The sequence below is a fragment of the Eriocheir sinensis genome, chromosome 12 (assembly GCF_024679095.1).
Source record: "Eriocheir sinensis breed Jianghai 21 chromosome 12, ASM2467909v1, whole genome shotgun sequence".
NCBI lineage: Eukaryota > Metazoa > Arthropoda > Malacostraca > Decapoda > Varunidae > Eriocheir > Eriocheir sinensis.
In genome coordinates, this window is record NC_066520.1 from 2,096,897 (window position 1) to 2,220,357 (window position 123,461).

General features: G+C 44.5%; 2 protein-coding genes across 4 annotated transcripts; one reads left to right on the plus strand and one right to left on the minus strand.

Annotated features, from left to right (window-relative positions):
- Window positions 1-49,527: 49,527 nt before the first annotated feature.
- LOC126997300 (xylose isomerase-like) lies at window positions 49,528-113,070 on the minus strand. Its single transcript, XM_050858299.1, has 9 exons — window positions 112,906-113,070; window positions 96,389-96,538; window positions 96,167-96,280; window positions 91,087-91,252; window positions 78,770-78,975; window positions 78,389-78,599; window positions 78,098-78,218; window positions 63,248-63,415; window positions 49,528-49,871 (listed from the first exon to the last, which is right to left on the minus strand). Exons 1-9 carry the CDS (start codon window positions 112,970-112,972, stop codon window positions 49,713-49,715), a joined length of 1,362 nt encoding a protein of 453 aa, XP_050714256.1. The 5' UTR covers window positions 112,973-113,070; the 3' UTR covers window positions 49,528-49,712.
- LOC126997298 (uncharacterized) lies at window positions 82,899-121,158 on the plus strand. Of its 3 annotated transcripts, none has more exons than XM_050858298.1 (2): window positions 82,899-83,985; window positions 118,149-121,158. In XM_050858298.1, exons 1-2 carry the CDS (start codon window positions 83,312-83,314, stop codon window positions 119,692-119,694), a joined length of 2,220 nt encoding a protein of 739 aa, XP_050714255.1. In that variant the 5' UTR covers window positions 82,899-83,311; the 3' UTR covers window positions 119,695-121,158. The 3 variants fall into 3 exon arrangements, with proteins under 3 accessions (XP_050714255.1, XP_050714254.1, XP_050714253.1); XM_050858297.1 differs by having other exon boundaries at window positions 82,900-83,691; window positions 117,855-121,157; XM_050858296.1 differs by lacking the exon at window positions 82,899-83,985 and adding an exon at window positions 116,823-117,782 and having other exon boundaries at window positions 117,855-121,158.
- Window positions 121,159-123,461: the final 2,303 nt, after the last annotated feature.

Sequence of the window (123,461 nt, forward strand, 5' to 3'; positions counted from 1 at the left end):
GTGATACGCGTGGCGGCTGAGCTGCAGGTCGCAAGAATGACGATTTACCGCCTCAAGAGAGCAAGTAGCGCACTGCCCCTGGGTACCACTCCACGACGGAAGAAGGGCTCTGGCCGGCCAAGGAAGACTTCGCCACGCACAGACCAACTTCTGAAGAGAGAAGTGATGTCAAACCCTAGTATAACGGCGTTAGAACTAAAAGAAAACCATTCAGAGCTGCTCAAGAAGGTCACAGTCAGAACGATACAGCATCGACTTCAGAAAGACTTGAAATTGCCAACACGTCGAGCCGCCAAGAAACCTCTTCTGACTGAGAACATGAAAAAGAAAAGGCTGCAGTTTTGCAAGAAATATCAACACTGGACATCAGAGGAGTGGAAGAAGGTCATGTTCAGTGATGAGAGTACGTTCCGGCTCATCAGGGGTACTTCGAAGATCGTCAGGCGCCCGAGAGATGCCTCCGCCACGACCAAGTACACAATCACAACCGTGAAACATCCCTACAGCGTGATGGTGTGGGGTGCCTTCAGCGTGAATAAGGGCAGAGGTGGCTTATTCTTCCTAACCAAGAACGTCACTATGAAGTCAGACAACTACATCGATGTTCTGCGTGACCACATGGTGAAGTTCTGGGAGATACGACTGCAACTTTTTATGCACGACGGCGCACCAGCACACAGATCAAAAGCGTGAAGAAATTCCTCGAGGACAACCATATTAACTTTCTGGAGTGGCATGGTAACTCCCCTGATCTCAATCCAATCGAAAATGCATGGAACAAAGTGAAGAACACCCTGAAGAAAGAACGACCCAGCAGCATACCAGACCTGAAGGAGGACCTGAAGAAGCAGTGGATTTCGATGGACTTTGAGTATTTCGCCACTCGCCACTTCCATGCCCAGGAGGATCGAGAGGGTCATGAAGATGAAAGGAAATATGACAAAATACTAAAATGTAAACAATTTTGTATAAATATTGTAATCATAAAAGGTGAATAAAACCCATTTAGCTTGTATTTTTGTGTTTACGTAACCAAAAATCATGATGTAACATTTTTTTTATATATATATATATATATATATATATATATATATATATATATATATATATATATATATATATATATATATATATATATATATATATATATATATATATATATATATATATATATATATATATATATATATATATATATATATATATATATATATATATATATATATATATATATATATATATATATATATATATATATATATATATATATATATATATATATATATATATACATACATATATACAGTATGCGCGGAAAGTGCTGTCGTCAAGGCGCTGACGACAATTCTTTTCGCGTTAAGTGAAAGAGGCTCACAACTACCTTCCCGGGATCACAAGACATTCTGACGCTTTTGCATCACTAACTGGCAACCCTCTATGCTCTCCGGGGAGCAGGCACCAGTGTTGACAGTCACCGATAGTAGCTGCTCAGCTGCCATTTAGAGAGGTTGTACAATCATCTGGCGTGCCAGACGAAGGCTAATGGCGCTGTCATTTTGCTTCCTTCCACGTTCTCAGTATGCCTAAAATGACAAGCAGGGACAAACGGAAGGAGGTGTTCACTTTATATAAGGCTGGTCACGATCTCCCATTTATTTCCTGTCAAGCTGGTGTTGGGCTTAGAACAACACAGCGGCTGGTGCAGTGTTTCAAGGACGTCGGAGAGGCTACTGCACTGGCACCCCTTCCCAAGTGTGGCAGGCCTCGTAAGACTACTTCTAGGACCCGTGCACTTATCTCTTGGCAGGTTGCTAAAGAACCAAGGCTGACAGCACGAGGAATCAAAGAAAAGAACCCACAGTTACTGGAACATGTATCTCTAAGGAGTGTACAGCGGCTGCTGCACGATGACCTTGGCTACAAATGTTATCGCGCCCACAAGAAGCCCCTGTTAACTGCATAGCAAAAGGAGAAGAGAGTAAAATTTTGCAAGAAATACCTAGCCTGGAGTGAGGAGGAATGGAAGACGGTGGTGTGGAGTGATGAAGCAACCTTCACCGTGACCGAGACACCGTCATCACGAGTGTACCGCAAGTCAGGCACCGATCCACATCAAAGTTTGTGAAGCACCCAGCTTCACTCATGGTGTGGGGCTGTTTCACCTACTATGGAGTTGGTGAATTAGTTATTCTTCCTGCTAATGTTAGGGTAAGCCAACACAACTATTTGGAGCTATTAAGTTATGTCCTGTACGATTCATTCGAAAAAACAAAGGCAAGAGTATTTATGCAGGATTCTGCTCCTGCACATGTAGCAAAATCTGTGAAGCAGTGGTTGATTGATTGTGACATTCCCTTCATCAGTGATTGGTCTGGAAATAGCCCAGATATTAACCCCATAGAAAACTTATTGGGATATATGAAGAGACACCTGCATGGTATGGACACGTCATCAATGCTGAAACTTGAGGCTGCAATCAAGCAACTATGGGCCAGTTTTTCACTCACCTACCTGCGAAACCTTGCAACCAGTCTCCCCAAACGTCTTGAGGATATTGTAAAAAGGAAGGGTAATGCAAATAAATACTAACTGGTCCAATGATACGTATTTGTTTGTCCACCATTCTCCCAGAAAGTCATAATCAATGTTTTATTTAGGCGGCAACAACACTTTCCACAAGATACTGTATATATTTCTATATTTATGTATATATATATATATATATATATATATATATATATATATATATATATATATATATATATATATATATATATATATATATATATATATATGTATATATATATATATATAATATATATACATATATATACATATATATACATACATATATATATATATATATATATATATATATATATATATATATATATATATATATATATATATATATATATATATATATATATATATATATAAACCGAGCCACTGGGGGGGTAAGCCAGCCCAACTCAGTGCCGGTCACAAGCCCGGAGAAATGGGGATAGTTGCTGACAGGTCTGGTCAACCGAGCATCAAAACCAAGACCAACCATAAATAATGAATCTCGAGTTATCTATGGAAAGCATTATGGCTAGGGCGTCCCCTGTAAGCGACGCACTGCAGCAGCCCCTGGTTGCAGTGGGAAGTGGACAAAGGGTAGCGCAAAACCCACGGCTGCGGCCAAAGAAGTTAGTGGGAAACAAGAGCAAGAATTGGAAAAAGAAGCAAAGAATTAGAATAGGCAACTGGAACATTGGAAGTCTTACTGGCAAAGGAAGAGAATTAGTGGATGTAATGCAGAGAAGGGATATGAGAATCTTGTGCATTCAGGAAACAAAGTGGAAAGGAAATAGTGCTCGGAAAATAGGAGAAGGCTACAAAGTATACTATGCTGGAGAAAGTGCAAAGAAAAATGGAGTGGGAATTATTCTTCATCCAGATATACAGGAAAATGTCACTGAGGTCATAAGAATAAATGACAGGTTAATGGGAATGAAACTAGTTAGAGATGGACAAATATGGCATATTATATCCACATATGCACCTCAACAAGGATGTAGAGATGAGGAGAAAGAGGAATACAGAGAAAAATTTGAAGAGCATGTGGAAAGTATAGCACAAACAGAAATGATAGTAGTAGCTGGTGACATGGATGCACATGTAGGGGAAAGCCGCAATGGGTATGAAGGAGTTCATGGTGGAATGGGATTCGGAAGACGAAATGTAGAAGGAGAGCGATTACTGGAATGGGCAGAGGCGGCAGAATTTATTATACTAAACACTTGGTTCAAGAAGAGACAAAACCATTTAAGTACCTATAAAAGTGGACAGAATGAGACACAGATTGATTATATCATGATTAGAAAAGAAAACAGAAGACTAGTAATGGATTGCAAAGTTATACCTGGAGAACCAGTGGTGACGCAGCATAGGCTATTGGTAGCAGATTTAAGGATGAAAGGTGGAGGGAAGAGAAGGAAGGAAGAAAGAAAGAGGAAGATCAAAGTCTGGGAGCTTAGAGGTGAAAAGAAGACTGAGTTTAGAAACAAAGTGGAAGGAACCCTCAGGGAAAGGTACAGAAATAGCAGCTTTCCAGAAAGAATAGATGATGTGTGGACAGATATGAAAGATATATTGGTAACAACAGCAACAGAAGTATGTGGAAAAACTAGTGGAAAACAAAGAGTAGAGAAAGATACATGGTGGTGGAATGATGAAGTTAAAGCAGCTATAAAAGATAAGAGGCTAGCACTGCAACAAATGAAGGAAAATGAGAATGACACCACAAAAGAAAGTTACAGACAAGCAAAGAGGAAGGCAAAAGAGCAGTAGCTATAGCAAAGAGAAATATGTACAGAGATTGGTATGAGAAGTTGGATACACCAGAAGGAGAGAAGATTATATACAGAGTAGCGAAGGAAGGAAAGGAAACGAGGAAAGATGTTGGTGAAATAGGAATAATAAAGAACGGAAACGGAGACATTCTTATAGAAGATGATGACATAAAAAGAAGATGGCAGGAGTATTTCTCAAACCTGTTAAACACGGAAAATGAATATGAAGAACTAAGTGAAGCATTACCAGTTGAAGGTCCAATATTAAACATTAGTTTAGAGGAAGTGGACAAAGCCATAAGAAAGGGAAAGACTAACAAGATAGGAGGGTAATCTGAGGTAACACTAGAACTGATTAAAGCATTAGAAGAACTTGATTTGGAGTGGACATACTCATTGTTAGAAAAGATCTGGAGTACAGAGAAAATGCCTGAAGATTGGAAAGAAAGTAAAATAGTTAAGTTGTACAAGCAGAAGGGAGATATATTGAGCTGTGAAAACTACAGAGGTATTAAGTTGTTGGAGCATGTCCTGAAAATACTAGAAAGAGTGATAGAAGGTAGACTGAGAGAGTTGGTCAAAATTCACAATCAACAATTCAGATTCATGACTGGATTGAGCACTGTGGATGCAACATTTATTGTAAGGCAGATACAGGAAAAAGTATCTAGAAGGAAACAGAAAAGTGTATTGGTGTTTTGTGGACTTGGAGAAAGCTTATGATAGAGTGCCTAGAGAAGTATTGTATTGGAGCTTGAGAAAGAGAGGAGTGCTAGAAAAGCTGATAAGACTGGTGAGGATGATGTATGAGGGAGCTAAAACAACACTGCAGATGAAGTATGGAGAAACAGAATCTTTCTTAGTTGAAGTAGGACTCCATCAGGGATCAGATTTGAGTCCTTTTCTGTTTCTTACTAAGTTGGACACAATAACAATGGACATAAGGGAAAATGATGAACTGTGGGAGTTGTTATTCGCCGACGACCTAGCCATCATTGCGGATACAGAGGAAGGCCTACAGCAGAGATATTTGATATGGAAAGGTAACCTGGAGAGAAAGGGAATGAAAGTAAACACACGAAAGACGGAGGTAATGGTAAGCAGTAGGGAAGGGCATGAAGAAATAAGTGTAACATCAGAGAATGGCAGAAGATTGAAACAGACAAATGAATTTAAATATTTGGGATCAATAATTGCAGATGAAGGAGGGACAGAGAAGGCAGTGAGACAAAGAGTAAAAGATGTATGGCAAAAATGGAGGGAAGTGAGCGGGGTGACCTTAGTTAAGAAAATACCATTGAAACTGAGAATGAAAATATACAAAAGTGTGCTGAGACCAGTACTTTTGTATGGTGCAGAAACATGGTTCTTAAGGAAGAAAGAAGAAGGCATTTTGGAGAGAACGGAGATGAGGATGGTGAGGTGGATAGCTGGCATCTCACTGTTGGAGAGGAGACAAAGTGAAGATATAAGAAGAATGTGTGGAATATGTAATATAACGGAGAAGGCGAGAGAAGCACGACTGAGATACTTTGGACACGTGAAAAGGAGAGATGATGATGAACCAGTGAAGAAGGCCATGATGGCGGGGGTTAGGGGAAGAAGGAGTATCGGAAGACAAAGAATAAGATGGAGAGAATCTGATGTGATAAAGTGTGACATGAATATGCTAAGAGTGCAAGAAGATGATACAATGGATAGAAGCAGGTGGCGAATGATAATTCGAGCGGCCGACCCTGCAATACAGTGGGATTAAGGTCATATGAAGAAGATATATATATACAGTAAAACCCCGATTATCCGAAAAACCGGATTATCCGAAATTGATCTGGATAATGCAATTAAAATTTTTTTTTTTTCTATACTAAAACGTTATAAAACATCAAAAATAAATAAAAGTAACTACATATGTACTATATTAACACATTTAAAATTGATAAGAACAGTTAAAATGAATATGCTTTCTAATACGTATTGCCGAAATAGCTTGTAACGAATAGATCAATGTATTAGACAAAAAACATTAAACAAACTCTCAACAACACCACGTCCGCACCTTCGCCCCAGCAAGGACGTAGGTGCGGCGAACGAACAAACTACTGCACGACTACTCTCACACCGTACTCTCAAGACAACGACACAAACACGACTCCCCTCTCCACTCCATGCCACATTCCCCTTCCAACATACGAGTTGCGCGATAATATGAGTCATCATACTGTGTCTCCACCTGCACGATGCATCAAGGTCACACTTGCAAGCTTGCACAACCATTCACAATCGCACTCTGCAACATTCACAATTCAGATCTGCAACGCTCAAGTATCAACATACACTGGTCCAGACAAGGAGACACACAGACAAACATACAATAAAACATTTACATCACATATTTTAAGCATACTACTTTGTTTAGCGTGGCGTGTGTTTGTTTGGTTTCATTGTTTACATCGTCAGTCGGCGCAGTCGTCACACACTTCACACTGGGCAGTCGCATGCGTTCTACCTGTGCCGACCTCACTTCTTTCTACATCACCATGCCGAAGAAACCGAAAAAAGGAAGAACCCCATACAGTCCTTACATACAGCAGAAGCTGGCGGCGATCAAAATGCGGCCATAAATCCGGATTATCCGAAAAATTTATCCGAAGAAGCTTCCTTCCATTTCGGATAATCGGTTTTTGTATATATATATATATATATATATATATATATATATATATATATATATATATATATATATATATATATATATATATATATATATATATATATATATATATATATATATATATATATATATATATATATATATATATATATATAATAAAAAAAAATAGCAGCTGTTTTTACCTGTATCAGGATTATTCAATGAAAACACTGCCCGTCATTTAAGGGTTGATGGAAGTTCAGTTTAGAGGAAATTTCAGTTTAAGTTAAAAGTATGGCTTGAATAGGCGCACCTAACATCACCAAATACGGGGAACAAACTTGGCAAAGGGACTGTTTTTGGGGGCCATTGAAGGTAACGGGCTAAAGAGTAGCCTATCCGGATATTTTGTTTTTATTTATTAATGATCCACGAGACATCCTAGAGTTAAAGCAAAGTATGTCCTTATCTTTGTATTCATTCATACACACACTGGTAATATTTATGTGGGGTCTGATTCACTTGTTTGAGTGAAATTCTATTGTGATAAGCAGTCACAAATTCGTGTCATTAGTAAAAATGAAACTAGTAATTTAAGTTTTGCCACCATGAAATATACACAAATAGTAAAATATGAAAGCTCACGAAGTCATAATACATGAGTTCACCTGCTTTGCGCAGTAAAAATATGCTATTTAAGGTATCTGACACCCTCAAAATGGCGTGGGCGCTGCCTCTGGCCTCGGAGCTACAGCCTCAATGTTGCCAAATTGTCGTACTCAGCCGATTATATTTTCCGACTTCCTACCCCAAACTGTCTTCTGGGCTCCAATAACGAAACTAATTTATAGTTATCATTAAAAAGAGTTAAATTCTAATGTTTCTTGGCAATAGTTAGGTGTCAGAAACCGGTAAATACTATGCTCTGAGTACGACAATCTGGCAATGGTGGCTATATGTATTTTCATATTATTGTTCTGTTGTTTATTCAATGTTGTGTTCAAGAAAAAGAATACTCATAATTTTAATTAGTTTTTTGATTATAAGGATTCTTTACGAAAAACAATTACAACGTTACCTCCTCTACCTTCAGAAACGTTCTGAATCCTGGATCGGCTACGGTGATGTTAGGTGCGCCTATTAGTTCTCCATATTAAAAGTTCAAGGTAGAAGTCAAACCAGTGTTACCTGGTTACAAGGAAGGCTGGATCCTTGACCACTTCAGGTCCAACCCTGACATGGCCTTGCTCTATGAGGGTGGTAGCTATCCGAAGGTCAGGAGCCATTTTGCAGCGCAGCATGACACAAGGCAGGCGGCGGCGGCAGAATGAAGAGGCTGTCACACGGCTACACAACTGAAGGTTCCATTTTGTTGGGATGAGCCCCATTGTGTATCTGTGGAGGGATGAGAGGCTGTAAACAATGTGTGAAAGAAATCAGCAACACGACTGAATTGGGATAAAAGCCGATACATCAAAGTTTCAATTATCATTAAGTGATGTTGATAAGAAGCTCCATTGTCATTTGAGATATACATATACTGTATTCCCCACCATATAAGACGCACTTCTTTTCAAAAAATCACCCTGTGTCTTATACGCCGATGGTTTGGTTTTGGTAGGCCGAGGTATAAATGTTACTGGTACGAAACCAACACCCAAAACACCTCCAATTAACACAAGAGTTCCCAGATGTCCCCGTAATGAAACACACTGTATTATGCAGCGTGTACTGCGCACTTTTTTTCACTAAAAAAATGCCAAAAAAGTTATCCCAGCGCGCTATATGCCTAAGGTACAAATTTTGATTGATTTAAACAATGAGTAGTGTGATGCAATAGAAAAGAAAAGTGTGAATAAGCAGAAGAGAGGAGGAGGAAACGTGCAGCGATAAAACCATACAGGTCACAAGAAGAAGATGCACCCATGTAGCGCGACGTGAACATGAAACACAACACGCAAGACAAAACACCGCCGCAACACCAGTGCCGGGTACCTTGACGGTGATGGTTAACCCCTTCAACACAAGGACGCGTATACTGCGTCTTTGTGTGCCCCATACCATATCCGAGGACACGTATACAGTACCCTCTCGAGTTTCGCGCTTGCTTCATTCCGAAGGTATAGTGCTAAACCCGAGGATCGTGAAACACGAGGTATTGAAATACATGAAAAAGCGCTTATTGGTTCCGGCCCGTGGAAAAAAAAAACTATTTTTCGACTTGACTCCCTTGTTATCACAATTTTTTCGACTTTACTCTCTTGTTATCTCAAAATACGTACCTTGTTAATAGGCAGAAAATGGGAAGTGAGAAAAGGTCATTCTGAAGCCACAGTTGAAGGCGGCTGCCTTACGATTGGCTGGCAGTTTTGAATACACGCTTGTGATCCACGTGGTGTTGTCTGCTAAAGTAAGGGCAGTTGCTCGCGGTCACCTGTGGTACAATTGGACAAACCTATAGCTTCTGGTAGTTTTCTATGTGTTATGTTATAATCTGCTAACTCTTTCTGTTATAAAATTCATTAAATCACTAACATCATGATTAACTTTTCAATGCCTATTGAGCGTAAACTGCCGCCGCAATCACAAAACAGCTCGCAGAGAGGTTCAACTTGCTTACTGTTTCCATATTTCCCTCAGCGCTCACAAAGACCACAAGCGGACAAAAAAGGACAAATCCAGGCAAATTAACACTTTTAATGCTGTGTATTCCCACAGCGCGCATGTGTGGTGGACAGCAGAATGACCTGTAATGCTTTGTATCGCTTCTTAGGTCCTCCTTCTCCACACTTTTATACTTCACAACATGCACTTAGGGCCGCTTTCACAGTCATTTTGTTTGTATTGATCGTTACCAATGGTGGCGATCGCCGCTCTAGTATTTCCACGTGAAACTGGCTGATGGGTAGTGATGTGATGTGATGGTGTTGGAGGTATTGCCTTTACAACGGCACCTCGTGGCGGCTGCGGGGTTAGCCTCGCCCCGCACCTTACCACACACTCTCAACACCTGTCACTTTCTCTGCAGCCACCACTACCCCATAGGCCAATTTCACGTGGAAAACTATAGCGTCGATTGCCGCCATTGGTAATGATCAAAACAAACAGTGACTGTGAAAACGGCCCTTATTTACTTCACAGTGCGCACTTATACACTTCACCCTGAACTTAGGTGTTTTTCTGTTCTTTTCTTTCCCTGATTTTGGTTTTCTATGCCCTTTTGCTATTTTTTGGATTGTGGTTCCACAGCACGGGGTGTTCTCTTATCTTGTTAATAAAGTAGTAAGCAAAGCAGCTCTGCCAGTCCATTTTACGAGTCTCTTGGTGGGCCATCTTCCACTGCTCCTCACTCCTCAGCCACTGCCGTCGTCTGTTTGTGTGCATGCCGTGAGGTACCCAGGTACCCACGCTCATACTCACAACCGTTTCCCATTCATACGGACAACCAACAACTCGTTCCCGGTTGGGCATACGGGCAACTGCGGTTGCCCATAGCCCCAATGGTTGGACACCGCCTTTTAAGGCAGCACGCATGGCGCCAACAGTAGGTAGACGTGACCCGTACATGTCAAAGCAACACGAAACTCGTGGCGGTAATGCGCGAGTCGTGATGGTAAGAATCTAGGACCAAGCGCTAAACTCGAGGATCGCGAAACTCGGATAGCGCGAAACTCGAGAGGGTACTGTACTGCGTTCTGGCTCGCTGTAACCAGCACATGAGTTATTTCTTCCAGGATATTGCACGATTGTTTATAGGATGTAGGTCAGATATGATACGGTGTCTTATTCGACTTTGAATGTTATTATTGTGTAATAACGTAAGTGTGTCTTGCACGTATTTGTACTTGACAGTAACAATCACTGCTAAAAGAAAATAACAAAAATAAGGAGAAAGAAATAATACATGTGTGTGTGTGTGTGTGTGTGTGTGTGTGTGTGTGTGTGTGTGTGTGTAGTTCCTCTTCCCTTGAGTTGCAAGTGGCTGGCTAGTGCATTCATTGTCTCACCACCACCTCGGCTCTGGGATGAGGGAGCTGCCGCCTCCCCTCCTTGCCTCCCCCTCACATCCATCCGGTTGTCTGTTCTCTTTCTTTCTTCCTTCCTTCCTTCCTTCCTTATACCTCCTCCCTGCAGTGTGTGTGTGTGTGTAATTCACCTCTTGGTCTGCTGCGGGTCTCTCGAGACAGCCAGCCGTTCCCCTGCGGAAGAGCACAGAGCTCGTAGTACCGATCTTTGGGTAGGACAGAGACCACTCACACACAACACACCGCAACAACGAGGTCACAACTCCTTGCTTGATGTCGCATATCTACTCACTGCTAGGTGAACAGGGGCAACACGTGAAAGAAGATAAACTCAACTTATCTTCACCCGGCCGGGGAATTGAACCCCGGTCCTTCTGGTTGTGAGCCATACGCTCTACCCCTGAGCTACCGGGCCGTGTGTGTGTGTGTGTGTGTGTGTGTGTGTGTGTGTGTGTGTGTGTGTGTGTGTGAGAGAGAGAGAGAGAGAGAGAGAGAGAGAGCGGGGAGGCATCACCGCATCAACAAATCATAACGTGATTCCGCACGGGGACCAAATTGCTCATCTCCCTCTCCCTCCCATATGTGTGTGTGTGTGTGTGTGTTTACCTATTTACCTATTTGTAGCCTACTGGGCCCGAGCTAAGCTCTAATACTCCTGTCTCCAGGAAATATGCAGCTCTCTCCCTCTCTCTCCCTTCCTCCCCCCCTCTCTCTATCTCTCCCTCTCCCTTCGTATCAGTGAGGTACCCCACACTCTCTCTCTCTCTCTCTCTCTCTCTCTCACACACACACACACACACACACACAAGACCAACCTCCAGGAGGACGGCCTATCAGCCTTATTCTCCATGAGATCTGTGTGTATTGCCAGTGAATCCGTGGGATATTTTCCATGATCTTACATAATATTATGTGTCCTTCCCTTCCCTCTCCTCCACTTCCCTCCACAAATCTATTTCTTAATCACAACTAATATAAAAAAATACAATTCAGCACACACGTCATCTACTCATAACGCTAACTTCTCTGTATATTTATGCATACATGTCAAAATTATCAATTAATTAATGTTTCTTTATGTGCACCATTTAATTTTGCATATTTTTATATATAATACATGATGATTATATTGAGTTTATGGCTTAAAACTTGTTATATTCAACAGCAACATTTGAAATTTGGCGTACACACCCATCCCAGATAAGGGGCGGGGCACTGTTTTCGCCCAGCCGTAGTGAAGGGGTTAAAGCGGCTACTACTTGGGAACAACAAAGTGGTGGAGCAGGGTGTTTCCTGACACGACTGTTCGGCAATCGTGGGGCGGACTTGGGCGGATTAGTCTAGAGCTAGTATTTCTGCTGTGCAGTGGCCTGGTCAGCAGACGTTTTATGTGATATATGTTCAAAAGAGCGGATATCCGTGAATGATTAAAGTGTTTCCTGTAAACACATTTTTGTTTCTCATTATAAAAATAACTCTTACAACATAATACGATTGAAAGAAATTAATTAACACCTAATTCCTACTTGAGAGTAGGTATATGATCCCTGAAAGTCAAGATCAAGACCAAGATTGCCCATCGATCATAGTATCCCCGTGTGATTAGTTCCCTCAGTAGCTCAGCGAATGTTGCTGCTTGCACACTGCGCAGTGAGTGAATCTACCAAACAACCCTTTTGTTTACCATTTCAAAGTCACAGCTGTCGGGGTAAGAGCAGTGCAATTCTTCAACCAACAGTGGAACACTTTGAACACAGAGAAGGACACAAAGCAACATAGTGTATCATAGTCATAATTATTGTAAGTAAGGTGGCCATATGTAATACTGCATACACGTTAAGTTCACAGAAAATGTGTTTTTTTATTTTTTCTAAATATCTTTTGCCAAATTATAGGTGCTTTTTATACACCGGTGCGTCTTATATGGCGGGAAATACGGTAATAGGCAACATAAAGCCTACTAGGCTACAAGAAGCTTGCTTCATTAATTAGTCTAACTATTTATTGATCTATCTATCCTTATAGATACAGAAGGATCTTGCTCATAACTATTTCCAAAATCACATTTTTTATGATTATTGCACATGTGGTGGCAAGGTTAATCCCTGAAGGACAGGTGACAGGTTTTTCTAGCTGCCAGGTTAAGGGCAGGTGTTTTTTTTTTCTGGTCTGCCTTTTTTCTGACCTAATTTTGAAGTTTGTGTAGGAATTTTATGCGTCAGCACAACTCCTAGGCTGCCACATAATTCATCTGTGCCATTCTTAAGTGTTTCTGAAACGGTAACAATGGCAGGAGACTTTGTTGGATCTTCCTCGTCTGATTTCACACCCAAGTGTCCACAGCCAGCGACCTTGACTCCTAAGCCTCCTCTTGCTCCCAAAATAGCTCTCAGTGTGAGCACAATTGGAAGAGGTGAAAGTGACTTTTTCAAGCTTTGAAAGTGGTGTCAGTGGTAAAGACTGTAAAAGCAAAAGCATTGAACTCCAACCCCTTGTCTTATCATGAAGGCTAAACCCCATAATTGTGCAACCTCAGTTCGGTGGTCATCCTGTAGATCAATCTCATTATGGTGATAGAGGAAGTGATATTGAAGCCCCTGAGGATGTATCCCACCACCCTACAGGGTTATCAAGTTAAGAATATGAGGGTAATGAAGGGGCTTTGCAGCAGGGTCGAGTGCATGGATGGGGAGGGCCACTCACTACATGGTGCCACCCACAACCTATGCAGTGTTCTGAACACAGGCCTGCTGCCAGGTAAAAGTTACTGCACTTTATCATGTCACCACAAAAACACCACATATAGCAGAGTCTTCGGGTTTGTGGCAGATTAGCCCTTAAAGCACGGGCTTGTTTTGCTGTGCCTGTCCTCCCATGCTGGCATATTCCGGCAAAAACATACCTCACTTCAACCTTTTATATCTTCACTTCTACTTAGCTCAGGTGACTGAATGAAGTATCATTGTAAAGTACATACCCTTAACTGTCCTTTGACGTTAATATGAAGACTATATAACCATTGCTAGAGCGAGTACGTACAGAATATTAAGTAGGATCACTGAAAACACATTACTATATACAGTTTTCCACTCCTAGTGGACTTCCTTCTATGATTTAGTAATAAAAAGCATGACTTTTATACAGTTTATGTGCAACAAACCCCCAAAAAATTAACTTCCCGGCCTTGCTGATGCCCTTGATGGGTGCTGAGGTCAAAGGGCCCCCATCTTGAAGATGAGATTCACGGGAATGTGAGAAGAGGTGAGATGTCTAACGGACATCTCAAAGCTAACACAAGGCATACACTGACCAATACTTAGTCAAGGGAGCATGGCTGGGTATTGTTTGAAAGAAAACAACATGCTTACTCTACTTCAGCACAAATAAATTAAATTTGACGGCGTGCTAAGTAAAAAAATGCCTTGTCGACTATTGTCAACACCTGTGGTTTGAGCCAAGGCACCAGCTGTCGACTATTGTCGACAGCCGCACTTAAAGGGTTAAAGAGAAGGATGGATAAAAGAAATGCCCATAAATCTAAAGAGCCACAAATTTGATAATGGAAAGTGAGCAATTTTCAGGAAAATGTTAGATCATTGCCATACTAGGAGAACCAATTTCACAGTACATCCCTGCCCCTTAGGGGTTAATGGCGCTGCAGTGGGGAGGAAGATAAGACTCATTAAGAGAGGCAATAGGAGAGGGAGGATGGAAAAAACTGAGAAGTCACACCACCTGATGCTGCTGCTAGGGAAGATGATGATTGCTTGTTTACCCCCTAGGGGATGAATAAGATATAAGGGGTGACCTAAGAATGCAAAAAACAGCCATCATTCAAGTATTTTTTTTGTAAAAACTCATTTAACAAAAGATTTATTGAAATTCAAGCCAGAGTAATGACAAACATTTATCAATTATTCTTGTAATTACACTGGATATTACAGAAAACTGGAAATAAGTCAAAGTTTCAAATTTATTGGACAAAAAATCTCAGAAAAAAGTTGTAGATGTCAAAGAGACAAAAACAATACTGTAAAATTTGAAGAAAAAGTCAAATTTTACTAACCACACGGCAGGTCAAAAGTGGCGCAATATGGCAGGTCACGCACATACCTACTACATGTACAGTACTGTCTCCAGGATTACGAGTTTCAAGTTTGCAATTCACCGAGTTTGCGATAGGGACCCAAAAAATTTGATTTTTATTGAAAACTGAAATTGCGATATGACCCGAAAGGAAAAGGAAAAGGCTGCTAAAACTGGGTTTTTTCACACCTTGTTGTGGTCCTTGACTCCCATTCTCGCTCTTACCCACCCCCTGGTCCTTTCCATTGGCCGCGGGAAGCATGGTGGTGGGATCTGGGCAGCCACGTGCATGTGTGCAAGCAGCCCCGACCGCACACTGGGCTTTTTTTTTTTTTTTTTTTACAACAAAGGAGGCAGCTCAAGGGCACACAAAAAAAGAAAACAATAATAAAAAAAAAGCCCGCTACTCACTGCTCCTAAAGTAAAACAAAAGAGGTGGCCGAAAGCAAGATCAAATACAGGAGGAGAGGTGTCCTGATACCCTCCTCTTGAAAGAGTTCAAGTCGTAGGCAGGAGGAAATACAGATGAAGGAAGATTGTTCCAGAGTTTACCAACGTGAGGGAAGAAAGAGTGAAGATGCTGGTTAACTCTTGCATAAGGGGTTTGGACAGTAAAGGGATGAGCATGAGTAGAAAGTCGAGTTCAGCGGGGCCGCGGGAGGGGGGGAGGCATGCAGTTAGCAAGTTCAGAAGAGCAGTCAGCGTGGAAATATCGATAGAAGATAGAAAGAGAGGCAACATTGCGGCGGAATTTAAGAGGTAGAAGACTATCAGTATGAGGAGGAGAGCTGATGAGACGAAGAGCCTTAGCCTCCACTCTGTCCAGAAGAGCTGTGTGAGTGGAGCCCCCCCACACATGAGATGCATACTCCTGAGCAGCTGACAGGTGGCTGATGATGGTGATGATGAGTGTCGGTGGCGTGGCCTTTGCATCGGCGACACCCAAATGGTATTTTCATTGGGGCCCGTGTGTGTGGGGCTGTGTTTATTGTGGGCCCAGGCTCCTCAATTTGCTAATAGGCGCACCTAACAACACCGTAGCCAGGATTCAGGATTCAGTATGTTTCCTAACTAGTAGAAGGTAATGTTATAATTGTATTTCGTAAAGAATCCTTATAACAAAAAACTAACTAAAATTATGGGTATTCTTTTTCTTGAACAGAACATTGAATAAACAACAGAACAATAATATGAAAATACGTATAGCTACCGTTGCCAGATTGTTGTACTCAGAGCACAGTATTTACCTGTTTCTGATGCCTAACTATTGCCAAGAAACATCAGGATCTAACTCATTTAATGATAACTATAAATTAGTTTCGTTATTGGAGCCCAAAAGAGTTTAGGGGTAGAAAGTCGGGAAATATAATCGGCTGAGTACAACAATCTGGCAACGTTGAGGCGGTAGCTACGAGGCCCAAGCCAGCCTAGACGCCATTTTGTGGGTGTCAGATACCATAAATAGCATATTTTTACTGCGCAAAGCAGGATATGTCACTTATTGTGACTTCGTGAGCTTTCATATTTATCTATTTGTGTATATTTCATGGTGGCAAAACTTTCATTACTAGTTTCATTTTTACTAGTGACATGAATATGTGGCTGTTTTTCACAATAGAATTTCACTCAAACAAGTGAATCAGACACCACAGAAATATTACCAGTGTGTGTATGAATGAATACAAAGATAAGGACATACTTTGCTTTAACTCTAGGATGTCTCGTGGATCATTAATAAATAAAAACAAAATATCCGGATAGGCTACTCTTTAGCCCGTTACCGGCTATGGCTGCCAAAAAAGTCCCTCCGCCAAGTTTGTGCCCCCACATTTGGTGATTGTTAAGTACGCCTATTCTTATATGCCACATGTTTCACAGGACTTCTTTCTTTTCTTTCATCTCTTTTTTTTTAAAAAGAAGAGATGGAAGAAAAGAAAGGGGTCCCGTGCAGCATGTAGAAAATAAGAATTGGCAATTTAAGAAGCCCAAAAACATAATAAAGACAGCCACACACACACACACACACACACACACACAGGCCCCGATAAATATACTGTTCAGGTGGCACCGATGCAAAGGCCACACTGCCGACACTCATAATCACCATAACGATCATCAGCCGCCCGTTAGCTGTTTGGGTCCAGCGCGCGGCCGGGGCTATCTGCACACATGCACTTGGCCACCCATCCGGGTGGCCAAGCGCAAGGTCGATGGTTTTCAATTTTCCCCATAAGAATAATGGTTCAAAGTTTGCAATTTCAATGTCTGTGACCCGCAACGTCGACCTATTTATCACAAACTTGGGCGATGTCGATGGTTTTCAATTTTCCCCATAAGAATAATGGTTCAAAGTTTGCAATTTCAATGTCTGTGACCCGCAACGTCGACCTATTTATCACAAACTTGGAGACAGTACTCAAAGGTGGGCGCGGTACTGAAAAATCAGTAGTGCGGTATTTTTTCCGGAGTAGTGCAGTTGCGGTAGTGCGGTCCCATTTTTATTCTATCCCAGTGCGGTACGCAGTGTGCGGTAGCGGTAGTCACTAATCAATATAAAAAATACTTCAGTGCCTATCCTGGCTATCCATTGATGAACTAATAATTTGTGAGATACAAATAAAAATAAAAGAGGACTGGGGGAGATAGAGAGGGAGGTAAGGGAGGAGGAAGGGGGGGACAAGGGAGTAGAGGACGGGAAGGGGAGGAGGGGGAGGGAAGGGAATGCAACTTTCCAAGGGAGGAGGGAGGGGACAGAGAAGGGGGAGGAGGTGATCAGCGTCATATGAGAGAAGGAGATGGGGGGTGGGAAGGAAGGAAGGAAGGAGGGAATGGTGGTGCAGGGAAGGGGAGGAATTCTTGGAGACGGCGTTTGAGCGAAAATGAAAGATTACTTGACATAGGAAAGTTATGACGGGAAGTGAAACATTATTCAAACTGCCCAACATATTAAGACAAAACACATCAACTGGTAATAGCGAGACACCGACTGTGGGAACGCTCTAAGCTCTGGCATCTCAGGCCTCAGCGAAGAAACCACGTGGAAATTTCAATGAGATAATAATGATAATAATAATAATAATAATAAGAGAGAGAGAGAGAGAATGATAAAATAGAGAAGTTACGATGAAGTTAAAAAACGATCCAAGCACCACCACCAGCGAAAATGTGTTTTCGCGCGCAAACGGGAGCTCAAGGCATCCTCTACCAAAATATGTTGCTTAGATTATTCTCTCTCCATGTTAATACGATCTAAACTTCGATGCAATGCTGCATATTTTTCGCCTCAGTTGACATGGAGGTTCCTGGGTTAATGTACTCCACGCGAGAAGAATCCAAGCGCCATGAGTTGTGACATCATCTCCAGCCAACCAACCAGCACACCGGGCGGGATTATGTGAGTGGCCAGTTGGCCAATAGCGCGGCGTGTTATGCCGTGACGTAGGCAGAGCGTGGCCAATGAGCTGCCTGCCTTCCCTGTCGGAGACAGTGTTGCAAAAGGCACATTCAGTCTCCCTTGAGCTATACCATTAGTATACACGTCTCTTGGATTGTACTTCATTTCCACGTGATTTTAACGATGGCTGCACGCAGTTCCGACAGTGATGTTGATGCCCCACAATCTAGTGATGCTGTGGATGGGATATGTGAGAGTGAAAATGAATTAGACACGAGCAGAAGTAGAAAAAAGCCTCAAAAAGTGGAAGAGTGGGGTAGCCATGTGGCAAAGAAAAAGCATGATCTTGGACAGGCGTACATAAGTTACAAAACAAAGAAAGACATGCCAGCACGTGCTGTTGGCAATCCTTGTCGTGATGGTTGTTTCAAAAAGGTTCCGCAGGCAGGTGTACAGAACATTTTTAGTGAATTTTGGGCATTGGGGTCGTATGATTCTCAGAATGCGTACATACAAAAAATGGTGGAAGTGGTTCCTGTGAAACGTAAGCGTACCAAGGAGGAACACAGCAAACGAAGCAATACTCGTCAGTATTTTGTAATGTACAATAATATCAGGACTAAGGTGTGCAAGCAAGGGTTCATGGTCATGCACGCCATTGGCACCACACGGCTAACAACAGCATTGGGTAAGGTGACAAGCACCAGTACTCTTATTGCTGACCAGCGAAGACACCACACACCAGCAAACAAGATAGTCTGGGACAAGGCTCTTTGTGTGAGGGAGCACATTAACTTGCTACCTGCCTTGTCGTCCCACTATAGTAGGGCAAACGCTCCTCACAGAAAGTACCTGGAGTCATACCTTACAATCGAGAAGCTCTGTGTATCATACATGGAGTGGCTTCATCAGCAGTATCCGGGTGAAGAGGGTCTCCTTGCATTACTAGTGATGTGCTCACCAAGGAATTTAACATCTCCTTTGAGGGACCACGTACAGACACCTGCACTACCTGTGACAAGCTCGACACATCAGTCAAGAATGCAGCTGGGGACCAGGCTACTGTTGACGACCTCATGAAGCAAAAGGAAGAACACCAGCAGTTGGCACAACAGGCACAGGACTTCATGAAGAGGATGCAGACTGATGTCAACTCAGAGATTCGTGCCATCTGTGTTGACCTCCAGCAGACTCTTCCTACGCCTAAGCTCTCTGTTAGTGTGGCATACTACAAACGCAAGATGTGGACTTACAACCTGTGCATCCACAACCTGAAAACCAACACTAGCACGATGTACATTTGGGATGAGACTCAGGCCAAGCGTGGTTCATGTGAAGTGGCCAGCTGTATCAAGCACTGGGTGGATGAAGAACTCGGTATGGACGACTTCACACAGCTGGTGGTCTTCTCAGATAACTGCCCTGGCCAAAACAAGAACATTAACCTGGTCCTGTACTACCTGCGACTGCTCCGTGCAAGGCAACTTTTCTCAACTGACCATGTTTACTTGATCCCAAGCCATAGTTACATGGCCTGTGATCGTGCATTTGGCAACATTGAGCGGCATCTTAGGCGTATGCCAAACTTATACACACCAGATGACTATGTTTTCCACATTAAAGTATCGGTGTCAGCTGGGTACAAAGTGGTGCGCATGACCCAGGCCATGTTCCTTAACATTGGCGTCATGAAGGGCCACATCACCAAACGCCAGGCACCAGGGTCATCATTCAAGGAAGCACGAAAGTTGCTCTTCCGCCTGAATTATAGAGAAGGATACATCATCAAGTCGGACTACGCACTCGACAACGTCACTGAGGTCCGACTGATGAAAGGGAGAGGAGCGTGGTCCCGTGGCAGGTTTGACCTCAGTACCGTTCCCCTCCCACCCCTGTATGATGCCCCCCTAAACCTCAGTGAAGAGAAGCTCAGTGATCTAACAAGCTTGTTATGCCTCATGCCAGATGACAAGAAGGCCTTTTATCAGGGCCTCCAGGCTGGCACAGCTGAGCACAATGTCATGCCTCCTGACGAGGATGACGACCAGGTGCTCGATTATGACAACTAATCCTGAGGTTGGGGTGGAGAGGGAGGGGTAGGAAAGGGGTAATCAACATTCAACAATCAACATTCACACCAGTGTGGTAAGTACACATGTAATTTGACTTCATATAAGTGTTACAGTCATCTCTATTATCTTAGTTTACAGGAATACATCACATTAACTTGAACTCCACATGTGAATGGTCCAATTAAATTACTAATAATCATTGAATGTTTGATTGGATCAAAAATCTTTTTTCATGCCATTGGGAAGCTAATGTGTCAAGGAGTGTCTTGGTATATGTTTCACTAAAATCGTATGGATGGTTTTCGAAATATTCAAATGTAAAACTTTAGGAGCGATTTTTTAAGTTTTTAAAAAAATAGTGCTTGGATCGTTCTCCCGCGGAGCTACTCATGTACTGTGGTCTATGTTATGCAACAAAGAAAAAATTGTAAAGGACATGAGATTGAGCGGCGATCATGTTAGTGCTTGCTTGTACTGTTGTACACTGCCATGTACAGTCATCGTCAGAGGCAGTCATGGCGCGCCGCCTTGGGTTGAGTGACGAACGGATTTACTTGAGTTATTCATCTAGTATTTAATTGTGAACAATAACTGAAAAGTCAGAATGATTGAATCCCTGATTCTGATACCGACTGATTGAGTCTGATTCACTGTAAAAAAAAAAAATACATAAATAAAAATCTGCGAGCAAGCCACACTGCAAGTGTGGTCAATAATTTTTCAAGTACCGCAAAAAGTACTGCAGGATTTTTTAGTGCGGTCCGTGGTAGTGCGGTATTTTCAGAAAGTTTGCGGTAGTTCGGTACTTTTTTTGTGATGCGGTACTACCGCACTACCGCACTAAGTACCGCACTTGCCCACCTCTGACAGTACTGTACCTGCTTACTTCAGCAGCTTTGGAACTTTCCACAGCTTTAAGCATCTGATTTTAAGGTGGGGGGCAAAGGGGGGTCATGTTGTGTGGTCAGGGCTCCCCCCCCACACAAGGGCATGAACCACAGCCCCACAATGATCCTCACCCTGACCTGACCAACCGGCAGGTGGTACACAGGTGACAGGATAAGCCGTGCCACACTTCACCACAGTCAGAGACACGCCAGTCTTCGTCGAGACTGGCTTGGTTGGCTTAGCTGTCATCAACTATTGAAGTCAGTCTGTCGGTACCCTGCTAAGAGCTGCCATGAATTGGCAAAGGCAAAGGCAAAGAGTTCCAATAACACCAGTAATCCATATAGAGTATTCCAATGGTAGTATGAGGTTTAATTATGCACCACCCTACCAAATTTTGGCCTTGGTCATCAGCCCAGCCGTGCTCCAATAGTGAATATGAACGAATCTTAAAGACTGGTCTCTTCTTTTTTAGAACAGTCATCAGCTCTACATCATTGATCAGGATCTGATCTCGATTCTAAATGCAAATATTGAGAGCCTCAAGGCAGATCAGCTGATCAAATAATGACAATGGCAGGGCAGGCCGCGACTGGCCATATTTCTCTATCAGTTCTGTTGTTCATTACCACTTTTCAACATATTTGCCAACAAATGTATTCCTACAACATTGTGTTAACTTATCTGCTCATTATACATTACTGGCAGCACTCTTGGGTGCATACTCCTTATATGTAAGCTGCTGTGTGTGTGTGTGTGTGTGTGTGTGTGTGTGTGTGTGTGTGTGTGTGTGTTAATTAAGCTAACCGAGTGGGAGCTGGGCTGTGGGTGTCATCTGCTACAACTGGAGGGGCCATGATGCATGAGAATGTGTTCATATGTATGTATGTATGTGGCATGGAGTGGAGAGGGGAGTCGTGTTTGTGTCGTTGTCTTGAGAGTACGGTGTGAGAGTAGTCGTGCAGTAGTTTGTTCGTTCGCCGCACCTACGTCCTTGCTGGGGCGAAGGTGCGGACGTGGTGTTGTTGAGAGTTTGTTTAATGTTTTTTGTCTAATACATTGATCTATTCGTTACAAGCTATTTCGGCAATACGTATTAGAAAGCATATTCATTTTAACTGTTCTTATCAATTTTAAATGTGTTAATATAGTACATATGTAGTTACTTTTATTTATATTTGATGTTTTATAACGTTTTAGTATAGAAAAAAAAAAAAAATTTAATTGCATTATCCAGATCAATTTCGGATAATCCGGTTTTTCGGATAATCGGGGTTTTACTGTATATATGTGTACCGTACACGTGTGTGTGTGTGTGTGTGTGTGTGTGTGTGTGTTATGCGTATGTGTAAGTGAATGTACAGGTGTGTGTGTGTGTATTTACCTAGTTATAGTTTACAGGGCCTGGGCTTACGCTCGTGTGGTCCCGTCTCCGTATCTGTATTTGTCCAACTTTTCCTTAAAGCTTTCCACACTCTTCGCCAATACTACATCCTCACTTAATCTGTTCCAAACCTCTATGTTTCTTTGCGGGAAGCTATATTTCTTTGTCTTTCAAGCATCTTCCTTTCCTCAATTTTTTTCCTGTGTCCTCTTGTGTTCCTGGTGTTTATTCCTTCTTTTAGTAGTAGCTCCTCATTCTACTTCTTCCATTTTGCCCAATAATTTATAAATTTGTTCTAGTGTTGGTAGGTTCATTTCCTTTAATCTTTCATCATATGTCAATCCCTCTAGTTCTGGAACCATTTTTGTTGCCATCCTTTGTAGTCTTTCTAGTATTTTCATGTTTCTTCTTATGAGGAGACCATACTGCCTTCGCATATTCCAATTTTGGCCTAATCATAGTGGTTATTAACTTTTTCAATGTGTTCTTATCCATGTAGTGGAATGCTAATCCTATATTTCTCACCATATTATACGTATCACCGAATATCCGATTAACATGACTCTCAGGCTGTTGATTATCTAGTATTGTCACTCCAAGATCTTTCTCTTCTTGAACTTTCTTCAATATTTCACCATCTCCCATTTTATATGTCCATTTTGGTCTCCCTTAGCTCTTTCCCATTCCCGTTACATGACCTTTCTTCACACTGAATTCCATTTCCCATTTAATACTCTATTTCCAAATCTTGTTCAGGTCATCTTGCAGAATTTCAGTCTTTACTGTTTCTTATAGGTCTTAACAGTTTTGCATTGTCTGCAAACAGGCTCATATAACTGTTTACCCCCTCTGGCATATCACTGATATATACAGTCATCCCTCAAATAGTGCGGTTTCGGTTTTATATGGATTGTCATGGAAGAATTTTTTTAGGATTTTTAAATTTCCCGCTCGGCACACCAAGTAGCCATGGCGTGAGTGGCAACACTGTTCTACCAAATCATCTGCTGAAAGCACCCCAAAGAGTTCGAGAAAGGTGTTCATCTTTCAGAAGAATTCAGATTTCGGAGAAGTTATGCTTTGGGATGAGTTACGTTGCGGTAGGGAGAGCATACCACGTGAATGAGAGCAGTGTTCGCTGTATCTATCATTGTGTAAAATAAATTCTTGCCGCAGTAACTGCCAGTGCTCCAAGAGTGCTGCAAGAGTAAAGATAAAGGCCGTCCTTTTACTAAGCCTCGTCGTTGCTATGGTAACGGCGTCTCACTCGCAGCAAAATGGCGTACGCTGATCCTCCTGCCAGTGCGTTTGAGGGACCGAGTCGGGACGTCTCAGGTGCCCAGACCACCCCTGGTGGTATTTTCCAACGAATATATTTGAAATTTGACAAATGCGTTTTTTTCGCTCAGCGTGTCTAGGATATCTTAAACTGCCATGTGGTAAAGTTTATTTTCATAAAATTAAATCTCCTCCCCCCTGGAGGTCATTTTTAAATGTCCCGCGCGGTTGAGTCATGGCATGACTTGCGTGCGAACACATGCGGTATCATTCAATGCTTGTATATACGCAAAATTTGCATTAGAATAATTTTTTTCTCCGCTTGAGGGTTATGTTACCGGTTCAACATACAGCACTGGAACACAACTTTGGGTTACCGATGAAAACATCATACTACGTACATATCATCGTGTCTGAAGCAGGATTGCAAGAATCCTTTCAGTGGCTAGACCGGGAAAGATCAAGGCATGCAACACCCAAGACAAAGAAGAAAAGAGAAGAAGGATGAGACATATCAGCCTGGAGGATTCTAGATAAAATCTGGCTACAATGAGGAAGGTGGCGCCTTCTGACACCCTCACCTGCGAGTGAGTAATACTTTCTAAGAAAGGGGGACCAGATGCCTTATTATTCTGAGGTAAGTTAACAAGGTATATACAATCATCTGTGAAAATTTCATGCCAATCAAATAAATACAAATGGTAGGCCATGGAAAAAAATCTTTAGGAGCCAATATCTCGAAAAGTAGTTTTTTTACACTTCAAAAAAATTTCACAAAATTGCTAAAAAGTCTGACCAACTTTTGTTAGCTATCATTTGAAACTACAACTAAAGGACATTTTTGCCAGCTATAAAATTTCAAAAAATGTCAAAAGAAAACGGGACACAGTGGAGAAAATTATAAGTGACAATTTTCTTTTTTCCAAGGCAAAACAAAAAATCAAAAATTTTCTGGCTGGGAAATGTAGATAAGTAAACAAAGTTTCTATGGTATTTTTTTCAAGGCGATTAACTGAAAAATAAAGTCTGTGAAACAAAAAAAGAAAATTACGCTTTGTTTGAGTCTCTCCTAAACTTCACCCGAATTTAATGAAATTCACAGAATATCATACCTTTACATCTACAAACTCCATACTAAAACTTCAAAGCTATTGGACGAACCATATGCGCAGGAGGACCCCCTGTATTCGCCCCCCTTAACATGCATTACTAGCTGTCCTGGCTGATGAACTTCTTACAACAGAAGATGAAAAGGAAGCTCCAGTGGTTACGGTGGTACAGAGAGGTGAAATGCAATGGAAACACTTATATGTGTTTATTTGGCTGCCATGTTTGCTGATGATGTCATCACAGCATGAAGGCGCTCCACCTCTCAAAGCTGGGAGCCAGCGGACGTGCTGAGTTGGCTACTCGTGCTGCCGCGTCATGCGTTTGAGAGCACTTGGGACATTCCCAGAGTCCTGATTCCCTCTCTCAAATGCAGCCCGGAGTGTTTTTATGGGGAGCACTAATTTTATACGGATTTTCAAATAGTACGGGGGTCCCCATATTATTTGAGGGACGACTGTACTAGGAAAAGTACTGGTGCCAATACCGATCCCTGAGGCACTCCACTCTCTACAGTTCTCCATTCCGATTTTATGTCCTTTACCACTGTTCTCATCTCTCTTCCCCTAAGGTAGCTTTCCATCCAGTTCTTCATTTTGCCTTTTAATCCTCCTTTATTTTCCAGCTTCCACAGCAGTGTGTGTGTGTGTGTGTGTGTTTGTGTGTGTTACACGTATGTGTAAGTGAATGAACAGGTGTGTGTGTGTGTGTGTGTGTGTGTGTGTTACATGTACCTGTAAGTGCATGTACAGGTGTGTGTGTGTGTGTGTGTGTGTGTGTGTGTGTGTGTATTTACCTAGTTGTGACATACGGGTCGTGCTGTCCCGTCTCCATATCCACTCTTATCCAACTTTTCCTTAAAATCATGGATGTTTCTTGCACAGACCACCTCCTCCCCGTCTATTCCATAGCTCAATGCTTCTGTTTAGGAAGATAAACTTTTTCACATCTTTCCTACCCGTGGTCGCCCTCGTGTGTGTGTGTGTGTGAGTGTGTATGTGTGTGTGTTACATGTATGTGTAAGTGCATGTACAGGTGTGTGTGTGTGTATTTACCTAGTTTACCTAGTTGTAGTTTTACAGGGCCTGGGCTTACGCTTGTGTGGTCCTGTCTCTATATATGTATGTGTCCAGCTTTTCCTTAAAGTTGTGCACACTCTTAGCTGATACTACATCCTCACTTAGTCTGTTCCAAACCTCTATGTTTCTTTGTGGGAAGCTATATTTTTTTATGTCCTTCAAGCATCTTCCTTTTCTCAATTTTTTGCTATGTCCTCGTGTGTTGCTGGTGTTTCTTCCTTCTTTTAGTAGTAACGCCTCATTGTCAATTTCTTCCATTTTATTCAATAATTCATAAGTTTGTATTAGGTCTCCCCTTTCTCTTCTTTGTTCCAATGTTGGCAGGTCCATTTCCTTTAACCTTTCTTCATACAACAAATCTTCCAGTTCTGGAACCATTTTCGTTGCCATCCTTTGTATTCTTTCTATTTTTTTACGTGTTTCTTCTTATGGGGAGACCTCACAGTTTCCACATATTCCAAGTTTGGTCTAATCAAAGTGGTTATCATCTTTTTCATCTTATCCTTATCTATGTAGTGGATGCTATTCCTATATTTGAGGCGTCCCGTGCCAAAAGGGTGTAACCCAGAAACACCAGTTTTGGGTAAATGCAGTTTAAAGTTATGTAATGATAACTTGCATGTAATTGTACAAAATGCATTATTATTATATATCAAAGATATCAGCCAGTCTAGGTCAACCATTTTTACCTTATTCTGTAGCCAAACCTAAAATATTGCAATTTTTTTCTTCTAATTTAAACATACAAATTAAAATATACGATAATATATGCAATGTGTGTAAATATCAGCCTGTTTGGTAGATATTTAGATTCTTTTCAAAATTTATGAAATTGAAAAATATATATATTTTATGTTTGGAGACCTGAAAATACCTGTACACACATTTTTTAGATTAATTATTATAGTATGAGTACTCACCAATGCAGGAGAATACAACAAACATGATGAACTTAAAAGGGGGGGGAGTTAGTTGGTAGCAGGGTCGTCGAGATCAGAGTCATCCCCCTGATCACCACCCCTCACCTGAGTAGGTATGTGCTCCTGGGCTCTGAAGAGATCCTTGTAGAAGGACTGGTATTGAGGCTCAACAATCCCGATGTTGAATGTATTAAAGGTCTCGGTATACACACAAGAAGATGCCTTAAGATGACCTTTGTCTTGCTCATTAAGCCACCTCATGTAATCTTCATACAGGGTTGCTCTACTAGATCCAGGAGGGAGGTATACTCTGTGTACACTCTTAGCTCGGGAGTAATGGGAGGTGTTGGTAGGCAGCTGGTTAATATGAGCCTCTACAAGCTCCTTAACCTCGTGTTTGGTCTTGTTGTGTGGTGTATGTTTCCCCCGTTGATCACCCGACACTGTACCTGTTCCCGCACTTTTCTTTACAGCACTGCGTACCCTCTTCTATGATATCCCATGTATGTTAATAAAGGCCGTAAGGCAAACTTTAATGGGGGTGCTGGCAGCCAAGACAGTATACACGCGAGTTAAAGAGACAACTGCGTGGCACCCACGTACTGTCGAGTATGCGGATTGGCTGCCGTGCAGGTGTGTACCGAGCCGACTCTCCCATTGGCTCAATCATACGCCCTTCTGGGTCCCCACGCAAGATCCAACCTTATAGTTTGAAACAAGTGGGAACACGCGATTTCAAGCCTTTGTACCACTGACACAGAGCCCCTTTCTGCCTGAAAACTTCCACCACGTGGTTAATAGTGGCCTCTGGTGCCTGTATCCAGCACTTACTAAAAACTACCAGATTTGGGGTTACACCCATCTGGCACGGAAAGCCTCATTTCTTACCATTCTGTACGTATCACTGAATATTCTATTAACATTACTCTCAGACTGTTGATTATCTTGTATTATCACTCTCAGATCTCTCTTCTTGAACTTTTAATATTTCTCCATCTCCCATTTTACATATCCATTTTGGTCTCCCTTCAGTCTTTCCCATTTCTATTACATGACATTTCTTCACATTGAACTCCATCTCCCATACTCTAGTCCCAAATCTTATTTAGGTCCTCTTGCAGAATTTCACAGTCTTTACTGTTTCTTATATGTCTCGGCAATTTTGCATCATCTGCAAACAGGCTCATGTAACTGCTTACTTTCTCCAGCATATCATTTATATATACTAGGAAAATAATTATTGCCAATACCGATCCTTGAGGCACTCCACTATCTACAATTCTCCATTCCAATTTCATGTCCTTTACCACTGTTATCTCTCTTCCCCTTCAGTAACTTTCCATCCAGTTCTTCATTTTCCCTTTCAATCCTCCTCTATTTTCCAGCTTCCGTAGTAGTCTTGTATGTGGAACTTTGTGAAAAACTGTGTGTGTGTGTGTGTGTGTGAGTAGCACTTATGACAGAACTTGCCAATAAAAGTAGCCCCAAACCACCAATTCAGAGAGGAAAACATGGGAAAAACACTTGGAATCTGGCAACCACTGTGACTGACTTACGACCAGTCGGTTGGAACCAATCAAGGTCGTAAGTCGATGACCTCGGCCCCAATTTAATGGATATCGGATTTAACGGACCACAAAATCTCAATGAACCCAGCAATGGACAGAATGTCCGTTGCTGGGTATATTTGTCCGGTGTGACACCAGCTTTAGAAACGTCAAAACACTAAAATAACAACAATATCACACAAAGTTATATTTTTCATCAAAACTGCTCGCATCGCCTCCCTTAAGCAGGTCGGGGAGGGTGAAGCCCCCCTGCCCTCTCCCGTTAGGTAGGTTAGGTTAAGTTAGGTTTGGTTAAATCTATTTGGCTCGCGGTTTGGGGCGGTGGAAATACGAAGCACGGGACGGGACATGGCGGTGGCATGTGTGGTCCAATTCGTGGGCCTGTGTTGCGAGAAATACCTCCTTGCAAAAAAAAAAAAAGTCGCGCTGCTGTCCACCATGCATGCGTATGGGGGGAATACACAGCAGGAAAAACATTAATTTACCTGGTTTTGTTCAATTAGTGTGTCCACTTCCGAGTGTGAGCAGTGAGTGATATGAATAGACAGCATGCATTTTGAACCTCTTTCTGGGAGTAGTTTTGTGGCTGCAGTGGCAGGTGCAACAGCCATTGAAAAGTGAGTCATTTATGATTTGTGACAAACAATTATCACATTATTTCATAACACACTGAAAACTGAAAAAAAAATGTTCGTCTGTCCATGCGAGACTAGCACACTTGTAGAATTTTACCCATATGCATGAACAAGTGGGCTGAGTGCAGGCGTTTGCACACGGGACACTCGTTCTTTTACGGAACCAACCAATATTTCCATCGGTGGGTCGCTCGTCCTTTAGGGGTTGAATAAGATGACAAAGAACCAGAGCCAGGATTCACAAACATGCATGCTAATGCTGCACAGTATCAACAAATGACTTGTTTTAGCTATTGACACTAAACCCCTATTCACAAAGGAGGCTTAGCGACATAGTTATCGTGGCGCTAAGGCATAGAGGCTGCTGAGTGGGTGAGTGCCATCAATACATCATCAGACTTATGGTGAATCTCCGGCGTGTTTTTAAAAAATGCCACCCAATCATAAGGCCTTCAGTGAGCCTTCAGTGAGTCTTCAAAATGACCCGTCCCCTCTATCCATTGTCTTCCTTTTTTTCAATGTGATAGGACACAATGGCTCTTTATACTGTTACAAAGACCACATTTACCTTTTCTCCGCTATATACTTCCAAATGATTGAAGTGTGTATGTTAGAATTAAAGGTTTTAATTATCTATTAAGATGAACTGTGCTAAATGGTGGTCTGGGAGCTTATTTCACTGTCTGCGTCACATTTATGCCAAGGTAACTCTGTTTTTAGATGTCTTGTTATCTACTAATGTGTAGAAGGAAGAATGGGAAGGAGACTGAGACTGGAAGAGAGGAAAGGATTACGAGGCAGATGCAGAGAGGAACAAAGAACGGAAGGAAGGAAAGAGAAGATTGTCTTGCTATATCTGCTGAACGCTAAATATATTAAGAAAGGGAAGGTAAGAAAAATTAGATGGGATGAGAAGGGCAGAGACACACCAGGCCTTATCAAGAGAGTTGACTTTTGGTTGTTAACAGCCAATAAAGTCAGTTTGTCAGCTCCTGCTTCATAGGCTATCACCCAACAAAGGCCCTTGGTCCCTCTATGGAGGGACAAAATCTGGAGATGAATGGAAAAAATGGATGACAATGAGGTAGGAAGATGAAAAAAGAGGAAGGAAGGAAGTATAGAATGGAAAGAGGAGGAGGAGGAGGAGGAGGAAAGACTGGGAGTCCCAGCCGGCAGTGCTGGGAGTAAGTATCATACCGCTCACACTTCTCATACCTCTCAAAGAATGTAAATCTCCACATATTATAAAGAAATTTTTCTTTTCTTACTCCCAAAGTTATATTTCAAATTGAAAAACACAATTTTAAGCATTTCCATGTGATAAGATGTTACTGTTAACAGTAACTACTCCTCCAGAGCAGGAGTTATTGGAAAACAAATTTAGCGACACGCAACATGACTTGACTAAACAGCTTTGTGATTCCTGACATTGGAGCAGTTAACATCATGAATGTTGTGAATGTTGACACAGGAACAATTAACAACATATTATCACTGCAGATTTTGTGAATGTTGACTTATTGCTAATGCCCTTAACTATGGTGCTAACACTTTATGCTGTAAATCCCAGCCCAGGTTTGGGCAACATCTTTGAAAGTTTTGTACTGAATGAGCCTGTGCCAGGAAGAGTGAACGAATGAAGTGGGCTACTGTTTCAACAGAACATTTTTCATCCTCCACCAATTTTTTTACAATCTTCCTTAACCCTTAAATGCTGGCCATTGTTTATTTAATCAAATCCAGTGCGATTCACACAGACAGACATTATTTATTTAATGAGACTCTTTCGCACCACTATTTTAAATGTTTGGCTCAAATTTGGCAGGTTCCATGACTTGCCAAGCTGTCTGCCAGCATATCTGACCCTGGTGGATTTAAAAGAAGGTCCTCCCTGAGCAGCCCTGGAGCCCACAGCCAGCACCTCTCAGGAAGACACAGGGAAACACAGTGACACATCAGGAGGAAAGGACAGGATAGAAAGTGAAGATTATTCTGAGTACAATGATGGTAGTGATGAATACAGTATGAGCAGTGACAGCAGCAGTGAGAGTGATTTAGAGTGATGATGTTACTTCACCATCTCTACTACACTCTAGCCCAGCAAGTGCTTCCATCACAACAGTGCAGGGTGAGAAGGCTACGTATAAGGCATGTGTTGCCATGAATGAAACAGCCAGCTCCAAGGACTGAAAGTAAGTGAGTAAAGTAGATGTCTGAATTATTTCAGTGTAAAGAAAAATTCATGTTATTGACAATCAGTTGTGAGGGAGGAAGTGTGAAGCATGTCGCCACCGTGGCCAGCCTGTGTTGATGTGCTGTGTGTCCTTGGCGGAGGCCCCTCCAAGCTGCCTGGAGCAGTGTTTGGTGCCGGCAGCTCACACTCTGGCTACATTTTACTATTATACAACGTACCGCAATTTGGATTTCAATGCTGTGTTCAGTGAGTTAAGACGCTTCATATAATATGAATGAACAAAAAAAATTAGCAGCTGTTTTTACCCATATCTAGGGACCATTCGGTGAAAACAATACCACTCGTTTAAGGGTTAAATAAGCAATCTCCTCCTATTATGCAACCCATTAAATAATTTGAGGACATACTAAGATAGCAAAGGGTAGAAGAGGAAAAAATGTCAACTTCAAAATAGAAAAAGGAACAAACAAGCACTTTCCCAGTGTTATCAATGCTTTGCTTGATGATTCATGAATTTGCATCTTACGCTCAGAAAAAAAAAACAAGTGAAAAATTCATGAACTGTCTGTATACAAAACAATTGACAGTAACATTCATTGTCATGTTAGATTTATATTTTCTTGCTAATTACATGCATGTCAATATGTCACCACACTCTGATAAATTACATAAAGTCAGTTCAAGGCATGACTTCCCATTTTGAAGATGGTGTAACTTGCATTTAAAAATCTATTGCAATGAGTTGAATCTTTGTCTTTCCTTCCACTCTCCCATCTTAAGCCCCTATTACACGTATCCGGTTTCCTACGGCGCCGTCGGTCGCGACGCTAGCATATGTTCAAACCGGAGCGTGTGATAGCAAATCGGCCGTATGAACGCTCACCCACGGCCGGCCGGATGAACTTTCGCCAGTACTAAAGTTGGCCGTACGGCCAACCTTCAAACAGCACGCTAGAGCAATAGCAACGAGATTGTCGTCGAGAGAAGGCATGTCACTCCTCCACCACATCCAGTGCTACACTGACCCACTTGCCACCGGCCGTTCAAATACGTGTAATAACTCTAGCCGTAGGCCAGAATTTTCCTACGGCGCCGTAGGCCAGGTTGGCCGTAGGAAACCGGATACGTGTAATAGGGGCTTTACACCCAGACCAGAAGCTGATAAGGGGCATGTTAAAGCTGGAAAAGAAGCTTCTAATTATACACTGGCAGTACTTAATATTTAAACTGGCAGACTTGATAGAGCTGCTCCCCTAAGCAAGAGACAGCATGGTCTTACAATTTCTCCATAAGTTTGGCGCTTGCTTCCACTCTGTAAGTGTCCTTGGGGTCCAGCTCCTTGATCTTAGTAGCTAGCTCTCGGACTTCACGGGACATCTTGTTGTACCTGTGGATCAGTAGACATTATAAACTCAAACTGCAACATTATTTCTACATAAGTAAAACTTGATCTCATATAAATGCTGACTCAGATTTTTTACTCATAACAGATCTTTTGCATTTAACCATACTGTCTGAAAAACAATGAAAGTGCACTTTAAAACAGCAAAATAAAATAAAAAGCACAAAACGCGCGAAGTCCGAGTGAGGAGCACATGCATAGCCTCCCTGCTTATGCTGCCATCCTGCAAAAAACTATCGTACAATAACATTAAAACATTAAATGATGAAACAAAAAAAGTATACAGACAAAAATATATAAAAAAAACTGAAGGTACCTAATCAAATGAGGTGTGCATAGGGTGTTGGGTATTTAAAACTGAAAGCCTACCATGCGCTTCTACGCCTGACAACATAACGTAGCATATCCACAATGTCCTTACAAGTTCCATAGGAATTTTCAGAAAATATATTTTTTTCAGCTGCAACTTTGATTTTCCCCCTTTAGAAAATTCAGAAGATGGCATATGAGAGTGAGTTGGAAATTAAACATTGGATATTTGTGATACTATATAAGAAAAGATCTTCATATTTTGGCACTATCCAAAACATACGGTTAAATGACTGTGATGAGGTAGATTAGGATTATTGAAAAGACACCAGTAACCTTCAAGAAAGTAGGGAAGACTCACTCATTCATGTGCTTCGAAAACAGTAAACAGCAAAAAAAAAAAAAAAAAAAAATCAATCATGTTGTTAACGGCCCTGCGGAGCACTGCGCTGACAGCAAAGCAGGGCCTAAAACCTCAACGGGAAACGACATTTTGTTTCACCCGCCTGAAAACCCCGCATTCCCACAAGTCCCCAAGCTTGTTGTGGGGGATGGGGGAGTAAGGGGACACTATAATTTTACCTTGCAAAGCAGTGTGGCAATGTTGTACATGCAAAAAGTACGGTTTTACTTCAGATTGTCACCCATCTCACAGCCACGAGCACCTTGGTGTCCATAGGACACACTGCCCTATTGCTTTGCCATCGTAAATCATTCGTTCTCGATATATATATTTTTTGTAAATATTTACGTCAGTTGCGACCATGGTAGTGTTGTGAGAGGGAAGGAAGGGAGTTTCCATCACAAATAGAAGGGGGGTCGAGGGGGGCAAAGCCCCCTCATTAGCTAGTTTCGTCAAGTTAGGTTGGGGTAGTTTAAATCTATTCGGCACGCAGTGTGGGGCAACGAAAATACGCAGTGCAGGACGGGACATGACAGTGGCGAGAAATACCTCCTCGCAGAAATATGTCGCTCTACTGTCCACCATGCATGTTCACTGGGTGAATACAGCAGGAAAACATTAATTTGCCTGGGTTTGTTCTAGTCTGTCCACTTGTGATCTTGGTGAGCGGTGAGCGGTGTGGTGAGTGAAATACAGAACAGTAAGCAACTTGAACCTCTCTGTGAAATATTTTGCGACAGCGGCAGCGGGTGTTCAACAGGCTTTGAAAAGTTTCATTTTATTAGTGATTTAATGAGTTGCAACAGAAACAGAAGCAGATTATTTCATAGCACACCGAAAACTACCAGAAAAAAATAGTTTCGTCCAACAGTGTCCCACAGGTGACAATCTAAGATAAAATTCTGGTGTTGGTCCATACTCCCCCCTCTCCTTAACCCGAGAACGCCGGCAGACCCTTTTCAGGGTTTTCATGAGTCGTGGCCATAGCTGGGCACGATAACAGAAAACCTTATTCCCGATAACCGATAACTGATAATGGAAAACCTTATCGGTGATAACCGATATTCGTTAACTGGAGACACAAATATAGGCGATAACCGATACCTGATATAAATCCACAATTACGATACAAGCTAGCGATAAGTCCGAAAGGCGAAAACGATACTATATTGATATTTCAAATAAAAAAACATAGATGAATTCAAATTTTCATTATCTGTATTTTAGAAAACTTACAAAACCTGAAAACCACACGTTGACACGTACCTATGGATGATAATACTAGAAACGCCTGAACCGTTGTTGTGTTATTTGGAATCCCCACCGTCAAAAGCTGGCGCTTTTGTTTACAAACACTGGTCTCTCATGAACTGCGCATGCTCAGACCAGCAAGCGTAGACCTGTACAGTCCCACAAAACTTTTTAACCGTAATTAAGAGTTGCTGGAAGGCTGACTCAGACATACAGTACCACTACCACTATCCCCGCTGTTTCTAGAACGACACTCTGTCAAGTTGTATTTATATGTACAGAGTGTCGTTCTAGAAACAGCAAGAATGGTGGTACTGTATGTCTGATTCAGCCTTCCAGCAACTCTTAATGTGTTAAAAAGCTATGAGAGACTGTACAGGGTTACGCTTACTGGTTTAATTACTAGTTCACGAGAGACCAGTGTTTGTAAACAAAAGCGCCAGCTTTGACAATGGGACACCAAATAACACAACACCGGGTGCCTTCAATACCATGGCATGCTCACAAACGAATATGGAATATCAAATTTAAGGCAGTGAATAATCATTTTTTGGGCAAAGTTAAATGATTTTTCTCTTTGATATATTGATTTTTGAGTGTAACATAAAAAATAACCTAGTGTTTTAATGTTGATGATCTAGGTATGAAATCTCTTCACCGAAGATATTTCATACCCTGAAGTTTTGTCTGTCATACAACACCAGGCGCCCGGGCCACGCATGCGCAGTAGGGAGGAGACAAGTTTTTTTTTTTTTTTTTCTGAGAGGCGGAAAAAAGTAGCGATTACCGCTAGTTTGGTTACAAAAGTAACGAAGTTCCCAATACATATTTAAATAAGTAACGGATGGCCGATAACCCGATTTTGTTAGCGATAAAGTATCTCGATAACGCCCACCTATGGTCGTGGCTGTGGTACGGAGGACCCTAAAAAGGGCTCGCCATATAACACCTAATTCGAGCTAATTGTAGGCGGTGGTGGGATAGCGCAATCTACCATGAATGCCCTGGGTCATTGTGGTGGGTGAGTAATCTTGAGGTGGGCTTTTTTGTCATAGGTGGTGCAGTAAGGTCATGGCAGACTGAATTAGCTATCCAAACAGGAATCACTTGTCAAATTCTCTATAGTAGACAACAAGCGACTCTTGGCTAGATGCCACGCGTCACAAGACTGTTTATTTTGTAACAAACACCACCCAAAAAGAATGGAGTTTGAGTAGAAGTAAATATTTTTAACGGCTTTATGGTTATGAGAGGAGTATTCTGATGTACGTTCCATGCTCTTTTCTTAGTCTCAAAATGCAGTGTAATTTTGTCGTTTCTCAGCCACTTTCCCATAGCCGAGGCCCACGGGTTAAAACAAGCTTGGGAACCTGTGAGAAAGCGGGGTTTCGGGTGGGAGACACAAAATCCATTGTAATCACATTTTTTTTTATTTGGGGGGGATACCCTAGATCTAGGGAAATTCCCTACATTTAGGTTTTTTTTCCTCCCACCACTACAAAAATAATTGTTTGTGACGAATTTAGTATTCCCCGTACAGAAACCATGCATTCTCACTGGTCCCCAAGCTTGTTTTGGGAGAGAAGCGTAATGAACCCACCAAACGATGCTCACCTCACCGGTCTGGCGTGGCATGGGCATAGCTGGACGTTATCGCAATACTTTATCGCTGATAACAAAATCGGGTTATCGGCCATCTGCTACTTATTTATATAAATATCAGTATCTTCGTTACTTTTGTAACCAAACTAGCGATAATTGTTACTTTTTTCCGCCACTCAGAAAAACAATGTTGTCTCCTCCCTACTGCGCATGTGTGGCCCAGGCCCCCGGTGTTGTATGAAAAAAAACGGGGTATGAAATATGTTTGGTGAAGATATTTCATGGAATGAGTAATGAAAGTGTGTATGAGCATTTTGGAATGTATCACAGGGGTGAAGGGAAGAAGTGTGGAGTGGTGGAAGAAGTGAAGCGACAGACCATAAAGTGGTTTGGCCCAGGGTTGGCAAAAAACAATGTTTAAAAAAAAAAAAAAAAAAAAAAAAAAAAAAAATGGGGGGGGGTTTAAACCAGTTTTTTTTGGTTTAAACCAGTTTTTTTGGGTTTAAAAAGGAATTATAGATAGATTTAGAGATGGATTTAGCAAAATATTCATTTGATCTTCATGCAATCTGTAAAAGAGGCAAAATGCAGCTTCTCTAACATGCTTTTTAATTGCAATGTTAAAGAGTAGTAAAACATGAATGACCTCTTCTAATTTTCCAGTTGCATGCTACAAAAACAGTTGTAGGAGAGAGAGAGAGGCACTTTCCTGTTTTTTTTTAAACAATTTATCTACTGTTTAGTGAAGTGGCAAATATATATATATATATATATATATATATATATATATATATATATATATATATATATATATATATATATATATATATATATATATATATATATATATGTTTGCCACTTCACTAAACAGCAGATAAATTGTTTAAAAAAAATCCTTTCCAACAATGCATACAGAAAAATACTGGTAGCTAAATTATGTGTAAATTCAAATGTAGTACAATACTTATTCATACTTATTGTTTTCTGAAACTTACTGAGCAAATGCATAGAACATACTGTACTGCACTAAGCCACAAATGGTTTAAACCAAATGGTTTAAACCAATAAAAAAAAGCAATGGTTTAAACCAACTAATAAAACCATTTTTTTTTCTTTTGTGTGTATCTTTGTTAGTTTCATCAGTATTGTGGTTTTAACTATATGTAAGATTTTAATTATGTACAGCAGGGTTGGCGGTTTAAACCAGGGGTGTCAAACTCAAAACCCTTGGAGGGCCAATTCATGCTCTGAAGTGCCATCATGGGTGCCAACAAGGGTAGAAAATACATTGACAAGATTGAAGCTACCGTGATACCGCGGGCCATGAGTTTGACACCCCTGGTTTAAACCAAAAAAACATCAATAAAACCAGTGTTTTTTATGAATCTTTTTTAGTTTCATCAGGTATTGTGGTTTTAATTATATGTGGTTTTATTATTTTTATCATGCACAGTCATTTTACTAACACCAGGATGAAAACGTCAGTTGGTAAACTCAAATCTCTATTCAAATGCTGTAACTCAAGAGTAACTGAAAACAATTTTGGTACATTATATATATATATATATATATATATATATATATATATATATATATATATATATATATATATATATATATATATATATATATATATATATATATATATATATATATAATTAAAACCACAATACCTGATGAAACTAAAAAAGATTCACAAAAAACACTGGTTTTATTGATTGTTTTTTTGGTTTGAACCAGGGGTGTCAAACTCATGGCCCGCGGGATAGTCACAAATGGCCCGCGGTAACACGGTAGCTTCAATCTTGTCAATGTATTTTCTAGCCTTGTTGGCCCCCATGATGGCACTTCAGAGCAAGAATTGGCCCTCCAAGGGTTTTGAGTTTGACACCCCTGGTTTAAACCGCAAACCCTGCTGTACATAATTAAAATCTTACATATAGTTAAAACCACAATACTGATGAAACTAACAAAGATACACACAAAAGAAAAAAAAATTGTTTTATTAGTTGGTTTAAACCAGTTTTTTTTATTGGTTTAAACCACTGGTTTTTTTATTGGTTTAAACCATGGTTTAAACCATTTGGTTTAAACTGCCAACCCTGGTTTGGCCACATGGAGCAAATGGAGGAGATTAAGATGACCAGAAGGGTGTATGTGAGTGAGATAGAGGGAGGGAATGCTAGAGGACGACCTCCAGTGAAATGGAGGGATAGGGTGCAAGAGTACGTTAGGGAGAGGGGGGAAAGATCTTTGAGAAACTTTGAGCAGGCAAGGAGGGAGTGTCTGGATAGAGAAAGTTGGAAGCTCTTCTGCCGTGGCCATCCCCTGGTGGGAGCTCCTAGGAGCAGGCGTCGATGAAATGATGATGATGATGAATTAAGAGGGGAAGAACGCACACCTTTCTTAAAGATGGGGACTACTTGGGAAGACTTTCAGACTGATGGGAGTTCACCAGTTTGGACTGACTTATGGAGGAGCCAGAGAAGGGGGTATGAAAGGGATGAGGAGCAGTGTTTGAGCAAACAAGGGTGGATACCATCAGGCTCCATACTGATGGAGGGATTTAGATCACGCAGAGTATTGGCGACATCAAACAGATTTATAACCAAGTTATTCAAGTTACCTTCAAAGTGCTGGTGCTCTACTGGATTGTCAGGGGTACTGGTAGAATATACAGAAGAGAATGGCTTAGTAAACAAATCTGCCATTTCTGGGTTAGAAGAACAAATTTCACCCGAGGGCTGTTTAACCCTTTCATTGCTAAACGGTTGCAGCGAGCGTTATGCATATTTGCTGGTGGTGCTAAACGCTCGCTGTGAGCTCCAGCCACACTCAAATCTCCCACGTATGAGAGTGTTCCAACAATATTTCTCACAACACAGGACTGCCAAATGAATGGGTTCTTCACTAAATTTGGTGGAAAATCATATCAGCCCAGCGCGGCAAATCTACGGACGAGTAACTGGTGGATGTTCTTGCCCAATATAGCGGCATTTTTGCATAGCTTCACCTATCACCTGACTGATTCTTTGACCAAATAGTTGTAAATATTGCAGTTGCCAATATTACCTTGCCAGAATCTCAAGGAGAGATGTCCGCAGTTCCCTCAATATGGCTGATCGTCGCGCACACACTGAGGTAAGTGTTAACATTCACCACTCCCTGAACGTGCATGTACGTTTGCAAGAGAGGCATACATAACCAATTCCTATAGATCTGGACCTCATCTTTCCAATGATGTTTTTGTTTTTTAGTTGTGATGAATAGTTTTTGATACAGAGGTTAAAAGAGACCCCCCATTGGGATGCCTGACTGCGCCTGAGGGGATAGTCGTGTCTTGAACCACGCGCAAAGAAAAGGTTTAGGGGTCCTATAGTGGGTCGTCCCACTTTCTTGTTACGGATGTAAGCATGAAACTGCTTCGGCTTAGCCTTTAGGTTAGAGATCAGGTGGGATTCATAGGCTTTCTGGGACTGATAGGAATAGCTTCTATACTCATAGTTTACATCTAGAAAGGAGGACAAGGCTATCTGGGTGACATCTGAGTTCCTACCCCATGCATTGTGATGCCTCCTGACTAGTTCAGCCGGTGGTTTAGATTTCCAAGGGAATATAGGGTGGTCACGGGCCACTCTGCTAGGAACATACAGTGAAATCATTGCTTGCAGTATATATTTCTAGAAGTCTATTGTAAGCAGCTTCCACAGACATGTTTGAGAACTCGTAGTCAAAGTCGAATTCCAAGAGTGCATTATTAATTACCCATGTGCCATAGTATAATTGTCTTAGGAGTCTGAGCTGGAGTGAGATCATGAAAGGTATAGATAAAGGATAAAGGGAGGTGATCACAGTTGGGCAAGGGAGGATGGAGCTGCACCTGAGCGACCTTGTCATGTTCCATGGTAAATACCAAGTCAAGAGTGTTGTCCGCTCTTGTGTTAGTAGGTTCTGTCACCCACTGATGAACACCAAGAGACATAAAGCAGTCAAGGAAGGATGTCATGGGCAGTAGAGGCAGTGGGCATGTCACCACACCAGTTAATACCTGGTAGATTAAAATCTCCCACAAGGATTAATTCCTTACCAGGAGCTAAGTCCTCCAGGAATGCTGTTCGTTGGTCCTCAGCGTACTGGCTTTCTGAAGCAATTCCTGTCTTTTGTCCATATTTACACATTTGACTATAAATACCAAGCTCATGATTGATGCAGTATATATCAGACAAAGGGACAGCAGAACCCACAGCCAAAGTAGCAGCCTGATCTGTCTTTGCCAAGGCCTCAGCGTCATTGGTGGCCTTGATGCCCCGAACAATTAAGGAGTCCTTCCTGATCATAAGGCTAACAGAAACTGAGTTGAAGTTAATCTCTGTAGGAATTTGGGTCAATTTACGGTTTCACCCAACCAACGATTTTCTCACGTGGTTCATGTTTTTCTGGTGATAGATGTAGTGAATTGCACGATTTTGTACCTCATTTGTCGCAAATGTCTACTTTTCGAGTTATGCCTCTTTTCAAGTTATGCCTATCCCCTTCCCTAAACGATCTTGGGGGACCTGTGGGAGCACGGGTTTTTTGGGTGGGGGAGCATGAAATCGACTAATATGCATTTCAAATGAGGTCGAGAAATCAACAGAATCGCGTTAGAACACCAGTGAAAAGGCATAGCCTATAATTGTTTTGATTGGAGCGGGGGAAGCGGCCATTGTGATCTAAGCAGTGTTGCCAACGATCCGCTATGGGTGAGCAGTGTTGCCAACAATTTGCTACATTTAGCAAAATTAGTCGTGGCCACTGGAAGGTGAGCAGTATTGCCAACGAAGTGCTACATAGTACAAGGGTGAGTTTTTCTGGGAAAATGATTATTGGAATACCCTGGCCGATGATTTCTAACTTTCCTAGATGGGATAGGCATAACTCGAAAGGTAGACATTTGCGACAGAAATGAGGTACAAAATCATTCAGTTCACTACATGTATCACCAGAAAAAGATAAAGAACATGAGAAAATCATTGCTTTCGCCAAGTTCAGGAAATGAAAACCACAACAACGGCATTACCTTGATGTTGATGGTTTTGATGGCGCTACTGCTGCTGCTGCCTCCTCCTTATAAATACAGGGAAGTTTACAGTCTGGGCACCGTACTTCTAAAGGAAGGACACCATGACTTCTTTGTCGTCCAGATAAAATTGATTAATAAACTCCCAGTAGTTGTCCGTACAATCAGCACACACCGTGGCCATCTTTAAACTGACTGGCAAACACTAACTTACTGCTCGAATGGACCGCAGTTTCGAAACACCAAACACAATATTTCTTTACAACTACTGCTTCACTCCCACTGCTGCCCCCCCCACTCCGTCCCGTGCTGGGTATTCCAATGGCCCACACCGAATGTCAAATATATTTAAACTACCCCTACCCAACTTTACATAACCTATCCTCTAACTGTGGACGCCCCCCATATAATAACGATCTTGGAGACCCGTGAGAATTCGGGGGGTTCTGGTGTGGGAGCATGTTTAAATTATTCCAACCAAACTTTACAACCTAACTAACTGAAGGGGGCTTCGACCCCCCTCCTAACCAAGGGGGGCTCCGCCCCCCTGGACCCCCCCCTCCCCCTACATAACGATCTTGGAGGACCCGTGAGAATTCGGGGGGTTGTGGCGGGGGAGCATATTTATATTATTCCAACCGAACTTTGCGACCTAGCTGAAGGGGGCCATCTAACCAAGGGGGGCTTGGCCCCCCTTGGACCCCCCCTTCCCCCACATAACAATCTAGGGGGAACCGTGAGAATTCGGGGGGTTCAAGTGGGGGAGCATATTTAAATTATTCCAACCGAACTTTACGACCTAGCTAACTGAGGTCGCCCCCCTCAACCCCACTTCTAACCAAGGCCCTGGAACCCCTCCCCCCCCTTTAAACGATATATAATCCCTTACCTTTACTGGACGGAATTATATATTGCAGCCGCTGGCCAGTCTTTTGAACCCTTTTTATAAGAGCAGTGATTAGCAGTATTTTTTAAATGTTTGTTTCCCTTTTTTTGCCTCTGAGCTGTTTCCTTTACTGTAAAAAAAAGAAATGGCAATGCTGCTCACCTCCCCGTGGCCGCAGGTATTTTTGCTAAATGTAGCGGATCGTTGGCAACACTGTTTACTCTCATATACTCGCTTCTGCAGCGCATCACAGGCAACACTGCTCACCCATAGCGTATCGTTGGCAACACTGCTTAGATCACAATGGCCGCTTCCCCAGCTCCAAACAAAACAAATTCAGGCTATGCTTTTTCACTAGTGTTCTAATGCGATTCTGTTGATTTCTCGACCTCATTTGAAATGCATATTAGTCGATTTCATGCTCCTTCACCCAAAAACCCCGTGTTCGCACAGGTCCCCCAAGATCATTTAGGGAAGGGGATAGGCACAACTTGAAAAGAGGCATAACTCGAAATGTAGACATTTGCGACGGAAATGAGGTACAAAATCGTGCAATTCACTACATCTATCACAAGAATAACATGAACCACTAAGAAAATCGTTGGTTGGGTGAAATTGTAAATTGTCCGGAATTTGCAGTGCTAGATTAGGGGAAGCCCTGGCGCCAGCAGCAGCCTGGGTGCCAGCAGCCTGTGTAACGGTACCCTGAACACTGGTCATGCTGGTGACCTGCTCAGTAAGAGATCTTGCAAAGGCACACAGAGCTCTGACCCTCACTCACATCGTGTAATCCTCACGTCGCTGAATGAGGTACTTCTTCATCACCTTCACCTCGTGTAGATTATTGTCTACCTCCCATTTCAGGAAGTCTGTGTGCTTCAAGAGCTTTTTCTCGGAGTATTTCAGCTGACGCATCGTCACCACACTTTTTCTTCTTGGGTGTTTTATGGGGCTACACACGCGGCCGCCTCACAGCTGGGAGGGTTTGTTTACAGAGGCCACTCTGCCGGCCAGGGCTGCCAACCGTGGGCGAGGCAGGGCTGGCAACTGCTCTTGCTCTTGCTGTATCGGTGCACAATAGTGTAGTGATGCTGCTCTAGTTTACCTATCCAGCGAGCAAGCTGGCCCTCAGGGTTTTTCAGTGACTTCAGCCACCGCAATGCAGCGTGATCCGTGCGGATGGTGAAAGTTGCACCGTACAGGTAAGCATGGAAAAAGTCAAGGCTCTTGACTACTGCCAGGAGTTCTTTCCGGGTCACGCAATAGTTTTTCTCGGCTGGAGTGAGCTTCTTGCTGAAGTAGGCCACAACCCGTTCCATGTCGGCACATGCCTGGGATAGCACTCCACCAATCCCCTCATCACTGGCATCACAATCCAGTATAAAAGGCTTAGAGGGGTCTGGGTAGGTGAGTACGGGCGAGCTGATGAGGGCCTCCTTGAGCTTCTCAAAGGCAACCTGAGTTTCCGCTGTCCACTCAAACTTGCGCCCCTTCTTCGTCAGGAGGTGCAGTGGTGCAGCAATCGTAGCGAAGCCTTTCACAAACCTGCGGTAGTATGAGCACAACCCGAGGAAGCTCCGCAGCTCCTTCACGTTGGTGGGTGTCGGCCAGTCCCTTACCGCCGCCACCTTCTCAGGATCAGTGCGTACTCCAGCCTCGCTCACGATGTGTCCCAAGTATTGGACCTCCTTTTGGAACAGACAGCATTTCTTCGGGCTGAGCTTAAGGTGTGCAGCTCTAAACCGGGCGAAAACCTCTGATAGCCTTTCCATCTCCTGCTCGAAGGTCTGGCCAAAGACAATCACGTCGTTGAGGTAGGTGAGTGCCGTCTTCCAGTGAAGTCCCTCCAGCACCCTCTCCATCAGCCGCTCAAACGTGGCCGGCGCGTTGCATAGGCCAAAGGGCATGACCTTAAACTGCCACAGGCCTTGACCGTAGGAGAAGGCTGTTTTCTCTTTCTCCTGTTCCGCCATTTTGACTTGGTGATACCCAGACTTCATATCCAGTGTTGAAAACCACTTGGAGCCCACCAAAGCGTCGAGCGTGTCGTCGATCCGTAGGAGTGGGTATGAATCCTTGACGGTGAGATCGTTGAGGGCTCGGTTGTCCACGCAGCACCTGAGGGAACCGTCCTTTTTCCTGACGAGCACTACAGCAGACGCCCACGGGCTGCTGGACCGCTCGATTAACCCCTGTTGCCGGAGATCATCCATCACCTCATCCATCTCCTTGCGACGGGCTGGTGCCATCCTTCGAGGAGCTTGCTTCACTGGGCGGTGGCTACCTGTGTCGATGTGGTGCTCTACCAGGTCCGTACACCCCAAGTCCAGGTCTCCTGTGGAAAACACATCTGCATTCCTCACGAGAAGCTCCCTGAGCTGTTCCACTTGGGGCTCCTCTAGACACTTGGAGCTCCTGTCAAACAGGTCGCGCAGGTATTCAGGCAGCTCCTCCTGGGGCTTCGTCAGGGTTCTCCTGCAGACACAGGTTCTTGGTTTCTGGTCGATCTCTTGGCACAACCCCACCATGGTCCCTTGTTTTATTTTCTTTGGGCTGAAGGAGACATTGGCCACGATGACAGGCACTTCCGCTGCAGCAGGGTCTACCAAAGTACTGCCTACAATCACCCCGTTTTCTACCGGGCATCGACTTCCACTCTCTACCACACACAGGCTAGCCGGGGGGGCACCCGTAATTTGACAGGGTAACAGCATCTCCGACCTCGGAGGAATAATGGTGGTGCGCTTGACCGTCACTGGCAGGTCTTCCTTGTTCACAGTCGTCAGTGGCACCCTCCTTCCTCCTACAGTCAGCTGCTTAGCGCGGAAGTCCAGCTCGCACCTGTGGGAGACAAGATAATCCATACCTAGGATGCAGGGGTCATCCATGTCGGCCACGTACACAGAGAGGAACTCTTCCTTTCCTCCGAGCTCAAACTTCACGTCCACTGGGCCTCTGAGCTCTGCGTAGTGTCCTGTGACTCCGCAGTGAGTCCGCACAGTCGATGCGGCGTCTTAGGAAGCCGACGATGACTCACCACGTCAGGCCGCACCAATGTGCGTTCCGAGCCTGTGTCGACGACCACAGGCCACAACACTCCGTCAACCTTGCCTTCCACTTGGCAGCTTGTCATGGTGGTTCTCCTGCACACTGATATCTTCGGGGCATGTACAGGACAGACTGGTCGTTGCCCCCGTGAACCAGTCCCTCTTAGTTTCCCGAGTGGTGGTTCCTCGTTGGGGGCACATTTTTCCGACACTCATTCTTCCAGTGCCCCTTTTCTCCACAGGTCCAGCACTTGGGTCCTTCCCTGGGCTTCTTCTTAGCGCCACCTTCATAGTCCTTCTTCCTCTTATAGAAGTCGTTCTCCTTGTGCCCAACCTTCTCGCAGTACCAGCACGTTAATTGGAACCTGTCTGTGTTGCTGACAGCGCCCTTTCGTGCCCTAAAGCCAGAAGTCGAGTCGTCCCTGAAGCTTGACAAGCTAGACCTAACAAAGGACTCAAACTCCATGGCACGTGCCAGAGCTTCCTGCATTGATATCAGCTCAAGAGGAGGGGAGAGCGAGCCCTGGGAGCGAACTATTTGCTGGCGTGCGCTGAGAAAATCAGTCAGCCTCGATACAATATTAGGGTGAAGCCCCAGCTCAATGGCCTTAGTAATGACAACAGTGTGGTCTACAAGGTCAAATGCTTTCCAGAAGTCGACAAAAGCAAGGGCAAGGGAGGTGTCTCGTTTGTCCAGGTGGCTGTGTATGAAATTTAGAAAGCTGACCAGGCAATGAGTGATGGAGGAGTGTTTCATGTTGCCAAATTGTTGGATGTCTATGAGGCTACTAATATCATCATAAGCCCAGTTAAAATAAAATCTTCACAAATGAGGCTGGGAATGGAAGTGATGGCGATTGGCCTTAGGTCATTAAGGGACTGAGGGCTGGAAATTTTGGGGATGGGAGTAACATATATATATATAGGACGTTTTCCAGTCGCTTGGGCAAGTGTTTTGTTCAAGTGAAGCATTTATTATGGAGCAAATGGGGGTGGCAAGTTCAGGGGCAAATTCCTTATAGATTTTAATTGGGAGGTCAGTGGGCGTGGTAGCTCTGTGTGTCCTTAATTTCTTTAATTTATTGAAAACATCAACCTCCTGGACGGAGGGGGATGGGGAGGGAGATGGTAGGTATGTGGGGAGGGCGGTGAGATCAAGTTTTGGGGAGGCTTCGACAGATACCCGCGAAATGGGTATTTATCTCCTCGGCCGCTCGGTCAGGTGATAAATGTGAAGTGCAAGGGAAGGAGGGTGAATGTTTGCCGAGTCCACAAAGAGACCTGACCTTGTGATACCACTGTCTGTTGTTGGCCTGTTTAAGATGGTGTATTTCATCTGGATAATAGTTTGCTCTGGCGGTTTTGATCTCCCTGATGACTCTGTTCCTGAGCTGTCTGTAGCGGGCAGGGTCTGTGTTGTGGGCCCTGTTTCTCTGCGAGATGAGCCTCTGGACGGTGGGGTTGATCCAGGGGGCGTCAGATGGATGGACTGGGAATGTCTTGACGGGGAAGAAGGTGTGGTAGGCACTGGTAATAATGTGCTGGTAGTGCTTCCATTCCTGGTTGACGTCTGTCTCATTTGTCACCTCAGTCCAGGGGTGTTGAGTAATCCACTGCCCGAATTGTCTGATGGCCGAGTCGGTCAGGGGCCTGAATGATCTGGCGGAGGATGACTGAGGCAGAAAGGTGGTGTGAGCCGGTTCTCACAGGACTGACAGGTGGCCGCTGCGTCCCATGGGGGGGAGGGGCTGGGGGGGGGAGTACTGCTGGCTCAGGTCGGTCATGATGAGGTCGAGGGTAGCTTGTTGGTGGGTGGGGAAGTTAACGACCTGAGTGAGATTCAGGTGATGCATTGTGTCGTTGACGTCTAGGCGGTTAAAATCCCCACAGATGACCAACTTGGCAGAGGGGAATCTCACTCGAAGGGCGTCAGCTGTGTCAGTGATGTGGTCAACCAGCAGCTGTGTGTGTGTGTGTGTGTGTGTGTGTGTGTGTGTGTGTGTGTGTGTGTGTGTGTGTGTGACAAAGATGGTAAATGCAAGAGAGAGAGAGAGAGAGAGAGAGAGAGAGAGAGAGAGAGAGAGAGAGAGAGAGAGAGAGAGAGAGAGAGAGAATCACCTGTCCTTAGGGGCTGACCTCACTCTCTCATCAGAAGAAATTTTGGAGCTGTTAAGGCGGGGACGAGGAGGGGCGGGGAAGGCAGGTAGGGGGAGAGTGAGGTGGCTATGGACGATGAATTGGTAAAAATTTGAAAAGATTAGAAAAACAGAGACCCAAGCTATGGTGGTAAAGTGACAACGGCCCCGACTGTACCTCTTTGTGAATCTAAATCATTTGGAAGCTTTTCAACCTCAGATGATCGGAAAGCAAAGGAACTCAATTTGGGTTCAAGAAAACAAGTACTGGGTAATGTAACCTCAGTCAGCGTTACTCTGTTTGCTCTCAAACACGGAGGGCAACATGCTAGCTTTTACAGCAGGATCATAAGCAACGGAGCCATCATTCTTACGGAGAGGAGGAAGAAAAGACTACTCCAAACAAGGACTGTTTCAAAGCAGACCACCACTTGTGTGTCTGCGTAGCACCAGTGAGAACTCCTTTAAATGTGCATTAAATTCAGATTCTGCTACTTCATAAACCCTCTGCCTCAGCACGCAATCTAACATAATTTTCCCAACAGAACTGCGTACCATAACGGGTCCATAAACGGAAAGCAGCTTGTTTATTGCGATGAGCCAACTTGCACTCATCATTGAACCAGGCCTTATCTTTCAGTCTTGCTTTGAAAGTTTTAGAAGGAACTCTTCTATTAACGGGACCTTCTGAGGTGAAAAAAAAAAAATTATCAAAAAAATGTTTTTTGGCAGATTCAAAGCCTGTTATAAGTGTACTTTCAAATGGCGTGTTTATTTCGCCGCGATCTGCATATTTAAATGTTCCTTGTGTCCCGGGCATTTAATTAAAAGTCCGCCTCGTCACGCCGCCACGCCCCCTGACACTTTTACTCGGTAAATTGCTCAAATAATAAGGTTTATGCCTTTATTTTAGTTATCCTTTCAATTCCATTTTCTCTAATGCATCCTAGAAGAGAAAGTGTAGTCCCTCCCTTACTCTCCCATAATCCCACTCTCTTTTGCTGATAAACAGGGCAGAAGCTTTTATTCTGCTCTTACTGCGTTTTTTAGCAAGTTTTGAGAATTGCCGAAATGGGTTGGGTTAGCAGTTGAGTGAAGGGAAGGGGCCCACCACTGAAAAAAAAAAACCCCACTTCATAAGGAAATTACTTTCCCGAGAACCCCCAGTAGTGAGGTATGATGGTATGATATAAGCACCGGGAAAGGCTCAGTGGGTAAATAACTGTGTATAGCATTGATTTCGGGGCATCTGTTTAGGGATGCATTGAAGTACTTTCATGCCAAAAATCAAAGTTGTAGGGTAAAAAGAAACTTAGTTATTACTAAATAGTTTTTTTCTCCTTTCGTCGGCCGTCCTGAAAAAAAAAGTTTTTCCTAACAAAAAAATCAAAATTGCTTTATTTATTAATGTTTTTTTATGAATTAAAATTTATTTTTAAAGTCATTGAGATAGCAAGAAAATGACTGTTTCCTTTTTCTTGATATATTTGTACTTTTTTATTATTAATAATTTTTCAAGAAAAATCTTAATTAAAGAAAAAAAATTAAGACCTACATGGAAAATCCGAGACTGCTTCATTATTAGAAATGCATTTAAATACAAAATACTGTAAAACCATGATCGTAGGTAAAAAAGTGAAAGAGATATATCGAAACGAATAATAATGTAATAGATAGAGCAAGAAGGTACCCTTAAGGATTTCAAGGAGAACATGGTTGAGCGATTCAACAGGACATGATGGACGAAAAATTCTATTCCATTCAATCCTACCAAAATTTTATTAGAGGGTCTTATCACGTCGAAAAAGAAACAATATTTTTCCCCTTTTGCTACTTTTATTTTTTTAAAGCCTTACAAACATGGCAGTAAATGAAGCTGAATTTAGATTAAAAATATGCTGAATGAAGAACAATTCTTTTCACACTAATAAGAAAGTTGAGCAACAACTGTTTTTAATCCAATAGATGACGGCATTCTGTGTTGGAGATTTTCATAAAAGTTCAGATGTAGTAGTTTACAATGGCTTCAAAATACTCCTGCCTGCCAGACTTGGGTTTGGGGTCTCCGCGCTGCATGACAGCCTTCTCGCACTCCTCCAACGTCGCCTCACCCGCTGCCACGCGAGCCCCAAGGCCAGACGTCCAGGACAAGTAGCGAGCCTTAAAAAAGGTGACAGATGGTGATTATGATTGTGGTGATGATGATGATGATATAAATGATGATATAAATGGTGATAAATATGGTGAGGGTCATAATGATGATGGTGTTGAGGATAGCGGTAATGATCAAAATGATGATTTCCTTATATATTATAATTATCATAAATTCATGTTATTAATTCAGTATTATAATCATTGTCATTATTATCAAAAATTTAATCGTTATTTTTACCAATATAATAATAATTATTGCTACTTATTATCCCGTAATGAACAGCACTGAGTGCCGGGTATCGAACCCGCGCCTTCTGAATAGTGTCAAGGCAGCATTTAGGGTAGGCGGTGGCTGAACGGATAGCAAGACGGCCCCGCCTTCAGGAGGACGCGAGTTCAATCCCCGACCGGTTCCACCAAGCTGGGATTTTCAGCGTCCGCCGAGTGGCTTATACCCACATGCTGTCCAGAAGACCACCTATCAACCCGGACTCTAGATTCTAGGATTAAAGATGAGCTTCGGGAGGGCAACATGAGCCAATGCAAGATGGCGCCACTATAAACACTCGCCTGCGCCAGAACGGGCTGGGCCGACCATCAGGACCCACCGGGAAGAAGCCTTGGACCGACCATCAGGATCCACCGGGAAGAAGCTTACCGGCGCAATAGGCTACGACGTAAAAAAAAAAAAAAAATACCGACTACGCCACAGATGAGCTAAAAGGTCACCGCTCCAGAGGCTACTTCTGTGACCTATTCCTGACACCCCCGCCCCGCACTGTGGGCATGAAGGTGAAGGTGACCCCGCTCACACTCGTGACGGTTGGAAACGGTTTTAATCAATCATTTTAGCACATACGGTGTATATATTCAATTCATCAGAGAAACTAATAACACGGTGAAAAAATCCCGTTTGAGTTGATTGATTCGATAAACTGAAAATGTAGTGTCCCGACACGAAGGGGACGGGGTTGGAGAAGCTAAATAGCAAATAGTTCCGACGCTGTTGGGATTAATGTAATGCCAGGAAGAATGGGGTATACATAAGATCACAAAAGTAGATATTAGGTATACGTATGTAAGTATTGTAAGTTTTATGTAAATCCCCCCCCTCCCCTCCGGCCGTTAGACTCCCGCATTCCGTCACATGATGCAATACCCCGTCAGCCCCCATATCTTCTTCCCCCCTCTGCTTACATAAGAAGAAGAACATAAGAACATAAGAACATAGGGAAATTGCAAGTGGCCGAGTGGCCTACACCAAGGCAAGTATAGAGAAGGTATCGTCATACAGGCCGGAGGAAATCACTCGTTGGCAACTCCTATAGCCTTCACGCTTGGCCCCGCCCCATCCTCGTTGTCTGCCCAAACCGACGACTTCACACATCTCACTCTCACCCTGTTTCCTGACCCCAACATTCATTTTTACAAAAAACTGAGACCACCATCATTTTCCTGAGAAAATTCTGCATTACACTAGCATAAAATTATAACAATAGTGTAAAATTACACATACGAAATCAGAGATAAATGAAGTAGGGAATATATATTTTCTTGCACTTATTTCCCTTCAACTCCTTAGTACTCAGCTGGTTTTCGTCGCATCACTTTTTTAAGCACAGATCCTAAATCTGCATGCTTTTCTGCTTCTGATGGTGTAGGGTACGTCCCGAGGTAAAAATATACATAGGGTCAAAATCGCCTCCGAACATAAACCGCGCCGTGATGGCGTTCATTTCCATCGGCTTTTGTTTACTCAAGTCAGACTCGCCGCTCACCTCAAGCCTTGGCCTTGGGGCTGTGCGTGAGCGGCCTGTCTGAGTTGAGTAAACAAATGCCGATGCGCATGAACGCTGTCACGGCGCGGCTTATGTTCAGAGGCGATTTTGACCCTATGCATATTTTTACCTCGGGACGTACCACATATCATCAGAAGCAGAAAAGCATGCAGATTTAGGATCTGTGCTTAAAAAAAAGTGATGCGACGAAAACCAGTACTAAGGAGGTGAAAGGAAATAAGTGCAAGAAAATGTTTATTCCATAGTTCACTTAACTCTGATTTTCGTATGTGTAATTTTACATTATAGTTACAATTTTATGCTAACGTGATGCAGAATTTTCTCAGGAAGATGATGGTGGTCTCAGTTTTTCGTAAAAATGAATGTTGGGGTCAGGAAACAGTGTGGGAGTGAGGTGTGCCAAGTCGTCGGTTTGGGCAGACAACGAGAATGGGGCGGACTTTAATTAGGCTCGAGGAAAGGGCGGAGCTTATCGAGACGCCAGCCAATCATCGTCCAGGATGAGATGCCGTGAACATTTCTATTTATATTTTTTTATTCACCGACAATTGCTTCATAGGGTATATAACAAAAAATCCACATCTTATTTTATTTTATTGTAGTAGTTTATAACATAAAAAAAAAACATCCGAGAGGTCCTAATAAAAAAGCTCATTTTAAAATTTGGTTCTTCACGTTCTATGAGAGTGACGATACCTCTCTATACTTGCCTTGGCCTACACAGGGCAGCTCCAGAACCCCCCCACTACTCACGATGGGTGAGGTGTAGTTTCAGGGGTTACAGGTAGATACTTGATCCTCGTTTACCTTCGGTACGGGCGTACGCTTACGTCGCGGCCTATAGCACCGGTAGGCTTTTTCCCGGTGGGGCCTGATGGTCGGCCCAAGGCTTCTTCCCGGTGGGTCCTGATGGTCGGCCCAGCCCGTTCTGGCGCAGGCGAGTGTTTATAGTGGCGCCATCTTGCATTGGCTCATGCTGCCCTCCCGGAGCTCATCTTTAATCCTAGAATCTAGAGTCCGGGTTGATAGGTGGTCTTCTGGACAGCATGTGGGTAGTTTTAAGCCACTCGGCGGCGGCTGAAAAATCCCAGCTTGGTGGCACCGGGCGGGGATTGAACTCACGTCCTCCTGAACGCGGTGGTGTTACTCTGTCGATTCAGCCACCGCCTCCCCACACTGCACCCACACCTCATTACCACCTGTCATCCTCGTCCATGTAGTTATCCAGCCTACTCTTAAAACAAGCTATCGCCCCTGCACTAACTATGTGATTGCTGAGTCTATTCCATTCCCCTACCACCCTATTACTAAACCAATGCTTGCCTATATCTCTCCTAAATCTATACTTTTCTAATTTAAATCCATTACTACGTGTTCTATCCTGCTGACTAATTCTCAGTACTTTACTTATATCGCCTTTGTTGTAACCCTTGACCCATTTGAATACTTCTATCAGATCTCCCCGCATGTAAGTTGAGATGTTTCAGCCTATTTTGATAAGGGAGGTTCCTCAGCCCCTGAATCATCTTGGTCATCCTCCTCTGAACTGAATCTAGCAAGTTGATGTCCATTCTGTAGTGTGGGCACCAAAACTGGACAGCATAATCTAAGTGTGGCCTAACTAACGCTAAATAGAGTCTGAGGATGACCTCTGCACTCCTATTGTTTACCGTCCTGTTAATAATGCCTAATACCCTGTTAGCCCTATTCCTTGCACTAATACATTGCTTCCTTAGTTATAGGTCAGAGTTCACTAACACTCCCAAATCCCTTTCACACTCTGATCTGCCTATCGCTGTAGAGTCTAAACTATACTCGTGTAATGGGTTGCGTGTTCCTACACTAAGTACGCTACACTTGGTGATGTTAAAATTCATCTGCCATTTTTCTGACCAAGCTGACAGTTTGTTGAGATCCTCCTGCAGTGCTCTAGCATCCTCCCCTGTCCTAATAGTGCGTCCTATTTTGGTGTCATCTGCAAATTTACCTATGTCACTAGTTATCCCATTGTCTATGTCATTGATGTAGATAATTGATAAAAGCGGGCCTAAAGCTGAACCTTGAGGAACCCCACGGGTAACATTACCTCATTCGGATTTTTTACCGTTAATGGTAACCCTCTGTTTCCTGTCGTTAATCCACGCCTTAATCCAATCAAATACCTTCCCTCTTATCCCATGAACCCTGACTTTATTCAACAGTCTCTGGTGAGGTACCTTATCGAAGGCCTTACTAAAACCAAGATAAACTACATCATAGCTCTCATCATTGTCAGCTGCCTCGTATACTCTATTGTAAAAAGATAAAAGATTAGTGAGGCACGATTTACCTTTAATAAACCCATGCTGTGAGTCGTGAATTAAATTATGTCTGTCAATATGGTCCCTCATACTATCAGCTATTACTGACTCAATCATTTTACCGATAACTGACGTCAAACTAATCGGCCTATAGTTTTCCATAGAAGATTTGTCACCCTTCTTAAATATTGGAATAACGTGTGCCTGCCTCCATGAAACAGACACCACCCCTGTGTCTAGCGACTTCCTAAATACTTCTGTTAACTGCCCACTGATTTCAGTTTCACATTCCTTTATTACCCTGAGGAAAAGTTCATCTGGCCCTGGCGCCTTGGTGACTTTAAGTCTTTCTATCTGTCTAATCACGAGCTCCCTAGTCATGTTGATGTCGGTTAATCCTTCTACCTCTTCTCCCCTGTAGATCTGTTCTCCCTAAGGTATATCATCTAATCTTTCTTAGGTAAATACAGTTAAGAAATATTTATTTAACGCCTCTCTCATTTCCTCATCTCTATCAATCAGTGTTTTTCCTGACTTAAGCGGCCCTATCTTATCCCTAACCTTGGTCTTATAAAGCTGAAAGAAGCCCTTTGGATTGGTCTTTGGTTCCCTGGCAATTCTAATCTTATAATTACGTTTTGCCATACGCGTGTTCTTTGTAACTGTTCTAGCTAAATCGTTGTAACTATCCCTTAGGTGAGTTTCCCCCCTTTTGATTCTAACATATAGTCCTCTTTTCCTTCCTATTTCAGTTTTTAGCCTTTCTGTCATCCATCGCGGGTGAACTGTTGACCTGACTTCCCTGTGAGGTATGAACTGTTTCTGTCCTAGTTTAATCTCCCTGACCAGACTATTAATTGTACTCACCCTCCAAGCTCTGACCTGACTAGTGACCTCACCAGAGATTAACGCCCCTCCCTTCTCTGGGTCCTGACCTACTTCTGATCTCACTCCCCCAAGCCTCTGCAGCTGCTTTCTTAACCCCTCGTAGTCCGCCTTCCTGAAGTCAGGTATTAATGTGTTGTTACTGCTGACTCTATCTTCCCATTTGATATTAAATCTAATTTCCTTATGATCACTGTTACCTAATGAATCCCCAACCTCAATATTGCTTATTATGTCCTCTCTATTAGTTAACAACAAATCCAAAATATTCTCTTCCTTCGTTGGTGTTCTAATTAACTGCTTAAGGAAACTATCCTGTATCACATCTAACAAATCCTGTGCCGCTTGGTCTCCGGATAAGGTATCCCACTCTATGTTCCTATAATTGAAATCCCCAATTACACACACATTTCTATATCTTGACGCCCTACTAATTTCCTGTAAAAGGGGTTGGCTACTGTCCCTGGTAAGGTTGGGCGGTCTGTAAAGTACTCCGATGACAAGCTTCTCCTTCCTACCTATTGTTTCTACCCAGAGGGATTCTGTATTGTTAACTACCTTGATTGGGTTGTTAATGACACATTTAAGATTGTCCCTGACGAAGAGTGCGACCTCACCCCCCTTCCTGCCTATTCGATCCTGGTGGAATAACTCGTACCCTTCAATCTCTAATTCTGGGAGAAAGTGTCTGTCTGCAGTGTTTATCCATGACTCTGTGATCGCTATCATATCAAATTTTTCTACGCACACCTTTCCCCTCAATAAATCTATCTTATTCCTAATACTTCTACTGTTTGTATTGTACACATTTAGACCTACCCCTTGCTTTACCCTGCAGCTGCTATTATTGTTACTACATTTAGTGCTCCCACTTGGTATTGCCGTCTTAGGCCCCTTCTTACTTTCCCTAAAATACCCTGCAGGGCCCCCAATCCACGTTCAAGGGCATCAGACAAGATCTGTACTCCCTCCCATGAAAGGTGAACCCCGTCTCCCTGGTATAGGTGGTTCTTGCCAAAGAAACGGTCACAGGTGTCGACAAATGTCCATCCATTGGCTTTGCAATAATCTGCCAACCTGCAGTTTAATACAATAGCCCTGGACAGCCAAATGCCTTGGCAGAACTCCACACACCACAGGAACCCCGCCCTTGGACGTAACTCTTCTAAGAGCCTCACTGTAGCGACGCAGAAGCTGTTCGCTTCCTAACCTGCCTATGTCGTTCCCTCCCACGCTATCACCTTGAAGACCTGAGGTGAACTGGAAGACCCGAGGTGAACTGGTGAAGACCTGAGGTGAACTGGATGAAGACCTGAGGTGAACTGGAAGACCTGAGGTGAACTGAAAGACCTGAGGTGAACGCATTCTTGTTTTCCTTGTTTTTCGTTACATAATCTGGCTTGTCACACATGGTGCAATACCCCACCCAGTGTCCATACCCACTCATCCCATCAGCTACGTTTCGCGCCAAAACAATCGCCTGGCGTCCCCCCTCAGATCTCCCTCCCTCCCAGTCCAGCGCCGCGCGCACCCTCCACCAGAATTGCCTCCGATCGCTTGGAGTCAAATTATCCTCAGGTAACTTTAGCATAATTACGTAGATTTTTGCCACTCGATTAATTTTCCCAACACCTGCCTGAGTTGTTCCTTTAGGCAATAATAATCTTTACACGGTTTTTGCTCCCTATCGACGTAGAAAATCGATTTGTCATATTCTTGCATTTCTCCCGGTCTCCCCTCTCCTCCCTCCCCCGACAATAAAATCTGGCGTAGCCCCAGGCGGAGTGGGAATCAGGCGCTGCTCTTCTACCCGGAGGTGAGTCCTTCCAGTGAATTACCCCCATTTTTCCCCAGTGAGCTACCTCCCTCCCCCCTCTAGTGAATTGCCCACCATTTGTTCCCCTTTCCCAGTGAAATTACCCCCCCTTTTTTTCTGCCTTCATGGCTACGTGTTCTAAGTCCATTGTTGACGAAATAAATTTCTTAGAAATAATTCAACCTTTTTTACGGGGGAATCAGGCGTAACTCTTCTACCCCCAGGTGACTGCCACCTGCTGCCTCACGCAAAGCTTAACACACAAATGTTATCATAACCTCTTCTTACCACCACCCAGTCACTTTTCTTGCGAGTCGAGCCTCCGCGTCAGGATTAATTTCCTCACGCTGTGGCTCAACGAGCCGAGGGATTATATATATATATATATATATATATATATATATATATATATATATATATATATATATATAGATATATATATATATATATATCGGTTAAGGGACAATATATGTAGGTTACATGTAGGTTTATATCATTCATCCGTGTCCATCCCACTGAGTGTTGAGTCGTAAGGTTTTGTATCTATGTAGGTATATTTTCATATATTGCGATGTAAGAGGATCCTTCAGCGGGATACTAAACAAGTGTTTGTTTGTCTTTTCTCCCCGAGTGAGCCTAAAATTGTTCCCGCCACATTTCTTCTAATTATCAATCGCATACAGGAAATAAATTGATACTGGGACGTTCGCCCCAAAACTTTTCTTTGTTATAACCTGACACGGTGTTTGTCCGGGAGGTGTGTGAGTGGTACTGACTCAGCGTCCTCCATATTCCCCCCTTCTCCACGTTACCTCTCGTTTCTCTAAGGTTACCCTTTGGATCAAAGGTATAATCCCCCCCCACGTATTTTGTTTCTATATTACTCAATTCTCCCTACGTGGCTAGGGAGACTTATACTCCTCAGATCGTTGGGGTGGTGGCAGCTACCCCCAAGATACCCCCTAGTCCTAGGTACGTCAAGGCCTCACCCACCCCACTTGCTTCCCCCTCCCTTTTTTCTCTTAATCTACCACTCAAGTCCATGGGTAATTTTGGACCCCAAGTTCTGACCACTACACTGGTGGCAGCGGTGGTGGGATATAATCACTCGTAGCACACCAGAAGCACTCTCCCGTGTGAGGAACAATTCTAAATCATGCTTAAAGTTTCCTTGGTTGGGCACAGTCAGATTCCTCACACGATAGTTGTACCAGAAACTTAAATTAAAATATTCCGAGCCCCAGGCGGAAGAGCAGATTAATTTTTTTGGACAACCGTTTGAACGGAGTATTGGAATGGGAAGACGACTTCTGTATCCTCTGGCTAGGTAGAAATGATATTGATGTAAATACAAACCCCAATAATAGCCTACATTCTGCAGCACCATTCAGGAAATTCACGACACCATCGAAAGGAGGGGTTGCGAGGCTGTAGCACACATCTGCTTGATTGAACCTCATTTTACTCGGGGGAGAGTCCTATTAGTTCCTCTCGCTACCGGAGAGTCCAAAATTCAGTGAAGAGGAGGATCAAACACACCGTAACCAGCCGAACCCCACATTTCACCTCACCCGATTTCATAGAAACCCTCTCGGGAGATGTAGTACATTGGTCGGGTGAAGGGAGAGTAAGGGTAGAGGAGAAAATCATGTCAATCATTAGCGGACACCTGAAAGACGTGTAGAAAACCCCCATAGCAAACGGGAAACCGTTGTGTTCTAAAGGGCCGACGGAACACGGGGATCGAACCTCTACCCATCGCTATAAGCGGTGTCACTACACAGCATGCCACTTCCAGAGTTTCAATACGTTGTGGTCAAAATGGAGGAGTCACCAGGAAAGGTTACCTCCAACTCATCTCTGGCTACCCCCTCCTTCTCTTCACCCCCTGAACTCCCGAATCTCCAGGCGCATCACGCCCCAAAAGTATTTCTAGCGAAGCCCCTCGACATTCCAATTCTTGAACTTCAGCAACTTCAAGGGCTTGATGCTACGGCACGCCTGCAAATGTTTTTTTGAACTCGTAGAACAGTGTACGTAGTGCCTCAGATGAAGCTAGAGAGATCGCGAAAGGGAGAGTAAGCCCTGAGCTGTAGTTGACCATTATAGTAGGTTTGTCAGGTTCTTCCCCTCAAAACCAAACATTCCACACACATACACGCATTATGGCAGTACCTGGCAGACCGCGGGGCCTCCCGTGGCATTGTGCTGGAAAATGGAGGCGAGTTCACCATTAAGTAGTTCCAGCAGTTCTGCCACAAGCACCAAATCACCATAGCTGGGCACGATAACAGAAAACCTTATTCCCGATAACCGATAACTGATAATGGAAAACCTTATCGGTGATAACCGATATTCGTTAACTGGAAACACAAATATAGGCGATAATCGATAACCGATACCCGATAGTAATCCACAATTCCGATACTAGCTAGCGATAAGTCCGATAGGCGAAAACGATACTATATTGATATTTCAAGTAAAAAACATAGATGAATTCAAATTTTCATTATCTGTATTTTAGAAAACTTACAAAACCTGAAAACCACACGTTGACACGTACAGTCGCGATATGAAGTGATGTCGCCGCTCTCAAAATGTTTCGTACGGGAGCATTTGAAGGTAACGGAAGTGATGTGTATTTACTGTTTATGTTATAATGTTCCCTTTTAATGATAATCTATAATACGTTGTGATGTAAAACACGGTAAAATAACGTAGTAGTACCTGAATTACAATTATACATTCATTTTTTTTTTTAAATGCGACAGCGAATGTCATGTGTTGTCTTCAGTACTGAAGCTTGAAATGATTTAGCTCACGTCGTGTGCTTATCTTTGCAAAACAGTTATTATACGTCGTTCAGATTTAGGCGATATATATATATATATATATATATATATATATATATATATATATATATATATATATATATATATATATATATATATATATATATATATATATCACACGCACAGTATGACACGAAGCGAATGGACAGTTACTGTCATTATTTTGCGTTTAATTGATTAAGAAACGATCAGATAATAAAGTTTCACATTAACACCTTTTAGGCTGAACTGGTAGCGTACTGGGCCCACATTCACCGCGTGATGGACGACGCGGGTTCGAATCCCCACGCTACCACTCGGATTTTTCAGTCACCGCCGAGTGGCTTAAAACTACCCACATACTGTCCTGAAGACCACCCATCAACCCGGACTCTAGAGGAAGCCGTCCAAGCGAATCAAAATTATCAAAATTCCGGACGCCTCTATGAACACTCGACCATAGCCTAATGTTTGGCAACGCTGCGATTACCCGCCCGCACCACGACCACCACCTCCATTTCAAGGCCATATATTCTTATTTCCCCATCTTCCTCGATTATTCTATGGCACTTATAAGCTGTGGACATGTTCCATTGATCACCTCCAAGCATTAGAAGTCTACATGAAGCTTTTGTCACCGTTATATTGACCAAGAAAGGCAATGATGTTTGCGATCGGTGGCAAAGAGTGAGCTTGGAGTTACAAAACGCGACTAGCCTATTCTGCAGTTATTTATTCTTATTTTTCCATCTCCGACTATCCCACGGTAGTTATAGGCTGTGGGCATCTTTCCATAATCATTATCATGCATTAGAAGTCCACGGTAAGCTTTTGTTATCGTTATGTTGACCACGAAATGCAAAGAGTGAGTCAGGGCTGAATAATAATAGGTATGGTGCGCGGGCATCATCAAACGAGAGTATAAATTAAATAAATCACGCCATCCAAGTTTAGGATATCGACTAATTATGCATGTCCTATATATTGTGCATATGTTAGATTTATTGTTGTCAATAATGATCATGAAAAGATAATTTTACTTTCTGTTTGAGTAATATGTCGATATTTGGACTTCATTTCACCTGTTCCTTGGTGAACGAAAACACTTTGTATCAAAATATTTCGACAACTCTTCTTAAGACATCATTGAATATTTCTTTTCTCTTTTTTTTTCTAGCTTGTAAAATATATTTATTTAAGTTATGAAGAAGATACAGGAAAATAATGGTACTCTTGAAAATATATAACGATACTTGCGTGATCAAAAATAAACGTACACGGCGACATCACTTCATATCGCGACTGTACATATGGACGGTAATACTAGAAACGCCTGAACCGATATTGTGTTATTTGGCGTCCCCACCGTCAAACACTGATCTCGTGAACTGCGCATGCTCAGACCAGCAAGCGTAGACCTGTACAGTCTCACAAAGCTTTTTAACCGTAATTAAGAGTTGCTGGAAGGCTGAATCAGACATACAGTACCACTACCACCATCCCCGATGTTTCTAGAACGACACTCTGTACGAGTTGTATTTATATGTACAGAGTGTCGTTCTAGAAACAGCCAGGATAGTGGTACTGTATGTCTGATTCAGCCTTCCAGCAACTACTCTTAATGTGTAAAAAGCTTTGTGAGACTGTACAGGGCTGGGATTTTTCAGCCGCCGCCGAGTGGCTTAAAACTACCGACATGCTGTCCAGAAGACCACCTATCAACCCGGACTCTAGATTCTAGGATTAAAGATGAGCTCCGGGAGGGCAGCATGAGCCAATGCAAGATGGCGCCATTATAAACATTCGCCTGCGCCAGAACGGGCTGGGCCGACCATCAGGACCCACCGGGAAGAAGCCTTGGACCGACCATCAGGATCCACCAGGAAGAAGCCTACCGGCGCAATAGGCCAAGACGTAAGAAAAAAAAAAACTTGTTCTAGTGCTATTACAGATAGAGAAGCAGCTCACAAAAGGTACCTAAGCCTTCGTAGTCCTGCTAATCATGATCTTTACATTTCTACTCGGAACCACGCCAGATCTTTTTCTCCAACACACTAAAAACTCCTTCATTAATAGCAAATTCCAAAACCTTGCTTTCTCTAATTCTTCCAGAACTTTTTGGCATCTAGCCAAAAATATCTCAAACTATTTCACTACAAATTTCCCAACTCGTGTCCTTTGTCCCGATGGCAATCCAAAGGTCACGTCTCTCTCTAAAGCTGAACTCTGCTCAAACTTTCTCTGAAAATTTCAATCTGAACGATTCTGGCCATATTCCTCCTACTCATCCCCCCTCTGACTCCACTATGCCTGTTAGTAAACTTTTTGAGAATGATGTTTTCTATGCCCTCTCTGGCTTCAATCCTCAGAAGGCTCATTGTTCGATGGAGTGTCTCTTTTAATTCTTAAAAACTATGCTTCTGTGCTGACACCCTGCCTGGTCAAATTTTTCCGTCTCAGTTTTCAACATATGTCTTTCCATCCTGCTGGAAGTGTATTTGCATAACCTGTACCTAAAAAGGTTGACCACTCTAATCTCTCAAACTACTGTTCTGTAGTTGTTGCTTCTTCTGTTTCTAAAGGTTCTAAAGGGGAGGCGGTGGCCGAATAGGAAAGGCGAGTGGTCAGCGTGTGGGCGTGGTGAGCGCGTAGACCTACGTTCGAGTCCCATCCACGCTGATTTTTCAAGCCATCGCCGAGTGACGGAAAATCACCCACATGCTGCCCAGATTTTTAGAGACTTCGTTCAAGTGAGGTACCGGGGGACAGCATGAGCCAAGCAGGAGTCATATACCAAGGCAGCCACTATAAATAAAATTCGCCTGCGCCACTAACGGGCTTGGGGTCGTCGAAAAGACCCCTCAAGAAAGCATATCGGCGCTAAAGGCAGCGTATAAGAAAAAAATCCTTAACAGGAAAGTTCTTACGCGTCTGTCAACTTCTGACCATCTCTCTGATTACCAGAATGGTTTCTGCAAGGAGCATTCTACTGGTGATCTTGCTTTCTTATAACTGATTCCTGGTCCTCATCTCCTGGCCGTTTCGATAAAACTTTTGATGTTGCCATTGGCACCTCGAATGATTTTGGCAAAGTTTGTAACAAATTTTTGGTCTTTAAATGACCCTCCCACATTCTCTCTCTCTCTCTCTCTCTCTCTCTCTCTCTCTCTTCACACATGCAGCTCTTTTGGACAGAGCCGAGTCAAACGCTCTTCATCTCATCACCTCATCACTTCTTTACCTCTTAAATTCCGCTGCAATGTTGTCTCTATCATCTACCGATATTTTCATGCTGATTGCTTATCTGAGCTTGCCGCAAAAAGACTGTTTATCCCTATTCTAAGCATATCCTTAAAGCAAAAGTTAACCAGCATATTCATATTATCATTCCTTTTGCTGGTAGACTTTGGAATTGCCCTTCTTTGTCTTCGTCTTCGTATTCTTTCTTCATTCTGCCTACGACTTTAACTCTTGCAAGAGTATCATGACACCTCTCTTTCTGAAACTGACCCTCTCTTTTAGCCACTCATTCTGTTTTCTTTTGCGGAAGCAGCGATTAGCGATCTTTTTTTATTCTTTATTTTGCTTTTGCCCTTGACCTGCTTCCGTTGCTGTAAAAATACTTCGACTTCAGCTTTATTTACTAATCTCATCCCTAGGTTTTGTGAGATATAAGAAGTAAGTTCAAAAGATAATAGATGCATACACGATGCAACAGTGTACATAATATTTTTTTCTTATGTAAACTCACATTGATAGACTTGGTAAGCACGCCATCGGATATTATCCTGGCAGCATTCTTAAGTCCTCTAGCAAAGGTGTCCATGGCCGATGTGTGGGCAACGAAGAGATCCTTCAGATCGGTAGATTCACGACGAACCTTGGCGTCGAAGTTCAGTCCTCCAGGAGCAAGACCACCCTGCAACAAATCGTGTCTCATCATGCATGCAATGCACTTCAGATACTCTGAATGAAATCATGTCGTGAAAGTTACACTTACAGACTAATCATGTTGCACGATGCCAAAATAAAAAAAAGTGCAATAACGAACAACGAGCATTATAATGGACATCCTCTCCATGATTTCAACTTCCTGTAGAACACCGTACTGTCTATTTAAATTTGCTTGGTCGCGGAATACAAATTTAGTAAAATGTGCAAATTACACTAAAGCTATTTTATTTTTATTTTTTGTTTACTATTACAGAAAACAGAGATGGGCAGTATTGTATTTGAAAAGTATTTAAATACGTATTTCACTACAAATTGTTTTTAAAAATTGTAATTACCGTTATGAAAAGTTTACAGTATTTAAATACATTTTATAAAGGCATTTAACATTTTTAAATATTTTTCAAATACATATTCAAATACATATGCAAAATCAGTTTTATTATTATGTCATAATCGGTGTTGCAGGACTACAGTGATAGCAGACGTACATAATTATCACTCTTCCCTTGTCATCTGTCACCTAAACATCACCCACGCCACGCAGACCACAGATTTACATATTAGACTGCCTGCCAAGGCCCTGAGTGACGCTGGGCCGGCAGCCGTGTGTGTGCCCAGTTCCTTCAAAACTGACGACTTCACAAACCTCACTCCCACCCGGTTTCCTAACCCCACTATTCATTATTAAGAAAAACTTTCCTGAGAAAATTCTACTTTACACTAGCATAAATTTGTAACAATTATGTAAAAACAAATATACGAAAAGGAGAGTCAAATGAAGTATCACATAAACATTTTCTTGCACTTATTTCCCTTCAACTCCTTAGTACTCAGCTATTTTTTGTCGCATCACTTTCTCAAGCACAAATCCTAAATTTCCATGCTGTTCTGATTCAGATGGTGTAGGGTACGTCACGAGGTAAAAATATACAGAGGGACAAAATTATTGCCTCCGATTGATTAAATATTGGAAGAAAGTAAATAATTTTACGGACCATCAGTTTGGCTTCAAGGGAGGAAGATCGTGTGCCACAGACTTATTGATTTTCTAAACATGTGCAATCGACGCGTTACAGGAAAGAGATGGATGGGTGGAATGCCTGTATCTGGATAAAAAAGTATTTGATATTGTTCAACTGAAGCGTTTTGCAATGGGAACTGGAAAACAAAGGGGGACTGTGTGGAAATATTTTGAAATGGATGGAGGAATTTTTGAGACAGACAGATGAGGACGGTACTACGGTATGAAATGTCACTATAGACTGGAGTAACAGGTGGAGTATCACAAGGATTAGGGCTGGCCCCAGTAATGTTTTTCACTTATATGAATGACATTGTGGAAGGGGTAAATAGCTACACAAATGAGTTTGCTGATGATGCAAGTGAAATGATAAAAGTAATGGTGGTGGCTGGGGGCGCCCAACATTCACTCACTTGATGTAGTGTTTCTCCAGTGGAAATGCTACACTAAGTGACAAGCCGAAATAGTTAGCAACAAGTATACTAACCATTTCAATACGCTGGGTGGTAACCAAATAACCAGGGTAGGGGTAGGTCTATCTGAATGAGGAATGCAGCGCCCTCAACCTCCCCCAAGCTGTCTTTCCCCGCTTTCTCTCTCTCTCTTCTGTTCACACTTTTTTCTTTGGGTAGCCGGGGTATTAATCCCCCCAGGGGTCCTGCGTCCCTGCCCTATGGCGAGCAGTCAGGCCAGCCCCTGATCTGGGCTGGTCGGGGAGGGGCTTGCACCCCCTCCCCCACAAAAAAAGTAACCAAGCCAGAAACAAATTAAAAAGTAGAGGTCGGGGTCGGGGCGCGAGCCTCGACTCCGATCCGGTCTTGCTGGGGGGTCCGACCGCGCGGCGGGCTTCCACGATGCATCCGCATCCGGGGAGCCTGCCGTCAGTGACGGGTGTAGGGCAAAGCCTACGGGACCCCTGCACCTCGAAGGAGGAATTGCCCCCTAGCCCTTTTTTTTGTTTTGATGGTGACCGGGGTGGTGCAGAGGCTGCGCCCGCCCGCAGAACCAGGCCCGGGGTTAACCTTCGGAGGACTCCTGTGTGTGGGCTCCTGGAACCTTCGAAGCATCTCGGACGATGATCGACTGCCCCACCTGTCAAATGAGCTCAGAAGGCTGAGGGTGGACATAGTGGCACTCTTTGAGACAAGGAGGCCTGGCAGTGGCGAGATCAGTGAGGGGGGGGGGGTACACCTTCTACTGGTCCGGCATGAGCAATGGCTTCCATGTTAGGGGGGTAGCTATGGGCATCTCCAGTCGACTGCTGCCATTTGTGGTTGAGGTTGCTCCTGTTGATGAGCTTATAATGCGAGTGAGGCTGAAGCACACACTGGGCTTCATGTCTCTTGTTGCAGTGTACGCTCCTACCGAGATGCGTGAAACTGAAGAGGAGACGTTCTACGCCAAACTCGACTTCGTATTAGACCAGTGCCCTCCCCGGAACACAATCATTGTCCTGGGCGACCTAAATGCTACTACTGGAACTGACAGGGTTGGCTACGAGCTATGTGTTGGTCCCCATGGATCTGATACCAGGAACATCAGCGGCTCTCTCCTCCTGAATTTTGCAAGAAGAGGGGATTGTTGTCCCTATCTGGAAAGGGAAAGGGGACCGCCAGGACTGCAACAACTACCGTGGTATTACACTGCTCAGTGTGCCAGGCAAGGTGCTTGCCCACCTATTGCTGATGCGAATTCGCAGCCAGCTGCTGAAGCTGCAGAGACCTGAACAGTCTGGGTTCACGCCTGGCAAGTCAACAACTGACCGTATTCTAGCGCGTCGCGTACTGGTGGAGCGCCGACGTGAGTTTCAACAGGGGATGGTTGCAGCCTATGTCGATCTCAGGAAGGCGTTTGATTCAGTGCATCGTGAGGCACTCTGGAATCTTCTGCGACTCCGTGGGATTCCTGCGAGGACTATTGGTCTGCTGACTGGCCTGTATTATGGGACAGAGAGTGCTGTGAAGTGTGGGGGGGCTTGTCCAGCTTCTTTCCCGTGAATGCGGGAGTGAGGCAGGGCTATGTCCTTGCCCCATCGCTTTTCAACACTTGTATGGACTGGGTCCGGAGCAGAGTTGTGGACCAGAGTCATTGCGGAGCATCCATTGGCAATACCAGGGTTACTGACCTTGTTTTTGCTGATAATGCAGTAATCCTGGCGGAGTCGCTGGAGGTCTTGATGATGGCTCTCGAGGCACTGCACGAGGAGGCGAAGCCCTTGGGACTCCAGGTCTCCTGGGCCAAGACCAAGGTACAGGTGTTTGGAGGCTTGCTGGATGAAACAGTACAGTCTGTTCATGCGTGTGGCGAGGACGTTGAGATCTCAGAAAGTTTCACGTATCTTGGTAGCGTAGTTCATAACAACGGTCAGTCTGGCCAGGAAGTCTTACGGCGGATTGGTCAGGCCCACGGTATTATGGACTTGCTCAACACGAGTATATGGCGTTGTCGATACCTGTGCACAAGGACAAAGATCCGGATCTTCAAATCCCTTGTGCTCCCTGTCTTACTCTATGGTTGTGAGACATGGACACTAAATGGGGACTTGGAGAGGCGGAGTGATGCCTTTGGTAATAAGTGTCTACGCAGAATCATGGGATATCGCTGGAATGACTTTGTGTCAAACCGGCAACTACTCCGTGAGACTGATTCGACATATATTACCTGCATAGTCAGTCAACGCCAACTCCGGCTATACGGGCACGTGGCACGTTTTCCGGAAGCTGATCCTGCTCATCGGGTTGTCTCTGTAAGAGACAATCATGAGTGGAGGAGGCCAAGGGGACACCCACGGAGTTCGTGGCTTGAGCAAGTCGATAGATCCTGCCGGGAGGTACTTGGGTTGGGAAGGGGGCCTGCATGGAGACTCGCCCGGAGGGACCCCCGGGCTTAGCGTCGTAGGGTGGGCGAGGCGACACGCCCCTCGGCGTATGCCCCCATTGAATGATTGATTGATTGATGGAGGAAGAGGACTTTTAAGACTGCAAGAAAATATTGCTTGATTTTAGAGGTGGAGCAAGGAGAGAAAAATAGAGTTAACGTTAAGAAATGCTAAGGTCTTGAGAAGAGAGATCAATTTCAAAAGGAGAGGTGTCTTGCTACTCTCCTCATGAAAGATTTCAAGTCGTAGGCAGGAATAAATAAAGGTGGAGAGAGGCTTTTCCAAAGTTTACCAGCGGAAGAGATGAAAGAATGAAGATGTTGGTTATCTTTTGCATAAGATATTTGGATAGAACAGGGATGAGCAAAAGAAAGGAGTCGTTTGGAGCGGGGGCACGTGAGGGAGAAGGCATGCAGTTAACATGTTCAGAAGATCAGCTAGCATGAAAATATCGATAGAATAAATAGAGAGGCAATATTGCGGTAGAATGTAAATGGTTTAAGACTGGCAATAGTAAGGGGGAGTTGATGAGCGGAGAACCTTTGATTCCACTATATCTAAAAAGGTTATGCGTTTGAACCCCCACGCACTCATAGACCGAGAATGTTTGTGGAAGAAGGGGACAGTTGAGTGTTGTAGAAGAATAAGGGATAGATGTCTGGAAGATTGTGTCGAGTTAACAAGCGGGGAAATCGAGTTTTGGGGCAATGCAAGACAATAAGTTCCTTTTGCGCCATTCAGAAAAAATAGCAAGGTCTGAGTTCAAGTGTTCTGTAGCGTCTAGCTCCGAGTCATGTAACTCCTGTTGGGAAAGTCTTCTGTTAAAAGAAATTGAGTAATGTAGAGTAGAGTCATCGGCATATGAGTGGATAGAACAGTTTGTTATGGAATGAAGATCAGTAATGAACAAAGAGTTGGAGATAGAACAGAACCCTGCGGAACACCACTGGTGATAAGTTTAAGAGTTGAACAGTGACCGTCTATCACAACAGAAATAAATCGGCCTGAAAGGAAACTATAGATAAAAGTACAGAGGGATAGAATCCCTAAAGGGGTACTATAGAAAGCAAAGACTTGTGACAGTGTCAAAGACCTTTGAGATTTTTAAGGCACCAACAAAAGTTTCACCGAAACGCCTCAAAGATAATGACCAAAAATCAGTTACGAAGGTGTCTTGAGTTATCGCTATGGCGAAACTTTGCCGCCCTGCTGCATCAGGATGACTCAGCTTCCTCCACTTCCCCCTGTCCCACGCAGCGTTCACGTGATAGGCGTGGAAGTTTCCGCGGCATATTTTTCGCTGCTGTGTCAGCGTCCCCTTAATGTTCACTCTTATATTTTGCTGGAGCGCCTGGATGTGCCTTGCTGCCCAGTTTACAGTTAACTTTCCAGTTAACCTACTTGATTTAGAGGGCGTGACTGATGAGCGCTACTTTCTCGGCGGAAGCTACCGGCGTGATGCGGCAGCGGTCAGAGTTGCCAGCCGGGGATCCAGGACATTTATTTCATATGTGTCGGGTTACTCGGGTAGCTCTGTGATTGTATTGTCGCGTGAGTGGTGTGGGCGGGGCTTCAGCGCGTTGTTTCTCCGCACCCTAAGTCGGGCCGTGACCGGTCAGAGGTCGCCGGTAGCCCTCTCTCTCTCTCTCTCATTCTGATCCCGGAGATGTGAAGAGGTGGCCGTACTGCTCTCTCACCATGGGCAGCTGCATCGCTACCAGCCGGCTTCTCATGCATCGTGCGTGGAGTCTGCGGTGCCACACTGCCGTTTCCCAGGCCGCTTTCATCGCAGAACCACGAGCAACGAGAATCCACGTGCGTCTCTTGGGATTGAGAGCTAAGGCTGCCAGCGGGGTCTAAATTGCGCCAGGAGTGAGAATTTCGCTGCCATTCGACTTCGTCACGTACATACATGTTAAGTACCTTATCTCTCTTCTCCACCGCACCACCCTAAGTTAAGCTTTAGTTAGGTTAGATACCTAGAATGTAGCGTGTCTGTGTGTGTGTGTGGGGGGGGGGGGGGGGTTACGGCCATGTGCGTGAGAGGCGTAGGTTGTCTACTTTATTGTAATAAAGTGTACAAAGTGTTGTGCCCGTGTGCTACTTATTTCTGACACCTGGGGGGTTCTGTTCTTTGTCATCCTCGCGAAAGATCCCTCAAATACCCTCAGGGGTAGGGGCTGGTTGTGTGTGTCTTTCTCCTCAACATCTGCGGCCACAGGAGTGACCACGTGGGCTTCTGCAGGCGAGTTTATCGTGCGCCGGGCCGACGTCGTCTTCACGCCCACGCCTTCGCCGCCAAACTCATAATAACTATGCCCTATTAACCCTTGACAGAAGGGAGACAAATAATCATTAGAATGCCCCTTGTGGAATCCATACTGAGAGGTCAGAAGTGGATAGTTGCTTAAGAATTTTCCTGTTAAAGATTGTTTTAAAAGCTTTAAAAAGACAAGGAAGGAGAGTTATAAGTCGGTAGTATGAGGAATTAAAGCGGTCACTCTTCTTAGGCACAAACTGTGTATAGAGTTCCTCCAGCAGGAAGGAAAGGTGATGTTGAAAGCCAGAGACGAAAAAGTTTGATCAGATTGGTTGTCAGCACGGAAGCATAGTTCTTGAGGACTGTAGGAGGCACTCAATCAATTCCAAAACACTTTTAAAGTTTGAGACCAGAGAGTGCATAGAAAACACCATTCTTAAGAATTTAAATTAAAGGAAAAGATGAGTTACAGTGGGGATGAGTAGGAGGAATATACCCTGAATCGTCTAGAGTGGAATTTCCAGAGAAAGTTTGAGGGAAGAGTTCAGTTTTAGAGATAGATGTGACGGCAGGGTTGCCATCAGGACTAAGGAGAGGTGGGAAAGATGATGAAGTAAAATCATTCAAGATGATTTTGACTGGATGCCAGAAGGCTCTGGAAGAATTTGTGAAAGGAAAGTCGTGGCATTGTCAATTGATGGATGAGTTTTTGGTGAGTCGAAAAACAGATTCGACATGGTTCTGGGCAGAAATGTAAAAATCATGATTAGCAGGAGTTCGAAGGCACATATATCATTTGTGTGTTGTCTTTCTATCTCTGATAGCACGAGAACGAGTGTGATTGACCCAGGGCTGTTTGGTATGAGGAGTAGAGAAAGTACAAAGGAACACAAAGGAAGAACAAACAACAGCAGACCTGCTGGTCCTTACGAGGCTGTTTGTGACAAGCTACACTAACTATCTAATCAAAGGTGGAAGATGAAGGACAGCAAAGGCGAAGGCTCCTCCCCACCCCCCATCCCTCCAGCCAAAGCTGGCAGGAAAGGAAAAAGAACCATGCAGCATGGAAAAACTGCATGGAAATTATGTACGAAAGAGGAAAGAACTACCATTACTGCTACCACTAACCGGGCGATAAAAGCGGACAAGGACACCAGTATTCGAAAGAACTTAACGTTATTACGACAATGAGTAATATCTTAGTTGCTGGTTAGATTCAAAATACTTGTCTAATCTATTCTTGAAGGCCGTAACTGTTGTACTATCAACGACATCACAGGGTAGAGAGTTCCAAACATTAACAACTCGATTGAAGAAGAAGTGTTTGGCTTCGTGCGACGAGAATCTTTTACCACTTATCTTCAAATTGTGATTTCTTCTTGTTCTATTTGATCGATCAATTGTAAAGTAATCTTCCGCATTAATATCACTGAATCCCTTAAACATTTTAAACACTTCTATCAGATCGCCTCGCATTCTTCGTTTTGATAGGCTGAATAAATTTACTTCTTTAAGCCTTTGTTCATATGATAAATTTCTCAACCTAGGAATCATCTTTGTTACTCTTCGTTGAACCCGTTCCTACTTTTCTATGTCTTTTCTGTAATAGGGAGACCAAAACTGTACACAGTACTCTAGACGGGGTCGAACCAACGAATTATGCAGTTTTAATATTACTTTTTCTGATTTATTATTAAAGATTCGTCCGATGAAGCCAACCAATTTGTTTGCAGTTTTAACTACCTCTGAACAATGCTGACCGGGCTTTAAATCGCTTGATATAGTGATTCCAAGATCCTTTTCTTTACTTACTGCAGAAAGTTGTTGGCCATTCATTACGTACCGAACGCGATTGTTATTTTTTCCGATGTGCAACACTTTACATTTGTCAACGTTAAATTTCATTTGCCATTGATTGGCCTAACGTGCAAGTCGATCTAGATCTGATTGTAAAGCTTCTTCGTCGAGTGTCGCAGTTACTTAACTAGCAATTTTTGTGTCATCAGCAAATTTTGATACTTTGCAAGTGAGCCCATCATCGATATCATTAACATAAATTAAGAAGAGCATGGGGCCAAGCACTGATCCTTGAGGTACGCCACTTCTGACATCGAGCCAGTTAGATGTAACACCGTTTAGAACTACTCTCTGTTTCCGCTCAGAGAGCCAGTCCACAAGCCAATTGTGAATGTTACCCGAGATACCGTGCGCCAATAGTTTGCTGAGCAATCGTTGGTGGGGGACCTTATCAAATGCCTTTTGAAAATCCAGATATATGATATCTACTGATCTGCTTTCATCGAACACCCCAAAAATATAATGAAAAAAATCAAGTAAGTTAGTTAAGCACGAACGTTTACTACGGAAGCCATGTTGCGAATTATTTATTATATTATTTTCTTCGAAGAATTTCACCATATTGTCACGAATGATAGTCTCCATTAACTTACAAACAATCGATGTCAGGCTAATTGGTCGATAGTTTCTTGAATGAGACTTATCCCCCTTTTTGAAAATTGGTGTGACATTTGCTAGTTTCCAATCCGACGGAACTTTTCCATCTGTTAAAGATTTATTGAATATGATGGAGAGCGGTTTACAAATTTGATGTTTGATTTCTTTTAAGACCCTCGGGGTAATTTTGTCTGGACCAGGAGCTTTGCTTACTTTAATCTTTTCAATTGTGCGTAAAATGTCACTTTCTACGATGAGCACGTCACTTAACATCATTTCGGTCCTTCTAACCTCCGGCGGTTGAGGTGATAAATAATCTTCGTCGGTAAATACGGATGCGAAAAAGTTATTTAGGATTGTAACCATTTCATTTTCATCGTTCGTGTGGTTATCATTATCATTAGCAGGCGGTCCGATACCACAAGTGATTAACTTTATTATTTACATAGCTAAAAAAATCTTTAGGATTAGATTTACTCGTTTCCGCTATATATTCTTCAAGATTTTTCTTGCTTCGTTTTATTAATTTCTTGGTTTCGCGGCGAATTCTGTCCAACTCTAGTTTGTCAGCCTCACTCTGAGTTGATATGCATCTACTGTATACGCGTTTTTTAAGAGATAGGCTATTTTGAATTTTGTTATTCCACCATTTGGGTTTCTTCTTAAAAGCTGAACGTCTGTTACGATAGGGTACGCATATGCTTATGGCATTGTTCAATATTGTGGTGAAGGCCCCTCAAGATTTATCAATATCTGTCTCCGCCGAGATTTCAGTCCAGTCAGGATTATTTAGAATTGATCGGAGTCTTACGAAATTCGCTCTCTGATAATCAGGCATCTTTTCTTTACTAGGAGTTACTTTACTTTCTTTCATATTGATGCTGAATGTGATTGTTCGGTGATCGCTAGAACTAAAAATTGGACCAACATTTACTTTGTTAACTAGATCAGCTGTCGTTGAAAAGATAAGGTCAAGGATATTATTTTCCCGAGTCGGTTCTTGAACGTGTTGATGTAAATTACTTTCTAGTAAATTTGTGTACAGGTCGAGCCCCGTATGACAGTTCAACGGTTCACCTCATCTTTTCATTTTTAGCCAAATCGGGCAAAGCCAGTTTTAAACTGGCTTAAAACAGCCGCGGCAATTTCTTTACAAAAAGTCGTCTTGTTCATGTTCAAAGTCGCGGCAAAAATCGCGGAAAATTGGTGCCGCGACTTTGCTTAGTCCGACTTTTTCAAAACGTTTGCGACTTTTGACTTTGCAACTTCGAAATTCATAGTGCGGCAAAGTCGCAAAGTCGCAAAGTTGCAACTCGGTGCCGCAACGCCCAGCTCTGGTAGTTAACTAACTGTAACTAATGGTGAACATACGCCCGGAGGTGCGTTGCTTCACTCACTTGCCACTCATATTCCTGGCGGTCCTCCCGAGCAAGCTCCCACGCAGCTCCGCTATCTATTCCAAGTCTTTCCCGGTAGGGTCGGCTAACTTGTCCCAGCCATGAGTTATGTGGGCGTCCCCTTGGTCTTCTCCACTCAGGGTTGTCACGTACAGAAACAACCCTGTGAGCAGGATGACGTCCGGGAGTCGTGCAATGTGACCATATAGACGGAGTTGGCCTTCTCGGACTCATCAGGTAACAAGCCTTGATTCAGTTTCACGAGGTAGTCGCTTTTTTGACACGAGGTCATTCCAACGTATCCCATGATCCTGCGAAGGCTCTTGATACCAAAGACATCGACATGCCTCTCCAAGTCACTATTCAGTGTCCATGTCTCACAGACATACAGTAAGACAGAAAACACAAGAGACTTAAAGATTCGAATCTTTGTCCGCCTGCATATATATCGACAACGCCATATACTCGTATTGAGCGAGTCAGGCCAATCCGTCGAGTGACTTCATGATAAAACCTACCATTGTTATGCACTACGCTACCAAGGCACATGAAGCTTTTGATGACATCGACATCTTCACCACAGTCATGAACAGACTGAACTGAGTCATACAGCAAGTCTCCAAACGATTCGGTAAATGTTCAGAAAGTTGCCCATCTCAAAATTTGATACACTGGCTATTTATTTCGGGGCAAAATATTGTGGTTTTTCATTTGGAGATAGTTTTTTTCTTCGGAAACTACTAAAAATTGACTTATTGCAATTTCATCATCCGCCGCCGCAGCTGCAAAATAGCTCGCAGAGGGTTTAGGGTGGGGGAACATATTTAAACTATTCCAACAAAACTTTACGACCTAACAGCTAACGGGGGGGCTTCGCCCCCTTCGCCTCCCCTTCTAACCAGAGGGGGACCCCCCCACATGTATATGCGACTTATTTTTGCGAGGAGGTATTTCTCGCAACACTGGCTGCACCGCCGCCGAGCCCATCGCCAGAGCAGTCAAATATGGCGCGCGTAAACAGTGGTAGCCGTAATTATTTCGTAAAACTAGAGAAGTACAACAGTAGTAGGTAGAACACCGTAGAATTAATCTAACCTTACCAGGCGAGTGTGGGCCAAATTATTGAGAGTCGTACGCTATCCCTCCCACGCCCGGGGCCCACAACATCGCGGCCCGCAAAAAAACCACTAACTTTAAAAAAAATCGGTAGCAGCGTTTCTATCAATCTGCGATGCATATATATGGGGTTCAAAATGCATAGAATAATGAGATCTAACCCATGGTTGGGGTGAGAAGTACCACAGTGAGATGGGCAACTCTCTGAACATATACCAACGATTGGACCTTGCTCTTGGCCCAGGAGAGCTTCAGTCCCAGAGCCTTCTCCTCATGCAGCACTTCGAGAGCCATCACCAGGACCTCCAGTGATTCCGCGAGAAGTACAGCATCATCAGCATAAAGATCAATGACCTTGATGTAGCCAACAGATGCTTCGCAACGACTTTGATCTGCAACTTTGCCCAATACCCAGTTCATGCAAGCGTTGAAAAGTGATGGAGCAAGGACGCATCCCTACCTCACACCTGAATAAACAGGGAAGAAAATGGGAGAGCCTCTCTCATACTTCACAGCACTCTCAGTCCCAGAGTAAAGGTCAGTCAACAGGTCAGTAATCCTTACATGAATCCCACGGATCCGCAGAATGTCCCAGAGTGTCTCACGATTCACCGAGTCAAATGCCTTCTTGAGATAGACATAGGTTACGACCAGCCGCCGGCGGTCCACGAGGATGCAAAGTGCTAGGATCCTGTTAATTGTTGACTTGTCGGGCGTGAACCCGGATTGTTCAGGTCTGAAACTTAAGCTGATGATATCAAATTCGCATCACCAACAGATGAGCGAGCACCTTGCACGGCACAATGAGCAGTGTAAATACCACGGTAATTGTTGAAGTCCTGTCGGTCCCCTTTCCCTTTATAGATGGGGACAACCAATCCCTCTTTTCCAGTCAAGATGAATGGCACCAGACTGCCACACCGCAGACAGCACCGCATGGAACCCATGGATCATGGCTTCACCCCCAGCTTTCAACATATCCTCTCTGATATTACAGATTCCAGCTGCTTTTCCATCCTTCAACTTTCTCACACCCTTTCTCACTTCTGCAATAGATTGTGGCGTTTCGTCTATTGGTGGATCAGCAACCGCCATCTGCAACCCATCCAGGGAGAGCTGACCGCTTGGAGGTTTTGACGAGTACAACTGCCCAAAGTACTCGGCCCAACGAGCCCAGTACCCATCCGCATCTGATACTATCTGCCCATTGGCAGTTCGAGTAGTACTCGTCTGAGATGTGGATTTGGGGCGAAGATTCTTCAGAGTTCGAAAGGTAGGTCTTAGGTCGTTTGCATTTAGACAACCCTCGACATACACAGCGAGACCTCTGACGTACCTCTCCTTATCCCTTCTCAGAAGGGTTCTATTTCGTCGTGAGTCGTGACAGAGTCCTGTATCGCTCCGAGTCCTCAGCCAGCCCGACAGCACAACTCTCCTCAATATTCTTCAGTGTCTCTCACGAGGCAACGCCACTCCTAGACCTTGAGCGCTCTCCAATGGAATCCTTGGCAGCTTTGAGAGTTTCACGTTTAAAAGTATCCCGCAACTCTCCAGGGTCCTCCAAAGTACCAAGCACTTTAAACCGATTGAAAACTGCCACTGCATACTCCTGAACACACACCTTGGTGGGTTGCATCTTGAGATTTTTTTATGCTTATCCTCAGTTTTGCAACAAGTCTGTGGTCGGTCGCAAAGAACTCAGCACTCCTCCAACGAGTACTAACAATAATGTGATCGATCTCCTTTGCCACACCGCCAACATTGCTATACCACGTCCAGCGGCGAGGCTCGCGTCTATAGAACTGCAAGATTCAGCAATCCTCATCCTTCTGGACTTTGCAATGTTCAGACAGAGTGAACTGCTAATGTTTCTGGTGGCAGAGCCTTGGGGACCAACACATGTAGCTATCTCTCTCTGCCGGTAACTGCATTGAAGTCGCCCACGACAATGAGTGTGTCACGTGGGGGGCACTGGTCAACTATAAAGTCAAGCATGGCGTAGAACACCTCTTTCTATTCAAGTCCGCACATCTCAGTAGTGGCGTACACTGCGATTAGAGATATGAAGACCAAGGTGTGCTTCAACCTTAGTAATTTCTTGGAAAAAGTGTGTGTTGCGTGAACGTAGTGTGGAAAGTAAGAGAATTTGTCGTTAGAGAGCATGCTAAACTACTCTCTGGTGTTGGAAGAAACAAAAGGTAAAAGGAAAGTGAGAACACGAAAAGATCTTGGATAGTTTTGCAACGCCCTCTCGCCCATTTCGGTAGGTGTTTATATGCATAGAAATTGCTGTCACAATGAATTCTAGAAAATTCTTTTAAATTCTTTGATGGTAGGCGAAGTGCTTAAACCAAATCATTGTTATTATCGCCCCCCCCCCCCCCAAAAAAAAAAGTCTGAATAGCTACTATACAGCCTCATTAGATTATCAAAACATTAATTTTATTCACTTAGAAGTAGTAAATAGCTGACATATGAAAGGAAGAGAAAGGTGTTGAGACAGTGTGGCAGAGCGGCGGGACGGGGCTGACCCGTAGTCGCCAACACCAAAACGGTCTGGTGAAAATAGAGCACGAGTCCTCTATCCCTCTGCATTTTGATGAGTGATGCCAGCAGCTCGCTGCGGCGGCTGTGAGTGTGCCCTGTTCATCCAAAACCGACGACTTTATACACCACTTCCATCCCGTTTCCTGACACCACCATTCATTATCAGGAAAAATGAGATCACCATCGTCTTCCTGAGAAAATTTTGCATCACACTAGCATAAATTTATTATAGTAATGAAAAATCATATATACGAAAATGAGGGATGAATAAAGTAAACATAAACATTTTCTTGCACTTATTTCCCTTCAGTTCCTTCGTACTCATTTCATCGCAACATTTTTTTAAAAACCGGATCCTGAATCTACATGCTTTTCTGATTCTGTTAGTGTAGGTTACGTCCCGATGTAGTAATATTTAGAGGGCCAAAATAGAACCTTGATGGGTTGCATCTTGTGATTTTTTTTATGCGCATCCTCAATTTTGCAACAAGTCTGTGGTTGGCGTAGAACATCTCTTTCTCCTCGAATTTGCATATCTCGGTTGGGCGTACATTGCAATACGATGAAAAGCTGGTCAAATTATAATATGTAAAGGTTATTGCAAGAATCACTAAATTAAAATGCAGGTTATATAATCTTTCATTTTTGTTGTCATAAACTAAAGTGGGGAATATACATTTAATAACGTACCTGGAATTGAGCTACAAAAAATTGAGAACGAAAAGTGTCCTGCCAATATTGTTACCTATGTTTTTATGCCAGCTTCAGGGTACTGCGTGAAAAGGAATTTGTATAAAGTTTTATTAGAACAAGGGTAAGCTAGTCTCCGAACGAATGCATCATTAGTAAAAGTTACCCCTCAACGATGGCATGCAAGACTTCCTAAAGATAAAAAAAATAAAGTATAGGAACCCCCAAAATGCATCAAAGGAATAAAAAATCATTAATGAAAATATACTGTGAAAAATACAGACCTGCTCTAGGACTGTTTTCATAACCATTGTGCAGCTGCGGATGTCCATGGGAAATTGGTCTGTGTCCCAACCGAGGTCTGGTGACCCTGTGTTGGCATCGATGCTGCCGAGCATGCCGAACCTGAAGCAGGAAAGACCACGGAGTCGGTTATCGCTCGTTTCAAGTGCAATCACAGTCAAGCCAAAGTAAGTATTCAAACCAAGCTAGAAAGTTCATTTTTTATTTATTATGCAAACACGTATGAAGAAACCTCAAACATTCCTATCATCCATTTTATAAATTATACATACGCTGAGGAGAAGACAACATCGTGTTCATACGGATGGCCAGCCAGCGTGGTGTGGTTTGGTTCAATGTTGAGCTTGAAGTGGCTACTAAGCCCATACTGGTGCAGGAATGCCATTACAGTTTGAGCATCATAATCATACTGATGGCGGGTAGGCTCCTTTGGTTTGGGCTCGATCAGTAATTGTCCTCTGAAGCCAATCTTTTCTTTATATGCTGATGATAACATGTAAAACTTAGAGGAAAGAGCTGTGTAGCAGTAAACTATATATAATACCAGAATGTCACAGCGTCAGGCATAATTAAAAAGGCATACAGATTTGAAAGTGTCAGCCGTCAGGTTCATGTAAACATTAGACTTTTACTGCGTGATTATTCCTTCTTACCAATGACCATCCTGTAAAAGGCCGCCAAGTGATCAAGCTCTGCCTTCACATCGGTGTTAAGGAGGGAGTGGTAGCCCTCACGGCCTCCCCAAAACACAAAGTTTTCGGCGCCGAGCCTCTTAGCCACCTCCAGTCCCTTCTTCACCTGCGCGGCGGCGTACATGGTCACGTGCGCATCGCAGCTGGTAGCGGCGCCGTGCATGAATCTGCCGTGCGAGGATAACAACCATGGATGTCATATCATTGTTCAAGAAATCCCAGGAATTTCATCTTCAATAAGAGCACCAAATAGGCACACATACAGACACACTCATATTAGGGAGGCGGTGGCTGAGTGGTTAGCGAGCTGGCGCGGCGTACAGGAGGACACAGGCTCCCGTGCCGCCCACAGCAACAAGCTGGGACTTTTCAGTCAATGCCGAGTGGCCTAAGACTACCCATATGCTGTCCTGAAGACCGCCTATCAACCCGGACACTGGATTCCCTCTCTAAAAAGAGGAACGATGATGAGCCACGTGGGACAGCATGAGCTGAGGAAGATGAGGTTACTATATACACATGCCTGCGCCATAATTATGAGGTTGAGGCAGACTATAAGGCCCCACCAAGTGGGCCCCACCAAGTGACCAAGAAAGCCTACTGGCGCCGAATGCAGAACGTAAAACACACACACACACACACACACACACACACAGGTAGCTCAGTGGATAGAGCGTCTGCCTCACAACTAGAAGGACCGGGGTTCGATTCCCCGGCCGGGTGAAGATAAGTTGGGTTTATCTTCTTTCACGTGTAGCCCCTGTTCACCTAGCAGTGAGTAGGTAGGCGACGTCAGGCAAGGAGTTGTGACCTCGTTGTCGCGGTGTGTTGTGTGTGAGTGGTCTCAGTCCTACCCAAAGATCGGTACTATGAGCTCTGTACTCTTCCGTAGGGGAACGGCTGGCTGTCTCGAGAGAGACCCGCAGCAGACCAAGAAGTGAATTACACACACACACACACACACACACACACACACATATCTATCTGTCTATCTCATGATACAATGGGTGAAGGAAGAGACGAGATTTACAGGAGAGGATGAACCAACAAAATTGGACTTAATTTTCAATAAAGGAGCAGACTTGTTAAGTGAAGCGCAACACGAGTGCCCACTGGGAATAAGTGACCATGAAATATTACAAATAGAAAATGAAGAGGATTAGAAAACCATAAAGAGAAAGGAAGGAATTACCATAAAGCTGAGTACAAAGAATTGAGAGCTTTTTTTGGAAGTATAAATTGATCAGAAATGAAAAAGCTGAGAAAAGTACAACAAAAATATGATTACTTCCTTAAAACTTATAATGAAGGTGTGGTAAAGTGGGTACCTACTGCATTAAATAAAAGAGGGAAAAAAAATGGTTTAATGTAAGATGTCTGGAAACAAAGAAAAGGAAAGATAAAAGCATGAAGAAACTTAAAAAGGAGGAGGAATGTCATAAACAGGGAAGGCTATCGACAAGCTAGAAATGATTACACCAAAGTGATGAAAGAAGAAGAAAGAAAGTATGAAAAGAACAAAATAGAAAAACGTAAGGAGGACCGAAAACTTTTTTATAGACATATAAATAAGAAACTGAGGAAAAAGAGAAGCTGTGAAAACGATCAAAGTGGGTGACCAAGTCTATGAAGATACAAAGGAAGTCTGTGAAATATTAAATGAAAACTTTCAGAAAGTATTTACCAAGGAGACAGAATTTGAAAAGGGGAATGGAAAACAAAGGTGGATAGAGGGGAGATAATGGGGCTATTAAAGTCACTAGATGGTAAGAGGGCAATGGATCCTTATGAAATATCGGGTCAAGTACTAAAAGAATGCAGTGAACAGTTAATAGAACCAGTTCATGATATTATAAGTTGTTCAGTCAAGACCGGGGAAGTCCCAGTACAATGAAAAAGGGCACATGTGGTCCCACTATATAAGAGAGAAAAAAGAGCCTCTGAACTATAGACCAGGTTTCTCTAACAAGCGTCATGTGCAAGCTGTGTGAGAAAATAGTTAAAAACAGTGGGTAGACCTTCTAGAAAGAAAGAAAATAATAAATGAAAGTCAATTTGGATTCAGACAAGGTAAATCTTGTGTCACAAATCTAATATGTTGTTACTCAAGAGTAATAGATATAGTGCAGGAGAGAGTCGGATGGGCTGACTGCATATTTTTGGACTTAAAAAAGGCATGTGATAAAGTTACTTAGAAGAGACTTCTGTGGAAATTAGAAAATAGAGGAGGATTGGGGAGAAAAATGACAGAATGGATGAAACATTGCCTAGCAAACAGAGAAGTAAGAACTGTGTTTAAAGATGAATTATCAGAATGGAGAACGGTCACAAGTGGAGTTCCACAGGGATCAGTGATAGCACTGTTTTAACATATACAAATGATATGCCAAAAAAAGTAAGGAGTTGCATGAGTATGTTTGCAGATGACGCCAAACTGCTTAGAAAAAAAAGAAATGAGGATGATTGTAATAAACTGCAAGAAATTTTAAATGAGATACATAAATGGAGTAAAAAAAATGGGAAATGGAATTCAATGAAAAGATGTGCCACACAATGAAAACAGGGAAGAGTAAAAATAGGCCAACTGGAGTGTACAAGATGGGAGGGATAATCATCGACACAGTGAAGGAAAAAAAAAACTTTGGAATTATAATACAATATACACTGACACCTGAGAAGCATATAAACACGATATTCGGAGAAACATATAGTCTGCTGCAAAATATAGAGTTGCATTTCACTACTTGGATGGGAACATGATGAAAAAATAATAACAACATTGATTAGACCAAGGCTAGAGTATGCGGCAGTTGTCCGTTCACCACACAAGAAAATGGACATGAGGAAACTTGAAAAGACTCAGAGGATTGCGACTAAGATGGTACCAGAACTATCAAGTCTGCCATACGAGACTAGATTAGAGGAACTGGGCTTACCAACACTGGAAGAAAAAAGAGAAAGAGGAGACCTGATAGCGTTGTACAGGAATACGAGTAGAATCAAATGATTAATCAAAATGGAAAGGAGGAGGCAACTAAGACGACACAGTAAGGAATTGAGAAAGGGGACTTATTTTTAAGACATAAAGAAGTTCAGTTGTCAATACAGGAGTGAGGATACATGAAATGGATTTAGCAAAGAGATTGTTGAAGCGGGCAGTGTCCATAAAATGAAGGATACCAACGCGGTGGGAAGAAAAAGGCCCGGTGTGACACCAGGTTACCGACAACTCGCTCCTGAATGGGGGCACGGGCGTTGCCAGTAGCCACAACGGTTAGAGGAAAACGGGCAGTGTGACGCTGCCCCAAGGCAGCGAGGCCGCTGACCGGGTTAGCGCCGGCGATGACGTCATCGGACTCCCAGCGAATCACAAGCGTGTTTTTAGAGCTCAGCCAATCGCAAGACTTCATCTTTGGCTTTAAAACGACCCGTTCTCTCTTCCTGTTTTCCTCCTTTTTCCAAGGTACGTATTTTGAAATAACAAGGGAGTAAAGGAGGAAAAAAAGTGAGCTCCGGGGGGCAGCATGAGCCAATTATAATAGCGCCACTATAAAAAGTTGCCTGCGCCATGACGGGCATGGGGCCGACTATCAGGCCCCGATGGATAGTCTAACGGCGCCATTGCCCACATAAAAAAAATTAAAAAATCTCCATGGGCCGGAACAGATAAGCGCTTTTTCAGTGTTTTCAATACCTCGAGTTTCGCGATCCTCGAGTTTAGCGCTATACCCTCGGAACGAAGCGAGCGCGAAACTCGAGAGGGTACTGCGTACATATATATATATATATATATATATATATATATATATATATATATATATATAGATATATATATATATATATATATATATATATATATATATATATATATATATATATATATATATATATATATATATATATATATATATATATATATATATAGATATATGGTTCCGAATGGGCTGTCTGGGAAGGATTGTATGTGGAATTTGAGTAACTTGTATAATGATGCAATGTTAGCTCAGAAGGGTGCAACTCAACTTGTTGGGACAAGAGAGACAGAGGGAGCCAGGGCCTCCTGCCGCCGGGCAGGAAGTGCTGAGTCGGCAGAGTGGAGAGTGGCGAGCGAGAGGCGCTGAGGGGTATTGGAGAAGGTGCGTGTCTGGGCTTAGGGAGTGTTGAGCTGCTCCGCTCGCGAGCTGTGTGCTTCTGGTGTGCGTGTCTGCCGTGCCCCTGTACTGTGCCTGATTAACTGTTCTGTGCCCTTGAAAGTTGCTGTACTGTGTGAGGAACCTGTCATTAAACTAGAACTTAGTGTTGAACGCGTATCCTTTGTGCCCTGCCTCGTTCCCTCCTCCCCTCGGTGTTCGGAGTGGGCCGCTGTGAGTGACTGGTGCCCGTGTGGTTGTTCTGGTGAGGATCACGCCGCCTGCCTGCCCGTGTATGGTGTGTGGTAGGGGGGGTGGCGTAACACTTGGTGTCAGGAGTGGGATAAGTGAACAGTGAAGCGCGCCGAGTGTCATGGCGTCCCCCAATGGTCACCGTGAGGGTGAGGAGACGGGCAAGGCCGAGGCTGACGCGGGTGAGGTGAAGCCGGGCCAGATGGACTTGTTCGCTGCCATGCTGGCCGAGATGGAAAAGAGGGCAGAAGAGAGGGCACTCGAGCAGGCTCAGAGGGCAGACGAGAGGGCACGCCATCTAGCCGAGGTCCTCCAGAGCAGTCTCTCGTCCCTGAAGGAGGAAACCCAGCAGTACACTGACAAGGCCTGCGACAGCGTTAGGAGTGAACTGCTGGGAGAGGTGCAGACTCTGAAAGGCGAGGTCCAGGGCCTGAGGGAGGAGGTGGAGGCGGAGAGGCAGCGGCGAGAGTTGGCAACGTCACGCGGGGAGGAACAAGAAGCGTCACGTGTGCTGGCGACGGACGCCTGGGTGGCGGACTGGCGGGGCTCCGCGTGGGGCCCCTGGCAAGGGCCCCTGAAGCCTGGTGGCGGACTGGCGGAGTCGGTGGAGGCTGCAGGAGGCTGGGGAGCCGTCGGAGCCGCTCCCTTGGGTCAAGCTGGTGCTGGAGCCGGACCCATTTACCCTGCCTCGTTGCCTCTCTCACCGCCTCCCTCTCCGCCATGCCGGCCGGCTTGCAGCCCACGTGGTCTGCCCGCTCCTCTCTGCGGCCCCTCGGCCTCACCGTGCTCAGGGAGGTTTAAGCCAGCGGGGCACGGCGGGAAGTTGGTATGGGAGGCCCAGTTCAAGATGCCAGCTGCTGCCCAGGGCTGGGGCGAGGATGAGAAGGCGCTGCAGCGGACAACAGCGCTACGGGGCTCAGTGGACGGGCCCGGCCGCTTGGTGGGAAGCGCCGAGAGGACCTTGGGGCGGCCTGACATGCCGGCCGCTACACGACTCCAGGACGCGCCACAGAGGCTGTGTGGCGTCACGGAGCACTGCGTGCAGTCTGAGGGCCCAGTGGAGGCTCGTATCGGCGTAGGCAGCGCTGTGGAGCGCCGGCCGATGGACGTCGCCGATCGAGACGAGCCGTGCGTGCTGGGCCTCGACTACCTGCCGCAGGGCGAGGCCTGTGCCGACCTTGGACGGGAGCTGGAGAGGCTGCGCGGACAGGCGCCTTTGCTCCCGAAGGTCGGCTGTGCAGAGGTAGTCGCGGCGGAGCGACTGCACCTTGCCCCGGGGACGGAGGCCAGGGTCCTGTGTTGCCGGTCGGACGCGATGCCAGCGGAAGGCACGGTGGAGTCCACGGAGGGCCTGCAGCTGCCTGGTGGTGTGGCAGCCGGAGGGAGTCTCGAAGGAGCGGGGGAGGAGTCAGTCACGGTGCTGGTGGCTAACTCCTCCGACGAGGCTCGGAAAGTACCCGCTGGTGCCAAGCTGGGCACCTGTGTAGAGGTGGAGCAACAAGAGGAGGCGTCGGGGAGTGCGGAGTCGGCCGCTGTGAGGCCGCTGCCCGACTTCCTGGAGGATTCGGTGCACCGGAGCGCCGCTCACCTGACGGAGGCGCAGACGAAGGTGCGCCACACCCTGGCTCGGTGCGCGGACGTGTTCAGCGGGGGTGGATTGGACCTGCTGGGCTGCGCGGGGTTGTTGAATCACAACATCAGCACGGGAAATGGTGCGCCCACCAGGAGCCCGCCCCGACGTGTCGTGCCGGCCAGGCGGGAGGAATTGCAGCGCGCCGTCAACGAGCTGGCGGCGCAGGGGGTGATGGAGCGGACAGACTGTCCGTGGCCCTCAGCAGTCGTCCTGGATATGAAGAAGGACGGCACACAGCGCTTCTGTGCGGATTGCCGGGCGCTGAGGGACGAGACTGGCGAGGACTCCCACCCCCTGCCGTGGACCGATGACGCGCTGACGAAGGCCTTGGAGTTCGGGGCATTGACGACGATCAGCGGCCTAGCGGCGGCCGCCCCGCCCTGCCATGACCTCCGGGGCCGGATGGCGAAGGTGAAGATGAAGGCAGCGTCGATGAAGGCGAGCCCGGAGGGCCTCCGTGGCTCGTGCGGGGGCTGTGGCAAGAGGGGGCATAGGTGCAGTCGGTGCCTGGGGGAGCGAAGGACGCGTTCCCTCGACCGGCTGAGCCCCGACGTCCTCCAGCCGCGCTGTAAGGATCGTGGCCAGTCAGGCCACCACTTGAGTACCTGTCCCAGGTCCAGGGACGCGGCACAGGCAGGAAGCGCGGACGGGCTGGAGAAGGGAGTCAACTTCCAGCCGTCTCCCGCCCTCGGGCCCCGCCTTGAGTAAGCTGCCGCCGCCCGACCAGCGTGTTGCCAGTGGGAGGCTTAGCGGTTGTAGCCACGACGCGTGACAGTGGACACCGGGGGCTGAGGAGTCCTCGGCGCGGCCTGACCCGGGGTAGTGTGTGCTGCTGGAGGGGCCAGTGGAGGCTCGTATCGGCGTAGGCAGCGCTGTGGAGCGCCGGCCGATGGACGTCGCCGATCGAGACGAGCCGTGCTTGCTGGGCCTCGACTACCTGACGCAGGCCAGTAAGGCTCGTGGTGGCCTCGGACGGGAGCTGGAGAGGGTGACCGGAATGGTGCCCTTTGCTTCCAGGAGGTTTTCGAGCATGGCTGCGTGGGGAGGTAGTCACGGCTGAGCGAGGGCACCTTGCCCCGAGGGTGGAGGCCAGGAGCCGGTGTCGACTGTCCCGAGCGTCACGTGGAGTGGATGGCGTGGAAGAGCCCACTGAGGACTGGCGGCTGGTCGACGGCGTGGCTGACAGGCGGAGCCCCTTGGGGGCGCGAGAAGAGACTGTGGAGGACGTGGTGGAGGACAGACTGATTTATGTGTATTGCATGTATTTTTCTGTGTTCAATGTTCGGCCGGGAGCTCAGGCTACCGGTGGATTTGGCCACGGGGCGGCCTCCCGACGTGAGCTTGCCCACCGTCACCTCTGGCTTAGCAGCGGCACTGCAAGAAAGCCTGGCTGAGGTGCACCGACGCGTACGGGGCAAGCTCAAGGTGGCAGGCCAGGCCATGAAATGAAGGAGACATACGACCGGCGTAAGAGGGACGTAAGCCCCAGCAGCAGCGACGAGGACGTGTCAGAGGTCGACCAAGGGGCGAACGAGAACAGGGGCGGTGCGGGCGAAGCGGCAGATGTCAGTGACGACCCTGAGCAAGTACTTGGGGCCGACGACGCGGCTCTGGGTGCCACCGCCCGCATCCCAGCGGCGCCCTCGGCGAGAGAGGCGTCGGCCGGGATGGTTAAGAGACTTTAGTGATGTCCCAGGGGACTGATTAGTTTGATTAATTTCATGTTTTGTTTGTTGAATGTTGGGGCAGCCGGGTCGACTGCCTTCTGAAGGGGGAGATAGTGTTACGAATGTGCTGTATGTGAATGATTGTATGTGTAATGTGAGGAAATTGTAGCATGATGCAATGTTAGCTCAGCATGGTGCAACTCTACTTGTTGGGACAAGAGAGACAGAGGGGAGCCCGGGGCCTCCTGCCGCCGGGCAGGAAGTGCTGAGTCGGCAGAGTGGAGAGTGGCGAGCGAGAGGCGCTGAGGGGTATTGGAGAAGGTGCGTGTCTGGGCTTAGGGAGTGTTGAGCTGCTCCGCTCGCGAGCTGTGTGCTTCTGGTGTGCGTGTCTGCCGTGCCCCTGTACTGTGCCTGATTAACTGTTCTGTGCCCTTGAAAGTTGCTGTACTGTGTGAGGAACCTGTCATTAAACTAGAACTTAGTGTTGAACGCGTATCCTTTGTGCCCTGCCTCGTTCCCTCCTCCCCTCGGTGTTCGGAGTGGGCCGCTGTGAGTGACTGGTGCCCGTGTGGTTGTTCTGGTGAGGATCACGCCGCCTGCCTGCCCGTGTATGGTGTGTGGTAGGGGGGGTGGCGTAACAATATATATATATATATATATATATATATATATATATATATATATATATATATATATATATATATATATATATATTTTTTTTTTTTTATAGCTAAGGAGAGAGCTCTAGGGCGCAAAGAAAAAAAAAACAAATAAAGTCCCGCGCCTCACTGCTCCCGAACCGAGGTTAAAGTGTCCAAAATCAGAGGTTAATTTCGGGAGGAGAGGTGTCCTGATACCCTCCTCTTGAAAGAGTTCAAGTCGTAGGCAGGAGGAAATACAGATGAAGGAAGATTGTTCCAGAGTTTACCAGCGTGAGGGATGAAAGAGTGAAGATGCTGCTTAACTCTTGCATAAGGGGTTTGGACAGTATAGGGATGAGCATGAGTAGAAAGTCGAGTGCAGCGGGGCCGCGGGAGGGGGGGAGGCATGCAGTTAGCAAGCTCAGAAGAGCAGTCAGCGTGGAAATATCGATAGAAGATAGAAAGAGAGGCAACATTGCGGCGGAATTTAAGAGGTAGAAGATTATCAGTATGAGGAGGAGAGCTGATGAGACGAAGAGCCTTAGCCTCCACTCTGTCCAGAAGAGCTGTGTGAGTGGAGCCCCCCCACACATGAGATGCATACTCCATACGAGGGCGGACAAGGCCCCTGTATATGGACAGCAACTGTGCAGGGGAGAAGAACTGGCGGAGACGGTACAGAACGCCCAGCCTCGAGGAAGCTGATTTAGTAAGAGATGAGATATGAAGTTTCCAGTTAAGATTTTGAGTTAAGGATAGACCGAGGATGTTTAGTGTTGAGGAAGGTGATAGCTGGGTGTTGTCAAAGAATAGGGGATAGTTGTTTGGAAGATTGTGTCGAGTGGATAGGTGTAGAAACTGTGTTTTTGAGGCGTTGAAGGACACCAGGTTCTTCTTGCCCCAATCGGAAATAATAGTAAGGTCTGAGGCTAAGCGTTCTGCAGCCTCCAGCCTTGAGTCGTTAAGTTCCTGAAGGGTGGGTCTTCTATTAAAAGAAATTGAATAATGCAGAGTGGAATCATCGGCGTAGGAATGGAGAGGACAGTTCGTTTTGGAAAGAAGATCATCAATGAACAACAGAAAAAGAGTGGGAGATAGGACAGAACCCTGTGGGACACCACTGTTAATAGATTTAGGGGAAGAACAGTGACCGTCTACCACGGAAGAAATAGAACGGTCAGAAAGGAAACTGGAGATAAAGGTACAGAGAGAAGGATAGAAACCGTAGGAGGGTAGTTTAGAAAGCAAAGATTTGTGCCAGACCCTATCAAATGCTTTTGATATGTCCAGCGCAATAGCAAAAGTTTCACCGAAACGGCTAAGAGAGGATGACCAAGAGTCAGTTAAGAAGGCTAGGAGATCACCAGTAGAACGCCCCTTGCGGAACCCATACTGGCGATCAGATAGAAGGTCAGAAGTGGAAAGGTGCTTTTGAATCTTCCGGTTAAGGATTGATTCAAAAGCTTTAGATAGACAAGAAAGTAAAGCAATAGGACGGTAGTTTGAGGGATTGGAACGGTCACCCTTCTTAGGTACAGGCTGTATGAAGGCATACTTCCAGCAAGAAGGAAAGGTAGATGTTGACAGGCAGAGGCGAAAGAGTTTGACCAGGCAGGGTGACAGCACGGAGGCACAGTTTTTAAGGACAATAGGAGGCACTCCATCAGGTCCATAAGCCTTCTGAGGATTGAGGCCAGAGAGGGCATAGAAAACATCATTTTGAAGAATCTTTAAAACAGGCATAAAGGAGTCAGAGGGGGGATGAGTAGGAGGAATATGCCCAGAATCGTCCAGAGTGGAGTTTTTAGAAAAAGTTTGAGAGAAGAGTTCAGCCTTAGAGATAGATGAGACGGCAGTGTTGCCGTCAGGACTGAGGAGTGGAGGGAAAGATGAAGAAGTGAAGTTGGAGATGTTTTTGGCTAGATGCCAGAAGTCACGGGAAGAGTTAGAGAAAGCAAGGTTTTGACATTTTCTATTAATGAAAGAATTTTTGGTTAGTCGGAGAATAGATTTGGCACGATTTCGGGTAGAAATGTAGAGTTCATAATTAGCATTAGTTTGAAGGCTCTGGTACCTTTTGTGAGCTACCTCTCTATCATTGACAGCACGAGAACAAGCATGATTAAACCAAGGCTTTTTAGCGTGAGGAGTAGAGAAAGAACGAGGAATGTATGCCTCCATTCCAGAGACAATCACCTCTGTGATGCGCTGAGCACACACAGAGGGGTCTCTATCCTGGAAGCAATAATCATTCCACGGGAAATCGGAAAAGTACATCCTCAGGTCGTCCCACCGAGCTGAAGCAAAATGCCAGAAGCATCGCCTCTTCGGTGGGTCCAGAGGGTGTACAGGAGCGATAGGACAGGATGCAGAAATAAGATTGTGATCGGAGGAGCCCAACGGAGAGAACAGTTTGACAGAATAAGCAGAAGGGTTTGAGGTAAGGAAGAGGTCTAGAATGTTGGGCCGATCTCCAAGACGGTCGGGAATACGTGTAGGGTGCTGGACCAACTGCTCTAGGTCGTTGAGGATAGCAAAGTTGTAGGCTTGTTCACCAGGATGGTCAGTGAAAGAGGATGAAAGCCAAAGCTGGTGGTGAACATTGAAATCTCCTAGGATGGAGATTTCAGCGAAGGGAGAGTGGGTCAAGATGTGCTCCACTATAGAATTCAAATAGTCAAAGAATTTTACATAGTTGGTAGAGTTAGGTGAGAGATAAACAGCACAGATGTATTTAGTAATAGAATGACAGTGAAGTCTTAACCAGATGGTGGAAAATTCAGAAGAGTCAAGGTCGTGGGCACGAGAACAAGTGATGTCGTTGCGCACGTAGGCGCAACATCCAGCTTTGGATTGAAATTTAGGATAGAGATAGTAGGAGGGAACAGAGTAGAGATTGCTGTCAGTAGCCTCAGAAACCTGTGTTTCGGTAAGGAAGAGAAGGTGAGGTTTAGAGGAGGAGATGATGTTCCACAGAATGAAAATTAGAGCGAAGACCGCGAATGTTGCAGAAATTGAGAAGAAAGAGGTTCGAGGAGTTATCAAGACACCTCTCGGGTCGGCAGCCAGAAGGGGAGTCCTCCCTGGGGGAATTTGTGGTCCCCCCCCCAGTCGGGGACTCCGAGGCTTGGTGTATGTGCGCCATTTTGAAATTTTAATTTTGGGAAAAGGTGGGTATGTTGTGTGAATGCAGTGTGGTGTGGATAGAGAGAGGATCTGTCTTTAGAGAGCATGCTGAACTACTCTCCGGTGTTGGTGAGACAATAGGGAAACGGTTAGTGAGGACATGGGAAGGGTCTTTGGAGGGCTTCAGCTCCCTTCTCACCTCCCATATATACCTCACCGGGAGTGGCTTGCGCCCGCTCGGTAGGTGTCTTCCTACCTATATATATATATATATATATATATATATATATATATATATATATATATATATATATAGAGAGAGAGAGAGAGAGAGAGAGAGAGAGAGAGAGAGAGAGGTAGGCGGTGGCCGAACTGGTAGTTTACTGGGCCCACATACACAGCGAGATGGACGACGAGGTTCGAATCCCTGACGCTACCACTGAATTTTCAGTCACCGCCGAGTGGCTTAAAACTACCCACATGCTGTCCTGAAGACCACCCGTCAACCCGGACTCTAGAGGAAGCCGTCCAAGCGAGTCAAGAACGAGTTCCGGTGGGCAGCATGAGCCAATGCAAGATGGCGCCACTATAAACACTCGCCTGCGCCAGAACGGGCTGGGCCGACCATCAGGCCCCACCGGGAAGCAGCAGTGGGCCGACCAGCAGCCCCCACCGGGAAGTTGCAGACCGGCGCAATAGCCCACACCGTAAACAAAAAAAAAAAATATATATATATATATATATATATATATATATATATATATATATATATATATATATATATATATATATATATATATATATACAAATCGGTGAGAGAATCGCTTACCTCGGATGTGCAAAGAGATTACAGGTTGCCCACAGTAGCTTCACGCCCGTCTTTTTCATGAGCTCGGCTGCGAGGTCCACCAACTCGTCCAGGTTGGCATTGGTCTCGGCGAACGTCAGCCCCTCAGGTGCCAGGTCACGGTCATGGAAAGTCCAGTACTTGTTGCCTGACGAATAATAAGAAAAACAGCTGTAAGTATTACGATGCTATAATCCATTCACTTAAACTGTGGCTCTAGCTGATTGACTGAAGGACGGCTGATACGTCATTTTTTATAACAGCATAGGAAGCACCTGATGGGCAGCAACAAGCAAACAAAAAGGAAATAGCCCGCTAAGCGCTGCTCCCTTAAAGAAGAGAAAAAAAAAAGAGATCTGGTCGAACACCGGAGAAAATATAGTCGGAGGAAGGCCTGACTCTCCTCTGCAAGAGTTCAAGTCGTACGCAGGAGGAAGCATAGTCGGAGGAAGTCTTTTCCATATTTTACCAGCGATAGGGATGAAAGAATGAAGATGCTGGTTAACTCCTGCATGAGTGGTTTAAGTAAAATAAAGATGAGGAGAATTGAATAGTAAGGTGCAGCGGGGCCACGGGAAGGGGGGAGGTGTGTACTTAGCAAGTTCAGAAGAGCAGTCATCATGAAAGTATCGGTAGAAGATACAGAGGCAACAGTGCGGCGGAGTTTGAGGTAGGACTGTCAGTAAAAGAAAGAGATATGATGAAACAAAGAGACTTTGTTATCACTCTGTCCAAAAGGACTGTGTGTGTGGAACCCCCCATTCACGAGATGCATACTCGATACGAGGACGGACAAGGCCCATATATATGGATAGCGTCCGAGGGAGCAAAAAATTGGCTTAGACGACAGAGAATGCTTAATCTCGAGAAAGTTAATTCAGCAAGAGAAGATCTATGAAGTTTCCAGTTAAGATTTTGAGTTTACTGTAGAAGGTATTAACTGAGTGTTGTCGAAGAGCGAGGAATAGGTGAGAATTGTGTCGAGTTGATATGTCGAGAAAATGAGGCACTGAAATTTACTAATTTCCTTCTGCCACATTCAGAAATGATGATAAGGTTTGAGTTTAAGCCTTATGTAGAGTCCAGCCTAGACTCTTATAATTTATGTTGGGAAGGTCTTCTGTTGAAAGATGTTGAATAATGCAGAGTAGAGTCATCAACGTAGGAGTGGATAGGACTCTAAATTTTGGAGAGATCAATAATGAACAACAGGAAAAGGATGGGAAATAGAGCTGAGCCCTGCGGAACATCACTGTTGACAGATTTCGGCTAAGGGCAGTGACCGTCTCCCACAACAGAGATAGATCGGTCTAAGAAGGAAGCTGTACATAAAATTACAGACAGAAGGTTACAGTTTACAGGAGGGTAGTTTAGAAAGCAAAAGTTTGTGTCAGACTTTGTTAAAAGCTTTTAAAATGTCTAATACAGCAGGAAAAGTTTCACCGAAACGGCTAAGAGTGGATGACCAGGAGTCAGTTAGGACAACAAGATTACTAGTAGAACGCTTCTCGTGGAATTCATACTGTGATCAATAAGTAAGTCAGAAATTGATAGATGCTTAAGAACTTTCCTGCTGCGGATAGTTTCAAAACCTGTCGAAAGGCAAGACAGCAAAAGCTAAAGGACGGTAGTTTGAGGGATTAGAGCGGTCACTCTCAGGCACAAGTTGTATGTAGCCGTACTTCCAGCAGGAAGGAAAGGAAGATGTTGGAAGGCAGAGACGAAATAGTTTGACCAGGCAGGGAGTCAGCACAGGGGTGCAGATTTTAAGGACAAAAGGAGACACTCCATCGAGTCCATACGGCTTCTGAGGATTGAGGTCAGATAGGGCATAGAAAACATCATTCTTAAAAAATTTAATGACAAGGACAGTGGAGTCAGAGGGGATATGAGTAGGAGGAACTTGTCTAGAAACGTCAGGGTGAAATTTTCAGAGAAAGTTTGAGCGAAGAGTTCAGCATTAGATACATTATGTGAAAGCAGAGTTACCATCGGGACTATGGAGAGGAGTAACAGAAGAAGAAGTGATTTTGTTAGAGATATTTTTGGCTAAATGCCAGAAAGGTCTGAAAGAATTAGAGAAAGCAAGGCTGTGACATTGTCTCTTGATTAAAATTTCTGGTGAGTCGAAGAATCGATCTGGCGCGATTTCGGGCAGAAATGTAAAGATCATGATTAGTAGGAGTACGAAGGCTCAGGTATCTCTTGCAAAAGGCCTCTCTATCTCTGATAGCACTAGAACAAGCGTGATTGAACCAGCTCTTAAACAGGGTACCCCTAAATGTTCTCACCAACCACTGTTAGCTGGAGGGGAGTCCTTGCCACCCCTTCAACCAATGCGTAGGTCACACTGGGACTCTCCAAACAAGATCATAAAGTCCTAGTGATCCGCAGGCAGGAGGGGGACGGCAGAAGTTATTCTGACTTTTGTTGGACGTGTGGTGGAATGGTACTTCGGCTGCATGAGCTAGCAGTCCTCAGCCATTGTTCAAAACATTGTAGATTGCTAAATTCAGCACCACTCTCTATTTTGGAATAATAAAACACTTTAAAGTATCTTATTATGATTGAATTGTCTCCACTTGGTACGTACTCTGAATTGTGAATTGATTATTGAAATTGTAATTCAAGCTTGAACTTACATACGTTTGTTTTGATCAATTATAAAAATGTGATCTAAGGAGCCCAATGGAGAGGACAACTTTACAGAATAAGCTGAGAGACAAGAGATTAGGAAGAGCTCTAGAATGTTGGGCGAGTCTCCAAGGAGATCAGGGGCATGTGCAGGGTGCTGAGCCAACTGCTCTAGATCAATGAAGAGAGCGAAGTTGTAGGATTGTTCACCAGGCTGGTCAGTGAACGGGAATGAAAGCCAGAGCTGGTGGTGAACATTAAAATTTCCTAAGATGGAGATTTCAGCTATGAAAGAGTGAGTCAAACTGTGCTTTTACTTTGGAATGCAAATACTAAAAAAAATAATAATGGGAGAGAAACAGCACAGACGTATTTATAGTAATAGAATGGCAATTGTCTCAGTCAGATGGTGAAAAATTCTGAAGAATCAAGGTCGTGGGCATGAGAGCAAGTGATATTGGGTACGCAGACGCAACAATCAGCTTGCGACCGAAGTTTAAGGTAGAGACAGTAAGAGGCAATAGAGTGGAGATTACTGTTAGTAACCTCCCACTCCTGTGTTCTGATTAGGAAACGAAGGTGAACTTTGGAAGAGGAGAGATGGTATTTCACAGAATGGAAGTTACAGGGAAGACCATGTGCACTAATAATTCAGAAGTTGATGAAGAATAAGTTAGAAGAGCCATCAAGACACTTCTCTGATATATTATCAAAAGTTGAGTCCGACCTATTAATATATGTGGTTCCCTCCCCAGGTGGGGATTCCTAGTCCCTAGCCGTGACGAATTTTTATAATTTTGAGGAAATGGTGTTTGTGTAGCGGATATAAAATTTGGTGTGGATTTTGTCTTTAAAGAACTATTCGCTAGTGTTAATGAGACAATAGGGAGACGAAAGTGAGGACACGGGAGGGTCTTTCATAGTCTTGCTGCACCCCTTTGCCTCCGTACATACCACACCGGGAGAGGCTTACGCCGGTTTCGGTAGGTGTCTGCCTGCCAACTCCTAATAAAAAGTAGCGGAAATAGCAGCATGAATAGTAGTAGTAGTAGTAGTAGTAGTAGTAGTAATAGTAGTTGTTGTTGTTGTTGTTGTTGTTGTTGTTGTTGTTGTTGTAGTTGTAGTAGTAAAGGTCCTGATGACCACCTATCAATCCGGGCTCTAGCGAAACTGTCTAAAGAGGATCAAACGGAGCTCCGGCGGGCAGCATGAGTCAAACAAAAATAGCGCCACTATAAAACTTGCCAGCACCACCAACGAGCTGGGGACAATCAACAGGCCGCATAAATAAAGCCTACCGGTGCTATGGGCCAAACATAAAAAAGTAGTAGTTGTAGTAGTCGTAGTAGTAATAATACTAGTAGTAGTAGTACTAGTAGTAGTAGTAGTAGTTGTTGTTGTTGTAGGCAGGCCAGACACCTGCCACAACGAACTAAAGGCTCCCCAATGAGGTATATACGGGAGGCAAGGGGATGCAGCAAGACCACCCCGTGTCCTGACTTTATTTCCTCTTTGTCTCAATAGTTAACACCAGAGAACAGTTCATCATACTTTATATGGACAAATTCGATTACTTTCCTGACTTAAAAATTCTTATTGGTAAATATTATATATCTACATACACTCTGTAGGAACTACATACACGGAATTTATCAATAAAACCGTCATAAATTTAACCTGTCCCCTATAAAAAAGAGATTAGAAGAATGGCCAAAATAGAGGTCAATTTCGGAAGGAGAGGTGTCTCGATATTCTTCTCTTGAAAGAGTTCAAGTCGTAGGCAGGAGGAAATGCAGATGTAGGAAGATTGTTCCAGAGTTTATTAATGCAAGGGATGAAAGAATGAAGATGCTGGTTAACTCTTGCATAAGGGATTTGGACAGTATAGGGATGAGCAAGAGTAGAAAGTCGAGTGTAGCGGAGTCCCGGGAAGGGGGGAGGCATGCAGTTAGCACGTTCAGATGAGCAGTAAGCATGAAAATATCGGTAGAAGCTAGAAATAAATGCACAATAGAGGCGGAATTTAAGAGGTAGAAGACTGTCAATAAGAGGAGGGGAGATGATGAGCCAAAGAACCTATAATTTCACTGTCCAGGAGAGCTGTGCGTGTGGAGCCGCCCCACACGTGAGATGCATACTCCATACGAGGACGGACAAGGCCTCTGTATATGAATAGCATCTGGGAGAGGGAAAAAACTGGCGGAGACGATAGGAACCCCTAACCTCGAGGAAGCTGATTAAGTAAGAGCGGAGGTGTGAGGTTTTCAGTTTTGGTGAATACCACTGTAATGAAATTTCAGTTTACTGCTCCGATTTGTTTGTGTACCTAAAGTGTGAAAATTTGCAAAAAATCTGCTGTGGTTGCCGAGTGTAAGGAGATCTCATGGGGAAGGTGTTTAACTGGTACTTTATGCGAAACCATACCTACCAAGTTTGGAAAAAAACTCAAAGGCTGCACGCAGCCTTCGCTTAGCGTTGTCAAGGGAGTCAGATCCGTCATCCCACGGTCGCTTAATGGTTGGTCCCCCAAATGGGTCACTTCCTGAAAGAAGTAAAAAAATTAGTTTCTAATGATTGTGAAAAAATGGAACAATTTATCCTGCTTGGTGTAATAATTACTATAATTAGGGCTTAGACAGATGTTACTTACCAACGCCGCGAAATGAGTGCCAGTAACAAACCGAGAAGCGAAGCCAGTCCTCCATAGTTCTCCCCAAAACCTCCTGATTAGCATTGTAGTGGCGGAATACCAAGCTCTCGCTTGGTTCAGCGTCTGGTCTGTATTCAACCGGCCCAATACCTGCAACACAACAGTACAATAATGCGATAATTATCGACAGTAAACAGTCGAGAGGTTCCCAATGAGAAGAATAGACGGATTATAAACAGTGAAAGATGAGAGTCAGTCGTCTGCTAAATCTCATCATCATGCGATAATAGGGGAAGCGCACTCTACAACATACTGTAGAAAAGACGAAAGAATGATTTTAAGAAGAAATGTTTCACCAACGAATCCCAAGAATAGACTTAACCTGGCTATATACTGCAAGAACATCCACCTGACACTGAGAAATCGCCAAAACGAAAAGAAAGATATCATGACATGACATAACACCTCTCCCCCTTTTCTAGAAGCCCTGGATATCAAAGACATGGAGCACAACCTCCTTCCCTAGAATGCAAATAAACGTGACTTCTTAATCCAACCAATCAGAGGAGAGGACGTGCCACCGAGCAGGTGAAGCCACGCTTTAACTGATTATGGGGTGAGGTGACGTCATTACGTTCCACCTTTCCCCCACAAGCCAGCGCGCTGGGACTCCACCGCTTGCATAGCTGGACTCCACTACCCTATGGGTCGTCGGGGTTGCTGGAAGTCGGATTCTGCGCTGCCACGCGCTGGAGACGTGTTCGGGTACCGTTTCAGTGATAGGTGTATATAGAAAAAATATAAAAACTGGGATGGGTCAATGAAAGTGGATTGATCTCATTAATTACAAGGGCGGCAAATCCAGGACGCAATAGGACGCAAGGAATTGCACAGGAGAAAATTCATGCTGGACCTCTACAACAACTCAAGCCTACAACTAATGAAAAACCCGTCTCAGCATCGCCGAACAGTGCCCAGCAACAAGCAGCCAGGCTGCTCCCTCACCCCTCCTCTGGCTCTGCCACAGCTGCTGGTGCTGCAGCGCAGGCTGGAGCATCGGCACCCCGGATGAGTTGCACCTGGTCCGTTGCACAGGCAGACAAGAAAACACGTTTCAGGGTGTCACAGCTGCCCTCACAGCTGCTGTTGAGCCACTACTTCCCCTACTTACTGCTGTGATTGCCTCTAAGGCTGAGGTAGGTAATATATATAAAACTAAGATTTTGAGTGATTGTGTGTTTATGTGTGTAAATGTTAAATAAAAATATAAAAATAAATAATTTTCAATAAAAGTGGGAAGTTTCAACATTCATGACAGGAGGTTGCAAGCGACAGGGGAGGAGGGAGGGTGAGTGGGGCGAGTGGAGATGCTTCCTTTATTGTATCTTAGTAAGCCTTTATTGTATCTTTTAGTGCCTTTATACACATAAGCAAACATTATTATAAGCAAAAAACAATTTATAATTGTCATTCATTTCTGGTTTCCTACTCTCTTTTTCTTTCCTTTCCTACAGTTCCCGCCTCGCCCCTGCTGTTGATGACCCCTGGGATGAGGCCCTGGCATCCTTGGGACATCTGAGCGATTGGGAGCAGTTTTTTTTTTTTTTTTTTTTTTGCTTATTTTTTGCAAAATTTTTCACTTTTTTATTTTTTTTTCATTTTTTTTTTTTTTTTTTTTTTTTAAAGTAAGTTAAATTTCTTATTAAAATTTTTACTACTAAGTACTAAAGTATTATTAGTGTTAGTGTGATAGATATATTAATAAATTATATTTACTATTTTTTTTCTTTTTTTTTCAAAAAATCGGTATAAACTACCCACGTTCATTGGCCGTGTAACAGGGAAACAGGTTCAGTGTTCCAGGGTTAAATTCATTTCAACCAGACTGTCTCAACTATTCTTATCTCAACCACCGAGAAAATAACATCTCACTTCAACTCCAAAAAAGGGTCAGTGTCCTTTAACACGATTGAGGAACAAGATGACTAGCTACGGTGGATTCATCACCAAATTAGGTAAAGAAAACAAAACAATACTAATTAATTAAAGTAAAATTAATATATTACGCTAAACCAGGCTGCCAGGCGTCGAGACAGCTTCATGGTAGTTATGCCGTATAGGTGTTTGGGAGGACTTCAAAGTTTCCTCGTTTGCAAGTCAACTTATAGACGACATGGGACTTCTAGAAGTTTTTTTTTTGTCTGGTCGTGGTTGTTTTTGAGTATTAGGTTGTTGGTCTATGTGTTTTTGTAGTAGATGAGTTTTACTATTTCGTCGGGGCCTGTGAGTTTCACGTTTTGGTGAAGAATTTGCTTCATGATTCTCTCCTCTTCTTTGTGTGCCGTCGAGAAGAACGCTCCGTTAGAAAAAAAAAAGAAAAAAAAAATTCAGCTTTCTTTTCTTACGAGTTGGGGATGTACCAGCTGTCGATGATCTCCTTAGTCTGGCGGTTGATGTCCTTTTCGCTAAAGCCGCTGTTAATGAGTACTTGAGTGGATCTTCCGATTTCTTTGTGTACTTGTTCCCAGGTGCTGCAGTGTGTGAGTGCCCTTCGGATGGAGGTGCCGATGGTGCAGTCCTCATATCTTTGGGGGTACTCGTTTCATCCGTTGAGGCATAGTCCAGCATTTGTGAGCTTGATGTAAACGTCTGTGTTGAATGATTCGTCTTCCTATTTGACGAGGATCATCAGGACGACAAATACCACTGACGCGAAGCAACTCGAACAACACCTGGAAGAAACCTCCGGCCTCACCTTCACAACAGAAAACAGTATTGACCACTCCATGCCCTTTCTCGACTTCCTCGTCATTCAGGAAGAATAATTCAAAACAGACGTCTACATCAAACCTACGAACGCTGGGCTATGCCTGAGCGGAAGCGAGTGTCCCCAAAGATATGAGGACGAGAGAGAGAGAGAGAGAGAGAGAGAGAGAGAGAGAGAGAGAGAGAGAGAGAGAGAGAACCTTGGCAGGATCAGGCGGGAGAGAGGGAGAACGGGGAAAACGAGTGTGAGAGAGCGAGATGAGGCTCCTCCTACCTCCGGTTGTTGTCATCCCTCTCTGCGCGTGATTTACATAGATTTACATAGAAATTCAGAACACACAGACCCCATGGTCCAGACTAGGTGGTCAGTCCTTAAACCTAAGTGATTCTACATTAATCAGATAGCTACAAAACTTTGCATTTCTACTTTAGTAAATATGAAGTTGAAGGAAGTGTCGGTCGAGCTTGTTTTTAAAGGAGTCAGTCGTGTTACACTGGACCACTGAAGGTGGGAGCTTATTCCATTCTTGCACTACAACGTTGGTGAAGAAAAAATTGGGGCAGTGTAAATTTACTTGTTTACATTTAAGTTTTGTGCCATTATTTTTCGTTTGCAAAGTGTCATCGATCAAAAATAATTTTGATTTGTCCACATTCGTAAAGCCATGAAGTATTTTAATACATTCGATCAGTTTTCCTCGGAGGCAACGTTTTTCAAGAGAGAACATGTTTAGGGTTAAGAGCCTTTCGTCGTAATGTTTGTTGCGCAAGGAAGGGATCATTTTTGGTGCCCAACGTTGAACACCTTCTAAATTAGCAATGTCCTTTGCATGGCAGGAAGACCAAAACTGCACCGCATATTCCAAGTGGGATCTGACTAAACTATAGTAAAGAGGAAGTATTACTTCTTTATTTTTGAATAAAAAGTTTCTTTTAATTTAATGAAGCCCAGCACTCTGTTCGCTATATTTGCTGCATCGATGCATTGCTGTGGAATTTGAGATTTAACGCGATTTTGACACCCAGATCCTTGACGCATTGAACGATTTTGAGTTTAACGCCACGCATTTCGTAATCTAAACTTTTATTTCTTGTTCCAACTTGAAGAACCTGGCACTTATCTATATTAAAGGGCATCTCCCATTTATCAGACCAAGCTGAAATTTTATACAAATCATCTTGGAGGCATTGTCTGTCTTCGTTAGTGAGAACCGAGTTACCAATCTTTGTGTCGTCTGTAAATTTACTAATGAAATTATTGATTCCAACGTCCACATCGTTGATGTAATTAATGAAGAGAACTGGGCCAAGAACCGAGCCCTGAGGGACGCCACTAGTGACAGGCGCCCACCCTGAGTTAAATATATCTATCACCACTCTTTGCTCTCTGTTGCTCAACCACTTCCCGATCCTTTGGTGTACTTGACCGTCAATACCTATTTGTTTTAAGTTATAGAGTAATTTGTGGTTTGGAACTTTATCAGATGCTTTCCGGAAATCAAGATGGACTACGTCCAGTGATTTGGTTACGTCATAAACTGAAAGGCTGTCGTTGTAAAAGATAGGTTTGATAGTCAGGATCTACCAATCCACCACCACTTGTGGTGGCAGGTGGATTCTATCCAAGTGAGGTGTGAGTGCCCTCTACCTCCCATGGCGCTGTCCTCTACATTTTCTTTTGTGGTGGTACTCCTGGGATGGGAGATGCCCTTTAACGTAGACAAGTGCCAGGTCCTTCAAGTTGGAACGAGGAATAAAAAGTTCGATTACGAAATGCGAAGCGTTAAACTCAAAAGCGTTCAATGCGTCAAGGACTTGGGGGTCAAAATCGCGTCAAACCTCAAATTCTCACAGCAATGCATCGATGCAGCAAATAAAGCGAACAGAATGTTGGGCTTCATTAAAAGAAACTTTTTATTCAAGAATAAAGATGTAATACTCCCGCTCTACAATAGTTTTGTCAGACCCCACTTGGAATATGCGGTACAGTTTTGGTCTCCCCACCATGCAAAGGATATTGCTAAATTAGAAGGTGTTCAGCGTCGGGCAACGAAAATGATCCCTTCCTTGCGCAACAAATCCTACGAAGAAAGGCTTTCCACCCTTAACATGTTCTCTCTTGAGAAACGTCGCCTCCGAGGAAAACTGATCGAATGTTTTAAAATACTTCATGGTTTCACGAATGTAGACAGATCAACATTGTTTATGATTGATGACACTTTGCGCACGAGGAACAATGGCGTAAAACTTAGATGTAGACAAGTAAATTCAGACTGCACCAAATTTTTCTTCACCAACATTGTAGTGCGAGAATGGAATAAGCTCCCACCGTCAGTGGTCCAGTGTAACACGATTGACTCCTTAAAAAAAAAGCTCGACCGTCACTTCCTTCAACTTAATATCAACTAGAGTAGAAATGCAACGTTTTGGAGCCTTCTGATTAATGTAAAATCACTTAGGTTTAAGGACAGACCACCTAGTCTGGACCACGGGGTCTGTGTGGTCTGATTTTCTATGTAAATCTATGTAAATCTTTATTTTTGTTTATTTTTTCTCTCCCATTCACAGCGAGTGGAGTTTTGTAGTTGGGCCACAGTAAAGTGCCTCTCATTCCCCAACTACTATGCTGATCTTCATTTGGGGGCACTTTCCAGTCTTTCTGTTCCCAGGGTCCTGCCTATCCCATGCTGAGTTGACAAGGCATTGGGATGTATTATGGCAGCTGGATCCTGTTGTTTTCTGCCATCATCTTCTCAGCTTTTTATGCATGTTTCTTGTACCAATGGCCCCTGCAGTCAATCCAGGAGGAACTGGCGGATTGGTATGTCAGCTATTTACTACCTTTAAATGAATTTAATTAAATAATTGGATAATCCAATAAGGTCGTATAGCGTTAAGATTGTTTCGTTTTTAAGATAATAACAAATATTTTGTATAAATACCACGACACTTGACAGAGTTGTATTCCAACGTTGTCATTCTACACATCCAGAGCCCAGGTCACTTCTCTCAAGGTCATGGAAGGGTCAGCAGGTGGGCCCATGGGTGGCCCGCTCCCGCCACTGCCTCTCCCCTCCCTCCCTCTCCCTGCCTCTCCACGTCGTTGGCTGCACAGCCGCGAGAAAGAACTCATTTACAATGTAAACAAGTACTTTTTAGACGAAAAAAACAACAGAGGATTTATCATACCACTAATGTTAGTGAAAGAACTATTGAAAGAGTCTGCGCCAAACTGGATCATGAGTGTATGACGAACAGGTCACCAAGACAGCCTGTATTCTCGTCCCCGAAGAAGAAGAGAGAGAGAGAGAGAGAGAGAGAGAGAAAGAGAGAGAGAGAAAGGAGGAGGAGGAGGAGGAAATGAAGGGAGGCTAATGGTGATCCACTTAACGCCTTGACTCTAATCCCACAATTGGAGACAAGAGATGTGGCAGCGTGGTACGGGAGGAGAGACCCCCGCAGAAACCTCCCAATCAGCCCGTTCCTCGTGGATTCACTATAGTCCGGAGCAGACCTTAAGTGGTCGGGGGTGCGAAGAATGTCTCCGCCTCTGTTGTTGTTTTGTTTTAAATAACTTTTCTTTTATTGTTGTTATCTTTTTACGTCTTTGTTGTTGTTGACGGGATTTTTCTATCAGTTTTACTTATTTTTATTTATTCTGTTGGCCGGTGATATTGAAAGTAATCCTGGCCCACGCCGGCAACCTGCTAAAAGTTGCCGTGTCCTTTACTCCAACATTCGTGGGCTTCATAAGAATTTGAAGGATCTTACAATGGCTGCTGTCAACCATGCCATAGTTTTCTATGCAGAAACTCTTGTTACTAACATTAGAGATATTTCAGAGCTTCTTATTCCTAATTTTAATAAACCTGTTCTAATTAGATGGGATTCCTTTCCTCGTGCTCGCATACCTGTCAAGCTACTGTGGTGTCTTGCCACAAGATATTGCGTTAGAGACCATAAGTTTGTGTATAAAAAATGTAAGACTTGACAGGTATGGCTCCGACGGACTCAGGCAGGTTGCACGAGGTAGCTCTTCCTCCCCCCCCCCTACACACACACACACACACACACACACACACACACACACACATACACACACACACACACACACACACACACACACACACACACTAACCGTAACAGTAACCGTTACTCAGCACGCTCACATGAATTTAAATATGGCGCGTACGATATATTTTAAATTGTTTAAAACAAACATATTAAAAAAAAAAAACATCGCAAGCGGAGAAAAAACGTAAGATTTTCAACTTACGCCATAAGACTTGAAAATCACCGAAATTACGTAAGACTTACGCAAAAAACGTAAGACTTGACAAGTATGTGCTCGTGGCATGGGTTTGTATATTAGATCTGGTTACAGTGCACAACACTTAACTAAATTTGTATGTCACTGCCATGAGATGCAGCTTGTCAAAGTCTCTAGCAAATACAATAATCATTATATTTTCAGCCTATATAGGAATCCAGATGCTAATAATGACTTCTATGATTGCCTTTTAACTGCTATGGCTTCAATACAGTCAGCTGATGTCAAAGCATCTTTTATATTTGTTGGAGACTTGAAGGGACATCACCTAGAATGGTTGGGTTCTGTATTTCCAACCAATAGTAATGGTCTTGCTGCTCTGGATATCTTTAATCTGTCTGGTTGTGAGCAGCTGATTCATGAACCTACACACAGTTCTGAGAACTGCCTGGATTTGGCTTTAACTGACATTCCTGGTGTTGTAGTGGCTTCTGTCCTTGCTCCCATAAGTACATCAGTCCATAATGCCATTCACTGTAAGATTTGTTTAGACTTCACTGTGCCTGATATCACCATTTCCCGTCAGGTCTATCTTAAACCTCGAGTCAATTGGAACAATGTTTGTTCTGAAATTGATAATGTTCATTGGCATACTATTTTTCGATCCAATGACCCAGTCTCTGCTCTTAATACTTGTCTATTAGATATTTTACGCAGAAGAGTTCCATCAAAGATAATCAAATTTCGTATGAGAGAAAAAGCCTAGTTTAATGATGACTGTTAGCGGGCCTGTACTGATAAGCATGGAGGTATTAAGGGTGGAGTGGCCGTGAGGCGCTCGGGCTGACGCCAGCGAACTGTCAGTCGGCCATCTTTTTTTAGGACTAGGCAGCGATTGCTGGGTAGTGATGAAACACGTCATGGAAGTATTTCTCAACGTTGGAATGCATGTTTGACCCCTGTCTTAGAGGTGGGGTTGGGGTGAGGTCACATAGTTAATAAGGAGAGTCAGGACTGTTTATGGGTTGGGCTATGATGACTTAGGTCGAGAGGGTTAGGACAGCTAATATAATTAATAAGGGGTGTCAGGTCTTGACCCAAGTCGATCCACACATACTCTCTCAGTCTGTAATTCAGTAGAGCTCTCGTGCAGCGAGAGTAAAGAAAGGAGTGTCGCTCCGTGTGTGGTCTGGGATGCCGACTACCTGTGTTGCATTTGGGTGCAATGAACAAGCGAACTAAAAATCTGATCTATCCATTACTTTTCACCAGGAAGTTATTTATTTATTCATTTTTATATCTGATGTTCAAGCAGGCGTGTATGCCTTTCATAAACAAGACTGATGCACAGGACATATGCACATTGATTATTTGATCCAAGTGTTAGGAACATCTCTCTGACAAGATCGTTGGCTATATAGCCGGATTTGTCAGCTTAAAACTTAAGAGATCTTTAAAGTGTGAGTCGTGCTGCAATGCTTTATTTACCCAACATCTGGATCACGAATTAATTTCAGTTAAAAATAAAGGCCACCTATCTTTTCCATCCAGAGATGTTGTCATTTGTCTTGTGTGTGGAAGAAAATTCAGAGAGAAAGTTTTACAGTATAGTGACCAACCATATGCAAAGTTGTCAACACATGCTTGGCACAACATTGTAACACTAGCTTGTACTGTCTGAGTTCCAGGAGAGGGCTGTCTTCTCCAGCCTGGCACAACATATGTTGGACAGTGATCTGTTCACTAATCATCTTGTGTTACTGATCACAGCTGTAGCCGAGACCTATCTGCAGGTCAGGTACAGATATGCAGCCAGACATTTTACTGCACGACTAATTTCCCTAAAAGGCGCCAAAAGTAGAGCCAGGATGAATAAATTAGTACTTTTTAGTGGACTGTGATTCTGTGTATAATATATAATATCTAGTCTTAAGGACCTGTTGGCATGCAATATATGGGTAGCAGTAACACTGTAGTTTCATTTGACACGCCAGCATATTATAAGTAAGTGTAAACAGTGTAAAATGGGGTAAAAAAAAAGTTACTGAAGTGACAGCTCCTACAATAATATGGCGGACGGGGGAGAGCGGTGGCTTCATCCGTGACAGTGCTGACCGCGCGTCTCACAGCCACTCCACCCTTAATACCTCCATGATGAGGAGCATATGGAGACAGAATCGATGCCATTTGCTATGGGATAATTATGTTGCTCTTAAAGCTGATGCTCAGAGTCAGCTATTTACTACCTTTAAATGAATTTAATTTAATAACTGGATAATCCAAAAAGGTCATAATTATAGTGTTAAGATTGATTCGTTTTTAGGATAATAACAAAGATTTTGTATAAATACCACGACACTTGACAACGTTGTATTCATTAAAAGATAGTAAATAGCTGACATATGAGAGGAAGTGAGAGGTGTTGAGAGTGTGTGGCAAGGTGCGGGGCGGGGCTGACCCCGCAGCCGCCACCACCCCACCCGCCAGTTTCACGTGGATATACTATAGTGTTACTTCGCTTCTTGCGAAATGGGACAAATGTGTTTTGCTGAGTGAGTAATTGATTTTTTAAAGTTTAACCAGGCTCCCTTTACGTTGCTATCATCTGATAGTTGTATTTCTGTTAGTTTTTGTCGGATTTCTACGAAATTTGCTCTTTTGAAATTGGCCACCATTACTTTATTTTCAGTGACTTGTTTGACCTCTGTTGTTGACGCGCGCTAATTTATGATCGCAAGAACCGAGATGTTCTCCTACCGTAACATTACTGACTAGATTATCCTGGGTTTATTCAGATCTTGGTGAAGACTGTTCTTCAGTTTCTCTACGACACTCAACCCACCCAGGACGGGACAGAACCCTAGCGGCTGCCCGCTCTAAGTATTAATGTTCCACTATGGGACTTGATATTGAAAAGCATGTTGCTCAGTGTCTGTCCTTTGAAGGAACTAAGAGTAGCGCAAAGACCTCTCCATTTTAGGAATACCCGCTACTAGCCGGACCTTTCGACGTTACTGACATTGATTGATCTGTTGCAGTTCCCTTGCAGTCATCAAAGATCCTCATATGTCCTTGTTTGCGCGTATCACTTCAGCCGTTTTGTGGTATTGACCCTATTTCGTATCAAGGCTGACATGTCAGTTGCTCTTATCAAGGAGGCTTCTAACAAACTCTTCATGTTGAGGCGGATAAAGTCCCTTGGAGCACCCCAGCGGACGCTAAAGGAACTGCACACCTCCTTCATCTTTCCTAAACTCCTCTACGTCTCCCCTGTTTGGGTGTCCTCTATCAACAAGACCCAGCAGCGCCAACTAGAGAAAGTGCAAAAGCGAACCTGTAAGTAGATTCTCGGCACAGCATACACCACATACGAGGGAGCACTCGCTCAGCTGAATCTGCCCATCAGTTAATCTGACGACATCCGGCAAGTCCCTGCTCCGTAATCCACGCCATCGACATCTGCTGCCACTCTCACTCCCTTACCCCACCAATCCCACTCGACACCACAACTCTCGTGCCCCGATCGGAGGGCGCTCAGAGACAGATACAGACTCAGCGCCGTCCCGGCTATCGTGAAGGGGATTAACGGCTCTAGGTCACATGACCACCCTACACACACACACACACACACACACACACACAGGCGGTGGCTGAGTGGTTAGCGTGCGGGCCCTGCATTCACCGCGCCATGGACGACGTCGGTTCGAATCCACCCGCTACCACCTGGGACTTTTCAGCCACCGCCGAGTGGCCTAAGACTACCCACATGCTGTCCTGAAGACCACCCATCAACCCGGACTATAGAAGAAACCGTCTAAGTGAATCAAGGCGTAAAATACACACACACACACACACACACACACACACACACACCGAAAGTCATATACAACGGCAGCCACTATAAAAAATATTTGCCTGTGCCACTAACTGCTGGGACCGTCCAAGAGACCCCGCAAGAAAGCCTACCTACTCTACAGGCAGCACCTGAAAATAAGAAACTACGGGGCCTAGGCCCCCTTCACACTGTGCCGACACTAGGCCACAACAATCTACGATTGGGGTACACGAGGTCTTGGGCAAAGTAAAGGGATGCAAGCCAGGTATTCCCACGTGGGGGGACGCTGGACCAAAATTGGTGTAGAATGTGCAGGCAGATCGTAACGTCACAGATTGGACGAGGAAGTGTAGTGCTGACTTGCCTGATGGGCGAGCCTCCCATAACCCACTTAACCAGTAGGGTACCTCTTTGGCCGACTGGTAAAGGAGTGGCTCTCCCGATACGCTGGTCGCGGGTTCGATCCCCGGCGCCGGTAAAACCTTTCCTTGTCTGGATTAATTTTTCGTGTGTTTCGTTACACGCAGTAGTCGTGTGGGAGTGCAGAAAAGAGCCAATTCTGGCATTTCACTGGTGACAAGGCGGTGACATCCTCTCCTGTGGTTCTGTTGTGTCTCCCCGAGAGGGTAACAGGTAGAGTGATGGCCCATGCTCTCCGAAGTTCATAGAAAAAATGGGAACTCAACTCACAGAAATTAATCTAAATGTGAATGGGGAGACGTGTAGTGCTGACTTGCCTGATGGGTGAGCCTCCCATAACCCAGTTAGCCAGTGGGGTACCTCTTTGGCCGACTGGTAAAGGAGTGGCTCTCCCACGCTGGTCGCGGGTTCGATTCCCGGCGCCGGCAAAACCTTTCCTTGTCTGGATTAATTTCTCGTGTTTTTCGTTACACGCAATAGTGTGGGAGTGGAGAAAAGAGCAAATTCTGGCATTTCAGAAGAGGTATGATTGCTGCGGGGACTTCAGTCTTGACTCTTGACCCAGCCACCGGCTAGAGAAGGTCTATCTGAACAGTCCGTTTTCTGTGACATGGGAAACTCATGTATAGTATGCCTTCGTGTTGCATTGTTCGTGGGTGGAGATCCCTGCATCCCAAAGGGACCACACTGCTTTTTCAGTCTTCCAAAAGATGAAGATACAAATAACACACTTTTTGGCTTAGTTTTTTTTTTATTAGATCCTAAGCTAATTCAACAGTTCAATATTCTGTATAATTTCATCATACTGCATATGCATACATAAAATAAATCATAATAATCATAAGCCACATATACAGCACATAGTTGAGCATGCCAAGAGCAGAGGAAAGAGATAGAACTAGCTAAGCTTAGCTGCACTGGGCACCACCAAGACTTATTTAGACTTATTATAGGTAAACAAGAAAGATAAGAACCCTGGATTATAAGTGAATGCACATGCCCTATAGTCATTATTATTATTATATGAGTGAATTGCCCTAACACTCCAGGGAAAAATAATGCAGAGGGCACTTATACATACAGTACTGAAAATGCATTCCAGGATCAGAACCTTGTTAGACGTGCAACGGACTATATTACATTATGATACCTTTAAATTCCCACACTCTCTTTCTTTCTCTCTCTAAGCTCATATATCCTGTGACGTCACTTAGAATGCGCAAAGAGTGGTGGGGTAGGGGGGATCGAGACTACCTGGTGTTTCTTCTACCATGGTCTGAAAGAGGTCTAGAAACAATTGCCGGATGCTGAGCGGACGTTGCGGAAGAGTGTGGGATCGCTAGGGGGAGCGCGAAAAATTATTCCATGCTAAATTTCTACGACAAGAGTCGGCAATGTCTGGACCAAAGGTCATTTCCACTTGAGGTCTGAGGGAGGTCTGGGACAGTCTTGGCTTGTCCAGAGACAGTTTCGAAGACTGTCGAGGCCATTTTAAAAATTTTGACTTTTCTATTGGCACAGTCGTCGGTACCGATTACTTAAGAATAATGGTCGAATTTCGTAACGACAGTTCTTGTCTAATGAAGGACGTTCGTGACGACTGTCGGCTTAGAAATATTGGCTAAAAAGTTGTTGGGACATTGGGGGTTACTGATTGCCGACAAGTTAGCAGCATGTCCCAAGACAAAATATTTTTAGACGGCGACCATTGGCCAGCTGGTCGACCAAACAGTTCACAGACAGTCTTGCCGATATTCGGCGACCGTCTACAAAACTACCGTCAAGACCGTCTGCGACTGTCGGTCAATCGGTCGGCAGAGTCGTGGTTGTCGTAGACGTGATGCCATTTAAAAAGTGACCGTTGAGGCTAGTCTTTAGACTAAATGCCAGCATGTCGCCGATATGCTAGCAACTATTTGGCCGAATGTTCCAGGCAGGTGACGATCGTCGACATTCAACTGCCGACACCAAGACACCGAAAAAAAACCCTCCCTCCAGCATCCCCCCATTCTTGGAGCATTGGAGCCGACTTGTGAAATCCAAAAGTCGATGGGTTGTCGCGCCCCAGCATCGGCACAGTGTGAAAGGGGCCTTACGGCCGTATCATAAATCAACCCCTTCGACTGTCGAACCTCTTCGGCTATTTTCTGCTACCATAAAACTCGAAGGTTTTTTTTCCGGAAGGGAAGGGAAGGTGTTGGAAGGCGAAATTGTTGGAATCTGGCAAGGGGTCGAGAGGGGCACATCTTCGTCAGCCCCTTCGCATATCTTATACGTCAATCCTGTATTTCTTTCATTAATATAGTAGTAAATGATCCAGGAATTATACGAAAATTTATTCTATCTAATATGAATCGGCAAAAGTATTTTAAATAAATATTTTAAATGTTGTTAAAGACTTAAGTGTTTGTATCATGATTTTTAACCCTTGCCGTGTCAACACACCTGTTTGATTAACTCAAACAGGTAGTCTTTTGCTATAGCTCCGATGGGGGTCGATCACTTTTCTAACAACTCCTTGCTTGACGGGATGGTAGCGAAGGGCAGAGAGGTGGTGGCAGCGGGCACGTTTGGACTCCTGACTGACTGCGTGGAACAGTGGAGGGGTGGAAATACGGGACGCCAGGGATGCCACCCTTAACATTCACGCTATGTACGCAATTATAGCTATATGTTTACCATTCAATCAGCCATTTTATTTGTGATTATACATCGAAAAATATGTACAATCATACAGATATGTGTAAAATGCTTCAATCATCAACATTCCATGTAGTGGTGTTTGCAAAAGCTACCAACCCAATCCCTAGGAAGGGAAGGGGTCGGGGTCCACATAACATAGTGCACAACAGAAAGGGGACACCTTGTAAGGGAAGGGGAAGAGGAAGGTGGTGGGGGAGATGTATAGAACGGCCGTTATAGGCCCGCCTCGACTCCTCAACACACTACACCCCCCAACCTTCCACTCTTCCTTACTACTCATTGTATTGTTCCTACTCCTACATATTTCGTATTTCCATTTTGTAGATACTCAGCCTAAAGGCTGCGAGGCAATGAATTAACCATCTATTATTATTATTGTTTTTGTTATTATTATTATTATTATTATTATTATTATTATTATTATTATTATTATTATTATTATTATTATTATTATTATTATTGTTATTATCAGTAGTAGTAGTATGATTATTATTATTATGAATATTATTACTATTATTACTATTATCATTATTATTATTATTATTATTATTATTATTATTATTATTATTATTATTATTATTATCATCATCATTATTATTATCATTATTGTTGTTGTTGTTATTATTATTATTATTATTATTATTATTATTATTATTATTATTATTATTATTATTACTATTGTTATTATTATTTTTATTATTATTATTATTGTCATGCTCTCCTTTCTAACTTGATTTTTGCTTACACGATTCCTCGTGTCCTCAGTGATGATGAGACAGAATCTAAGAATCAAGTTATCCGTGACATTTGACGATTTAACATTAAACAAACATTTGTTACAGCACATCATCCGGCAACGAACGACCTTGTCGACTCACTAACAATATAATTCTAGAGATTTTTCGTCATTATGCAGTTCGTTTTTAAGTCTCGGGAAGATTGGTTACGTCATGTAGCAGCTTGTATTAACGGCTCTGTCAACGCCTCACTACATCTTGTTTGGCTATGATAAAAGACTGCCAAAGGGTGCAGCCTACTTTTGCAGCCTCCTTGCCCCCTCTATTCACTTGATGACCACACACAGATGTAACTTCTCAGTTTTCAAACCATTCATGTTCTGTGAGGGATAAGCTGAAAACTTCTTGAGAGAATATGCTCTGCAAATAAAACCTCCAAGCGAGTCCTATCATTCTCAGTGTCGGAGACTCCATTATGAAACGTTTACTTGATCGCTCATGCAAGTTGCTTCCAAAATTCTCCGGCCCCTACCTTGTCATTACAAAGTTGCATGGTAACAAGTTCAACAGTCTTGATTCAGGTAATCATTGTTCAGAGGTAGTTCACACTGATAGGCTCAAGTGAGAGGATGTATATCTTCTTCCTAACACTCAGCTTGCTACCTCCCTTTTGAGGCCTCTACTCCGACACCTGACGCTAACTCCTCTTCCTATCGTCAAAAGTTGAGGTCCCCTAGTTGAAGCAGAGGAAGAGAGAGAGAGAGAGAGAGAGAGAGAGAGAGAGAGAGAGAGAGAGAGAGTAATTCACCATGGCCTGATCACGAGTTGGACTCGCAATAGCCAGCAAGTACCCTCCCGACATAAGCAAGCTCATGCTCATTATAGTTGATCTATGGGTACTGCCATGACCTCACACACACACCACACCCCCCATTCCCCTAGCTCAAGGGGGGACAGTAACCACTCCTTGTAAGCGGAAAGATTCCGGCCTTAGCGGTGTTCGAACCGCCACATGTCAGGCCGTGAAGCCTGGCAACGCAGCGCTCTAACCGAATAAGCTACGGAGTGGTGGTCTCTCTCGAGACAGCCAGCCGTTTCCCTATATGGAAGAGCACAGAGATCATAGTACCGATCTTTGGGTAAGACTGAGACCACTCACACACAACACACCGCGACAACGAGGTCACAACTCCTTGCCTGACGTCGCGTACCAACTCACTGCTAGGTGAACAGGGGCTACACGTGAAAGAATATAAACCCAACTTACTTTCACCCGGCAGGGGAATCGAACCCCGGTCCTTCTGGTTGTGAGGCAGACGCTCTATCCACTGAGCTACCGGGCCGTGTGTGTGTGTGTGTGTGTGTGTGTGTGTGTGTGTGTGTGTGTGAGAGAGAGAGAGAGAGAGAGAGAGAGAGAGAGAGAGAGAGAGAGTTTGTGTGTGTGTGTGTGTGTGTGTGTGTGTGTTGTGTGTGTGTGTTACCACAGTCTGCTCACGAGCAGGACTCTTCATTGCTAGCAAGCACCCTCCCGATTAGAGCAAGCTCATTATCGTCGATCTCTAGGAGCTGCTGGGACCTTCACACACCTCATCTACTTTGCTCAAGGGAGTACTGTAACATCCCGGCCTGAGCAGGGCCTAGCGACGCAGAGCTTTAACCACTGAGCTATTGGAGCGGTGTGTGCGTGCGTGTGTGTGTGTGTGTGTGTGTGTGTGTGTGTGTGTGTGTGTGTGTGTGTGTGTGTGTGTGTAACTCATTAAGCTATATAAAACAGTAAACAGCCAACCTGTAAAGAACTCTGAATCCCTATTGACATTGTCCGTCTTTTGGCGCTTGGGGGTAGCCTGAGCCATGGCAGAGACGATCTGGTGGTCTGCCCAAGAGAGAAGCTTAACAAGACTGGTATCTGGTGGTGTGAGGGACTGAAAGTGGTCCGCCTACTTGACTGCTGTTGCTACATGCGGCCACCCAGCACCGAGTTTTCAACATGTACGATGAACTATTGACATCTAAGAATACTGAATTTATAAATAGCATTAATATATTGTTATGTCATATCCATTAACTGCGAAGAGCTGACATGGCAAGCTCTTATAATCACCTTTAAAATTTGTTAATCGGAACCAGCGCATTCGGTCTAATAAATATCGCCCAAACATGGTACTGTGTTTCATTGCTAGGGACGTCACCAAGAGAGACGCTGAAGTCATTTTATGCTTTACTTAGGTATAGTTCAAGCTCATCTCGATTATGTTTGCTTAGGTGCAGAGGAAGAATAATAAAAAAGTAAATTATTGGCAGGGCCGGATTTGCCAATAGGCAACATAGGCCATTGGCCTAGGGCCCACTGGTAACTGAGGGCCCACTGGGGTCCTGGGGGCTTAAGTTGTGGTGGCCCAATGGTCGAGAGAGAGAGAGAGAGAGAGAGAGAGAGAGAGAGAGAGAGAGAGAGAGAGAGAGAGAGAGAGAGAGAGAGAGAGAGAGAGAGAGAATAATGTTCGTTAACCTTCAGCACCTTGACCAAAAATCCACATTCATCAACTTTTGTGTGTCATATTCATTCCACAAAAATTAAATTTACTGACTCACAATGCAGGTTGCTCTTTTGAAACTGCCGCAGTCACCAGACTCGTATGTGTGGCAGAGTTGCCATGTTTGTCCTTTTAAGGACAGTCTGTCCTTTTTTGAGCCTGTTTGTCCTTAAGTTTTCTTGAAAAAAGGACAGTCAAAATCTCTCTCACACACACACGCACACAAACAACACACACACAATATATATATATATATATATATATATATATATATATATATATATATCTATATATATATATATATATATATATATATATATATATAGATGACAAAAAGAAATGTATCACTCGAACTCTATTTTCATGTTATATTTTCGTGATGACTAACATTTGTGCTTTCCTAAGGCGATAAAATAGTACTTAGAAACAAAACACATATAAATAAATGCTTTTGAGATCTCAGGCAGTCATTCGAAGTTCTGTTTTGTGCGAAATGCAGAGACCGTTAACGATTTTTTTTTTCGCACATACGTACTGTTATAATTTTCATCCCTATTCACACATTCGCTTATTGAGAAAAAAGGTTGATTGGTCTCTTCCTACACTACTATGAGGTTTAAATAGGCAAGGAAAGGCTTTAATATCCTCAAAGCTGTGTTGAAATTATAGCTACTTCTATTGCTGGTGTTAGTCTGTTTAAATTTCCGCCTTTTGCACGCAGCGTTTGTAAAATAATAAAACCTCACTGAACTCGCCACTTGTTGAATAAATGATCGTTGAAAAGCAAATGTTGTTGAGAAAATTAACTAGGGAAAAAAACTGCTTAGAGACACCCACTTGAAGACAAACAAAAGAAATATTACAATTTTACAGAGACGCATTTAGAAACAAAACATGACACTGAAAATAGAGAAAGAAATAGTTACGTCGAGAAAATAGCTTAGAAAATAAAGAATATGGTACAGTGACATGACAAAATACGAGTGTGTAAGGATGACCAAACATTTTTATAAGGACTCTTAGAAACAAAACATGGCACAAAAATGGAAAAAATAACAATAACATCGAGAAATAGGTTAGAAATAAAGGATGTAGAGTGACATGACAAATTACGAGTATATAAAGGATGACCAAACATTTTTCACAAGGACACTCTTAGAAGCAAAAGGAAACCAACGAAAATGCCTAAAAAAATTATATACACAAAATATGCCATAAAAGGAATAATAAACCCCAGAAAAGGCAAGATCAAGAGAATGTAGATGAAATTAGAAGCTTCACGGCGGCCATTACGGGAACTAGGACGAAGCAGGAGGTACGCACGGGAGACATTTTTCCCTCTAATTCAGGTACGCGGCATTTACACTACATCACAGGTAGCCAGACTAATTAAACAGATCACCAGGTACACTTCACCACTAACATTTCCCCGGTGAGACTCTTAGTAGTGGAGTTATGAGGGTGAGAACTGAGCCGGCGTGCAACATGGCGGCGCACTGTTCCTGAAGGCGTTAATCATTATTCCATTTGTATCCCTTTATGGCGGTTCTGTCACTTCTGTGTGAGTGTTACTGGTGTGTACGTGTAGCTTGTAGTCCCTAGTATGTGTGTGTGGCGTATGGGTGTCCTGTGATGTTTGAAAGTGTGTTAAAATAAGGATTAGCGGTGAGGATGCTGAGGACAAAAACAGCACACCATGGTAACGCGCCCCCAGTGTATACCCGGTCTCATTCATCACAATTAACTGTCATTAGGTAGATTTAAGCATTCTTGACCGAACATTGGGGGATTAAAATAAGGTATAGCGGTAAGGATGCTGAGGGGGACAAAACACAGCATGGTAACGCGCCTCCAGTGTATTCCCGGCTGCTCATTCCTCACAAGTAACTGTTTTCAGATAGTTTAAAGCGTTTTAGACCCACAGGCGAACGGTTTGGAAGTAAAGTTAAATATTTAGTGTAACGAAGGGAGGACAAAGCACACCATGGTAACGCGCCCCCAGTGTATTCCCGGTGGCTCATTCCTCATAATTTACTATTAATGTGTTATGTTTTACTGTAATTCTTAGTGTAAAATACATTCTGGTTCAGTTTAACTGTATTTTTTCCATTATACCTCTGTTTAAGAACAGGTTCTGCACAAAATAAAAATTATATATATATATATATATATATATATATATATATATATATATATATATATATATATATATATATATATATATATATTGGCGAGGGGGGGGCCCCCTGATGAGATTTGGCCTAGGGCCCACAAGCAAGTAAATCCGGCCCTGAATTGGTCAAGAAAAGCCACATAAGAGACTTTAAAGCTTATATCTGTATTCTTTGGAAAACCGAGAGGAACGAGGAGACTTGATTGATGCTAAAAATGTATGAAAGCCTTGTCCATTACAGTAAGCTCCGTGCCAAACGAGGATAATGTTATCTTTGTCAGTTGCAAATAATATATAGATTTTGAAATTGTGTTCGTTAACCTAAAACAAATCGGATTATGTGGTTAGAGCAGGTCTACTTTACGGGAAAGAGGTGAAATGAAAAGTGACCGAATTTTTTTTTGTCAATTCAGGCATATAAGATTTCTTAACGAATCAAACTTTTAACAAAAACGTTCACATGAAAGTCTGAGGAAACATTCCTGCACTGAATTGTGTGTGTGTGTGTGTGTGTGTGTGTGTGTGTGCCTATACAGTGTTGGGCAGCGCCAACCGAAAAGTTAGCTTCGTAAACTGGTAATCCACTAACTAAAAAGTTAGCTTCGCTCACGTTAAACCGCTAAACTCATAAAGAAATAAGTGGAAGGTAACGCTAATTGCTAGCTTATATATGTATATATATATATATATATATATATATATATATATATATATATATATATATATATATATATATATATATATATCGATATATATCTCTCTAGCTATCTATATATATATATATATATATATATCTGTATATCTATATATCTATATATATATATATCTATATATATATATATATATTACGAATGTGCTGTATGTGAATGATTGTATGTGTAATGTGAGAATTGTAGCATGATGCAATGTTAGCTCAGCATGGTGCAACTCTACTTGTTGGGACAAGAGAGACAGGAGGGCCAGGGCCAGGGCCCGCCGGGCAGGAAGTGCTGAGTCGAGCAGTGGGGGAGCAAGGGTGGCTGAGGAGTTGTAGAGAAGACGCGTGTCTGGGCTTGAGAGAGTGTTGAGCTGCTCCGCTCGCGAGCGGTGTGCTTCCGGTGTGCGTGTCTGCCGTGCCCCTGTACTGTGCCTGATTAACTAGCTGTTCTGTGCCCTTGAAAGTTGCTGTACTCTGTGAGGAACCTGTCATTAAACTAGAACTTAGTGTTCAACGTGTATCCTTTGTGCCCTGCCCCGTTCCTGCTCCCCTCGGTGTTCTGTGTGGGCCGCTGTGAGTGACTGGTGCCCGTGTGGCTGTTCTGGTGGGGATCACGCCGCCTGCCTGCCCGTGGATGGTTGTGGTAGGGGGTGGCGTAACATTTGGTGTCAAAGGAGTGGGATAAGTGAACAGTGAAGCGCGCCGAGTGTCATGGCGTCCCCCAATGGTCGCCGTGAGGGTGAGGAGACGGGCAAGGCCGAGGCTGACGCGGGTGAGGTGAAGCCGGGCCAGATGGACTTGTTCGCTGCCATGCTGGCCGAGATGGAAAAGAGGGCAGAAGAGAGGGCACGCGAGCAGGCTCAGAGGGCAGACGAGAGGGCACGCCATCTAGCCGAGGTCCTCCAGAGCTGTTTCTCGTCGCTGAAGGTGGAAACCCAGCAGTACACCGACCAGGGCTGCGATAGCGCGAGGAGTGAACGGCTGGAGGAGGTGCGGACCCAGGAAGGCGAGGTCCGAGGCCTGAGGGAGGCGGAGACGCAGCTGCGAGAGGTGGCACCGTCGCACGCGGAGGAAGAAGGCTCAGTTCTGGCAGGAAGCCCCGGGGCGGCGGTCCTGCAGGGGCCTATCTGGGGCTCCTGGCAAGGACTCCTGGAGCCTGGTAGCGTCGTGGCGGAACCAATAGCTGCCGCAGGAGGTTGGGGAGCCCCCGCCTCGTTGCCTCCCTCACCCCCTCCCTCTCCTCCATGCCAGCCGGCTCGCAGGTCACGTAGTCCACTCTCTTCCCCATGGCAGCAGCGAGAGGTGGCAACGTGGTGCATGGAGGAACAAGAAAGGTCACGTGTGCTGGCGACGGACGCTTGGGTGGCGGACTGGCGGGGCTCCGCGTGGGGCCCCTGGCAAGGGCCCCTGAAGCCTGGTGGCGTCGTGGCGGAGCCGGTGGAGGCTGCAGGAGGCTGGGGAGCCGTCGGAGCCGCTCCCTTGGGCCCAGCTGGTGCTGGAGTCGGACCCATTAACCCTGCCTCGTTGCCTCTCTCACCGCCTCCCTCTCCGCCATGCCGGCCGGCTTGCAGCCCACGTGGTCCGCCCGCTCCTCTCTGCGGCCCCTCGGCCTCCCCGCGCTCAGGGAGGCTTAAGCCAGCGGGGCACGACGGGAAGTTGGCGTGGAAGGCCCAGTTCAAGATGCCAGCTGCTGCCCAGAGCTGGGGCGAGGATGAGAAGGCGCTGCTGCTGACGACAGCGCTACGGGGCTCAGTGGACGGGCCCGGCCGCTTGGTGGGGAGCGCCGAGAGGACCTTGGGGCGGCCTGACATGCCGGCCGCTACACGACTCCAGGACGCTCCACAGAGGCTGTGTGGCGTCACGGGGCACTGCGTGCAGTCTGAGGGCCCAGTGGAGGCTCGTATCGGCGTAGGCAGCGCTGTGGAGCGCCGGCCGATGGACGTCGCCGATCGAGACGAGCCGTGCGTGCTGGGCCTCGACTACCTGCCGCAGGGCGAGGCCTGTGCCGACCTTGGACGGGAGCTGGAGAGGCTGCGCGGACAGGCGCCTTTGCTCCCGAAGGTCGGCTGTGCAGAGGTAGTCGCGGCGGAGCGACTGCACCTTGCCCCGGGGACGGAGGCTAGGGTCCTGTGTTGCCGGTCGGACGCGATGCCAGCGGAAGGCACGGTGGAGTCCACGGAGGGCCTGCAGCTGCCTGATGGTGTGGCAGCCGGACGGAGTCTCGAAGGAGCGGGGGAGGAGTCAGTCACGGTGCTGGTGGCTAACTCCTCCGACGAGGCTCGGGAAGTACCCGCTGGTGCCAAGCTGGGCACCTGTGAAGAGGTGGAACAACAAGAGGAGGCGTCGGGGAGCGCGGAGTCGGCCGCTGTGAGGCCGCTGCCCGACTTCCTGGAGGATTTGGCGCACCGGAGCGCCGCTAACCTGACGGAGGCGCAGACGGAGAAAATGCGCCACACCCTGGCCCAGTACGCGGACGTGTTCAGCAGGGGTGACTTGGATCTGGGCCGCACGGGGTTGGTGAAGCATGGCATCAACACGGGAAATGGTGCGCCCACCAGGAGCCCGCCCCGACGTGTCGTGCCGGCCAGGCGGGAGGAACTGCAGCGCGCCGTCAACGAGCTGGCGGCGCAGGGGGTGATGGAGCGGACAGATAGTCCATGGCCCTCAGCAGTCGTCCTGGATATTAAGAAGGACGGCACACAGCGCTTCTGTGCGGACTGCCGGGCGCTGAAGGACGAGACTGGCGAGGACGCTCACCCCCTGCCGTGGACCGACGACGCGCTGACGAGGGCCTTGGAGTTCGGGGCATTGACGACGATCAGCGGCCTAGCGGCGGCCGCCCCGCCCTGCCATGACTTCCGGGGCCGGATGGCGAAGGTGAAGATGAAGGCAGCGTCGATGAAGGCGAGCCCGGAGGGCCTCCGTGGCTCGTGCGGGGGCTGTGGCAAGAGGGGGCATAGGTGCAGTCGGTGCCTGGGGGAGCGAAGGACGCGTTCCCTCGACCGGCTGAGCCCCGACGCCCTCCAGCCGCGCTGTAAGGACTGTGGCCAGTCAGGCCACCGCTTGAGTACCTGTCCCAGGTCCAGGGACGCGGCACGGGCGGGAAGCGCGGACGGGCTGGAGAAGGGAGTCGACTTCCAGCCGTCTCCCGCCCTCGGGCCCCGCCTTGAGTAAGCTGCCGCCGCCCGACCAGCGTGTTGCCAGTGGGTGGCTTAGCGGTTGTAGCCACGACGCGTGACAGTGGACACTGGGGGCTGAGGAGTGCTCGGCGCGGCCTGACCCGGGGTAGTGTGTGCTGCTGGAGGGGCCAGTGGAGGCTCGTATCGGCGTAGGCAGCGCTGTGGAGCGCCGGCCGATGGACGTCGCCGATCGAGACGAGCCGTGCTTGCTGGGCCTCGACTACCTGACGCAGGCCAGTAAGGCTCGTGGTGGCCTCGGACGGGAGCTGGAGAGGGTGACCGGAATGGTGCCCTTTGCTTCCAGGAGGTTTTCGAGCATGGCTGCGTGGGGAGGTAGTCACGGCCGGGCGAGGGCACCTTGCCCCGAGGGTGGAGGCCAGGAGCCGGTGTCGACTGTCCCGAGCGTCACGTGGAGTGGATGGCGTGGAAGAGCCCACTGAGGACTGGCGGCTGGTCGACGGCGTGGCTGACAGGCGGAGCCCCTTGGGGGCGCGAGAAGAGACTGTGGAGGACGTGGTGGAGGACAGACTGATTTATGTGTATTGCATGTATTTTTCTGTGTTCAATGTTCGGCCGGGAGCTCAGGCTACCGGTGGATTTGGCCACGGGGCGGCCTCCCGACGTGAGCTTGCCCACCGTCACCTCTGGCTTCGCAGCGGCACTGCAGGAAAGCCTGGCTGAGGTGCACCGACGCGTACGGGGCAAGCTCAAGGTGGCAGGCCAGGCCATGAAATGAAGGAGACATACGACCGGCGCAGGAGAGGACGTGAGCCCCAGCAGCAGCGAAGGGGACGTGTCAGAGGTCGACCAAGGGGCGAACGAGAACATGGGCGGTGCGGGCGAAGCGGCAGATGTCAGTGACGACCCTGAGCAAGGACTTGGGGCCGACGACGCCGCTCTGGGTGCCACCGCCTGCCTGCCGCCGCCCGCATCCCAGCGGCGCCCTCGGCGAGAGAGGCGTCGGCCGGGATGGTTAAGAGACTAGTGATGTCCCAGGGGACTGATTAGTTTGATTAATTTCATGTTTTGTTTGTTGAATGTTGGGGCAGCCGGGTCGACTGCCTTCTGAAGGGGGAGATAGTGTTACGAATGTGCTGTATGTGAATGATTGTATGTGTAATGTGATGAAATTGTAGCATGATGCAATGTTAGCTCAGCATGGTGCAACTCTACTTGTTGGGACAAGAGAGACAGGAGGGGGCCAGGGCCGCCAGGCCGCCAGGCAGGAAGTGCTGAGTCGAGCAGTGGGGGAGCAAGGGTGGCTGAGGAGTTGTAGGGAGAAGACGCGTGTCTGGGCTTGAGAGAGTGTTGAGCTGCTCCGCTCGCGAGCGGTGTGCTTCCGGTGTGCGTGTCTGCCGTGCCCCTGTACTGTGCCTGATTAACTAGCTGTTCTGTGCCCTTGAAAGTTGCTGTACTCTGTGAGGAACCTGTCATTAAACTAGAACTTAGTGTTCAACGTGTATCCTTTGTGCCCTGCCCCGTTCCTGCTCCCTCGGTGTTCTGTGTGGGCCACTGTGAGTGACTGGTGCCCGTGTGGCTGTTCTGGTGGGGATCACGCCTGCCTGCCCGTGGATGGTTGTGGTGGGTGGCGTAACAATATATATATATATATATATATATATATATATATATATATATATATATATATATATATATATATATATATATATATATATATATATATATATATATATATATATATATATATATATATATATATATATATATATATATATATATATATATATATATATATATATATATATATATATATATATATATATATATATATATATATATATATATATATATATATATATATATATATATATATATATATATTTAGCTTCTTCCAGTGGATCCTGATAGTCAGTCCAGGCTTCTTCCCAGTGTCCTGATGGTCAGCCCAGCCCACGTTCTGGCGCAGGCGAATGTTTATAGAGTGGCGCCATCTTGCATTGGCTCATGCTGCCGTCCAGAGCTCATCTTTAATCCTAGAATCTAGAGTCCGGGTTGATAGGTGGTCTTTTGGACAGCATGTGGGTTATTTTAAACCACTCGACGGCTGAAAAATCATAACTTGGTACTGGTCAGAGATTATATATATATATATATATATATATATATATATATATATATATATATATATATATATATATATATATATATATATATATATATATATATATATATATATATATATATATATATATATATATATATATATATATATATATATATATATATATATATATATATATATATATATATATTTATTTTTATTTTTTTTTTATTTTTTATGTGCTAGCCTATAGAGCCAGTAGGCTTTCTTGAGGGGCCTGGTGGTCTGGCCCAGCCCGTCATGTCGCAGGTAAGTGTTTACTCAGGCGATGCTTCAGGCATTTTCCTTCAGCTCGGTGGGACGACCTGAGGATGTACTTTTCCGATTTCCCGTGGAATGATTATTGCTTCCAGGATAGATACCCCTCTGTGTGTGCTCAGCGCATCCCAGAGGTGATTGTCTCTGGAATGGAGGCATGCATTGCACGTACTTTCTCTACTCCTCACGCTAAGAAGCCTTGGTTTAATCACGCTTGTTCTCGTGCTGTCACTGATCGAGAGGCAGCTCACAAAAGGTACCAGAGCCTTCAAACTAATGCTAATTATGAACTTTACATTTCTGCCCGGAATCGTGCCAACTCTATTTTCCGACTAACCAAAAACTCTTTCATTAACAGAAAATGCCAAAACATTGCTTTCTCTAACACTTACCTTGACTTCTGGCATCTAGCCAAAAACATCTCCTCCAACTTCACTTCTTCATCTTTCCCTCCACTCCTCAGTCCTGACGGCAACACTGCCGTCTCATCTATCACTAAGGCTGAACTCTTCTCTCAAACTTTTTCTAAAAACTCCACTATGGACGATTCTGGGAATATTCCTCGTACTCATCCCTCCTTTGACTCCTTTATGCCTGTTATAAAGATTCTTCAAAATTATGTTTTCTATCCCCTCTCTGGTCTCAATCCTCAGAAGGCTTATGGACCTGATGGAGTGCCTCCTATTGTCCTTAAAAACTGTGCCTCCGTGCTGTCACCCTGCCTGGTCAAACTCTTTTGCCTCTGCCTGTCAACATCTACCTTTCCTTCCTGCTGGAAGTATACCTTCATACAGCCTGTGCCTGAGAAGGTTGACCGTTCCAATCCATCAAACTACCGTCCTATAGCTTTACTTTCTTGTCTATCTAAAGCTTTTGAATCAATCCTCAACCGGAAGATTCAAAAGCACCTTTCCACTTCTGACCTTCTATCTGATCCTTGATATGGGTTCCGCAAGGAGCGTTCTACTGGTGATCTCTAGCCTTAACCGACTCTTGGTTATCCTCTCTTAGCCATTTCAATTGAAACCTTTGCTATTGCATGGACATATCAACAGCTTTTGCTAGGGTCTGGCACAAATCTTTGCTTTCCAAACTACCCTCCTACGGTTTCTATCCTTCTCTCTGTACCTTTATCTCCAGTTTCCTTTCTGAGCGTTCTATTTCTGCTGTGGTAGACGGTCACTGTTCTTCCCCTAAACCTATTAACAGTGGTGTCCCACGGGGTTCTGTCCTATCTCGAACTCTCTTTCTGTTGTTCATTGATGATCTTCTTTCCAAAACGAACTGTCCTATCCTTTCCTACGCCGATGATTCCAGTCTGCATTACCCAACTTCTTTTAATAGAAGACCCACCCTCCAGGAACTTAACGACTCAAGGCTGG

Bases quoted from the DNA above. Each gene is read 5' to 3' on its own strand.
- LOC126997298 (XM_050858296.1), top strand. From the start codon at position 117,232: ATGGCGTCCCCCAATGGTCGCCGTGAGGGTGAGGAGACGGGCAAGGCC. The intron at 117,783-117,854 runs GTCACGTAGTCC...GGAACAAGAAAG, and splicing joins CCATGCCAGCCGGCTCGCAG to GTCACGTGTGCTGGCGACGG.
- LOC126997300 (XM_050858299.1), bottom strand. From the start codon at position 112,972: ATGGCTCAGGCTACCCCCAAGCGCCAAAAGACGGACAATGTCAATAGG. The intron at 78,976-91,086 runs GTAAGCGATTCT...CTCGCACGGCAG, and splicing joins AATCTCTTTGCACATCCGAG to ATTCATGCACGGCGCCGCTA. The intron at 78,600-78,769 runs GTAAGAAGGAAT...TGTTATCATCAG, and splicing joins CTTTTACAGGATGGTCATTG to CATATAAAGAAAAGATTGGC.